Source organism: Haemaphysalis longicornis, unplaced genomic scaffold (assembly GCF_048455015.1).
Source record: "Haemaphysalis longicornis isolate Haplotype H1 unplaced genomic scaffold, Haemaphysalis longicornis Haplotype H1 scaffold_6, whole genome shotgun sequence".
Taxonomy (NCBI): Eukaryota; Metazoa; Arthropoda; class Arachnida; order Ixodida; family Ixodidae; genus Haemaphysalis; species Haemaphysalis longicornis.
In genome coordinates this window covers 19,123,238-19,267,416 of record NW_027526407.1, presented here as the reverse complement: position 1 = coordinate 19,267,416, position 144,179 = coordinate 19,123,238, and the positions used below count along the sequence as shown (strand labels likewise).

Here is a 144,179-nt window from a genome sequence, read left to right as displayed (position 1 = left end):
ACGTTTTTTGCTTGGTGCGTTTTTCACCAGATTATATGTTCACGCTGTATCGCATGAAACTCTACAAGGCCCCAATTTCTATGCTTTTCTGAGCACAGCTGTACAGAACTGCTTATTTTAACTGGCCTGGGCGAGATGGGCTCATACGTGTCTGCGAATGCTCTTTTCGGTCTTGAAAAGAACTTCGGTCTTGAAAAGAACAAACTTTTGCCGTTTAAGTTGTGGCTACACAACCGGAACATAGGTCTGTCTTCTCCAAAAAGACGCCTGTGAAATTTACCAGAAATATTTGAGCAATAATTTATAAATAGTAAGGATACCATGCTATTTTGCCATGTCTTCTATCTCAAAAGAAACTTTGAATTAACTCCACATACTGTAAGGTACCCTATATAACACGGAGACGTTGATGTCTCTTATGACGGCGTTTTTCTCATTGCTTTGCATAGTTAATCAAAAGCACGAATGCTTTATACATACCTTGAACCTAAGATTTTTTCGTAATCGCTCTTTTACTAATTGATGACTAGTGTTTATGATTTTGTGTAATTTAGAAATTTCGCCTCTTGACACCAAGACAATTCGCATCTCGCGTTGGTCTGTCGACTAACCGTGCCCTATTAGCATTAGAGATAAATTAAAAACCTATATCGATAGAGTAAAATACGTTGGTACCGTTTTATTGACTTTATTAAGGCCTTTGACCGTATTAACCACGACGTACGTTTTGCAAACTGGCCTAAATAGGCGTAAATGGATCCGCACTACAGCTCCACCGCAATAATTTACGAGATCGTACGCAAACAGTAACATTACAGAGGTTCTTCCTTACACAGAACTGTAAACAATGGCGTTTCCCAAGGATCGATTCGTGGCCTCTTATTATTTTTGATTGATATTAACGACCTGCCGAATTGTCTGACATCCGTAACCGACTGCATTTTTACGCCTACAAAACCACCATTTTCACATCCCAAAAAAACTTTCCAGTGTAATTTCAGAGATGAACCATGACCTCGGTAGCAATTCTTACTGGTGTCATATTAATCAGTTGTTAAATAACCCTTCTAAGGCACAATTTGCGGTTTTTAGCATGCCCACAAAGCCTCGTTGTGATCTCAACGCTGCGTACAATAATAATCACGCCATCATACGGAATGATGAATGCACATTCTTAGCAGTTGAACTTCACCTTTTCTCTGAAATTTGATGCTAAAATTTACGTAATCAGAAAGAGAGAGGGAAAGAGAAAGGAAGGACGGACATTCCGGGAGGTTAACCAGGTGTAAAGCCCGGTTTGCTACCCTGCACTGGGGGAATGAGGTTCAGGGGATAACAGAGAGGGCGGCAGAAGGGGAAGGAATAGGAGTGGGAAGGCGCACTCTCTAGTCCCGTTTCGGCACTACAGTCTTTTCTGCAAATTTGTTTTGCTCAGAAAAAGCAGCAGTAATCAGGAAGAAAGTTGCATATGGTGTTCGGCTTCTGACAATGCGAGTTATTATTTCGAGAAACAGATTCTAATCAGTATGTAATATGCTTTTCCCCAAAGTCTCATAAACTATCGTTTTTGGTCATGCGATCTAACTTACAGCTCCCACATAGCACCAATTCAGCAAATTTAAAACCGCGTACGGCGTATATTCCCCGGTAGTCATTTTGATGCTGCTTTTATTACGAACTCCCGTTTTACTTTCAAAGGTACGCATAAACTACAGTATACAGACATTCGATTTTACTTCAAGTAAACTTTCGAACGAGCTGTCTTATACGGTTAAAACACAAGCACGTCCAACAGATTCTAAACATTCCCTTCGATCAGTTTTGACTAACCATCACATAGACTTTTTAAGCCCAGTATCCATGTTCCGCCTAGAGTAGCCTTTTTTAATTTTTGTCTACACCTGCCCATTGCATTTATGCCACTGTTATGTACGTATATGGATTGACGGTCCTCATTATTGTGTATCCTATTTATTAGGATTCTTTGTTTTGTTTAATTTGTGCAAAGTGTTATAGTGAATGCTGTGTGTTTTATTTCTTCAATATGTTTCTTATTTATTGCTAAAATTTCGAATCTTATCAATTATCTACTTACGCGTAGTCCCGTTATTGTTCAGTTTTTGTATACGATAGGTAATAAAAAAATAGGTATTATTCCTGCTAGCAGCTTTAATAATGCTATTTTTGCGTATGCCATTCATATCAAGGGGTCCCACTACAGTTTATTACTCTGGAATCACTTTTGTTATTGACTATGTTGTAGTGATGTACCCTTCTGTTACCGCGCCTAGGTTTCCTTCCATTGTAAAGATGTCTACGACCAATATTGTTCCCGCACTGACTGTTATCACGTGTTTATCGGTTGTAAAAACTGCCCCATTGTGAAACAAATGTATTTAAAATTTTATCAGGTTAAATTTTCTTTTTAATATCGTAATAAACTCATCGGTATGTGTACATACTTGTAATAACGTGTTGTAAATATTGCCACTTTGATTTGTAGCGGAGTTAACGCCATATTAAAAAAAAGCTGATAGCTCAAACGGGTATTTTTTTGCTTTTGATAACCCCAGGGGACAACGCTCGAGTGCGACGATGGGCATACTTTATTGTTCAAATTGGCTACATAATTTATTGCTTTTGCTGCTGCTAACCACGTACCCCTTGAGCCTTCGGAGTGGCCCAGTGGTCTGGCTGCCGGTGCCGCAGCTTGAAAGTGCCCGGTTTAATTCCTTGGACCTCCCTAACCACATTTTATATTTGAGGCTTCTCCGTTGTTTGGTGCGACGGAAGGACAAAGGTCGTTCCAGCCAGCTCTCCTGGTTAAAAATGAGCGAAATGTTTTTCTCCGGGAACAGAACGAAAAACTAGATAGAGAGAGAGAGAGAGAGAGAGATAAAACTTTATTTGTCATCTTTGCTGAGCGTAACCACCCGAGAGGGAGGTTCCGGGTGGGCGCTTCGTCAGACGGCGGCCAAGAGCCCATGGACCCTGGCGGCGTCTTCCGCCAGCTGGATGACCGCAGCTTGTACTTCGGGAATGCAACTGAGCAGCGCGGCCTCCCACTGCTCGGAATTAGTGATGTGGAATCCGTAGTTTGCGGACTGGGATTTGAGATGGCAGGCCCAAACCATGTGGGTCAGTGAAGCCGCTGGCAGTCCACACCATTTGCATGAGCCCTGGTACCTTTCTGGGTACTGTCGACGGCATAGGGCGGGGTGGGGGAAAGTGAACGTCTGCAGCCTACGCCACGCTACTGATTGTCCTCTTGTGAGGGATCTGTGAGCTGCCGGAAGTTTCAGGCGACTCAGCCTATAGTGCTGGGTAATTTCCTGACATGTCCAGAGCCGATCCCTCCCCCACGTGTCAGACGGCACCTCTTCGGACTCGGAGTCAGCCTGGTTGCAGAATCCTCGCGCTGCCTCGTGTGCCATCTCGTTCCCCGGGAAGGACGAGTGCGCTGGTGTCCAAACCAGACGGACTTGTCTTGATGTCGTCTCAGAGCGGGTCCGTAGTATATGCGCCGCTTCCGTACAAACTCTTCCTCTTGCGTTATTGCCCATGGCGGTTTTGGAATCCGATATGATTACGCTGGCTCGTGTACCCGTGATGGCGAGGGCGATGGCCACTTCTTCTCCCGTATCTGTGCGGGACGTGTTGACTGAGCACGAGGATACCGCATTACCTTGGTGTTAAACCACCACTGCCGTTACCGCGCTTCGGCCAGGGTAGCTTGCCGTGTCGACGTAGCAGACGTCTGGGTTAGAGTGGTACTGCTTGTGCAGTGCCATGGCCCTTGCTTGTCGGCGCTCCTGGTGGTGTGATGGATGCATGTTGCGGGGGATTGGTGCCACACTGATGTTTTCCTGGATTTCCCGATGTAGGTGGTCTTGTGTCCGTGTTGATGGGCGTAAGGAATGCGCAAGGATTCTAGGATGGTTCTCCCGGTGATGGTAGCTGCTAAACGATTGTATTGGGCCGTACGTTGGGCTTCAATGAGCTCGTCCAAGGTGTTATGAATGCCCATTTCTAGCAGCCGGTCTGTGGCGGCGCTGATAGGGACGCCGACTGCTGCCTTGGTGGCTTTTCGAATAATTCGATTAATTTTTTCTATTTCTGCTTTCTTGAGGTTGATATATGGGGCGACGTACGTAATTCTACTGATTATAAAGGTCTGTACAAGGCGGAGGAGGTTGGGCTCCTTAAGGCCATGCTGTTTGTTTGCGATCCTTGTTATTAATCTGCTAATCTGGGCAGCTGCATTGTGCAATGCTTGAATGGTTGCTCTGTTGGTGCTTTTCTCATGGATCCGCAGACCCAGAATGCTAGAACCAAAAAACTTCAAACCAAATGACCCAAAAACGGAAACGAAACATTACGGCTAAAATCTACACACCCTGATTTAAATGAAAAGGCTAAGCCCTCAAGCTGCCATAAATTTTTTTATTACACTCAGCTTTATCCGAACGCAAGTGTTTCGCTAACGTTGTTGTAGGTCACTTGAGAATTATGGGTAACCATTACGTTCTTGAAAGGCTGCCGGTATTCGGCGCAGGGATCCACGAACGACGTAATATTTCCACGTGGAAGGTGAATGACCAGTAACGTGCCCGATGTGACGTGATGCGACCGATTACGGCGAGGACTAGTGCAGTGCAGACACTAGTGCACGCACTCCGGCACAAGCTGCGGACGGCGAGTGAGACCTTAGTTTGGCCGAAGCCATTTTGCCGTTTCCACTACGTACAGCGCAAGCCATTTATTACAGATTCCCTTGAAAATAAGTTTGTTCGCCCCTCCGTTAGCCCTCGTGTCCCTCAGTGGATATATGACCTGAGGCATCACTCCACTACAGAAGCACAGCATGATATCTCGTTATCTCGAAGGCTGGTTTACGTGAGCTGGAGGATTGCTGCCTCTAGGCATTGCGCCAACGCTGGGCAACATGACCATTCCTTTCCTTCTATCACCTTCAGCCTCTTCTTTGCTGTCATCGTCGTCCTCGTTGTTTTTAGCGGAGCCATCACCCTTCATTTTATTTTACGTGTTTTGGTTCACCTTAAAACCCACAAGACGACATTTTTTTTCACAGTTTGGGTTATTCGCGATTCCCTACGACGGAACTGCAACATCTTGTTGTTATAAAGCTTTGGCAAGCTTGATGAAACGATTTTTTTGAATTACAGACAGTGGCACTCTCGGAAAGTGCCAACCTCTATTATGCACATGCTCTAATAAGCACATGCTCAACGCCCAACGCGCTTAAGGGTTTTTCAACCAACCACTACAGGAAAACTTTACACTGTGGAGTTTTCTCGGAAAGGCCTATGCACGCGTTATCAGCGAGATCAAAATAGGGCACTTCAGGGGGAGTGGAGCCATACCTGACTAAAATTTTAATTTTTGTTGCGGAAAAATATTATAACACTCTTCGCTAATGTCCACAAGAAGTGGTATGGCTCCGCAAGAAGTGGTATGTCCGCAAGAAGTAGTATGGTAAGAATATGCGCAACAGAAGGCATTTAAAATGGTGCCAAACTCGCCCCTGTGCGGCCCCGCCTACTCACTGCAAGCTTGGTGTCACTGCCAGTGGTATTTATATTGTTAGTTCTTTTTTAAAAACTCCTCATAACATTTTTTTATAATTACTTATAAATATAGTGCATATATACAGTTCCTTGGATTTCAATCTAGTTCACTGTTTGCCGCAATTCTGCTGCATTATTTTGAAATAACTGCCGAGTCATTGCGAAACGTTTGTTTACATCAGGTCGGTAGCCTGTGATTCTGCTTACGTGCTGTTAACTGGTTTATTTTTCGACATAGAAAACGATCTTTGACACCTGAAATCTACTGCGCTGATTGAATTTCGTAGGTTGCATCACGATCCGCGCAGGTAGTGACAATTTGCCAAAAAAATGAAACGAGTAGTTGGAAGTGCGATTTCTTAAAATACCATTCACGCTTAATGACCAAAATTTTTGGCTTCAACGATTTAGTTTCCGAAACCATTTTTTTGTTTTTTACCACTTGTATTCACACATTCTCAACCAGAATAAGCATGTTCTCACCAAATTCTTTTCCTTCACACTTCTTTCTCTCAAACATGAATAAACTTTGCGTTTGTGCTATGTATATCTATTTTAAAAATCAACTGTTAAAGCCACCAAGTTTTATATATTACAGAAGATAGCCTGAGGCGTATAGTACATACAGAAAATGTTTCTATCTTGTGCCTGTAAAAACGTTTCTGAAAATGTTCCTTGAGTCAAGGAAAGCTGAAAAACGGGATTTTTTATTTTAAGAACTAATGGATATTTCTATATGAAATGTTTCACATGGTTGGCAGAGTTTTAATATACATATCCTCCGAACTTTTTACTCAATTGCTCAAAAAGCAGCGAAATTAGCTGGAGACCTAATTGGGCCGCTACATCCAATATCCACCCCTTAAGGTTGTAATTTATTTCTTATTACCGGCTTTTTCGCACATTGTTAATCTTAGTGCGTCCACCTGTTTTGTTTTCGAAATAATTGCAGCAAGCAAATTCAGCCGGTTTACTGACGCCCGTGAGTAAAACCAACTCTCAAATTACCGACAACTTTCACTATTCACCATGAATTGGGTAAAAGCATTTCTAAACGAATCAACTAATTTTTAACAGTATTTTAGTATATAAGCATAGCTATTTAGATTCCAAAAAAAGAATGCAAAAATGTTGGGATTACAAGCACTAACAGAGTTTTTTGTATATGGCTTTGGGATAAATAAGTACATTAGGTATTTTTGTTGATACTTATAAAGCATTTGACGTCCTCCAAAGGGACCACCAGGTACAATGACGGTGTCAGTTTTGGCGACACCCAGGACTCCGAGCCCCTCACCCTGGAACAAACCATAACAACTGGTTTTTCAGGTGAAGGATAGAAGCATCAAACGCTGGCCATGGGAGCCCTTGTGAAGCTCCGGCAGGATGGGCTTACTCTTTGCTACCAGGCAGGGATTCGTCGGACCTCACTGGCCACCAAAGTAAAGTCAGTCAAGAAACAACCCTGGATCCCGGCTTTCACTCTACGCCGTATGCTCCATCAATGCCCCCCTCGAACCCCCCCCCCCCCTGTTTTCAAACATGATCGGCATCAGAAAAACGGTGGCACAGAAGGCTCACTTTTGTCTCCGCGAATCTTTCTTTTTTTCAAAAAACAGTATCTATCTGCTGTTCCCTATAATTGAATCGGCGGACAAATGAAATCTTTCTTCTCAATGCCTAAGTCTTGTTTTTACGTTCCTTGCATGCAGTCCTGACAACCTATACGAGGCTAAAACATTGGACGCGTATCTGCTCATTAAGTTGCAAATGTCGTAAAACGATGATACTCTTTGTAGACATTGGCCAAGGAAATGCCCCCCTTTGCTTTCTCGCTCACCTCTCATAATGTTCCTGTACTGTCGCGCTCTTCCAAAGGTAAACACAATAAAGGATTGCTCAAGGCGATTTGAATTTACCGCGTTCCAACTCTACAGGCCCGGTCCCTCGATGCCAGTGCTGCAGTACGGCGGAGACGCGCGTGAATCTAGGCGGCCGACTACAAGGTTTATGGAACCACATGACCATGCTCCATGTGCATTCCAAGCAGAACGTGGAGCGTAGCTAGTGGAACCTTTTGTTGCTGTTTCCGCGTGATTTTTCATATGCCACCAGGAGGTGGCGCGCGCAACAGCCGGCGGCTGTTTTCTGGAGTAGATGGAGAATATCATTTCCTATCAAAAACCAAGCATTTAATTTTTTTAAAATAAAGGAACACTGTAAATATCCCTTGTGTACTAATTTCATGTTTTTTTCATTTGCGTAATGTCTTGTTCTTGTTCAACAAAGTTGGCAAGTATGAACATGGAAACCGGGCTTAGACGTTTACGCTTGGCTGTGAGTATTAAGACTTTTGCGCAATGTCAATTTGACTTCGGCCGTGCGGCTGAATCGAGTCACAGACAGACTGACAGGCAGCCAGACCTAAATATCTGGGTTTGAGTAGCCCAAAAAAGACTATCGTCTTTAAAACTCAAAACCGGTAGTGCCCTGTTTGAAGTCGAGTGCGCAGAAAGCCCCAATCCATTTGAAACAAAACGGATATAGCAGATCCGCACATCACTGACGCGCCTCACAGCGGCCTCAACACATTCAGGGTGTAATCGCTGAGCCAGATGTGATGACCGAAACAGATTCCGAACATTGCGGGAGGTCAAAAGGTATGGCGTTCACGGCCATTAGGCGAATGATTACATGCCAAGATACGAAGGAAAAACCCACTAAGCATGGTAGACTTTGAACAGGTCGACGCTTATGGAACACATAAGTGCAGGCTTCATCCGCTGCTCAGACCGACCATATAGACGCCCACCCACGTAGCTGTTTTAAGTGCAAGCGATTCGAGATAGTATTACCCCTCTGGTGGAAAAACAGCTTTCACCATATGAGCCCAACACAACCATCCGACCAAAACGTGTATTAGGGAAGAATTCCTCTGCGACACTACACACGCTTATCGGTCAGCATACTCCAGAAATGGTGAAATGTTCAACCTTGAATGGAAAATAAATACAACTATCACCGAAAACACCCATTTACCAAAGTTACCTCTTTTCCCTTGGGGAAGCGCGCCGATGCAGCGCGCGGATAAAAAGAGCGGGGTCGATTGGGCGGCGATGAAGGTCAGGAGGAATGATGTGGTCCCGCACCAGCCTCCACTAAGTCGCCAGTGGTAGCCAAACCCGCTACCGCAAAAATACCCGCGCCGCCTCTGGCTGCGCTGGCAACCGGCCCTGCTAGGACGGATGTCGCTTCCACCGCTCCTGCTCCACCGACCCTCGTCACACCTCAGAGCATGGAGAAGAGGGACACGGGAGGACAAGCCATAGCTCCTATCCCGCTGCGCTGCACGTACCACCCTTGTCCTTTGCGACACCGTTGTCGGTGGCCGTTGTATAAAAATAGCCCAGAAGAGCGCACGACACAAAAAACGCCAACTGCCGGGACTAAGAAGGACGTTCGATGACAATTTCGACGGACTCGGTTCGTTCATGCCTGCATCAGAGCCCAAGGAAGGGGTTCCAAATTCCAAGAATGCAGTAAACCCTAAGAAACACCCAGTAACAGCTCCGAGGGCCACAAACTAAAGGCAGAATCAGTCGCTCCAAATTGTAAATTTTCGGAAAACAATAACATCCAATAGAACTGCATGGTCATTCATAAAACGCCATATGATATATAGTACAAATTACATTCCAATGAGCCAATTGTGATGTGTTTCCAGGAAGCTAATTATGTAGCTATCACACCAATCCCTTGAACATATATTTTGTATTTATAAAGGAGAAATGGCTACATACACTCCTGGGCTGTGTAGTTGTATTCCCCCGATAACCCATAGCGTGTAATATCGCAGATTTAAACACGGTTGTTAAAGCTGTTGCAAGTGGTTCAACATGCAATACGTTATTAACGGCACGCTTCTTTTACAGTTCTCCTGATTTCCTGCTACCTAACTATGATTTCGAGCTGCTAGTACATCAGGTGCCTGAACCTTACATTCTTTTAGGTAACCTCAATGCACATAATTCACTCTGGGGCTCGCCAACACGGATGGTGAACAACAAACTGACTTCATACTATAATAAAGGACCAACACTCTGCGACACGTCGACTTGGCTATTTACCCTGCAGTTGTCTTTCTATCACTGGAGTGGGGCGTCGGTGCACACCCATCTGATAGAGACGCGGCCCCAACCAAGCTGTCATACATAAAAACTTTCCGAGACGGTACAGCTTCGCATAAAATGTTCAACGAAGCAAGAACAAATTGAAGAACGTGTACAGAATCATCTGACCTATTCATAAAATCCCATAAAAACTGAGTCGTTGAAAAGGTGGTACAACTGAACACGGTGCTCATCAGCGGTGCTGCTAAAAGGTCTAGGCCACCGACCTCCGGCGCACCATGCAAAGCAAGAAGGCCTGTTTCGTATGAGGAGAGTCGGGGCCAGCCTACATAGAGGCGTGGATTATCCTCCAGCGATACTGCCCATCAGATAGCCTGAGTGATTGAGAAGGTGCTAGTGCTCTTGGTAAGCGTCAGCAGCGTGGGGCGAAAAGAGAGAGTTTGTTAGCCTTCCTTACATCAATGAACCTATATACAAACGCGCAAATATGGACAATCAATCGAGAACTCAAAGGACGAAGAACAGATACACGGCCTGGTCTTGGTTAGCACAACAGAAGGCGCACTTGATAACCAGGCTAAAACACTTGCACAATACTTCAAACCTAAGTCCACTACTGCACACAACACAAATAGTTGCATAAATATAAAATGTCTTGTCAGAACAAGAGCCTGTGAAACAACAACGATTGAAACCCTTCGTATAACATTTTTTTTACCTCATGAGCACAGCGATTCTCTGAGCACATGTAAGCCTTGAGCTCCTTGCACAGCCAATACTACATACACTATGATAGAACCTACACCCGCAGACACATTTCCAATACTCCCTCGCGACACAACAAATATTGGCATTTGGGGCACCTCTGAAGGTCTGACAGGGAGGTCATTAGGGAGATTTTTGAAAGTGGAGAAGTACCCCTCCTCTTCCGCAGGATATCAAGCTGTCGCCCTAAGAAGCTTCCTACACAAGCTTCGTGAGCATGTGATCACTAAACTGCTTAGGTACTCCTTTGGGTGTATTGGTCTTCTCGAGAGCTGCCAGGCAGGCTTAAATGCCTATAAATCCACTATGAACGAACTCGAGGGCCGTACAATTTTACATCAAAGCTTTTTTTCTTCAAAGCAGTACGGCATGATGGTGTTCGACCTTGAAAGTTGTACGACACTGCTAGGCATTACACAATCCTGAATGATCTGAATTCTTATGATACGTCAAGTAGCATGCAGAACACGCTTGCCAGTGACAAGTCTAAGATAATCTTTTCTGTGACAGTCGGAAGAGCACCCTCTTGGGTCCCTGCTCTTAAAAATAACCGTCCTGAAAGCTGAGCTTTAGCCTTCAGTACGTTTATTGTTGAATGAAGTCTTGGGAAGGCACTGCAAACATACATTTTTGCTTAATCTACGTAGATGGCGTAAATAAATCATTCACATCCAGCAGCCTCTTTATTTCCAACCTCTATGTCGAGCTTGGTGTTAACGAACTTGCTGCCTGGAGAGATAGCAATATATTTAAATAAACTTGATAGTGAGCTTGTGATTTGTTTTCCAAGAGGCATGGTTTCCATACGGATTGAGGCATCAATCTAAATGGTGTCTCGACTCCAGTCAGGAAGTAACGGAACTGTTTAAGGGTACGTCTTGACGAAAGGATCAGATTTATTCCTCATATAAAACAAGTTTGACATAAGTGCGCAAAACATTGAATATCACGAAGGCTTTCGCCGAAATTTGTGTTGAGTCTGCCAAACAGCTAATAGTAGCCTAATAGTTTCGCCTAACAGTAGCCTAATAATTTCGCGATTAGTATACGGGAGTGTCGTTATAGTGAGATACCAGGATACGGTGAATATGGCGAAGAAGATAACAGAAAAGACCACGACAATCACCCGCACGCGGGTATGTGCCAGAAGAGAAAAGCGGGCCAGAAACTAATTGACACCATGTCAGGGTTCGGGTGGTAATGAACAACGAGACGACGCACACACTACAAGCAAAGAACGAGAGAGAGACAAAACGGGTCTCGAAAGAAACTAGACGCACACACTCTACAAAAAGGAAAGCTAAATGGACTGGTCCTGGTAGTAAGAAGAATATTTATAGGTTATTAGAAAAAAAATAAGAAAACCGAGCTCACAGTTATTCCGGTATATCGTAAGGCCCACCAGTTAGAGAAAGGTAAACCTGTCCGATGGCTTCAAGTTCTGGATTGCCCGGTGGCCGTAGCGTACCGTTCTGGTCTTTTTGCCCCTGCTGCCTTCACTGGCAGGAGCGGTAGATACACCGTGAAGAGTTGTGGCCCCGATGACTCGTTGCGAGTAGAGGCTCCCCGTCGCAAGGCACGGGTGCCCTTATCTGAGGGAAGAGCTTTTGGGCCGCCCGAAAAAGTGGTGGTTCCGTAGGAGGGAACGATGCGGAGGCTACCCGGCGCAAAGATCGAGCGCCTGGAGATAGATGAGTGTCCGGCCCTGCGGCGGGGGCCTCGCTGTGCCGGAAGAGCTTGCGACGTCCAAGCGCTGCTGCATCGTCGTCGCCCTCGGGTGAATGTCGCCTTTATCAGGTCCCCCGAACTCCAGCCGGTCTTGCGATCCCTGTTCTAACGTCTTCGACCTCTCGCGCGCACTTCTGTCCCGCTTTTCTCTTTTGGCATATGTCCTTGTGCGGCTAATTGTCGTGGTCTTTTCCGTTAAATTCTTCGCCATCTTCACAATTTCCTGGCATCTCAATAGAGTCGTCTATGGGTCAGCCACTAAAACATACGAGAGAAGGCGCGACTTACTGCAGCAACTAATTCTGAGATTAACAGCGCGAAAGAACGGGACAACCGAGGAGCAGACAAACACAGCGCTGTGTTTGTCTAGTCCTGTGTTGTCCCGTTCTTTCGCGCTGTTAATCTCACACCTACTTCAGCTCGTGGTTCTGTGCCTTGTATGTGGCCCCTTCTGCACCAGCCTGGTAAAAATCTTTATGCTGTATGTAACAACCGCAGCCTACAATGTCAGTGTACATTAGTGGACCTGCTCTTTGTTTTAAATATTTCATCAATTTCCCACCATTCTTAAATTCAATTTTTTGTAGACATTCATTTCCCTAGTCCTTTATAATTCTCAATCTACTTCTCCTATCTTCTCTTGCAGGTTGCGACAAGAAGCTTCGGCACTTCCTGTTTCCTTTTTACTTCCCATCAGAACGTCTGTCAGGGATTTCTTGCACCTTGCACCCCTCAGGGAGCAGTCCTGTCACCACTCCTTTTCAACCTGGCTCTGCTACCCCTCCCACGCCTGTTGGATCAAATTGAAGGGATCGGTCACGCGCTCTACGCTGACGATATTACAATATGGACGAAACAAGCGGGTTCCGATGGTTGGATAGAGGAGACCCTCCAAGCAGCGGCACTGACCGTGCACGAGTACGCGAGGACCTGCGGACTCAGCTGCGCGCCACAGAAATCGGAGCTCCTCGTGGTCCAACCCGGCAAACCCCGCCAACAGCTCCCGCCTGACATCGCTATCCAAATCGAAGGCATCAAGATCACGCCGACGGACAAATGCCGAATCCTCGGGCTTACCCTACAAGCTAACGGAAAGGCACACGCCGCCGTCGATAAAATTAAGAACAGTGCTGAGAAGATCCTTGCGATGCTGCGAAGAGTCACCACCCGGAACAGAGGCCTGAAGGAGGACGACGCCCTCAGGCTAGTACAAGCGTTCATAATATCAAGAATTACATATTCGGCACCGTATCTCAATCTCAACAAGACCCAGAAGACTACACTCGACACCATCATCCAAAAGGCCACTAAGCAGGCCCTCAGCTTACCGATATACTCGTCAACCCAGCGCTTACAAGCCATGGGCGTACATAACACGGTTGACGAGCTCATCGAGGCCCACCTATCCAGCCAGCGTCTCCGCCTGAGCCAGACAATTCCCGGCCGCGCGGTGCTGGACAAGATAGGATGGAGCAAAGAACAGGCAACAATCAAGACCACCATACCAACAGAATGGACGAGGACCTTAAACACCAAGCCCCTACCCCGGAACATGGCCCCGGGCAAGGACGACGGTAGGAGGCATGCTCGAGCCAAAGCAGTGTCCCAGCAACTACAACAAGAAAATGGAGTGCTCTACGTAGACGCCTCTCTTGTGAAAGGCAGCAATCGCGCAGCGGTGGTAGTCACCGATGCAGAACGACTCATCAACAGCGCGGCGGTAAAGACTAAGGAGCCCACGACAGCGGAGGAAGTGGCCATAGCCCTGGCGCTCGTTCAACCGGGCGTCGGGGTGGTGGTCACTGACTCAAAGAGAGCCTACAGCGGTTTCAGAAAGGGGGTGATCTCCTCAGAGGCAGCCACAATACTATCGAAAAAGAGGGCACCAGGCCGAGCCATAGAGCTCACATGGGTGCCTGCCCATACAAAGGTAGCCGGCAACGTCATCGCTGACTACCACGCCCGAGCAATGACCCTCCGGGCAGGGCAGGACACGGACACCCAAACTCCGGCACTCACATATAAAGAAATTACGAACGAATACAAAGACGAGCGGCGTACCCTCCCCGAGCCACACCGCACCCTGACCAGGGAGCAACAGACAATACTCAGGCGCATCCAGGCGGGGTCACTAGCCCACCCCGTCCTGTTGCATACATTTTACCCTGAACACGAGGGGTACCGCTGCCCATTCTGTATAACAAACAGCGGCACGCTCGCGCACATACTGGCGGAGTGCACTGAACTAAAGGCCCCTATACCCCCCACCCTCCCTCCACCCCCCCTACCCCACTCCACGAGCGATGAGAGACCTTGCGGTCCAGCCCCGCCCTGCCGACCCAGCTCGCGCTGACGGCCAGGGGCCAGGAGCTGCTGGCCTAATACGGTTCCCGCCTTGGGTCTAACGACCTTGGCTCTAAACATGATTGCTCCATCAGCTCCAACGACGCCTTGTGCCTCTACAAGTGACTACTCGTCTGAGATGGCTTTTGAGGTACACCAGGCAACTGTGCATCTACCGCGCAGGATGGAAAACGCCACGATGCCAGAAACGCACATCAAGAGCAGAAAGCAGGCTAGAAAGGATTCGCCCAATGTACTTTGGCCACATCAGAAACAGAAGAATGCACCCTGAACAAGGAGCTAGCTTCAGACGATGACACCGTGGGTGTATATACGACTGATGTACCTGAACTGTCCTCTTGGTATAAAGCTATGACATGTCCATATTACTGTTTGCAAAACAGCTACCAAACGAGAGAATACAACGCTCAAGGTGATGAACAACTCTGGGTTAAAGTGAGGAACTCTGTGCAGGAATCTATAGAGTCTTCACTACAACAAGAGTGGACCCGTGTTTTGGAGATGCGTGGCTGACACAGGAGTCCGTACAGAATAAGAACGACGACCAAGACCGCAAACCGGAAACGGCAGCCCAGCCACCACGATGGCAGGGTCATGGGATACAGACTGCCTGAGCGCGCTCTTCGTGAAAACTCGGACCACCCAACGCCAATCAATCACCTTCGCATCCAGTAAGTGCTTCTGCAAAAGGCTGCACATCTCCAGAATAGACATGAAAGAAGGACGGTGACGCGATTATTATTACGTCAACTATTACCCAGGCCAGTAAATAGATTTTGAATTCGAAAAACAACCTTGGGTCAGTGTGTCAGGCGCAAACACAAGACCTCGATAAAACTACCAGAGGAGTTAGCGTGCACTAGAAAGTATACACCATCGTCTGGAGTTATCATCATGAAAATGTATAGGCCGATGGCCCAAAGAAAGGCAAAGTTCACGAGAAAGGGACGGCCAAAAATAACAATGAGAATGATAAAAATCGTGCACCGGCAGGAGACGAAGGGAAATCCGACAAAGCATCATCATAGTAATGCGAACTGTTGTCCGGCGGGGAGGTGTTGGATTTTTCGAGGACTATGACGATGAAGCGTACATGAGCTCTACAGGCACACACATAGAGGAAGATGACGACTGGCTAGTTACGGCGTCTTCCCTGCACATAATGTAAATACACTTGCTTTTCTATCGACGGCCTTCTACCTTGCCTCCCTGGGCGTTTTCGACATGTGGCGTATCTTTCACAAATATCTAGAAAACATAAGCGCAGAACATGGACTCTGTAACATTTCTTCTCTCCACAGGTGAATTAAAAGTGTCCAGAAATCTAAGCTAATGTTTAAGAACTGCCATCACTGTGTCCTAAGATGCTCACGGACCCGCATTTTTCATCTCTAGACTATTATTAAAATACTAGCACTTTTATGGAATCTATTTACTGTGTTCTTGTTGCAAATCACAATCTGCAAAATAGAATTGATTGATTTATTGTGTTTAACGCGCCGACGCAACGCAGGCGGTGAGACGCGCCGTAGTGGAGGGCTCCGGATTAATTTTGACTACCTGGGGATCTTTAACGTGTGGCAAAATCTCGTACATACGGGCGTTTTTGTTTGTCGCCTCCACCAGAAAAGCGGCAGCCGCGGCCGGGAATCGAACCCGTGACCTCGTGCTCAGCACCGCAACGCCTAGCCACTGAGACGCAGCAGCGGGTTCTAAAATAGAATTCCCCACTTAATTGTCCATACTGATTCCCTTTGTGTTCTGCTACCACTACCGTCTTATAAAACACAAACAATCGTATAGTCGATTCTCTCATTACTACCATTATGACTATAGGTTTCCAGAACGGTAATTGAATATGTTGTACATTCCAGGTCGCTCTGTGATCGCCGAGAACAAGGTTTCGGAAGAAATGGTAACTGCTGCGGCGGTAACAAACACACAGCACATAACAAATGTACCCTACACCAACCCCAAGCTCTTAATCCCCCAAAACCTTTGTGAAACATGGCAAACCCATGCGGAGTAAGCAAATAGACACCAACCTACACGTATTAAAACAAAACTTGGGACAATAAACCGCCAACAAACACGCAACACGTTTACAGAAGTCGGCTTGGCCAGGTGACGTACACCCACGTATATGTACGGTGTCTTCATGACCCCTGTGTGTCAGACGTGAACAGGCCTCATGTGTAATTAAGATATAATTGCAATGCAGGGTAGCCGAGGCAGGACGACGTCAACCATTCCAACAGCTCTAGAGGCAATATATACTACCACAACCTCCAATAACTTTAAACGACGCTCTCGTGATTTATTGAGAGCGCGTGTTAAGGCACCTGTCAGAAATTAAAATTTTACACCTTAGTGCGTTTTCACAAGTTGGCCCAATGCACGAGCCATCTTCATTTCCTTTCCGTAATCCAGTGCTATTTTTACTACCCGATTTTTGAAAGTGCCTTTAGACCAGTTTTATAGAACCATGATGTGGCGCTTTTTACTCTCACTGTCGTTGCGCCACTGAAACCCGTATTCATCAATGCGATTTACAGGCTTATCTGTTGCACTATATTTGTGCAGCTTGAGCATCACGGATTCGCCAGCTATTCCTTTATTTTTTTGCGGTGATATTTAAAGCATTGAAACCTATGCATATCAATCGTGTCTGAACAATGAACGGTGTAAAAACTAAATCAAACTGTTTTACAGGGAAGCATTCTTGCTCGAATTTTTTAAATAATTATATAATATCATGTGATTCCCATTTATACACATATAAATTAAACAGTTTTGGAAGTTTGATAAATAAGAAAGCTGACGAAACTTTTATAATCGCTGTTTATCAGAACCAGTTGCTCCATTCGTCTTTCGTAATAGCTGTTAAAACGCGACCGAATTGGGTATTCAGCAATTTAGAGAACGGAGTGTCATTCGTAACATGTGGTGCGCAAAATGTGGCGTTTCTTCAGCGGCCAGATATCTGTAAGTTGTCCTGCATTTTCTTTTCCCGCCCTGCAAACCAGTCCTTCACGTGCCTTTGCCGTACGACCACTTTATTCCGCAGGGCCAGGTTACACACGAGGTGTTGTCGTACAAGTTAATCAAGCCGTGAGATCTAAGCGAGCAATGGACGCGAAGCTGCCCCTAACCAGGCCCAACACCGTCGCTTAAGCAGACGACAAAGCCGGCGGTAGGGTTCCGCCGAAGTGTCCGCCGGGGTGAGCACGGGGAACGCTCTGTAATGGCGCCCTATCACCACGCCATCAACACTGTGCCCCGCGAGTGAAAAGCGCCCTCCGCCTCCACAGCCACGTTGGGAGTTTCTCGTCCCAAACGCCGCGACAGAACCGTTGGCTGGTAGAAGTAGAAAGCTTTGCTTTAAAACTCAGAACCGCTACAGCCCTGGTTGAAGACAAGCGTCTGAAAGCCACAATTCATTTGAAACAAGCCGGACATGGCAGCCTCCACTCCTCCTCGGGTGTAATCTCTAGGGAGATGTGATGATCGAAACAGATTACGACCTTTGCTAGATGCCTAAAAGATCTTGGAGTCACCACTGCTAGGCGAAAGAATATATGCCAAAGTACCAAGAAAAGATCCACTAAGCACATTAAGTTTACTCTGAGCAGGTCCACGTTTCCTGAAGGCATAAATTCGAACTTCATCCGCTGTCCAGTCCGACCGTACAGAACCAGCCCGCGCCACTGTTTTAAGTGCAAGGGGTTCGGGATAGTACCAACCCATCGTGCGAAAGAAAAACGTGCAATAAATAAGACCAACACAACCATCCAGCCAAAACACCACTTTTAATGCACACTTCACTCAAAAAGGCTGCATATTTAGGAAAAGAGGAAACGGCCATGTGATCCACTAACTCATTTCCCCAACAGAACGTATGATGTCATATATGCAGAGCTGTGCGATTCGCTGAGGCCAGCGAAAGCAAACGCAAATTAAGCGGGGCTTATGACCATGCCGAGCGAACTAGTTGCGCTTAAATGTAATGCGTATTCAATTTACAGCAGTAAGAATTGCGTGGTAAACAATGCAAGTTACGAAAATACACGTAAGCATAAAACTACCGATGCGCACTGCTCGTGGTACTGGGCGCACTATGCTGCTTTATTGGCCGAACACTTCGCCACTTTGAAGTTGTCTTACAGGACGCTTGCCGATTGGCGTAAGCGACGTAGCCTTACCTGTTTCTGTTGTCGAGGATACCCCATACTTCACGAAACGATTACTTGTTGCAGTAAGAAAAACAAGCCAGGTACAAATACGGTCAAAACAAGGCAACGGCGGACAACGGTTCGTGGATGAGTACATTAGCGCCACCTGTGTGGGCTTATGGCAAGCAAAGCTACAGAGCCACGGCCGGGGCGTGACAGAGCCGAACGACGCAGTGGAAGTTTTCTTGAATACACGAACTTATGACTTCAGTGCTGACTTTAAAAAAAACACACAATTTGGAAGGACAACCAACTTTATAAGCTATATTGATCAATTTCTCAGGTAATACGGAATCATTTGCTGTCGTACACGCGCTGGAGCTCTAAAAACGCCAAATCTTTCGAATAAAGCAAACTTGTATTTTGTCGGCATTGCCTTTTAAGTAGAGCGGTGTCTTGAATGAGCGGTGATGAAGGTCAGCGAGAGTGATTTGAAGTACGCCTCCACCCCCCCCCCCCCCGTCTAGGTTGCCTTGGTAGCCAACCCTGTTACCGTACAGCTAGGCGAGCCGCCTCTGGCGGCGCTGTCAAACATTTCTACTTAAAGTGGTGCCGCTTCCGCCGTTTGCGCTCCACCGACCCTAAAAACACCTGAAGGCACGGAGAAGAGGGAGACGGGGGGACGCGCTGTAGCTCCTACCCCCGCTGTTCTCCGCGTTACACCCATGCCACTCACTACACCCTTGTTTGTTGCGGATGTAGAAAAAAACACCCGCACGTGTGTACGGCCCAACTAACCACAAGTGCTCATATTTCCGAGGATGTCAGTAAAGATTGTCGTGGTCTGTTTCCCCGAAGTCCGGTGTCGATCAGGAGCCCAATCGCCCGGGCTCCGGTTGATTTCGCAGGAGGCTGGCGGTGCGATGGTGTTGAAGTTCTTGGAGACGGCGGTCGAATTGACGAACTCGAGGCTTTAGGGTTGATTAAGTGAAACGACGAGTTTATAAACAGCTATTTACAGTAGGAAAACTGGGTACATGAGTAACAAGAACGAAAATTTTAAACTGCAGCGAGACGCTAGCTCTAAAGCATACAAGTCACTACAGCTTCTCCAACTTTTTCTAGCTCTCCTATCCTCGGAGCGTACACAAACCGCTCGAGAAACGACGGCCGAGACCCTGTCTCGCCGCTGGATCCGTCTAGTTGCCCGGTACGGCACTGTACCCTACACTTCCGACGCGATCCTAACCTCTAGCTTAGGGGGCTCACATATCCCAACCTAGCTTTAACGGTCGAGACTCCTTGTCCCGCCGGGAACTGCCCAGCTCAACGCTCAAACAAGAACTATTTCTAACGGCCAAGTTCGGCCTTATAGCACCTCGATATCACACTCTTTCGGGAACGCCCCTGTAGCGTTCGCACACGCGTAAGGGAGTGCCCAAATTCACGTAGACAGTTGTCACTCAGCGCGCTACGGAATATTCAATTAGGCGTCATCATGTTTGGGTCACCGGCCCGTTCGCGGACGAGCAAGCGCGCGCGACCCCGGGGGGTGAGGGCGAAAGCTGGCGACAGTGCACTCTGCCGAACGGAGCGCGTTAACAATGGAGGCTCGCGCGGCGCACCCTCCGACGTCGGCAATTACCCCCCCCCCGGCGCTCCACGACAATGATTCTCGGAACCCGGCGGCGCCTTCTGCGTTTTCAATGGGGGATTATCCCCGTGGTATTCGGTCGGCCAGACAATCCGTCTCCCGTGCGCGCCGTGACGAATTGGCGACGGCTGCGGCGTAGAGTCCACAGCGTTGAGCCGCCAGACAGAGTGGCGGGTTCTTACGCGCAGCTTGCGCGCCTGGCCACGGACCTCATAAGTGGACCTTACAACGTCCCTTAAAAATATGAATTGACTCTGTTTGTTCCTGCCTGCATCGCACCTCAAGGAACGGGTTCCTACTTCCAAACCTGCAGTAAACACGAATAAACACGGAGTCACAGCTCTGAAGGTCACAAACTCAACGCACTGCCAGTCGCCCCAAAATATAAATATTGGGAAAACAACACAAAATCTATTGGAACGGCAGGGGACTTCTTAAAACGCTAGGTAAAGTATATTACTAATTACATTTCATTAAGCACAGTGTGATCTGTCCCCAGGAAGCATATTAATGTAGCAACCGCACCAATTTCTTCAATAGATATATGGTATTTAGAAAGGAGAGACGGCTGCACACACTCCTGGGCGGTGTGGCCACTGTCGCCTGGCATTCCATAGCGTAATGTCGTCTACTTAATCGCCGTTGTTGAAGTTGTTGTAATTGGTACAAATTTCAATGGCTTTTAATGGTATTCTACATTTACATTGCTTCTGATTTACAGCTACCAATTTCTGATTTCGAGGAGCTGGTAGATCAGCTGCCTGAACCTTGCAGTCTTGTAGGTGACCTCAATTGCCATAATTCAACCTGGGGCACGCGAACTCTGATTTCGAACAACGAACTACCCACACACTCTAATAAAGGACAAACAATTTGCGGCACCTTGAATTGGCTGTTGGCTCTGCAGTTCTCTTTCAATCTCTGGAGTGGGGCATGGGCACACACCTGTCTAACAGGTACCACGTCCCAACCACATTGTCGCCCATACATACAGGCCGAGACAGCAACCTTCACATAAAGTGTTCAACGAAGCAAGAACGAATTAGAATGCATTTGCAGAATCCTCTGAACAACAATGCAGACACTCCAGTTCCCCATGTGAAAAAAGCCATATTGGTATGATGAGTGTCGACGCCAGCTAACAGCCAGCATCAAGGGGCTGAGTAACCTTTGTCGATACTGCACATCATATAAGCTGAGTTACTTAGAGAGTCGGAAAACTCTTGGTAAGCGTCTGCACTATGAGGCGAAATGAAAGGATTGCTGAGCATCTCTTACACTACCTAACGTATACCCACACCCGCAAAGTAACGACACTAAATCGATAACTAAAGGGGCATCAGACGCACGGAGTGGTTTTTTCTAGCACAACAGCGGATGCACTTGATGAACAGGCTAACACACTTGCACAATACTTCGAACCCAAGCCCACTTCTGCGCCCAACACGAATACTTTCAGAAAACGTACACGGTCTTGTGAGATTGTTCCTATAAAATGACAACAAATAAGGCACTTCCTGGAACTTTCTTTCCTTCATAAGCCCTGGCCTTCTCTGAGCACCTGCAAGCCGTCAGCGCCTTGTGCAGCCGAGATTAGATGTACTACGATAAAACATGCACACTTAGACACATTTGAAATACTGCTCCACGACAAAAGTAATAATGGCATTTAGGGCCCCCTCAAAGAGCTGAGAGGGAGGCCATTGTAGTGAATTTTTGAAGGTGGAAAATAGCTCCCTCACCCACGGATATCAAGCCGTCGCCCTGAAAAGCTTTGTGTGCAAGCTTCTTGAGAAGATGATCAGTAAAAATCGTCTGTACATTTTCAGTGCAATACTCCTCCCGAGAGCTCTCATGCATGCTTAAAGGCCGGCGATTCCCAAAAGACGAACTCGTGGCCCAACTAATGCATATCAAAGCCTCTTTCCTCCATAAGCAGTCCTCCATTACGGTGTTATTCGACCTTGAAAAATTGTAGGACCCTGCAATGCCTGAAATCGTTTCCTATAATGGGTAACATGCAGAACACGCTTGCCAGCGACAAGTCTGAAAGAATATTTTGTGTGGCCGTCGGAACAGCACTCTCTGCTGTCCCTGTAAGGAAAAATAAGGGGCCTCAAGGCTGCGCTTTTAGCTGCACTTTTTTATTGTTAAATAAGTTCGCTTGGAAAGGCATTGGCACCATGTATTTCTCGCTCGCTAAATCTGCGCAGGTGATGTACCTTTATCCTTAACGCCCTGCAAACTATTTATTTCCAAGCGCCAAGTCAAACTTGGTATTAACAAACTTGCCGCCTGGGCAGGTAGTAATGGTTTAAAGTTTAATTGGGTAAGTGCACTCAAGCTTTGATAACCAACACGCATGGCTTTCGTACAGGTTCAGATATCAAACCCAATGGTGTCTCGACTCATGTCAGAAATGAACACATCTGTTTAAGGGTAGTGCTTGAAGAAAAGCTTGAATTTATTCCCCGTATCAAACAAACTTGGCATATTTGCCTGTAACGTCGCATATCCAGAAGGCTCCACCCAAATTTTTGATGGTACTGACAAACAACTTCTCCTGCGTCTTTTCACTACCCTTATTCTTTCAAGATTCGAATACGGGAGTGCCGTGTATGGGCCTGCCACTAACACATCCGACAGAAGGCGAGACCTACTGCTGCACGTGGGACTTTACCTTGCATGTGGCGCCTTCTGTACCAGCCCGGTCAAAATCCTTACGCGGTATGCAGCAAATGTCAGAGAGCATTCACGTCAGTGAACATTCAAAGACCTGCTTTATGGTTTAAATATCTCATGAAATCCTCACAATACTTTTAAGTAGAATTTTTACAATACATTCAATTCCCTACTCCTTTTAAATCGTCTATCGACTTATCCTCTCTTCTCTTGCCGGTTGCGAGAACAAGCGTCGGAACTTCCCGTTTCATTTTCACGTACCATCAAAACGTCTGTCATTTATTTCTAGCACCTTGGAGTTTTTCCCCTGTGTCATGTGTTGTTGGAAATTTTGAGGACGACGATAATAAAGCAGACACCAGTTCAACAAGCAGTCCTAAAAGTATTCCGAATAGGCTGAATCCTAACTAGTTTTCCTACTATTCTCTATTTTGTTTTTCTTGTTTTTCTCTCCCTATTGAAGTGAGAACAAATTATTTCTCCTTCTTCAATATTTTGCATCGTATAATTGATTACAATATAAAAAAGAACAGTTTTTGGTCAATCCCCTTAAGTGGGCATGCGCCATTTTTTTTGGCCACTACAACCAAAGCATGCATAGAAGAGGTAAGATAATTCCAGGACAGGCTACAGGATGGCTACTTAAGCTACAGTTTCCTGTACTTGATGTATATGTGCTTGGGTTTCCATCGACGACCGCCTACGCCTTTGCTGCCTGGACTTTTTCCACATTCCGCCGAAAAGCGGGACGCCAAGGAACACGACGAGGTGAGCCATCGAGCCCCAATCAAGTCTTCGACCTCATTGCTCTACTCAAAGCGAAGAGGAGGTGTCGAGACAGACAAAGCGCCTAAAGAATAAACAGAAAGGCCTTCTTTATTTAACGAGAAGATTTTCTCCGAAATAACGCCTTCTCTAAATGTAGCGAGAGACGTCGAGGCTATTCTTTGCTTGGCCAGGCCTTGCTTGAATCAGCGAGAAGCTGGAAGCCCTTGTTTTCAAACTCCACTTGAAAGCCAACATTACGAGGCTTTAGAGTAGGTTAAAATTCGGTTTACAGTCGGTTTAAAAGGCGTACCGGATCGCCCTTACACTAGAACACAGCTTTACGAACGAAACGATTACGCACCACTGGAGTCAACTGTCTCGAGCCAAGAGAAACAGCATCCCCCAACAGAAGGTGGATTGACTAGTTCAAGCGAAAGTAAAGGACATGATCAGAAGACCCGGGACTACCTGGAAAAAAAACTACTTCAACGACACCTATAGACGCTTCCCCAATCGGTCGTCGGCCTCAAAAATCTTCAATCATGATTGTTCCTTCCAGGCCCAACGACGCCGTGCACCTCTATAAGTGACTACTCGGCTGAGACGGCTCTTGTGCTACGCGGGTCCACTGCGCGTCTATCGGTCTGAATAGAAAACGCCACCATGCCGGAAAAAAGCATTCTCGCAAGAAACTTTGGCCCCATATAAAAAAATGCACTCAAGACGACTAGCCGCTGCAGAAGGTGACACTGTCCGAGCATTCACGACTGATGTACCTGAACTTTCATCTTCGTAGAGAGTCGCGACAGGTACAGATCGCTGTGTGCAGAACAGCTACCGCAAGAGAATACATAGCTCAAGCTGATGAACAACCCCGTGGTAAAGTGAGCAAGTCTGTTGATAAATGAATGGAGTCTTCACAACAACAAGAGTGGACTCATGTTCCGAAGATGCGTGGCTGCGACAGGGGTGCGTACAGAATAAGAACGATGACCAAGAAGCAAAAGCGAAACAGCGGCCATGTCACAACGATGAGAGGTCCACAAGGTAGAGACGGCCTAAGCGTGCTCTTCGTGAAAAGTCGGACCACCCACCGGGAAGCAAGCACCTTCGCATCGACCTAAGGGCTTCTGCAAACGGCTGTACATCTCCAACGAGCAGATCAAAGAAGGAAGCTTACTCGATCATGATGACGTCAACAATTCACCAGACCACCGAACGTATTCGGGATGCGGTAAAAACGCGGAGGTCATTGTGTCAAGCACAAACACAAGATGTTTATGAAACTACCTGCCAAGTCAATGGGCACAAGAAACTATGCAGGTAATATGCCTGGGGTTCATCGGTTCATCGTCTGACGTGATCATCAAGATATGACATAGACCGGTAGTCCGAAGAAAGGCGAAGTCTAGAGCGCAGAGAAAGCCAAAAATAAGAAACAAAGGATAAAATTGGAAGACAGGTCGACAAGCATGGAAATCCGAATATCATCCCCGCTCATACGAACTGTTGTCGGGTGTGAATATGTTGGAACTTTCGAGGACAACGATGTAGAAGAAGGCACGAGCTCATAGAAGAGAAGGTTGATGACGTTGAGAGGCTGCAAGATGGCGGCTTACGTCGTGGCTCCCTGCACATAATGTAAATATTAGGATTAGGATTAGGAAAAACTTTATTTGTGCCTGCACAACGACTAAACGCCGGGACGCGGGCCTGGCATCGTCCTAGGGATTGCCGTTACTAGGCGCAGCGCCAACGCTTCCCGTCACCGGGTCGCCTGGTCTGTGCTTTTTGAGCGCACCCCGGACTTGCTAGGCGGCCCAGAGTTGAGTGTCCTTGTCGCTACTGCGTGCAGCGCCCTGGAGCTGCGGCGGATAAGTTCTTGATTGAGCTTCGTTGGAAACCGGGCACAGTCCCTGAAGATGTGCCACTGGTCTTCCAGGACCACACCACACCCTTTACACACGTCCGTCGAATAACGTTCTGGATGAAACCTGTGCAGCGTTGCCGGAGCGAGGATGAACCCGGTCTGGAGCTGTCGTAGAAGAACTGCCTCCTCCCGGCTCAGGCCCTGGTGGGGGGTGGCATGACCCGTCGAGCCAGGCGATATGCCTTGGTGATCTCGTTCTAGCTCACGAGGCGACATTTTTCGCGAATCAGCAGGAGCGGAGGGTAAGTGCTCGCGCCTCCGAGTGTGCCGTCTCGTTGAGGTTGGGTGCGGTTGCGCATTTGCCCATGTGCGCCCGAAACCACTTGACACGAACTTCTCTGCCCTGGAGCCTTGCCTTGCCGATGATGGCGGCCGGCTTGTCGCAAACGCGACCTTTCGCGTAGTTGCGTACGGCCACTCTCGAGTCACAGAGCACTGTGCGGCACTCAAACTCAGAGACGGCCAGAGCGATGGCGACCTCCTCGGCGTCCGTGGCTTCGGTGCACCGTACACTCGCAGTCGCGTTCTTAGCGCGCGTGGAGGCCTTAACGGCGACCGCGACGTAGCCTTCGTGCTGGTACTCTGCTGCGTCAACGTAACGCGCGTGCCCGTCTTGGGCTTGCATCTTGATGAGGGCTTTGGCCCGCGCTGCACGCAACTCCTTGTTGTGCTCCGGGTGCACGTTTCTAGGTACTGGGTCAACGCATATGTGTGCCATCGCTTCCTCTTTTATGTCGCGCTGTTGCCGGTCCGGCGTGCGAGAGTTGTAGCCAAGGTTCTGGAGGATTTGGCGTCCCGTCTTTGTCATGGAGAGACGTTCCAGCTGTGCCGCCAACTGCGCCTCCATGATTTCTTCCAGGGTATTGTGCACTCCTATCTGTAGTAAGCGCGCAGTGGTCGTGGTTTCCATGAATCCCAGTGCCGATTTGTAAGCCTTACGTATGAGGGTATTGATCTTGACCCGTTCCATGACCTTCCAGTTATCGCGGCCACATACGTAATGTGGCTGATTACGAAGGACTGGACGAGTCTCACGAGGTTGTCCTCCTTCATGCCCACTATTCTCGAAGAAATGCGGCGAATGAGGCGAATTGCCTCGGCCGTCTTGCTGTTGAGCTTGGCAAGCGTTTCACTGTTGCTGTTGTTCTTGTCAATGATCATGCCCAAAACCTTGAGATTTGTTACTTCGGGGATGCGTTGCCCCCATGCGGTGACTATTTTGATACGGCTGGCTTCGCGCTGCGGCGTATTGCCCCTGCGTTTCGGTGCAAGCACGAGTAGCTCAGACTTGCTAGGCGAACAGAGCAGGCCGGTACCAACGAGATGCTGCTCGATGGCGGTGACTGCCGCTTGCAGTTGACTCTCGAAGTATGCGTCGCAGCCGCCGACGACCCAGAGCGAGATGTCGTCGGCGTATATGGTATGCCGGACGCCCGTTCGCGCTAGCCTCTCCGCAACCCCAATCATGACGAGGTTGAAGACGAACGGTGAGACGACCGATCCTTGCGGAGTGCCTGTGCTTCCGAGCATCTTCCTTTTAAGCTGTAGGTCCCCGCGTGGAGTTCTACCATCCGATCCGTAAGGAAGTCCTTGCTATTGTTATGGCTGGTTTTGCCCATGTTCAACTTTTAAACTTGTGCCAAGATCGCCGAATGCTTTACCTTGTCAAAAGCACTCTGGAGATCCAGGCCAAAGATTACTCTGTTATCTCTCGTGCCTTCCTTGTCGATTATTTCCGCCTTAAGCTGGTGCATGGCGTCTTGCGTGCTCAGCTTGTGTCGAAACCCTATCATGGAGTCTGGATATAGGCCTTCCTTTTCGAGGTAGTCTTGCCATCGGCGCGCGAGCACGCGCTCCAGCACCTTGCTCACACACGACGTGAGCGCGATTGGACGGAGGTTGTTGGTTTCTCGCGGCTTGCCTGGTTTAGGGATGAGGATGGTCTTGGCACATTTCCGCTGGTACGGCAGCCTGCCCGATCGCCAGCACTCATTGTAGTATTGGGTAGGGGCCTCTATAGATGGGTCGTCTAGGTTTTTAAGCATCTTGTTCGTGACCAGGTCCGGGCCGGCTGCCGAGCTAGTGTTTAGCTCGTGCAGCGCAGCTCGAACCTCCGCCATCGTGACGTCCCGGTCTAGCCACGCATTGGGTGACTCTGCGTACGGTGGGTGGCGCTCCGTGGGGGTAGCAGCTAGGTATTTGTCCTCCAGGTTCTTGAGCACAGCGTCTTTACCTTCCTGCTGCACCGCTGTGTGCATGAGCCTAGCGAGGCGGTCTCGTTGGTGTGACTTGGTTTTAAGCCTCGTCAAGCAGGCGTCGTAGGAGGTTCCACGTTCTGCCACGATGTAATTGTCCGTCGGATTTGTTACAGATCTCGTTCCACTGCTGTCTGCACAGGAGTTTGCAGTGCATCTCGATGGCCCGATTTAACTGGGCCACTTTCTCGCGCAGTTTACGGTTCAGTTTCTGCTTCTTCCAGTGTTCCATGATGGAATGTTTGGCCTCGATGAGGTGAGCAAGGCGGCTATCCACGCTTACTATGCCTTCGTCGGTCTCCACTGTTTTGGTGGCTGATCGCACGGCTTTGCGAAGCGCGGCGGACCACTCACCTATGTCTCCAATTACCGGACAATCCTTGGGTTGGTTCTGTCGGAAACAGTCACAATTTGTCCATTTGTGCAGCACAGTGTTACCCCCGATCGGCTGAATATATTTGCTTTTCTATCGACCACTGCCTCCTCTCTGACCTCCCTGGACATTTTTCACTTGTGGTGCATGTATCACAAGTATCGGGAAATCTGAAGTGCAAAGAACCGCTACACTGCAGCATTCTTTATCAACAAAGGTATAAAAAAGTACGGAATTCTATGCTGATGCCTCGATAAGTGCCACCACTGTGCCGTAAGATGTGCACGGAGCCACATTTAGTATACGCAAACTTATGAAAAATACCAGCATTTTTAAGGCACTGGTTTACTGTGTCCCTGTTGCAAATCACGATCTTAAAAATATAAATCCCCTCTTTATTGTCTGTACTGACTCTCTTAGGGTTTTTAAACACTGTCGTCTCATATAACCTGAAAAAACTAAATATTCTGTTCTCTCAATAAAACCATTATGACTGTTGAATCTCCCTGGCGGGAACCGGCACACCTCCCGGGCAGCAGGGGAAGAGGAAGAGGAGGTGGCACGTGGGGAGACGCGCGAGGCGAGCGAGGGAGCAGAAGAAGAGAATAAAGCAGTGTTCGTTGTGATTCCATGCACTAAGACGCGGATGTCGTTCTCTCTTCACGTAACAATGACTATACGTGATTTAAAACTTTAATTGAAGATATTCCAAGTTCTAGGTCACTTTGCAAAGGCCGGTAATGAGTCTGCGGAATAGATGGCAACTGCTGCGCTCCAACAAACACCCTGGACATAACAAATGGAGCCTACACAACCAGAAGCTACATGCCCAAAAACCCTTCGGGAGACATTGCAAACCGACAGGATTGATTAGATAAACAACCAGATGCACGTATTAAAACAGCACGTGGGACAAGACACCCCGAACACGCGCAACAGATATACAGAAGTCGCCATGGCACGTTACGAATACCCCACACATATACAAAGCATCTTCAAGACCCTTCTGTATCGGGCATGGAGGGGCTCTTTTCATAGTAATATGTAAATACTATGCAGGCGTCCGACACAACAAGACTTCAACACTTCCAAGAGCTTTACAGGCAATATATGCTACTGCACCCGCCATTCTTTTTACACGAAGCATCTAGGATTTATCTAAAGGGCGCTTTAAGGCACTTTTCGCAAATTAAAACTTCTAAACTTCATATCGCATAGTGTATAATCAGAAACTGGTTTCATACATGAGCCACATTCGTTTCCTTACCGTTGACATAACTCTTATATTTACTGTTCATGTTTAGAAAGTGTCTTTAGTCCAGGACTATAGAGCCGTGGTTTCGCGCTCTCTACTTTATTTGCCTTTGGGCCCGTGAACCCCACATTGATCAATGTATTTCACAGGATTAGCCATTGCACTTGATTTGCTGAGCTTGAGCATTAACAATTTTTTGAATTGAATTGCTTGAATTGCATTAGTTCGATAAAACATACATATTTTATGGTAGTTTTTGGGAAACAAGCCACTCTAGGCAGCTGAACAAGCCCTAAAATCCATTTACAGAAGCAGCAGCAGGGGCGGAGTGAGAAACAAAAGAAAAACAAAGAAAGAAACCTTTTCAACAGGAAAGGAAAAAATCAAAATAAGAGAGAAAGAGAAGAGGGACTTCTCCCCTCAAAAAGGAACAAAGAACAATAAAAACAACAACAACTAGTACTACTAATACAACACCAACAAATACAAAATAAAAAGAAAAAAAGTAGAGACCGGAGCTAGAAATGTACAATTTAAGGCATAGGTTAATTCAATTCAAACAAGCATCGCGAATCTGCAAAGTCGAAATTAAAAAAGCAAAGGCGGGGTTTTTCAACAAAACCCTTCCAACCTTGCTAAAAGACAACCCCAAGCAATTCTGGAACACCATTAATCCTAATAAACGTAATGACAGCAAAAACCATGCTTCAACAAACCGACCTTCGCTGTTGGAAATAGCCGAATCGCATAACACAGCATTCTCCTCTGTTTTCACCACAGAAAGCTCTCTGCCGCCTCCGCATGTCACCTCTCACCCCGAGTGTGCCGTAATGCCCGATATCTTGATAACATTAGAAGGTGTGGTGAGAGCCATACAGCGTCTCCCAAACAGATGTAGTCCCGGTCCTGACCAAATATCATCTAAATTGCTAAAATTAACGGTAACCCAATCTTCCTCTTTTCTTTGTAAGTTATTTCAGCAATCCATCGACGAGAATTTACTACCTGGCGATTGGAAGCTCGCTTTCGTTGTTCCCATTTTTAAAGCAGGGGACCACACTGACTTTTCCAATTATAGGCCCATATCTCTGACCTCTATACCTTGCAAAATCTTGGAACACATCTTGTACACGCAAATTATGCAACACCTCTCTTCCAATAATCTACTTTTCCCGAATCAGCACGGTTTTCAACGCGGGAAATCCTGCGAATCTCAATTGTTTGAATTTATTACCGACCTACACACCAGTATACACTCGGGTAACCAAACCGATGCAGTCTTCGTTGATTTTTCCAAGGCTTTTGATTTAGTTCCTCACCAGCGCCTAGTATCAAAACTACACAGTTTTTACCTTAACAACAGCACGATCCTGTGGATACAAAATTTCTTATTGAATAGGTCACAGTGTGTCACAATTCATGATATCGTCTCTTCATCTGTTCCTGTCACGTCTGGAGTGCCGCAGGGTTCCGTTTTGGGTCCGCTTTTGTTTCTGATGTACGTGAACGATATTCCAGATTTCATTTCATCCAAAATCCGATTCTATGCTGATGACTGTGTGTTGTACCGCGAAATTAAAGACTGCAACGATTCTATACTGCTTCAAAACGACCTAAACTCTGTATCATCATGGTGCTCCAAGTGGCTGATGCGTGTAAACACTGAAAAAACAAAGGTGATGACGTTTACTAGTGTCCGCTCTCCTCTCTCCTGCGATTATTATATTTCCGGTTCCAACATTGGACGTACAGACCATTACAAATACCTAGGGGTAATTCTGACATCTAATCTATCATGGAACGCCCATATTGACCACATCACAAACAAAGCAAGTAAGACTTTGGGACTTCTACGTAAATCCCTTTATATGGCAACGTGGGAGACAAAACTCATGGCATACAATTCATTTGTACGTCCACAGCTCGAATATGCGGCTATCATCTGGAACCCTCATCAGATGTACCTTAAAAAATCTCTCGATGCAGTCCAAAATCGCGCTATCCGCTTCATTCTACGTAATTACACACATCAAAGCATTACACTACTCCGAAACAACTTGAAATTACCCACTTTAGAACAGCGTCGCGAAAATTTCCTGTTGCAGCATTTTTTCAAGTTATACCATGGCGCATCAACCTTTCGTTATTTGCATATCAAACCGGCAAACCACATCTCCCCCCGTACCGATCACCCCTTGAAAGTATTTCTACCGTTTGCACGTACCAACATGTATAAATATTCACCACTTGTACTGGCAATAAAACTGTGGAATAACCTGCCTTGTAACACTGCTGTAATAAGTGACTACGACACGTTTTGCAATGCCTTATCACAGCTGTAAACACACTTTCTTTCAATGCAGTCAGTATATCAGTAGTACTGTTTGTTTATGCTGTCTGGATATCTGTATACTTTTCACTTTGTGAACTTCACCTATGTGTAAATATTCATACCATTTTGCACTAAATATTCCCCATGTTCGCTTCATTTCTCGTGATCTGTATTCCCCCCCCCTTATGTAATACCCCTGTCGGGGCCTTTAAGGGTACTCTCAATAAAAAAAAAAAAAATTCAATGTTAGAAGCATAACGGCTCGAGCAGGACGGTGATCAAGCTAGTAACAAGTACAATGCTAAATCTTGGGGCAATACAGAATCATGGCGACAACCACTACTAGAGGAACAAGAAGAGTTCAGTGTACAGGCATCAAACATCACTGATACACAAGGCGCATTACTATAAAATTCCTAGACATGCTGTTTTGCTGTGGTGGGCAAAGAAGATATCAAATGATATGAGCTCTTGGAAGCTTTTGTCTTACACTTTTGCAGTCATATATAAAGCATGCATGTCAATCTTATGCGCGATTTGGAAGCCTTTTCCTTACGCTTTTGCGGTCTTATATAAAGCATGCATATCAATCATATCAGCCCATGCATATCACTCGTTTCTTATCAATTACCGTAGCAACAATTACGCGAATTGCTTTGCAGGGAAGCACTCTGAGTCAAATTATTGTTCATATTTGCATAAATATGTTCGATAGTATGGAGCATGCAGAATTAAAAGGGTATGCTTATGATACAACAATGTTTCTCTGGTCATGTGGGAACAAACGTTTTAAAATTTAGCAAAATATGCTTTGAGTGAATTACTGATTAGAAGGTTAAATTAGTTCCTGGTAAATAAATAAACACAATCGGTTCTATCTACTCCCGCACAAAACGTTGTAATCAAGTTATTACGTTATATCTTCGATCTGAGAACACATAAGTAGCGAAAGAAGTTTGATTTAGGCGCAATTTTTAGGTTCCCTTTTTATGTTCACGGTATATCCTATCTGATCTCATCAAAGTTTCACCCGTTCAAGTACTGGGCCCTCGACCGGAAATGTTGCCTTCGATGAGGGGGAGAGACGGTAGCTTTTATAAAATATATACACGCAGACCTGCTTTGTCCTCATATTCCACAGGACCACTGGTGACGTTTTCAAGCCTCTGCTTATGTATGCCCCCAGTTTCCTTTGTTCTTCAGTGGTACTTGTTGCCGTCAGCCATCCTTTGTGGGGTGTGTTTGTAGTGTTGTGTGCAGTTGTGCAGTTCCAGAGGTTGTGATGATGGTCTACTTTTACGTTACTTGTGGGGCAAGTAGGAAGTGTTGTGTCAGGATTTCCCGATATCTTGTGTAGTCTAGCTGCAGTGTCAAACGCGTCTGTCTGAGCTTGTCTTATTACAGTTGCTTGTTGTCTTGTGAGCATGTCAGAGAGCTGTGGCGGCTCACTCAATACCGTGGAGCACTCCTTCAATTTAGGTGTTGTCGGGATCGTGACCGTTGTGTTTCGTTCGCGGTTTGCAGGAGCACGGGCTGCGGCTTCTCAGGCCAGCTGATTAGCTTTTTCGTTTTTTGTTACCAGCCATTCCTTCGTACCCGGGTATCGAGTACAATGTTACAGCTCCCTTGATGCTGTTGTTGATGGCCCTAGCTATCGGTCGTGGCAGTTCCACGCTTAGCAGTTTGTGACAGGCGCTTTTTGAGTCCGTGTATATGTACGTATGCTTCGTCAGGCTGGATATTTGGGCAATGGCAGTGGTGATGGCTGTGAGTTCAGCCAAGATGGGTTCCATAGGGGGGACGCACTTCTGATACTCTAATTTTCCCTTCAAGTCGCATACGCTATACTTGTTAGCTGTATCGGTTGCTGCTGCATCTGTGCATACCTGGTTGTTGAATTGGTCTGCAAATGCTTGTTTGTCCAGGTATGCGGCTCGGATGCTCCTCCTGATCTTGTTCGTTTGGCAATGCATGTGTCTTGTTATAGGTGAAACTTTGAGTTGGTTGGCCGTGCATGGGTTTGGACATTTTAGTCGAGGGGTAAATGTTACAAGACGAAGAAAAAAATTACACCATCTTCCCGTGGGGAACCTTGATGATGATGCGAAGCATCGTGGCGGTTCAGTGTGGTTCCATTGTGTTGCAGTTATGTTGAGTGACCTGGTTTTTACTAGCGCCAGAGCGAATTACGCGTCCGGGTCCACACCGGTGGCAAAGGCACGCAAGTGCTGTTGTGTTAAGGTGAGTAGGCGGTGGTTCTCGAGGCGCCGAAACTCGTCCATCATGTTCTTGTCGATGTTGTCACTGTGGTAGAATCGGTAGTCTCCGTCAGCTTTGGTGAGGTAAAGGTTGTTGACATTGGTGCACCGGCTGCGAGCAATGTACACGCCCTCATCTTCGCAGCTTTGTCTTCTCGTTCTTCTTCTTCTTCGGCGGTTCCCGTACGGAAAGATGACGACGGTGGTTGAACGCAAACCTATCTCGTGATGGATTCTTTGGTTGGCCAATCCCTAAGGGCATCCTGCCACAATCAGCATCAGAGGCGCTGCGGACGGGGCTGGTTGAGCTGCAAGGCGCGTGGCGCTTCCCGCCACAGCTTTCCCACGGGAAATTCAGCATCCCCCTCTCAAGTTTTCAGTTCGTCGTTTCCGTTGACGTTCAGCTTCGCGTGCCTTCGTTGTATCAGTAGCTTCTTGACGTAGTTTGAATGAGTCAAGGACATAAGGCGCGTTCGTAGCACTTGTTCCTGCCCCGGATTTGTAGCGTAGTGGGAAGAGCACCGCGTACCTCCCGTTGCGGCCAGAGAGTCGTGGGATCGAAACCGGGCGCCGCTAACTATTTCTGCTTTTTTATAGTGTAGTAACGCGGAGCTGTGGGTGTAAGGAGGAGAGTTGCGCATGCGCAGTGAGCGTGTGGACCGCGCCGCCATCAACGACGGAGGACCAGGCGAGCCTAAGAAATGCTCCGCATTTAAAAGACTCTGGAACATAGCTCCGCCGGACCCACGCTGACGACGATGAAGCACTGGGTGGCACGGACTAAGCGCGAACTGTCAGGCCGCTTGTACATAGTTCACCCATTTAAATACATCGTTGCTCCATCGTCCGATATTCGTCTCATCTTTACCTTGGCGCCACGTAACAATACTCATTTAGCAGGGAGCTACATATTGATCGCAATCACGATCTCTGCCAGGAATTTGTATATTGAGACAGGCCTCGGTGGTGCGGTTGATAAAGCGTTGGGATGCTGAGCTCGATGAGGCGGTTTCAATTCCCAGCCTTGGCGGCCGCTTTTCTGATGGAGGTAGAAAGAAAAAACGCCCTTGTGTACGAGATTTCGTTGCACATTAAGATACGCAGGTGGTCAATATAATGCGCAGCCCTCCACTACGTATGCCTCACCGTCTGCGTGGGGTCGGCATGTTAAACCCGATGGGGGGCCGGTCATGTATACATGCTCCCCATCGGCTCCCGCCTTGATTGCTGTATTGACCGGTAATTTCCAGTTATCGCGGTAAAACCTACACGACGAGGATCGCTACATCACGCGGTTCACCTGGACACCACCCACAACAGGATCCGCACTACCACTGGTCAGAAATCGCTCTTTGAAATCGGACCACGCCGCTCACTTCGCTAGGCCTATCAGGCCTAGCTTGCAAGCCCCAGCTGCGCCGCGCTTTTGGCACGCGCTCGGCTCCCGGCAGCACATCTAGCGTCTCGTATGCAGCCCTCTTCAAGCACTATGGCATCAGCATCCGACGCACCAGCATTTGACCCCCTGAGCGGACGGTCGTTGCCACGCGACGACCCCTGGAGACAAGTACTACACCAAAGACAAGCTCTCAAGAACTACAACCATCCGTGTACGCCTCAAGTAAGCCCTGAACGCAGCGTTCCCCTTGCCGCTTCCCGTGCACCGCCTGTTCCCCGACTGCCTGCCACAGACTACAAGATAATTATACGCCCGCGCTCGGGCCTTCGGGTCGGAGCTTGGACCACCAACCAAATAACCAACAGCCTGCAAGTCGCTGGCAACATACCAGCCGCACAGTTCTACTCCCAAGTCACGGTACAACCCCAAGCCCAAAACAACCTCATTGCGGTAAGCACTCCCAGTGAAGCCATCGTTGACGCCCTCCGTTTCCTTACCGCTATCCAACTCGGCTCTATTGCATACGAAGTTACGGCCTACATGAAGCCGCCCCCGGGTACTTCCCGGGGCGTTATTCAGGGCGTCACCCCAGGCACCACCCCGCATGAACTCCGCATGGCCATCCATACCACCGGCCCACCCATCTTGGACATCAGAATGCTCGGGAAGTCGCATGCAGCACTTATTACTTTCGACGGACCTCACGTTCTATTCTTTGTGAGGGCGTACAGTGCCTTAACTCGCTGTCGCCCTTACCGCAACACATATCAGTGCTGTGCTCAGTGCGGCGAACTTGGTCACCGTCAAGACATCTGCCCCGATCCCCACAGGAACATTTGCGCGCAGTGTCACGCCCCCAACCCCACTCCGACCCATGACTGTGTGCCCTGCTGCAAACTCTGTGGCCTTACTCACACTACCGCCAGCAAGGAGTGCAAACGCAAGCTGAAGCCATCACCCCCACCTGCTTTCCGAAACGTCATCAGCCAAGCCCTACCTATGCCCCCTTCGTTGACGCAAGCTAACTACCCAAGACTGGCACCCGCTGACTCAACGAAAATGAGCTGGTCAGCAATTGTCTCTCCTCCACCCACTGCTGCCCCGCCACAAAATACTGCTCCAACCACCCTCCACACAACCAACACTACCTCCCCAGAACCTGAAACAGTAGCCCTCCTCCGAGAAGAAAATGCACGCCTCAAAAATCAGCTCTCTCAACAAACACACCAGATTAATGCATTGCAAGCCCAAATCACTGACCTGAAACAACTCATCACGGCGAACAACACCTCCAAGGCAATGCAGAACTCACAACCCTCATCCCCCACCCCCTCCCATGGTGATGTTATCCAAAATGACCCGATGTCTACACCTATCGCCCCCACCTTACCGCAAGTGCAAGAATTGATAAACTTCGCCACAGACAGCATCAAGGCCTTTCTGTCAGACGCTGTCAAGACCATAAACTCCCGCATAGACCGAATGGAACACCGCTTCCAAAACTGCGAAGAACGATTAGAGCAACTAGAACACCCCCAGGGCAAAAAGCACAAGAAGTCCAAGCAACATCCCCTGCCTCCTGACCCTGAACAAATGGAACTACCTGATTGCGACGATGAGGACTCCCTTTAATTTCCCCCCTGACCAGAAGACCATCGTGGCTCCAAACAAACTGCTTGTATGGCAATGAAATTGTCGCTCGTATACCAATAAACGCGACCAACTTCTTCCGCTCGCTCAACAGAGCAGACCAGACATCATCGCATTACAAGAAACCGGCACTCCCCATGTTCAGCTCCGCGACTACACGGCTTATTCGTCAAATTCAAACTCCCGCACTGCAATCCTTGTCCGCATGATCCTTACTGCGCAGATTATAACCCTACCAAGCACAATAGATTACACGTTTATAGAAGTTCTCCCTGCCCACAAGTCCCAACCAAGCTTGTTCGTACTTAACATTTACAGTCCTCCAAAGCATCTGCTTACCGGAATTCGTGACCTACTAAAACGCGCCACGATCAGTGCGAAACACTGCCCGCTGATTGTCCTGGGTGAATTTAACGCGCCGCACATGGCCTGGGGCTACGGACGAAATACCATCAAAGGCACCAAACTGCAAGAGGCCATCCAGCAATTTAATTTTACGATTCAAAACCACCCTCAAACAACAACTCGAATAGGCAATAGCGTTTCCCGAGACACCACCCCTGACCTCACGCTTACCAAGAATATCAAGGACGCCCATTGGGAATGTACGACACACACTCTGGGCAGTGACCACTACCTCCTTGCACTGACGATCACCAATCAGAAATGCGCACAACTTCGTTTTGGCACTGCCAGATTAACCAATTGGAAGAAGTTCCGCGATCATCAACAAGATGTACCAATCACAGACATAGGACAATGGAGCCAAGATCTAATTACCAGACTCGGCAAGTACACCACGGAAATCCCCCTTACCCCTGACTACCCTGCAATAGATACTCATTTGCAACATCTGTGGGATGCCCACGCAGGACTACTTAAACGCTGGAAAAAACACCGCACTATTCGAAAGCTGAAACAGCGCATCGAACGCATAACAAAGGATGCAGCCGAGTACGCCGCATAACTAAGCAGGCTGAACTGGAATCAGTTCTCTGACAAGCTACAAGGTACACTTGGGACCCGCAAAACATGGCATATCCTCCGCACGCTGATGGGCACACGAGAAACGAAAGCAACTACAACTCATCAACTTCGTCGCCTCATCCATAACTACCCGGGCTCGGAACAAGCGATACTTCACGACCTCATGCAACGCTATGCAAGCTCCCAGTCTGACTCCCTTCCCCCCCCTCCCGTGTACACAGGACAACCTAACCCAGAATTGGACGCCCCCTTCACGCTATCCGAACTCGAAGCCGTCCTTCACAAACTTACACGCAATACAACACCTGGCAAAGACAAGATACCAAATAAGCTCCTCAGAAACCTGGACCATGTTAGCCTTGATCACCTTCTGGACTATCTCAATGAACAATGGGCGCAAGGCACTATCCCACCAGAATGGAAACATGCAGACATCACCCTTATACCTAAGCCCAACAAACCCCTCAAGTTGGACAATCTCCGTCCCATCTCCCTGACCTCTTGCCTAGGAAGGCTATTTGAACACCTCGTTCACAACCGCATCTCTGGATACCTAGAAGATGATCACCACTTCCCTGACACTATGTTTGGCTTCCGTCCCCACCTCACAACGCAACACATACTCTTATACCTAAAAGAAGACCTCCTCGACCACCTTACTTCTCACAATCGCTATACAATCCTGGCACTTGATATTAAAGGCGCATTTGACAATGTGTCCCATGAAGCCATACTCCCCGGACTAAATTCGACAAACTGCGGACAACATACATACAACTACGTTAAAGCATTCTTGACAAATCGTACAGCCACAGTGGGGTTAAGCCACCTACGCACTGCCCCTTTTCCTACACGACCACAAGGCACGCCCCAAGGATCGGTAATTTCCCCTCTTCTATTTAACCTGGCAATGAAAGACCTACCTCCGCTGCTGCAAGCCCTTCCGCACCTCAAGCACGCCATCTATGCGGATGATCTGACACTCTGGACCTCCACTGGCTCTATTGGAGAACAACAAGACACCTTACAGCAAGCTGTCCACATCATTCAAGACTACATGCAACAAAGATGTCTGACATGTGCACCCGAAAAATCATCGATTCTGACTCTCACAAAACAGACCTCTCATCGCGTCAAGGACAAAATTCCTCTACCGATAGTTACCTTGAACGGACAAGCAATCTCCCATGCTTCTCAACTTCGCATATTAGGTCTCAATATCCCACAAGACGGTTCCGGGTCACAAACAATCCTACCATTACAACGCACCGTAACCCAGCTAACACACCTCCTACATTGAGTAGCACGAAGGCGACACGGCCTTAAAGAACATGACACCACGAGACTCGTCCAAGCACTACTAACAAGTCGCATCACGTACGGCACACCATACCTACTCCTCAAAACTGCAGAAATCAAGAAGCTCGACATTCTAATCCGCCAAACTTACAAGACAGCACTCGGCCTTCCTTCTACTACAGCAACCAAGAAATTACTCCAACTGGGCCTCCACAATACATGGCAAGAACTTATCGAAGCCCACAAAGCCACAGAACTACGTCGGCTCACCCTTACACCTACTGGCCGGAATTTACTCACCACACTCGGCTACTCAGCTCAAGCTCGCCATGACCAAAAGGAACGAATCCCTCTCTCAATCCGCCAGCAATTGCGCATCGCCCCCATACCACGCAATATGCATCCAGAGTACCACACCGCCCGCCGTCAAGCCAGAGCTCGCCACCATTCGACTGCATACGTCCAACAAACTACCACTCGGTACGTAGATGCTACGGCATACAGTCCCCAAGCTTTTGTTTCCAGCGTCACCAATCACCAGGGTCAAGAACTCACCGCCGTTACGATTCGCACCTCACAGCCCACCACAGCGGAAGAAGTCGCCATTGCCCTCGCGTTACAAACCACAGAAGATTATATCACGATCCTAACAGACTCCCAATCAGCCTTCCGCAACTACCTCACCGGCCGCATCTCTCACCTAGCCCTGCGAATTGTACGCCAGAATCTCCATCTGCCCCTCGCACATATCGTATGGACTCCAGGTCACATGGGATTAGAAGGCAATGAAGCGGCTCATGCCGCGGCCCGCGAACATGTACTCCGGGCCGTTGCCGACTGCCCTAATAACTCCCTCCCCTTCGCCCTGCCCCCAACCCTGTCCACGCCTCTCCTCACATACACCGATATCCTCGCCCACTATAGGCTACAAAGACAGAAATACCCACCTCCTCACCATACTCTCTCGAGGACCGACGCAGTTACACTACGCAAGCTGCAGACAAACACCTTCCCCCACAATACACTGTACCACGCCATGTTCCCTACCCAATACCCAGCCACGTGTCACTTTTGTCCAAACATGGGAACTCTCTACCACATTACCGTAGAATGCCCCAACACCCCTACCCAACCACCACTCCCCAACATCACCACACAGCAGTGGGTGGAGTTGCTGGCCAGCTCAGACCCCTCTACCCAGCGCATGCTGGTAGAGAGGGCAACGCGAGCAGGTCACCTCCAAGGCATCCTGGACTGAGGACGCCTCTCACCGGGCGGGCGCCCTAACATCGCGCTTGCTGTTTTGAATAAAGTTTATTCAATCAATCAATCAACCGATAATAAGTCAAACAATCAGTTGTATACTGAGCAAATTTCTCAATGCGTTACCCTCCAAGCCTAAGGTACTATTTTATCATGCATTAGTTTTTGATTCACTGCCGCGGCGGCCGCTTCTCTGGTGGAGTCGAAGCGCGGCAACACCCGTGTGTTTCAGGGCACCTTAACAATCCCCCCGTCGTAAAAATTAAAAAACTAGTGGCAAGACCTTGCAAGCACAATAAACACTACTACTCCTGACTCCCCCTCAGCCCCACAAAAAAAGGTAAAAATATCTGGTCATTTGTTCAAGGTGAGACAAAGCGACATAAGGTTCACTATACAACTTTCTCTACCGGCGATGCTGGTAACACGTCGCACACAGAGCGGATATTTCAAGTGCTCTCTTCGGAAAAGTGAAGGGTGTGCTTTGCGGCCTAACTTTTTTTCGAACTCCGTTTCACAAGGTCGGTATTAGTGTCACTCCAGTAAGCGGTTTTCTGCTGATGATAAGTGTACCGGTGAATCGAATATTCTCTTGCAAGACCACCCTAAAACAACACTTTTTGGATGGTTCTTAAAATTTCAGGATCTTACTTTCTCCAACAAGAGCGATACTGTTTTTTATTCCTCGCGAGTTCACATATTGCTTCGTTGATGTTAGTGTGACCCAAAGCCCAGTTTTTAAATGTGTACTACGCATAGCGTCTCGTTCATTATCAAGGAAGGATGTGAGAGAGCACGGCACACGCAATATTTTATTGCATATGAAAGAGCAGCATCACGGATTTCACCATTGCTTTGAGTTGTAAATGTGTACATATCAAGAAAGGTTTTTCAAATAACATTGGATATTCTAACTGAATGATGCAAGCTGCCTTGCAGCCACACTGTACCTTGAAATGATACCGGGCAAGCTAAGTCATTTCTGTGGTTGTGTGCAAGCGGAACTGTACACTTTTTCATCCGGCGTAAACTCGCCACAATAGTCGTGGAAGTTTTGGTCGCAAGCATCTGTTAGATACGGGTGAGTACTGTTCCCTGGTACTCTTAAGTGGCACTGAAAAGCGAGACTCCTTTCTGAAAAAAAGGTGATCAAAGAACGCATCAGAAAAAAATAGCAGGAAAAAGCAAAAGTGCAAAAAAACACCTTTTGTGCAAATGTCAATCAGTGATTTGCCTCATGTAATTAGAAATAGATCGCAATTGATTGTAGCACTAGCTGTAAGCAATACAGTGCCAGGGTAATTGAACTGTATATCTACAAGTAATACAAGGAATAGTAGGTTCTATTTTTATAAACCATCAATTCCAAGGTAGGTGGTACATGGGTTTCCTTAAATCCAGGAAACGATACCGAAGTGCTTTTAGGGCTGCCTAGATATTTTACTTATATGGTACTAGTAGTACAGGACGTCATTGGGCTAAAGTGAACAGAAGACAAAAAAGCGTATCTTGTCTAAATATATAGCTTGGCATACTCAGAAAACGAGTAAACTAGTCTCTCGGGCCATATATTTACAGTAATCTTTTAAATATACAAAAAAGAAGCTATCAGTCGCCCAACAGAGATTACGTCAACAACAACTGAATTGATGTGCCTGGAGCCACCTGCCTAACCACGGAATGAGAAGAGTGCACACATTCTCTTAAAAAAAACAAGTAAAATCATTCAGTTCCCATTATATTTCATAAGTTATAAAAAATGTAAAATGCGTAGGCATAATTCAAGCCGTATGACATTTGCAAGCTGTTAAGCTGCGGTACTGATGGCGTTTGCGATGGTTTCTGCTGCGAAGACGTATAGGTGGGATGCGTTGAAACGTTTAGCTGTCAATATCTTTGCTTGGCAACATTGTAAACGGCCACAGACATGGCCGATGCGCCACGGACACGGCGGGGCTAGGGCCACGGCGCCCGCACACGAAAGAAAAAAAAAACACCGGCGTGGTTCATCTGCTCCATTTCAACGCGATTCTAAACGGTGGTGTGAATAGAGATGTTATTATTCGCACTCACAATAGAGTCGCGGAATTACTTTGCTTATGGTGAGGTAGAGTTTGTTACGGGTACACAGTCATGTGCTTAGCACGCACAAGTACCGCCATCCCGCGGAGCCCGACGCAACCAGTGATGGCGCACTCACACGGTTCCCTGCGTGAGCGCATCGCCAGTTATTACAAGCAATATGTCTTACCTACCCCAGCCACCCACCGCCCGTTTTCATTACACTGAAGCCGATTGAACCGGCTCCATTCCGGAGCACCTTCTCGCCACCGCCGACCACTCTCTCACAACTGCTGTTGCCTTCGCAACCAACGATATCTCTTTCCCTTCTTTCTCTTTCGGCTAACACGGCTGTAGAGCCGTTATCCGATGGTTGCGGAGAACATACAGAAGCGCTAATCGGCATGAAAATGACCGAAAGCTGCCGCCGCCGTGGTGGCCTCAAATTCTACTTCGCCGACTAGATGGGAATTGAGCAGCCACCTGCCCGGCTTGGACGCCGGCAGGATACCATAATTCCTGCACTGGACACCACAGTTTGTTCCAATCACCTATTTATGTTTGCACGGGTTGCAGTGGGCGGAGCAGTGCACGTACAGCTCGGCGTGAAGCGCATACCTAGGCCAAATATCGCTTCCAATTATGCCCGTAGTACTGGTCCCAGATTTACACGGGGCAGTCTCATGGCTCAATGCGGCCTCTCAGCTTTACTTCGTAATCGAGTGGTTTTTGAATGGGTTGGTGTGTTTCACCGACAGTTGGATGCCTATGACGGGGGAGAGAAACGGACAGTCACATGCTTTTCCGCTGGAATTAGGGTCGATACCTTCCAGCATGAACTCGCCATTAGACGGACGCATGTCATTAGCTTGGTGAAAGAGCGGAAATAAAGCGTCTGCACGAACAGACGCGTGAATGGGGCAAAAACATTAGAAAGCCACTGCCGCTGTTGTTGCGTCTACCAGTTCTAGCTCATCGAGTAGCTGCGATTCCCTTTCGGATGAAACGCAACTTTCTCGCGTGGCACGCAGATATGGGGGTATATTCCTTGTTCAGCCTAAAGGGCTTTTAGAACACCATTTTTGAAGGTTTCTTTCACTTCTAAGCCCGCGTACATAAGCGCTGGCCGGCATGCACAGGTTTAGCAAAGGAGTGGGTCTACACGCGAAGCTATAGGTTTCATGCACCTACTGATGAGGTGTCCATTGTGCTGGCGATAGGAATAAACGCGGCCGTAAAAATGGCCAATGCTACTTTTGCCCGGTGTCCTATCAGTGGTCGAGCACATTGTGTGTGTGTGTTACACAAACCGTAAGATACTAGGACGCGGTAGTAAAACAGGCAGCTCCGTGTTTTTCCGCGAGAATGAAGCCCGGGTCATTTAGGTTTCATTAGGCCGATGGGCCAGCAAGTATGCCCTCATCGCCAATTACGAACAGACGTGTTTTCTTTCGCAGACTCCGTGGACTGCATCCAGCTTTGCAGGTCTTCCTTCTTCACAGAGTGAAAGGGCACTAATTTTTTGAGTGGTTATGTGTAGTAAAATTCCTGTTACCTCAAAAATCTGCGTGTACCAAGGCGGCGCTACGTAAGCTCATCTGTCGAACGGTAAATTTCAGCACAGCAGAGAGATTTAAAATAGCGTACGCAGCCGTGGGCAATGAGTTAATGTACGCTTCTTTGCGTTGTTTGCGCGTGCGCTATTATGCTTCAGTATATGGTAGTGTATATCATAACGGCAAGTTGCGCTTTCGCCTTCCACTGTCGTGCTCTTCTGTGGCCAGTAATCTGCCTGGGATAGAACAAATGTTTGCCACTGTAATTTTACCTGTTCAATTGCCTTCACCATGCTGTCGACCCGAAATAGGCTTTGTTGTGAAGCCGGCGGCTACAGCTATGCGCATTGTGATCGCGTTCGCTTCGCCTAGAAATGCGACGTTGTGCTCAAGAGGGTGGGCTGTGCTTGTAGTAATATTAAGAATTGCCAATAGCGACTATTCAAACCTGCACCGGGTATGTACAGTGCGGGTGAGAAAGGTCTTCTCGTTTTGCACCAAACTGAATTTATTGTTCATGGGCCCCGTAAATCGCACGAGAAGAGCGCTACCGTTACGATGAGCAGGAAGAAATCGATTACTCGTTGATTTCCTCTTCAGCCAAAAAGCGAATGCCGTGAAGACGTCCGAAGATGCCTGAAAGGTGAAAGATTTCTGCCATGAAACTCAATTATTAGTGTCCTTCAAGTGAAGTAAATGGCGTACGAAATCCTGGTCTTTCGGTTGAGGGCGTTTTGTGCAGTGGGGCAAAACACCGGCTATGCTTCCACTGCAGCGGATATAAGGTAGGGTGGTATATGTATCACGTTATGTACCTATTTCGTTCCGTACCGACCCCCAGCCATTTGTTAGTAATGGCTTGGGCACTCGTAAGAGATCTAGGTATATTTCTTGCAGATGGCCTGATAAGGAACTTGATTCGCAAAGCATTCAACACATTTCGCAATGAGCATTACCATAGTGGTTGTGTGCATTTTTTCGAGACAACTCTTACATATTTATGCCAAGTGTAAAAGCAACGAAAGGTCTGACAAGGCCATTTCTGCCTTACACGGCATGGCAAAACCAAGCAATTCAACATAGCAGAATTGAAGAAAATATTAAATTCTAGAGAAACAATATTCGGGATAACAAGTGCTTTTGGCGGACACAGTTTAAACACCTGACAAAATATTTGTTTGAATCAGGCACCTGGATACAAAGGATATTTTATGGTAGATACAATTGAAATAACACGGTATTTCTGCTGCATAAAAAAAGAATAAATGAATTGTCTAGTCCGAACGCTCGCAACACGTGCTACTCAGGGGAAAAATGGTTTTAAGCCCACATAGCTTGATAGTAGTTTGACTTAGACAAGATATTGTAGGGTATTGCTTCAATAGGCCTGGTATTTGTGAAACGAACCGCTCCCATATGCTGTCCAAACGCGTTTTCGGACTCCCTCTTCATACGCAGGCACTTCTTCGATGAGGCATCGTCAGGGCCCTCACAGTTGGTGCACTTGAGGGTACCTTCACTGCAGTGGTTAGCCGTGTGGGGCCCATCACATTGTGGGCATACACTGGCACTCCCGCAGACTGCACCTATGTGTCCAATCTTTAGCACTTGTGGTACTGAAGGTGTTTGGGCACATAAGGTCGGACAGGCTGACACAAATGACCCACCTTAACATGAGCGGGGAGGCTGTCGCCCTTGAAAATTATCTTCACGCATTTAGGCGTACCAATGCGGCTCACTTGTCTGATGACGACACCATTATCCGCAGGTTTAATTTGTATAGCCAGTCAAGAATGTCAAGGAAAGCAAAGGGGAGGATGCGGTAGATCGTTCAAACAAATAAAGAATTTTTGGAAGAAAGAAACTGTAGAAAAATGCCTGCTGTGTGGGATTCGAACCCACGACCTCCAGAATACGCGTCTGCTGCGATGACCACTAAGCTACCGGCAGGGCTGATTTTCCCCTCCACTTTCTCGGGTGTTTATTTTAAGGAATTTCTGGTCAGTGCTTTAGGGTGGTAGCCAGGGCCACTCGGACTACTCGGGGTGAAGAGGGCCTTCTTTTGTACCTCCGGGCCGCGACTCGAGCGTCTAGGACATGTCCAGAGTGGTCGACCTGCGTGGTCTACCAGAAGACTTGGTTCCTCCTGCTTACAGAATTTTTCGAAAGGACAGGTCAACCAGAGGTGGTGGAGTTGTCCTAATTAAAAGTAGCATTCAAGCCACCCGCTTGCCCGAAGTAGCGGACAATGGATGTGTGTGTCTTAAGCTTTCAATACTTGGGCGTTCTATTGTCTTGTACGCAGTTTACAGAGCACGCAATGCTGCAGCTGATTGTTTGTTGAATTTAGGAGCTCATATGCTAGCATATCTCAATCAAAATGTTATTACCGCAGGCGTGTATGACTATCCCGACATCAAATGAAGCAACTTGATATCCCTGTCCGATTCTGTACCTTCTAGTGTGCTGCTCGATATTATGCTGGACCACAATCTTACCCAAATTGTTCAACACCCCACTCGTACATATACATCGTCATGCTCTTCACTTGAGCTTTTTTATTCCTCGCACGAAGACTGAGCGCAACGTTTCTGTACAGCCTGGTATTTCTGACCATGAAATGGTTCACGTTTCGTTTCCGGTGCGGAATAGATCAGTGGAACCGACGCATGCTCATTAGACTGTTAATGATTTTTTTGCACTGTTACGACGCAGGTGTTGTAGATTATCTTAACCATCATTGTTGAGATTTTTATAGTGAAGACGGTCCTGTCTTGTGGAATAAATTTAAGCAAGTCTGTTTCTATTGCATTCAGCAATTTATTCATTTGAAAAAATAACCCGCAAAAGGATGGCCATCAAGGACAAGGTCAATTATACACCCGAACCGTAAGCCGAATGGCTCAGGAAAAACCGTGCCACCCCTGGCATTATCTCCGAAGTTCGTGTATCTCTTTCAAAAACGAATAAGCAAGCTTAAAACTTTTACGTTTAACACTACCTTGCCCACAATTATTAATGGAAATCCTCAGAAGTTCTGGGACTTTGTTTAGGAGCGTCAACCTACTGTTCAAAAAATTTCACTGAACGACAGCGTGTTAGTGAACCCGGATGCAATTGAAAAACAAGTTAATGAGTATTCCCGTAGTGTATGTTTCCTTTTCTTCCTGCCCAAACCACTGGATTTCGCTTTTCACCTCCAGACGTTAATTTTGTTTCCCAGGATAGTGTACTCAATTTGCTCCTGCGACTTAAAATAAAAACCTCACATGGTCCAGATTGCCATGCCGAAACTGTGGCTAAGTTACTAGTCGTGATAAAATAATGTTTCTTTAAATGAGCATTCGTGCCAATTGATTGGAACTTGGGCCGTGTTTTGCCGATTTTAAAAAAAGGGTGACCTTCAACATCCGAATTATCGACCGAGTGCTTTGATTTCATCCTGCTGTAAAATCCTGAAACATATATCTGCAACATGCATTGCTTACTTTCTCGATGAACATAATGTCTTGCCACCCGTTCAGCATGGATTCAGAAATGGGTTTCTAGCGTCACTCAACTTGTTTCTGTTGTTCGTTTAATTACACCTGTCGTTGATAAGGCTTGGTCAGGTTGACGCCTTCTTTTTAGATTTCCGCAAGGCGTTCGACCGTGTTTCCCATGATAAATAATTCCCAAACTACAGCTCACCGGACTTCCAAATTACCTAATTGCATTGTTATCGGCTTACGTAAGGGACCGTAAAAAGTATATTGATGTAAATGGGCGGTCTTCCGACCTTCTCCCTGCACACTCCGGAGCCCCGCAGGGCAGTGTACTGCGGCCCTTGCTTTCTTTTTAATTTAATTTAGGTATATTGGAAGTTATTGATGACTCACTCAAAATCCGCCTTTTTTCTGGCGATGGCGTTCCTTTTTCTAGCCCTCAATCCCCAAATAATCAGCTTGCTCTAAACCCAACACTTAGCAATGTTCTCCGGTGGAGCAATAAATGGGGTATGGAACTTAACTTGGTCAAATCGGTCTGTCTTCGAATTTCAAACAACAACAAAAAAACTCTGGTTGCTTCCTCTGTCATAGGAATAGGTAATACGCGAAAGGGAAATGTGCAGCCAAATCTGCAGTTGAGGATGATTTGGTGGTCGGCGGCTGTCTAGTGGGTGTTCTTAGCGAGTGACGTCCTGCTGGCGGGTCGCTTCGGCAAAGGTGTTCTGGCGTCCTATCCATGACGAATATGACGTCAATACAATCTTGGTGTATCCCGGCATATAACAATTTTGGGTTAAAATGTAAAAACCGGAAATTAACCAGAAGGACAATGTACTATTTAGTAATAAATGTTGCTTCCCCACAAGGAGACCCAACGCGGGGGGGGGGTGCACCCTTTACAGGCCGCTTGATTTCTTGAAACAGCGTCACTTCCGTAACGGATATGACGCATTTGAAATCGTCATGAATCACAGAATAAAACACCACTTTCGTCTTGAAAAAGCCCATTTTGTTTCAATATTCCGTTTCAGATCATCCCTTAATTCTCCCTTAATTCCAGTTAATGAACATAAATACTTTTGATAATGTTAACAAACACCCTAAGCTGTGATACGCAAATTGCCAATGTAGCAGTCACCGTTTTTCACCAATTGGGCCTTTTAAGGCATAAACTAGGAGAAGCTCTACCACAAGTCGAGTTGTTAGCGTACAGTAATCCTATTCGCCAGAAAAAGGAATACACTTCCACTGTCTGGGATCCACATACAAAGAAAACATCAACTCGAAAAAATGCAGAGACATGCAGTTTGCTTCATAATCTTCTTATATGGCAGAAATGCCTCAGTAACTAAAACAACGCAAAACCATGGATTGTAACCTTGGAATCTTGGCAAAAGTTTATTCGCATTAAGATTCTTTACTCTCTTAGTAAGCGGAGGCTCGTCTTGATGCCTCCCACTTCTTAACCCCGTCTATCAACGCGGCGAACTCGCCATTCACAGTCTTTATTCCTCATGCCGTTTTTTTTTTGCTCGGGCAGATTTGGTCAAATTTTCCTTCTTCCCGCGAACAGTCGAGGATTGGAATAACACTTCTGTAGAGGACCGGCTGTCGGTAGAGTGCCTTGAACCCAACGTCTACAATGGATACCTGTCGTGCTTTTATCGTCGCAGCCGCTTTTCTGTGCATCGTTTGGCTGACCGTTTTGTTGCGCTTCTTCACTGCTGTGACCAAACATTGCTGCTCTTGTTTTGCCATTGAGTTACTGATACAGTCGTCGCTGTCTTGGCTCATCTTGCATTGTTTGCAGTAGTTACACATTTTGTCGTTTGTTTTGTGTGTATGTGTGTGTGATATATGCAAACCACCTGCTCCGGCTAATGACCTGGAATATTTTAAAATAAATAAATAAACACTCTTGTGCCCAACATATATTGTTGTTTTGTCTCACCATTTCCGAGGACTGTGGAATAGCTAAGCGATCAGCCTTAAAAATGCAAGATGTAAACCTTTCATTCAATTCATGGATGTTTTAGTGTCTGGAAAAACTTGGTCTAAATTTGCTTTGGAAGTAAAATGTCCCCAGTCCGCAAACTTAAGTTTCCACCGGCGTGGTTTTGTCGGGATAATGATTGGTGATGATGTTACGCTAATTCGTACAGGTAAATGATCGCTCCCATATTGTTTGTCAATAACATCCCCCTTAAAATTGCTAAAAACACTCGGCGAACTAAAAGGCAAATTTCTCTGAGCTTGGCAAATTTCTCTGAGGCAAATTTCTGAGGCAAAAAGGCAAATTTCTCTGAGCTCATTTTCTCTGAGCTTGGACAGCAGTATGTATATTTGCAGGTGTTTAAAAGACAGACATTATTGCATAGAACAAAATCCTCTAAAAGCTTAACCCTTGCGTCAGGTTTTTCGCTCCCTTAAAAACAAGAGCGGGCATTAAAATTGCAAACTATTAAAAGCGGCTCTGGCAGTTGGTTTACCAAGTCTTCGAAATCTTGCAGTGTTACTGTGAGGTGTGGTTCAATGTACACACAGCCCACTGTTGTTTAAAATGCAAGCAGGGTGACAGCCACTGCTTCTAGCCTAGTTTTAAGTTGGTCTTCTCTAACTGCTATGCCATTTTGGACAATTATTGCCACTCCGCCCGCGAGCCTACTCGCCTGCTCTCGGTCGCAGCGGAAGACCTGGTAACCTTTCAGTATATTCTTGTGTTAAGGACATAAGTTTATTTTCTGAACACAAACGGCCACAACTGAGTGTGTGGCGAAGATGTGTATAATGGCGTTTGTATTATTTAAAAGTCCTCTGCAATTCCCGTGGACCAAAAATGCCATTTTGGTTTTTTGATGAACTGAAAACTAGGTTGTTGGTTTTGTGAATCGGGGCTTGTTTCTCTTTGTTTTGTCTAGGGAGTTCCGCCTCTCATTCGATGTAGAGGGCGCAGAACCTCCTTCAGTTGTGTCCACCGTCTCTTCAGAGACGCTGGAGGTTCGTGCAGGATGCACGTGTGTCGAAACGTGTGACCTCACCGCGTGGGGTTAGGTCTTGGAGACTGCCGAACCAGGGGGTCCGTGCAGCCCGCTTTGGAGGTGGTGGCGCAGGGCTAGCTGCTTCATCCAGGGGTGCGGGGGGCTTCCTAGAACCTCAGTCTTTTTGGCTTCAGCATGCGCCGAAGACCGCTGCGAGGGTGCACCCTGTTTCACCACAACGGAGTAGGATCGCGTATGTGCCGGTGAGAGTCGCCTCCACGCCTCGTGAAATGTTAGGTTCTCCATCACTGTGAGTGATTATTTCTTTTTCTTCTTGCTGGGCAAGCACGGGATTATGCTGCATAGTGGCTCTTGCAGTTCACACAGAGTTGTTGACCAGAATCGCAGTTCTCGGCAAGGTGTTCGTTGGAGGCACATTTGCCGCATGTCCCTTGGCCCTGGCAGCTCAGAGAGCCGTGGCCGTAGCGTTGGCATTTGTTGCATCGGCGTGGGTTTGGTATGTAGGGTCTAAGTTTTATCTTTGTCTAACCCACCTCTACAGATTCTGAATGGATGCTTGATGCGAAGGTGAGGCCGATTTGCTTAGTCTCAATTTCTTTGTTCTTCCATGTCATTTTAATTCTGTAGACATTTGTGACATTTTGCTCTTTCAGCCCTTCTAGAAGCTCCTTCTTGGACTAGTACTTTGGGTCGTCATCTTTGGGTCGACTTCGCGGACTGTATTGAGTGATCGCTGCTCGCTGACAGTTACAGAGATCTCTCCAAAACACGTTAACTGTGGCCGTTTATCTCACTGATGTTTGTAGAGTAGTTCTAGCAGGAGGTCTCCATTGGCTAGCTTCTTTATCTTGTAGTCTTCACCAATGGTGGCTGTGAGCTTTTCTGCAACTACAAATGGCGAGACAACTCGGGCAGTTTTGTCGGGGTCGTTACTGCGCACCATATAGAAGGGTGGAAAGTTTACATTTTTCGTGAAACATTTCGTGGTTACATCATGACTCCTCTCTACGAGAGGGATCAGTTGATCGTAAAAAGGAAGCCATAAAATAAAAAATATGTTCGGCCATGGTGCCAGCCGCCCACCATGGTGCCCAACAAGAGGACGGGACAAACTCATGACAAGTCCTGCCCACGCCAGCTGTACACCATGATTATAACCAAATACGGCTGAGCTCAGGGTCGTTCGCCACACAAGGTTAACCCTAGCCGTCAGAAAAAACAGAAGCTGAGAAGCAATGAGATGACAGGAAGGTTGTTAAAAAGAAGACAGGAAAGTTAAAGATGAAGGGGAGGATAGGAAAAGGCGGCTGCCGAGTCCCCCCGGGCGCGTCAGACTGGAGGCGCCGTCTATGAGAAGCGGTAGCCAAAGTGGTGTGTTGCCTTCGCCAAAGGGCCTTAAAAGTACAAGCACTCGGCGTCGGCTCAACATCTAGGATCCTCTTTTCCCCAGACACGGCACTTCCACGCACAGCTACACGTGGGTGCTCGGGGTCCGTGGTGTCGCACAGTACACACAAACACCTACTTTAACAGATGCCCCCTGCGGGGGGGGGGATGGGAGGTAAAGGTTGTTTTCACTGGCGTTGCGCACATGCCGGCAAACATGTGTGTCGCCTTACCAACCGACACTCGGCCACAATCATAGCGGCGCACACATCAGGCGGTCCCAACAAGATCAAAAGCTTTACCTTGTTGAGAAACGACGTTTATGCCTTTCACTGTAAGGGATGTACCACAAGTGTTCCTCTACACGGCAGAATGCGCCCTCACCTGTTACGTGGTTCCGCCGCGCGTATAAGGTTACAGAGCCAGTGGTTATCGGGTATCTTTGTGTCACCCGGCGCTCTCGAAAGGATTCGCTTCGGCGTCCTGTTGTCTATGCTGGCCGCAGCTCTGGATTAGGATGTCACCTGGCTTTGACCTTCGTTGTGCAGGCCACTGAGTGCCAGGTACCACTCCCTAGTACCCTCTGTCGAACACTTCATTCTAGCGGACACTGAAGTGGTTGGGACCGCAGCAGATTCCCACAAACTTGGCAGAACCGCAAAACATGGAATTTATCCTCATCAAAGCAATCTCACACGTATCTATGCTTCACAGTTCCTTTTGACACTTCTCGTCTCCCGGACGCCGCATGATGCCAGCGAGCAGTGTTCAAAACGTGTTCTGTGTGACGGGATAAACCACACTGAAACAAATCTTTTCTGCTCTTTCCCTCGCATTTGTATTCTTTACTCTTCTTTGTTCTACTGTAGCATAACTTCAAAATATCGCAGTTAATATACCTGTTGACGCCAATGCCGAGACGAACGATGCGAAGTGCTGGGCGACATGTAGGCCGCCACCACACAATGTGACTTCAATTAATCATGTATCTGTTTACGCCACCGCCTTGAATAAGGTTTAAACGCAACCGACGATGCACGCGGGTGTTTTTTTTTTCTGCGAGATGTGGGCGCAAAGTGCATGCGCACACGCAGTGGCCATGGAAACAGCGGTTTTTATTGTTATAAAGTGAAGAAATCGCCCGGTGAACTCTTCAGGAAATATCAGTTATAGAAGAAGGGGAAGGCCAATAACACGAATGTGGGATGAGATTTGGAACTTCGGTGTAAACGTTGGACTGAAGTATCGCAGAACAGGAGTGGTTGGAGGTCAATCAGAAAGACCTGCGTCCTGCACTTAATAAGAACAGTCTGATAATGATGGTCATGATGATGAATAAAATGCAAGTTCTTTACGCATACCTCCTTGTCATTTTTAGGAAACCAGGCACTACACCTTTACCCAATTACACATTCAAAGTAATTTCAAATCTTACCCGTGAATTCGATGAAGCGATGAATCTTGTAATGAAGCCGATGGTTTAAGGACGACGATGGGTAGGGGGCGCAAATCGTTCGGGTGAGGGATTTGTTTGCGGTCGTCTGAGTTTTCAATTTGACTCGCAGGCATTTCGCGATTTGATCGTTGGTGTTCGGAATCTGACTTCTAGGCGGCTTCCCTTTGGTCCTCGACGCTTTACTTTGATTTCAGCTGCTGCTACTTTGGCCCTTTCCTGTTTGATTTTTGCACGCTAGAAAACTTGGAGTTTCAATCATCGTCATCGTTCGACAGTGCGCATTTGAAGTTTTTCACACATTGTAGAGATGCAGGTCATAGGTACAGAGGGCAACACCCTTGTCTATAACACAGGTTTTGTACTTAAAGCCTTATCTTGTCTCGGCCGAAAAACATTTAAAGAAAACTATTGCGTCATTCTGAAGTCTAGACCATATATTTTGACCTCAACGTTTTTAGTGACAAGTTTGTGTCCGCAGTTTTGAGATGTAACCAATTGAAGTTGAACTCAGTGTTATAGACAAGGGTGTTGCGCACCGTACTTTAAAGTATCATGAGACACAGTGTGCCTATTGGATGGACTAAGCCGGTGAAGTAATTAATAAACTTAACTTACCGTGGGTATTCGTGAGTTCCAAGGAACGTTAATATGGAGATAAACATATAAACAGCTGATCGGCGGAGTCTACAAAACTCTTTAGAAAAAAATGTCAGAAATATGATCCGGAGCCGTAAATATGCGTTTCTCGGCTTAAGGTATGGCAATAAAAAAAGAAGCACATTTCTTGCGAGAGGTGCATGAGAGGCCGCTTTCTTTCAGTGATCGTTGGTATTGGTTAAAGCTATCTTCTTCGCCCAATAAGCGGCGCTGTTATTGCATCTACCGTTTGATCGAATACTGAGTGGGTTAAGTGTGCACTCTAGCATTCAGGGCTGAGCACAATCCTGATAATTGCTGGTAACAGTCTTTATCACAAGTTAATGAACATGATGAATAACCACGTGCGTGCTCAGCTTCTGCTTGAGGCAAAAAACAAGTACGCCCATTTTCATTTGTTCGATGTTTTGGACTACGTTCTAGATCCCCAGGTGCCCAAAATTTTTCTGGATCATTCCAAAATGGTGCCACTCCTAACATGTGCAGTTTCTGCACGTTGAACACCACAACCAAAGCATAAAAATTTAACCGCTCTATCTGGCCACTTGGTCCGACACTTGGTGTTTTGTGTTATTTAATTTGTTTGAAGACAGACCCATTCCCTGCAATTGAAGCTTTCTTGCGTATTTTTTAGCTGAGTATGATGGTTCACAAGTATAATGTTTCTTGTAAAACGCGCGTACCTTTCACCCAACTTCACTATAGCCATCACGTAAAAAATATGTAACCAGGACTGTGGCAGAGATATCGCACTGAAGAAAAATTTTGCAATACATTGTGATGATGCTGAAACCACTGCGTTCCGATGACGATGGTTTCAGGGAATTTTTTCCTGTGGGCCGTTAAAAAGAATAAACCTGGTTTCTTTATATTAGAGGTACCGGATTCCTTGAACATTTGTTGTAACGTTCCAACCGGGAACTCACAGTCTATGTCTCGTAACAGCATTTATGGAGCCTCCTAGCCCCACTATAATCGCTTCTATCCCACTTTCTTCGTGATATAAAATCTTCGGAAAAGGAATGGTTGCAGCTATAGACAAACTTAAGCCGGAGCCAAAAGAGAACGATACCATGAGGCTCAATTATATGTTCACCTTTTTCTCTGATCTGGCGCACTTATAGCTAGTACAGTCGCCCACAGTCTTAGCTTGAGCAACGCTTTACTCACTTCTCGCATCCTCATGCTTTGACACAAGATCATTTACCACAACTGCTGCATTTCTTTCACGCTTACGGGGCTTTCAACCCTCTAAATTTGTTCGAACCGTTTTTATTAAAGTCTTTTGAGATATTTCACGCTAAACATCACTGTGATGCTTCAGCTAAGCCGGTGAACGACCGCACCACAGTCCTCCAATGAAACATTTGTGTGCATTTAAAAAGGGCTTTATTGATGTTTTTGCTCCCATGTAATGGAACACTGCTCCCCGACAATGCTTGCACGTCCAACACACAGAAGGGGGTGTTAACCAGCTTCATCCAAGTATACTGCTGGTTTAGACAAGATATTGAACCCGTCTATCTTTTACGCAGACAGAGAGGGCATTTCATAAAAGGTGTGGATATTAAAGCGTTGCAGATGCTGTTTGAAAGATACGTCATATCTACAGCTGGGGGATTGTGGCTCTCGCATGGACGCCACAAGTGTGGGATCCCTCCCAGATAGGCAGGGTACAATTGAAGTTCCTCAACAGCATTACCAACAGGGTGTATGTAGCGATGGACCAGGACACAGTCTCTGCGCATGAACACCTACTGGCTTCGAGTAAATGACGAGGATGTGGAACGTCCGTAGCCTCAATTCACCAGAGGCTTGGTCCGGGGGTTTGCTCCTTCGTGTGCGTTAAATACTGAACCCAGGCTGCACAGTGCATAGTTGAAGGGACAGCTCAGAAGCTTTCTATCCAGTTTAAAAGCCATTCATCTAAAATAGCACATAACGTTGATTGATTGTGGGGTTTAATGCGCCGTCGCAGCACAGGCAATGAGGCACACCGTAGCGGAGGGCTCAGGATTAATTTTGACAACCTGGAGATTTCTAACGTGCGCCGAAATCTCGTACACACGCGCATTTTTGCTTTCCGCCTCTAAGGGAAAAGCGGCCGCCGCAGTCGGAAATAGAACCCGCGACCTTGTGCTCAACACCGCAATTCCTAAGTCACTGATCCACCACGGCGGGTGCAGATAAGGTTTCAAAGTCCTGCTCAGAACACCCTATTGCTCTTTGTTTTGGGTAAAGACACACTCTAGGAACACTTGCTGCTTGCGATAGCTGTGACAATACCGATAAATATTTGCCACTTCAGCTGTTAGGTACAAAACTCTTTCAAAGACAAACGTTGTGCGAATCCAAGTCAGCCTGCTGGTCAGTTTCTCTGAAGCGTCTTAGAGGGGGAAGGAGTTGGATAGTGTTTTCGGGAGCTACGTTATATTTCCCCCATGAGAAGTAAACCCAAAAGCGGGTAACACTAGAATAATATCCTTAAAGAATTTCGTACGCGTTCAAATTGAGCTTACAAAAAATTACCTTCATAGAGGAAGGCGTGCTCTTCAACTATGTGGGGTATTGTTTTTTCTATTGTGTTTGTTTAAGTGTAATGCGTGTCAACGGTAAACATAAAAACTGCATTGACATTCATAAGAATTTTATATACATACTTATGATTTGCCATTACACCCCTGCAGACTCTCCGTAGTATAAATTTCCGATGCACATGGAGGCAAAACAGGAGGAAGATGGAGCATGACCACGAACGCAAGTGCATAAATGCGACAGGGCAATAAATATACCAGGGTACTGCCAGCCATTCCTAATGGCGATTGCAGCCAAAGGTGAGGAACCGGAAGATTGGTCTCACTTTTGCCGCAGCAGGCTTGGGTGACTTGTCGTGACTCTTTCTATTTGGACTGTGCCTTCTGTAAAAACTATACTACACCTTACTTCTTGTCTCTGCTATGTAACATATTACGCTGGAGGTTACGGTGTTTGTTATCCTCGTCGGTAAGGTTCACATAACAAGGGGTATCATTGCGTATTAGCATCGGTTCTCAGGCCATGTCATTTAACGACAATCCCCATCGAACGGCTTCGATCGTCATTCTGTTTCACCCCAGATGAGGGAGAACGTTCAGCTGCCAGGATATTGTTGACATTGCGGACATGCTCAGAAGACACGAGCGTCTCACCTTTTACAACTGCTTGGTTGAGACTTTAATACAAGCGCCGACTACCTTTTTTACGAGCGCAACAAACGTAATCTGCGAGATGTTTTAGCTTCCCCGTGCGTCAGAGCCATGTGAGCTGGCTAGCTGGTGCGTGTGCAAGCAGGTGCTTTGAGACCGATTTGAAGGGCCCCTAAGCAAACGCCTTGCGGCCGCAAACCAGCTCGCTTCCCAGGCGTAAACATAATTGAATGCTGTATGACCAGCTAGACACTCCGATGTGTGAAGTGCACTTGGCAGATAGTTGAAAGACATCGCTGATGGCTGTTTCACACTGCTCATTTTAATTACAGCATGAGGGTCAACACAATAACAAAAAAGTTACGGTTCCTCGCACTAACGCGTTGGATTTGAAGGTAGCGCAGCTCTACGCAATCTTCAAGACCATCACTACATTTAGGTTCAATATTGCAGCCGATTTGTTTCTCCTTCGCGTCGGGAACGACCTTTTCTCCATCATTGTTGCTATAAGTGTGAGCTTCCCTAACTTTTTGGCAGTGATAATTCTTTCACATTACCTTGAAAGGGCGGGGGGCGTAGGCTATGACGGGTCTTTGACGTCCGACCAAGTGTTGCCACGATCACGGCAAGCAATAGAGTTCTATTGGCCAATCTTGGCAAATCTAGCCATATGCTCTAGTCGCGGGGACCTCCGACCGCGCACTCTGGCCGGTCGCCGCGAGGCGCGCAACACAAGCGCTCGGAATTTGATTGTTTTTTTCACCTCCCAGGTGGTCGCCTTCAGACACGCGCTCTTGTGCGGTGGGCATGTTTTTGCTTTTTTTATTCTAAAAAAATAACGATTTACAAAACAGCTTCCTGCCGACTGTAGTCACTACTTCCTGCCTACAGGTGCTGACCATATTGTTCGCTCTTGGTCCACCACCCAAAATATTTCGACTGCCTACCACCCGAAATCCAGCGGTCTTGTAGATTAGAACAACCAAAAATATTACGGACATTCTCTCGATGTACGTCTTAGCACACCCGCAAAATTGCGAGCATGCGTTATTTACGTCCCCTGTACTAAAAGAACTCTCTTCGAAGGCATGGTAGGATTGACCCTGGTGTTTCATTTACGTAAGAGAGGCGACCTGCCCAATGAACACGTTGCTTTCGTCTTGCACAGCTCTAGTGGAGTACGATCACGAAGCCATCACCAGGAGCTAACTCACTTGGCAGGTGGTTTGTGTAAAACCTTCAGTGCTTGAAACGTCAAAAAAACCATGATAAGATGGCTGCCTCGGGAGCATTTACTATTCCTCTGAAACAATCGTTCTATGCTGGTTCGCCAAAGACGACCCGGACTGTCTGATCAACTTTTGTGTTACACCGGCCCGTAAAGTGTCTTGCGCCAGGTGAAAGACGTGACCTGGCAAATTTCCCCAGCACTACTTTGTGTCCACCAATTCGCCATCAAACAGATATAGTTAACCGCCCAAAGCTTAACCCCTGGAACTCACCTACTCCTTTTTCTGATCCGTAGCACAGGGTGCTGCCTCTCTTCCAGGGTATTCGATTCGAAGGCACGCGGAGACAAGACAATAGATACATAAGGCAGGACCGGAAGCTCAAACCATAAAAGACCACAAGGCTATGATATGTGCGATGCCAGATATCCCACAGCGCAACCAGAAAACAATAAGTAAGAGGCCTCGCTTTTGCGGGACAATCTTGCGTGACTTATTGTGACTAATCCCACTTTAACTATGCCTGGTGAAAAATACCTGTAAATACTTTATCTCTCTTTGTCTTCGTAGGAATATCTTCAAACGCAAACAAAGTTCGGCAGAATGTATAACGGGTACATGTGGGAGTGTATGTTTGCCTGTTATTCTGTGTTTCTCCCAGCCACTCTTGGAATACACTTTTTCGGTGTTTAGTGGCTTTGCGCCACTCTGTCGCTCCATGGGGTACACTGCGATGGTGCAAAGTCGAGAGAGAGAGAGAGAGATAAACTTTGTTTTGAGGAAGTGGCTCGAGGAGAATCGAAGTCCTATTGGTGGTGGCAGGTAACGGGCTGAAGGCCAGCGAAGTGGCTCGAGGAGAATCGAAGTCCTATTGGTGGTGGCAGGTAACGGGCTGAGGCCAGCTCCATCCTGGACGTCTTCTCCTTGGCTTAGGTTGGCGGTCCCGTGGTGGCCGTTGGCTGGTGCCTTCCGGCGACCTCTTCTGCCCTCTTGACCAGGCGGACCGGTAGGTCCGGGTCAGGGCTAGGCGTTTTCGGAAACTTGATTAGTCGTTCGAGGTGAGCTACCATTGATACCACCTGGAGGTATATCTGAAGCGTCTCATGCTTGCAATGCACCCAACGCTATCTTCAGCACTCCCAGGTGCCATGAAGTGCAGTGGAGCTAGTCCCGCGGGTACGCAACCTTTCCCGATTGCGGTGGCCGTCGATAGAGGCACCAGAATTTTCGTATGCGGCAGTGAGTCACGATACTGAACTAAAAGATACCGCACCGGAAATGGCTGTTACAGCAGCTGCTCTGCGGTTGGAGAAGCATAGTATGGAAGCTCGCCGGGGCTCAGGAAGAGCAGCACGTCAATATCATATTGCAAAGTGTTAGAACTTTCGATGGCGACGAAGAGCACACAGGCACCTATCTCAAGAGACGCATAGGCGATGACGAAGAAGAGGACAAGGCGAGGTGACAAGATGGCTGCATAAAAGACGATTTCCTGTACAATATTGTGAATATATCTGCATTTCCCAGACGGCGGCCTTCTTCTTTTCCTGCCTGGACGTTCTTACACACATATTCGTGCAGTATTTTTGATATCACGCTCCAACTGTTGGTGTTCGGGGTCTCTATATGTGGCTGTGAGCAAATTAGCATTTGGGGCGTTACTAGGAAGGTGCTACTAAGATAGTCAACAAGAACGAATAAGGTCTGGTTTATTTGTGAGCTCTGGCGACGGCCGCAAGTGAATAGCACCCGTTCTAGAAACGGCGATGATGATGACCCGTCGAGAAGGAAGATGAAATGAGATGATAATGAACGTGCAGAATGTGGACACGACAACGAAGCATAAAAAGAATACTGGCCTCTCAGGTTTCCTAACCTCTCGTATGCTAATTTCAAGCTCACACTTTTCCTCCACCTCTGCTGAAACCGCCATCGCGGCTGTCACTGTCAGGTGAAAGAACGAATCGAGGCAAAGGAGAGGCTTCATGGGGAAACACGCACCATCTCAGTGTCATGGCACCGACGGTCACTGACACCGGAAATAGGTGTTATACGGTAATTCACTGGTAAGGCTTCCTCCAGGATCCTCTAAGGGCCGATGAATCTGGGCAAGAGCTTCTCCCATAATCCAGAAACATGGAGGGGAGCCCCAAACAGAACTTTTTCACCAGGTTTAAAAGCGACCGTACGATGGTCCTCGTCTTGGCAAGACTTGTGGTTTTCTTGACAGGTCGCCGTGTTTAAACGGACAAGACTGAGGCAGTGAGCCAGTCGAGAAATAATTGGTTAGGAAAATTTGTTGTTGAAGGATTATGTGCGTAGAAGAAAGACGCGTCAAGTGTAGTGGAAGGGGGACGGCCATAGACAAGAGGTAATGGGGAGAATTCAGTGGTTTGTTGCACATCGGTATTTTAGACGTGGGTAAAAAACGGGTAAATTAGTGTCCGAGTTAGTATGGTCGGGGCCAATGTAGAAGGAAAGCATATCCTAAAGAGTTCCATGGAAGCGTTCCCTCAGGCCGTTTGTTTGAGGATGGTTGCTTCACGTAGATTTATAAGCGGTTGCAGCTGATTGAAGCACTTCGGAAAGTAGAGAAGAAAGGAACGTTCGTCCAGGTGCACGAAGAAAAACTGGGAGCGGGCCATGGCGCAGGAAGATGGCTGCCAAAAAAAGTCTGCAACTTATGAAGTGCAGCCAGAGGGAATAGCAGCAATGTCGGCATAACGAGTCCAGTGGTCTACTGCCGTAACCACCCACGGATAGCCGGCTGCATAGGAAGAGGTCCGCACAGGTCAATTTCCACAATATCTATGGGAGCTGAAGGGCATGGAAAGGGTCGGAGCATCCCCACTGGGGTCGAAGTCGGTTGTTTACGGCGTTGGCATTGTTCCCACGACGAAACATACTTGGTGACGCTGGTTGAGAGGCGGGTCCAAAAACAACGGGTTTTGATGTGGTCTAATAACTTCTGCAAACGAACATGACGAGATGTAGCGTTGTCATGAAAAATTTGCGATATGTGTGACCGATGAGAGTCGGAAACGACGGGGACCCACTTTTCACCGGTAGGGTGGTAATTGTAGCAGTAAGAGCCACCACTATTCATGAGTCTGAAAGGTTTAAGTTGGCGGCGTGAACGACGGTTGGACGGTCGAGCTGAACAGCCCAAAAGGTCAATCCGGTTGCCGCAGTATGTATCGAAACGCTGCAGAGAAAGGCGAATAGACTGGACTTCCGGGCTGACAGGTTCTGCGACGGAAATATGGGATAGCTGCCACTTGCTGAGCAGACGCTAAGCAACGGCCCTCCATGGAGGACAGTGGACAACGTGAGAGAGCGTCCGCATCAGCGTGTTTATTGCAGGTCTTTTATGCCCCGGTAAAGTTGCACTTGTGTAGGCGAAGTATGCAGCGGCAAAGGCGTCCGAATAGGTTTTTGATGAACGATAACTGGCAGAATGCGTGGTGGCCGATTACAACAGTGAAATGACGTTTGTAGAAGTAGGGCCGAAACTTTTGAATAGACCAAACGACGGGGAGGCACTCCTGCTCGGTAATGGTATAGATTCTTCGGCTGGCGTCAACATGCCACTGGCACACGCAGCTTGTTCTATAGAGGAAACAGTGCTTTGCAAGAGCACCACCCCCATACCATGGCCCCTGCCGTCTGTGTGGAGTATCGTTGGTGCATCTTCTTTAAAATGGCTTAGCACAAAAGAAGAAGTGGGGCCTGCTTGAATGTTTTAAACGCTGTCTCACATTCTTCCAACACGTCAAATGATGCACTGGCAGCGAGGAGTTTGTGCAACGGTGAAGCAATTGTAGAAAATTTGCGAATGAAACGCAAAAGTACGACGCTATTCCTAGAAAACTGCAAAAGTCTTTCTGGCGGAGAGGTCAAGCCAAAATTTATGACGGTCGTACTCTGTCGGGATGAGGATGAATTCCACCTTTTTTTACATCACCTAACCCCTTGATTGATTTACTTGCGAAGTGAATTTTTTTGTATTGTGCCACAGGCCGGCATTACTGCAGCAAGTTAAAACTTGATCCAGGCGCTGGACGTGCTCGGTGAACGTGGAAGGAAAGATAACACTGTCGTCGAGGTAGCACTGAGACATTTCCAAATTCAATCCACAAACAACATTGTCGATCACGCGCTTGAAGGTGGCCGGATTGTTTCCTTGCCAAATGGCATAACATTCAATTCGTAGAGTCCATCGCGTGTTGCGAAGGTGGTTTTCTCTATATCGGCCTCATGAAAGGGTATCTGCCAGTACCCCGACTGAAGGGCCAGACTAGAAAAATATTCAACGCCTTGCAAGGTGTCTAAAGTGTCGTCGATCCCAGGCATCGGGTGCACATCTTTGGGCATGATTTTGTTGAGCGCCAGATAATCCACACAAAACCTCACGGAACCGTCTTTTTTTTGACCTAGCACCACCGGTGATGACCAGGAACTCGCGGAAGGACGAACGATGTTTCTCTACAGCATGTCGTCGACGTTTTCTTGAAATATGTTTCGCTCCTTTGGCGAAACGCGGTACGGGCGACGCGAACGATGCAGGAACCATCCATTTCAATCCAATGGGTGGACGCTGAGGTCTGCCCCAGAACGGAGGTGGGAGAATCGAGTATGGCCTTGTTTGGCCAGCAGGGTTAACAGTTGTCCAATTTCCTCTGTGGTAAGGTCAGGATTGATAACTGCACCAGCAGGAACAGACTTTAATTTGTGATTCGATGAATTATTCGTAGGTGATAAGGAGCTCAGAAGATGAAAATGTGCAGCGTTATTTCGGGGAACGGAAGCAATAGCGACGTTTTGAGGTACTAAATGATGTCGTGTGTCTAATGAATGCAGCGAGAAAGGCGGACCCATGTGAAAAACGAAGAAGGCATGGGGTCCGTTCTTAACGAAGAAATTTCCGGTTGGTGCAATTAACACATCGCCGCCAACAATGCCATCTCAAGACACGGAGATTACAGTTTCTTCGCCCGGAGACAGGGTAAAGTCGGAAGTGTGATAAAGCGTAGCTCTGACTCGTCAGAGAAACTAGCAAGGTCCGTTTCGGTGATGCACTCAACGGTTTTCCAGAGGAGGTAACAGCAGATGCGGATCGCAAAAAGTCCCATCCTTAAATAATTTGATAAGCTAATTGAGAGAGCATCGCAAACTGAATGTGCTGACAAATTCGGTTGATCAGCACACGCACTGCACAATGTATTGAGTGTTGAATCATAGCCGCGTTCACACCACGTAAAGCTGGACCAGAGTAAGAAGTTTTCACATTGAGTAGTGTAGACCACAATTTTTCATTATTGATAGATATGCTCGCCCGAGTGTCTACAAGTGCTTAAATGATAATTCCCTCAACTGTAACAGTCAACGTATTGCATAGCCGCTAAAGAGGGCTTCAATTGTTCCTTTTTGACGCAGTTTCACCCTAGAAACTACCGCGTCAAGTTTTCCGCACGGTTATTACCAACGTGGAAGGGCGGGCGCAGGGGTGATGTAGAGCGACGGTACGGTGGAGGAGAGTGACGGCTAGCGTTGCGCGAGGTTTGAACTTGCTAGCACCACGAGCATGCAAGCGTTGTCGCGAAGTTGGCGAGTACACGCGTTGACGAGGGGCGCAACCGAAGTAGGTTTCACGTTCATATGCTGCCTAACCTTAGCGCTCGTCCAGTTGGCGTCGTATGCTAAAACGAGACATGTGTCCTCTAATGCCACAATAGTAGCAAACTGCCCGTTCACTGGTTGGCCGGGTTGATCGCCACGCTGAAAAGGAAGGCGGTGAAGGCACCGGTGCAACAATAGTGGTCAAGTGGCCGCGATCAGTCGGAGGGGTGATTGGCTCTCTAGGTAGGGCTGGTACCGCAACAACTTGAGAGTAGGACTGGGCGTGCAGCGGAGCAAGACCACAAGGTAATTCAACGGCGGTCAGGGTCACGAGCTCCTGCTTTATCAAGTCGCGAAGGCCATGGGTGTGAACGTGGGCTTTATGAGAGCAGGTTGCGTCACGAGGCTTTATCTCTTCAGGGATGATAGTCGGAATCAAAGTACGGAGCTCTGAATCCGAAAAGGGGCCGGTAGACAAACAATCTTGAATAATGCAATTGGACTGCAGGTGGTCCAGGCGGCGACCGATCGTGCGTACGTCAGCAATCGTGGTAGGGTTGCGTGCCAGAATAGCATAAAAGGCGAAAGAAGAGATTCCCTTCATGACGTGATGTACTTTGTCGGTTTCCGACCTGTCCGTGCCAGCTCGTCGGAAAAGCGCGCGGACATCTTCGATGTACGAAGAGTGGGCTCGTAGGGGTGCTGCACCCTGGACGCGAGTTTCCATTTGGCTCCAGCCTACCGAGTCGACGACGTGTCGAAAATTTTACGTAACTCTTCTACAAAGATGGTCCAAACAATGACGCCTGACTCGTTGTTCTTGTTCAGGAAACCAGGTCTTCGCCACTTTGGTTAGGGTAAAGAAGACAATCTTTGGCTTGAATGTATTGTCACGAAGCCAAGGACGACGCAGTTGTCTTAAAGGAGAAACAAGTTCATTGGAGCGAACTTGTGCTCCCCTAACAACTCAAAAGAATACAGAGGCGGCGAAGCAGCGGTCAACAAAGTGACTTGCGTCGGCGAGCATCGCAGAATCGGAATGCCCCGGCGTCTGCTCTGCAGGCTTTTTATCTTTCGGGGCGCGTGGTTCTGGAACCGTCGATTCGCATCGAGAACATTGTAGATGCAAGAAGATTATTCCGGGCTGTTCACGTAAATCGGAATGCTCTCCCTATCAGAACAGATAACACATGCGGCACAGAAAGAAAGAATGGAACACGCGCTTCCCTTGGCACGGAGATAACACAGACCGGCGCAGCCGGGCGTTAAAAGCAAAACACAAATAAACAAACCCAATGCATGGTTCACGGCATTACCCCCCTCTAAGAGTGCATCGACCCGATGCTAACATAGGCGAAAGTCCGAAAATAAAAATAAAAATAAAAGTTCGTCATCGTCCGTAGAAAGGTTTTAAGCGAACCACGTGGACGACTTCGGGCCGCGTAAGTCAATGGGATGTGCCGGAGTCACCATCGGGGATCACTTCGTAGGTAAGTTGGCCAACACGTCGCAGAATCTGGCAGGGTCCGAAATACCGTCGCAGAAGTTTCTCACTCAGTCCGCGTCGTCGGATGGGAGTCCAAACCCACACACGATCCCCTGGTTGGTACTCGGCGTGTCGGCGTCGGAGGTTGTAGCGGCCGGCATCCACCAGCTGCTGGTCCCTTATACGAACTCGAGCGAGCTGGAGGGCCTCCTCCGCAAGTTGAAGGTATCCTTGGACGTCGGCGTTGAGGTCGTCGTCTTCTACATTCGGATGAATGGCGTCGAGCATCGTAGTCGGTGATCTTCCGTAGACAAGCTCGAACGGTGTCATCTGCGTAGTTTCCTGCGTCGCTGTATTGTACGCAAACGTGACATACGGGAGGACTTCGTCCCAAGTCTTATGTTCAACGTCGGCGTACATGGACAGCATATCCGCAATCGTCTTGTTCAGACGTTCCGTTAGTCCGTTCGTTTGGGGGTGGTACGCCGTCGTTCTTCGGTGATCCGTGTTGCTGTAGCGTAAGATTCCTTGCATCAGCTCCGCGGTAAAGGCCGTTCCGCGGTCCGTGATTAGGACTTCAGGGGCGCCATGTCGCAGCACAACTTGGTTTATAAAGAACTTGGACACTTCTTGTGCAGTCCCCCGCGGAAGAGCGCCGGTCTCTGCGTAGCGCGTCATGTAGTCAGTCGCTACGATAATCCACTTGTTCTCCGATCGTGACGTCGGGAACGGGCCTAGAAGGTCCATTCCAATCTGTTGAAAGGCCTCGACGAGACGGTGATCGGTTGCAGAAGTCCGGGGGGTCTTGTCGGCGCATTTTTCGTTGCTGGCAGTCCCGGCAACTCCCAACGTAGTTGGTGACGTCGGATGTAAGGCGGGTCCAGAAGTACTTCGCCTTAGGTTTTGCAATAGTGCGAGCTGTGCCGAGATGTCCGGAAGACGGGTTGTCGTGAGACGCTTCCAAAATTTCGTCACGAAGGTCTTCGGGGATGACAAGTAGATAACTCGTTCTTGTTCCGGGGCTGAAATTCTTCTTCACGAGGACGGAGTTTTTGAGGCTGAATGCTAGTAAGTTACGCTTGAACGCTCTAGGCACGGCGACGTTTTGTCCTTCGAGGTTGTCGATCATTACGCGCAAGTCGGGGTCGGCACGCTGCTGGGCGGCTAGGTCGCTCTCCGTAACAACCCCGAAGAACGCACTGTCTTCATCGGAGTCTTGTGGTGGTGGGTCGACAGGGGCGCGGGACAGGCAGTTGGCGTCGGAGTGTTTCCTGTCGGATTTGTAGACGATTGTAACGTCGAACTCTTGCAGGCGCAAACTCCACCGCCCAAGACGGCCAGAGGGGTCCTTCAAATTGGCAAGCCAACAAAGTGCATGGTGGTCTTTTACAACCTTGAACGGTCTGCCATACAAGTATGAGCGAAATTTTGAAATGGCCCATATAATTGCCAGGCACTCTTTCCCAGAGGCAGAATAGTTTTTCTCCTCCTTCGACATACCACGGCTGGCATAGGCGATTACGTTTTCGCACCCGCTTTGTTTTTGGACTCGGACGGCACCCAAGCCTGTATCACTGGCGTCCGTGTGTATTTCCGTTTCGGCGTTTTCGTCGAAATGAGCGAGCACGGGCGGGCTTTGCAGGGGTTGTTGCAGCTCGCCGAATGCCTTTTCTTGGTCGTCTTCCCAGCTGAAAGCGGTGCTATCTTTCGTCAAGCGCGTGAGCGGCTCTGCAATGCGTGCGAAGTTTGCGACGAAGCGCCAGGTAGTATGCGCACAGTCCAAGAAATCTGCGCACGCCCTTCTTATCTTTCGGCCTTGGGAAGTTCGCTATGGCTGAAGTTTTCGCCGGTTCAGGCAGGACTCACGCGGCGTTGACGACATGGCCAAACAACTTTAGTTCCTCATACGCGAAGCGGCACTTTTCAGGCTTCAGCGTTAACCCCGACGTACGGATGGCCTCGAGTACAGACTGCAACCTTGCGAGGTGTTCGTCGAAAGTCCGGCAGAATACCACAACGTCGTCGAGGTATACGAGGCAGGTGTGTCACTTCAGGCCAGCTAGCACAGTGTCCATGACTCTTTGGAACGTTGCTGGTGCCGTGCATAGCCCCAACGGCATCACCTTAAACTCGTATAGGCCGTCCGGGGTTATGAATGCAGTCTTCTCTCGATCTCTCTCGTCCACTTCAATTTGCTAGTAGCCTGTCTTCAGATCCATCGATGAGAAGTACCTCGCATGGCAGAGGTGGTCGAGGGCGTCGTCGATTCGTGGCAGGGGATACACGTCCTTTTTGGTGATCTTGTTCAATCGCCGGTAGTCAACGCAGAACCTCACTGTGCCGTCTTTTTTCTTCGCGAGTACGACAGGCGCAGCCCACGGACTTTTCGATGGCTGTATAATGTCGTCGTTGAGCATGTCGTCGACTTGAGTCCGGATGGCTTCGCGCTCGTGGGAAGAGACGCGGTACGGTGACTGTCGTGTAGGTCTGGCTCCTTCCTCGGTTATTATCCGGTGCTTCGCCAGATGTGTTTGACGTAACTTTGAGTTCGACGAAAAACACTCGCTGTAGCGACGCAGCAAAGCCAATAACTTGTTCCTTTCATCTTGCGGTAGCGCCGGATTCAGGTCGAAGGGGTGCGGAAGCTTGAAGGTACCGTCGGGTGCGCGTTCAAAGTCGGCGACTGCTATCACGTCACTTGCTTTTTGCGTTTCTTCGACGAACGCAATTGCTGCGCCCTTGTTTAAATGCTGGTACTCCTCGGTGAAATCGGTGACCAAAACGTGGGATTTGCGGTGCTTAAACCGCGCAATGCCTCTTGCGACAGACACAGCCCTGTCAAGAAGCAACCTTTTTGTCCCACTCCACGATTGCGTCGACGTCGGGAGCAGCAACTTCACAGTAGACGGTGATCATCAAGCTTGCGCGGGGTGGCAGGGTGACGTCATCATCGGCGATCCTTACAGCTGCACGGTGTTCGGGGTTCGATTCCGGCGTCATGGAGTGGTCGGAGGAAAAAGTTATCGACTTCGTCTGCAGATCGATAATTGCGCCGTTGTCCGTCAAAAAGTCCTTTTCGAGAATTACGTCGCGGGAGCAGTTGGGCAAAACGACGAACACCGCAGGGTACGTCGTGCCGTCTATGGTGACGCGCGATGTGCACGTTCCACTTGGCGTCACGAGGTGGCCTCCTGCTGTGCGTATGTGTGGACCGTCCCATCTGGTCATAACCTTCTTCAGCTTAGACGCAAGTGGTCCGGTCATTACGGAGTAGTCGACTCCCGTGTCTACGAGGGCGACTACATCAAAGCCGTCGATGGACACGTTGACGTCGGATGGCGCCTTCCTCGAGTTCCGGGTGCGTCGGGGCGTCGCATCTCAGCTTGTGCGTGTTGACGGTCGGGCACTGTGCGTCGTCGTTGTCGTCGTCTTCTCAGCGGACGTCTCCGTCAGGTCGGGTACGCGTCGCGGCGTAAAGCTGTCGTCGTGTTCGGGAGTCTCGTCAGGTCTGGGTCGGGTCGTCGGGATGAGGGCATGTTGTGAGTCGCTGTCTTCCGCGAGTCGTTGCTTCGATGGAGGGTTTTCATTTTTCCGCGATCGTGCAACTTTACCTCCAGAAGTTGCTGCTTTTAGTTCCCCCGCGTTGGATGGGGGACCTTCCACGGGCGAAGTCAGCATTGCTACGGCGGTTCGGCGATTGATACGGGTAGGGCGATGGCGAGTGGTGTCGCGTAGTGAGTCGGAGTTAATAGCGCTGACACCAATCGTATCCGAAACCAGCGCATTGATTGGGCGGTCGTACCGCCTCGTTCGGATTTCGAGCATCTTCTCCATCGCGGCGGCCTCAGACGCGAATTCGGACACGGTCTTGGGGGGTTGCGAACAAGGCACGCGAAGAGCTCTTGCTTCACACCTCCCATCAGAAACCATAGTTTCTTTTCCTCCGTCATTCCTGGATCCGCACAGCGAAAAAGTCGCTTCATTTCCTCAACGAAGATTACGACTCCTTCGTTCGGGTGTTGCGTTCGAGTTTCCAGTAAAAGCGCAGCTCGTTCTTTTCTCACCATGGTCGTGAAGGTCTTAAGGAACTCGCTTTTGAATTGCGTCCAGTCGGTCAAGGCGCTCTCGTGGTTTTCGAACCAAGTTCTAGCTGCATCCTCCAAGTAAAAGAAAACATGCCGGAAGGTTTCTTCATCGTCCCACCTGTTGAAGATCCGCACGCGCTCCAGCTTCTCCAACCATTCCTTTGGGTCTTCAACGGTGGCTCCCCGGAACGATGGCGGTTCCTGGGGCTGCTGCAGCATGATTGGCGACGTTGTTTCTCGTACCATGGTGTTGGTTGCAGCGTGCCTTCTCTTGGGCCCTTCTGGCATGAGACCGAACTCGGGTTGTAATCCTTGCAGTAGGCGGCTTTCTCTGGTTGGGCTGGCTTGGCGGCTTCCAGATGTCGTAGAGAGCATAAAGGGTGAGTACCCCGCACCTCCACCAGATGTCACGAAGCCAAGGACGACGCAGTTGTCTTGAAGGAGAAACAAGTTTATTGGAGTAAACTTGTGCTCCCCTAACAACTCAAAAGAATACAGAGGCGGCGAAGCAGCGGTCAACAAAGTGATTTGCGTCGGCGAGTGTTGCAGAGTCGGAATGCCCCGGCGTCTGCTCTGTGGGCTTTTTATCTTTCGGCGCGCGTGGTTCTGGAACCATCGATTCGCATCGAGAACATTGTAGATGCAAGAAGATTATTCCGGGCTGTTCACGTAAATCGGAATACTCTCCCTATCGGAACAGATAACACATGCGGCACAGAAAGAAGGAATGAAACACGCGCTTCCCTTGGCACGGAGATAACACAGACCGGCGCAACCGGGCGGTGAAAGCAAAACACAAATAAACAAACCCAGTGCAAGGTTCGCGGCAGTATTGTGGTAGGCTGATGACGTTGAAACTTGGAAAACTGCGTATACGACCTAGAATTCCCCAAAACAGGGGTTTTGTGCCCACAAAACTTACTGCTATGGCTGGTAGGTTGCCAAAACTCTCTTCCTGGTAGGTATGCAGGAAACCATTCACAAGAGCTCGACCAAGACTCCGATTGCCCCATTTGCGGTTTCTTACCTGCTACACAACAGCACGTGATTACGGCTCGGCAAGAGATAAATTTGGAATTTGAGATGATGGTGCCAAACTCATCGTCTGCATACGAAAGATGTGTCCCATTCGGGGGTTTCTTAGGGACATACCCTGTGTCCGGATACATTAGGGGAGCTGTGGAAGTTCTAAATCAATTTTTCAGCTTACTTGTCTATGTTGACTACTGGTTTTTTTTATTTTTCTAAAGCTACGCCAACGCCTCTGCAGAGTATTAACCCTAAAATTGGCTTTTGCCACAGTTACTTTTGTGTTACGGAATGAGGTCTCAAACCTGTAACCAATTACCTTAGTTGTAAGAGTAGCATTCATGTGTAGGACTTCTTCAAAAATAATTTTCTCACTGGGCATATTTTCAGAATTGCGATTACACCAGCTGTCATCAGCTGTAAACTAGACAAAGAAGCAAAATTCCAGATTGCACTTGATGACAACTTTTCGGCAAACAAGACTAGCACTAACATAAAATAGATGAGTCAGTGCACACGCTTTTAATGCATGGTACAATTGTTGCATTTGTAGTACTGTGGAAATGTCAATTATTTAAAAAAGGTAGAAACAAAACTTAGAGCATGGAGCCACATACCAACGCCGAAAGAATAAACAAAATCTATTGCGGAAATATAACCAAAAAAGACGACTGGGCGAGTTGGTACATTTTGTGTCCTGTTTTATTTGCGCTGTTACCAAGCAAAACGGAAATATACGCTGGACTGAGAGTATCTTTGTGGGAATTTTCAAAAGGGTTAGGGAAAAATTCTTACCTCCCTTACGGAATGCCGTAACATTCTTTCTTCTGTATTCATCAAGCCATGTGTCAGATTTGTTAATGACTTCGGTTACTGCAAGAAAAAGATACATGCCAAAGAAATCGTAAAAAAAAGGAGCAAAAAATGTCCAGACAAATTAAAAATTTTTATGCTTACGTTCAATGATGGTACCACAAATTTTATTGGATTGCATTACGTCGATAGGCGATCGCTGATAAATCTGTTTTTTTCTGCCACTTGTATCGTATATTCTACTACAATTACTGATGCTGCCCACTGGTACCCATTAATTTCCTTATGCATGCCTTAAATTGTGCCTGTACACAATTTGCACTGTGAACCTAGAAAGTGTAGCTGTTTTTACCCCGTATACAACGTGTCGTATTCAAATTGCAAAACAGGAACGGCGGACCACACCCTTTGGCTTTTGTGCATCAATCAGTGTGAACAAATCAACATAAGAGGCAACAAATCAACAAAAGAGGCATGTTGGGTGAACAAATCAACAAAAGAGCCAACATGCCAAAAAGGTAAGGGAAATATCCGTAGGCTGAACGAAGCAAGATGATAGGGTAGCTAAAACTCCACAGTGTGGCATAACGAAACACTACGCCCAGCAAGGCTCAAGACCTTCACCATGCTCGTGATGGTGCAGAGTGGTGCTTGTTGAAATCACGGGCAATCTTTCTTCTGTGCTGAACTAGTCCTACTTCTCTTCATGCAGAAACTATGCCGTGCCAGTAGTTGTCTTTGTTAGCACGCTCTCGGATCACAATTTTGGCACTGGTTGGCGAGGGTTCAGAGGTGCTACAGATAACAATCCACTCTGTGAAGGTGGTTGGAAGCAAAGCTTTAAAAGAATCCCACAACAGTTGCCCATGCCATGTCCCTTGAATTGTAACACGTGGCTCTACTAACAACGAAACCACAGGTTCTGCCAGCCGTTACCTTGAATTCGCGGGGGCGGCGTCCTGAACGTGAGAGTCGGCCATGGCCGGGCTAGAGAGGCGGGCGACGCCGATGCTGTAGCCCGGCCGTGCTTCGGCAGGAAACGGAGAGGAGCCTCTTTCGAAGGGTGAGGCAGCGGAACCTAGCCATCCTAATGTGGTAGCTAGAGGCTACAGCACCGCGGTACACAGCGCACACACCGAAACAATTCGGCATGTGAGCTCAGTATTTCCCATTTTTACCGATTTAAACTAGTTACTTTAGTAAGTTTGAGAATTTTGAGAAAGCTGAAAGAACTTTTATAATCGCTGTTTATCACATCCAGTTGCTCCTTCTGCCTTTTGTAATACTTGTTAAAACCCAACCTAATTGGTCTTCACGAACTTATAAAACGGACTCCTATTCGTGGCAAGCCGTGCGCCAAAGGTAGCGTTTTTGTAGCATCCAGATGTCTGTATGTGTTCTGTACATTTTGTTTTCTCGCACTGCAAACCAGTCATTATCGTATCTTTGCCGTACGACCACTTCATTCCGTCAGGTCAGAGTTACCCAGGAGGCGCTGTCGAACAAGTTAATCAAGCCGTGCGAAGGACGCGCGCAATGAACGCTAAACATGCCAGAACAAGCCAAAAACAGCTGTCGCTAAAAAAACAAAGCCGTCCTTCCAACCGCCCGGCGGTGCGACCATTAAGCTGCACGCGGGGAACGCTGGGAAATAGCGCCCTATCGCCGCGTCATCTACACTGTGCTCAGGGAGTGAAAACACCCTTCCCCTCCTCATCCGGGTTCGGAGTTTGCTGTCCCGCACGCTACGAAAGAACCGTTGGTTGCAGAGATAGAAAGCTTTGTAAGGACACCTAACCCTCTTTTTCAGTAGGTTGCGCAAACGAGTGATGGTCTCCTTGCAGAACGCACGTGTACCGGGTTATAGTATTGCTATCATTCTTTACGTTTCTAATTTTTCTTGTTCTTTTTTGCTATAGAAACCACACACTTGCTTCAACAAGACCAAGCGGATATAAACTTAAATGGGGTGAACTTGGTCACTCCATAATATATAATTGCCTAATGATCATGCTCATTTGTTCCTCTGCCGTATTGTATATTGCACCCACTACGTTTCATTTCGCATCCCTGGACAGGCAGTGCAAGGTCACTGCCTGGGAATCCTGGTTGTGCGTGCGTTTAAAAGTAACCATGCCCGCATAAACGCGACAACACCTATAATGGGTGCTTGTCTGTACGGGTAGGGCACCAGAAAATAGACACTCCAAGAGTCTTTGGAGGGAGAGTGAACAAGTCTCTGATTTTGAGGCACCGGCAGAAACGCTGTTGCAGGAGCACTTGAAGAAGTCGGCAGCAGAGAGCCTTCGACCATGTGGCCATCGTTTGTGTGTCTTCCGTCGGCCAAATTTTGTGAACCACAGATGACGTATTTTCTGACAATAAGGTCAATGAGTCAGCATTTGTTGCATGAAACGCAGAAGATGAGCCAAGTGCGAAAACTAGTGCAGAGTGTTGCTACAGCTAAAATGTAGAAGAAAACAAATGCATGCTTTTTGTTTGCACCAGTGCAGCTAGAGCAAATAAAAACAAATGTTGTGCTTTGGCACAACATTGTTGTGCTTTGGCACAACTAAAACAGCAGAGTTGTAAACAAAAACCACCCCACTGACTCATTGGCTGAACTATTGTGCTGCTGAACCCAAGCAAGTGAAAATAAAAATTAGGAAGCAGTAATACGTCAAAATTACAGTAAAGACCACGTGATAATATCGCGGCATAACTACGTTTCATAAAGTACAGCTAGCTCCATGTTATGTTCAAAAAGCGTACACTCTATCTGGCGGATTTTTGTATGATACTAGGAAACAACATGCGGGCCAATACACCCCGTTAATGGGGTTGGAAAGGGAAGCTGTAAACCACAACGATTGATCATGCGGCGTCACTTGAATTCACGCACATGGCTTCCAAAACGTAAAACCAGAGAGAAGTAAAATGCACCTAACCACACCCTTTATTACTTTACGCAGATATTCTTCCCTAAGGATAAATCATCGCACGATCCACTAATTGTGGTTGGTTGGGTTGTATTGGTGGCGCACTTAAGGGGATGCTCTTTCTTTCTCAAATAAAATTAAGTTCAAACCCGGTGATAGATGACCTTACTTCCCCTCCAACTCTGGCGCCGCCGACGGAGGCGACGAGATCAGCGGTAAAGATGAAGGAGAAATGAGGATCATGCATTGGGGTGAGCATCTTTTATTTTTTAGTGACTACTAGAGCATGCGCAAGGCGCGCACACGCCCGCTACACCTGCCGTGGGTACACCACGCAGCGGCGCGAGAGATCGGGTGAAGCTATCACCTGACATTACTGAAACCGCAGGCGGTAGACCCCTGCACCATCTGTCTCCCTCGTCTCCACCTGGGCTCGTAGCTCAATCCCTAAATCAACGGTCTCTTGCTCCGTTTGTCGGTTCGTTCAAGGTTCGATTCCTGGTGGTGCAAGTAACTTCTTTTATTTGTTTGCGGGAGTTTTCTGCTTACAGCAACTCCAGCTACAGACCCATTGGGGTGTAGAGGTAACAAGCTTCCCTTTAAACATTCAATAAATGTGCAGTGTTAACCGGCATATATATGCAAGCCTGATTACCACTTTCGTAAACTCTGCTGGTTAGTAGTTTCCATTCAACTATTGTATTTTCGATGCGAAGTTAATGAACAGTCAGCTTTATTTCGGTGCGAATGCTTCTTTTGCCAATTGCGCTTGGCCTTTTTGCAAGATGATGAGTAAAACGCAAGCATAAATGCCATATTTTAGCGTGAGGTAAAATTCAAGCCATCCCACTTTTATTGTGATACGGTGTTAGTCATCAGAGGGCTTTCCCGGATCTATTCCTGTGCAGCAGCTAGTGGTGGTTGTTAGCGGTTTTAAAAGTATACGTTTTGTTCTTCTGCATAGATGCACACTTTGGATGTAGTGGTCTTTTTCTCAATAACATCACCCGACATTTTTTTAGTGAGCCTGTTTACTAGACGGAAAACTCACAACCATCTCAATCATGATCTTCATCAACATTTTTATCGGCGTCACCACCATCAACGCAACAATAAGCGCCTCTACCTGTTCATCACCATCTCCGCCATTATCATCTCCATCAACAGCAGCAGCACAAGCAGAAGGTTACTCCCTTCAGTGAAGGACAAAGCCTCTGCTCGAAGTTTTTAGCTAATTTCTGTGAATTCGGCAAGTTACTTTGTGTGCCACTCCATCTTCTGAATTCATCCTGCCACCGAGTTCTCCGTCTTTCATCATCTGTTTACTCACTCACGGAAGCCATATTCTTCAATCGATATTCTCCCTGTCGTTTCCAAACAAAGCTGCTTCTAATGAAGATTGACTAGAATGGTATTAACTTAAGCCCATTCTGTAATCCAATCTGTCGTATCAAACGAAGAAGTACATACGTGCTACAAATTCCAAGGTTAGCCTTCGCCGAAAGAAAGAAAGGTTTAGCTAGTGCAGGAAGTAGAATACGGAGAGCCGAAAAAGTTAGAATGAACGAACTTGTCGAAGAGTCTGAATAAACTGACCAGTGAAATAGGACAGAGAGAAATTTGAATGAAAGGAGCATGTACAGGAAGTCAGCAGGATGACAGAGGCATATAAGCACGAGAACAGGACCAAACGACATCGGGGAGGAGGACATAGGAAATAGGAAAAGGAGAATCAGGTATAGTTTTGGGAAATCGCAATGAGAAGAACAAAAAAAATAAACATTAGGCAGGACTAGGTACACAGGGAGAAAAATTGGGACATTGGCAGTGAGAAGAATAAACAATTTCTGTCAATGATTAGGTTAGCTGTTGTCGTATTTACGGCGAAAGCATGAAGGCAAGAAGCATTTATACACTTACAGTGAGCTTCTTATCGAAGCAGTAATGTTGTCTGCTCCATTCCCAGAATCGCGTGTGTGTACGCTGACATCGAACCAACATAATAAATGACGAAGGGATCGTAAGAATTTGTGGCGTCTGTCCATAGTATTGCCCAATATTAACTTCAGTGTGCTTTTTTTATTTTTTTGCAGATCCCATCTATATTGAAAAGACACTCGGCTAAGTTACAATAACTTCTAGAACGAGAAAAAAATGCGTGATTTACCCATAAAGCATTACTAACGAAAGCCAGAAAGCTTTTACTTTAAAGCCCATACAACATCCAAGTGTACCGTATTCGTTGTGTTACAATTTCCTATTACAATTTCATCCGATTACAATTTCATTACTCCTTCTACAATTTCATCCTACGCTGCCACCTCACGAATCGCTTTATAGGTAGCCTTGCCTCTTCGCTTCCAACAGACCCCCTGTGTTTGGCGCAGGATCAATATACTATCACTTCACTGCATTTTTCTGGGTTAAATACGAGTGTGCCACTGTATTTGATGTTTCTTTATTTGGTGCCCCGTATACATTTTAGGGCAATGCGGTGAACATTACCTCGTCTTTTTCTGCTGTAGACAACGTATTGCTTTTGAATTAAAAATGTTTGAACAGAGGCAGTGAAACGAAAAGTCCGAGAATGGTAAAACAGAATTGGAGGGATTGAATGGGGAAAGGTCCACTAGAAGAGCGAGGGAAGAGTCTAAAAATTGGTGGTGGTATATAGTACAGACAACGAGAGAAGGAAGTCATGCAGCAAAGAGTTAACAATGAGGAATCGTAGGTAAGGGCGGATGTGCGGTAATAGGTACTCAAAGCAATCTTGGCGAAGATCACAGGCTGAGAATACCAAGAAAAAAAGGAGTACAGCGCTAGGAAAACAATTTTTAATTAGGTGATAATCAGGACGAGAGGAGAGCAAAAACAATATTCTAAAATGGCGTCACGTTATGCGATAAAAAAAGAAGTGATGAAGGCGAAGTAAAAGTGTCGAATACAGGGGGAAGCCACTGTCCAGAAAGACGGGTAAAAGGAGGACGTGAAGGGAAGCCCCTCAGAAGAGAAGGAGGAGCTAAGAAACTAAAAAAAAAGAACTGCGAAAAGAGGATAAAGAGGGAAGTTATTTGGAAAGGAAATAATAGGAATATGCCAAGGAGTAACAAGAGTAACAACGGGAGGTTTTTTGCATTTAAATGACAGCGAGACAATAGGGGAAGGAAACAGTTGTAGGTAGAACGGAGAATACGTCGATCTTAGGTTTTAAGTGAAAGATGTTTCGCCATAGGCACGTATACCTATACCGGCTTTGTTAGATAAGTTAGCCACCGAAATTAATTTGACAGGGCACATCTATCCAGTTGCCAAAAGGGTCGCTGCGGGCTTAGTTTGTTATTCCAGTCGTCTACCTGGCTCACGCGCGAAAGCGGGAATAGTGGGACGCAGTGTTTTAATTTAAAGGCTGCGTGCTATATAGATTACTCTCTTCGCGGGCATGGCTGCGAAAATTCACCCATTTATGCTGCCTACACCGTTGTTTTACGCTTGCGTATCAAACACTGATTGCGTGAAAAGAATAAAGTTGCGGACGATGTGCATTGTGAACCGCCGGTTATGTAGGTGTTTTAAAAACTCCACAAGACACCTGCAACACTAAACGGTTACAAAAGCTCTCATGGCCACAGGGCACGTACTCAATTTCCGCAACTGGCACTTTATAGGTTCCACGCACCCCGTATATACTTCTCCACAGCTTTTCCTGCCACCTGTCCGCCATGTAGTCTCAATAAATGATGCTTCGTTAGCCTTGTGTGTCAATGACCTGGTTTGCAAACAGCTGAAAGGTCCACAACACCTCAATATCAGCGTATATTCAGTCTGTAATCTCTTTTTGCAGGGATTGCCCCAGTGTGCCGCAACTTTTCTTGCTCAGAACGATTGCTCGCCCGCGCGCATTTGCCGTTCTGTGTGCTGGATTTAAGTAAGCTATAAAGCACTTTCGGTGGGGAGCCTACACCGAGGCGCTCTAATAGCCACTCTAGGCCACCTGCAGTCCAAATGGTTGGTAGCAGCAGTACATCAAAGGGGTCAGTTTGGAATAATTGTACTCTGACTGTTGAGTAGTGGCGGCGTCGCCAATTTTTTGTCTTGCTAGAAAAGTTCCTAATATTAGGTAATATACATTTGCTCAACAACGCTCCCTCCAGCACGTGTTTTACACAACACTGTTCAGAAGTGTAAGCGAGCGACAGCTCCTTACATCACGTACCAAATTAAGGAAGGTTCTTCAGTGATCCCTCCACGATACTTGCACGCCAAACCAGCCATCGCACAGTAACAGCCGCCGACACACTCAAACATTTTATTGTGTAGGCACAGGGCTTCTGGTTCTGAACATTTCTTCTTTCGTGGCATTTGTGCGCATGTGTCATATCCATGGGGGCACATTATTATTTTGTCATGTTTTATTGTTCCCTAGTACTATTGAAACTTCAAATGAAAACCGGGTGAATTAGGGCGATGAAAATAAAGTAATTAAAAGAAACGAGTCACTACCTGCTTGTCTGTATGTTTTGTGTAGTGGTAGCATTGTGCTTTAACAAAGTTCTCCGTTTCCCCACCGTGGTTTGGGCGTTTTTAAGGTGACCGTTCCGTGAGTATGAAAGCAATGTTTTAAAATCAACGCTGTGAGCAACCTCATTCGAAATTGGAAAGCCGAGTTTATCCTTTTTGGTATATGCCACACAAGAAGAATTAGGCAACAAACGCCCCCCGGGGCAAAAAAATTTGTAGAACACCACACACAGGAATTTGGGTAATAGAAATTGCTGAAGTTTAGTAGTGAAAGGTTACCGCAGAGAAAATGACAAAACTGGAAACTTCGCCTGAAGTCGTGGTGATGCTTCAGTGGTATGAAATGTTGTTTGCAGAGACCGTCGTGCTGAACGAAGCACTATAAATAACGCAATGGAAAGTTGTGACAGCGCGAAATCACCTGAGATATTGAGGTTTGTCAGTTCCTAAATCACGAAGGTTGCTTCAAAAACACAATCACCTTCAATTCTGAATCGATTCGCCACCAACGCTATCCCAAAAAAAGGCTATACAGGCAAAATGTATTTTCCTTCCATCATTACCTACGGCAGCAGTGCCTAAAGCGTCAGGGTCACCTATCTCAGAAGAAAAGCAGAAGTATTCAAAAGTTCTGTTGTTACTACTTTTGGCACGAGTTAAAAGTACCAACACGCAAGTTAAAGCCGGTCGCAAGTCTGGAAGGCGTGGTTACAGGCATGCCCTTTTGTAACAAGTAATGGAAGCAACAAGCACTAGACCTGTTTGGAGTAAATTCTGCTCTTTTCACCGATTAAGGCTCCCTCCCCTTCAAAAATGTATGTAGATTTCTATATCAAGGGGGCATCAAGTAAGCACTGTCACGCGTCTCACGCGGCAGAGAAATGAGACTCGGTTTGAAGCATTAGATTTCCACACAATATATTTACAACACCAAAACCTCAAACGAACGCGATCCTAACCACTCCCAAGCATATCACACTATACCCAAAACAAACAAGCATGACCTCACACTACCAACACTCTACTCCTAAAGTCACTATAACACATTACCTGTCTCTGTCACATTCAAACAAATCCTACCGCCAGAACCATGGTGCGATGCCGATGACGTGGCTCAGTGGGTCGGTCGGCTTACGCGTCGCCGAACGTCGCCGAACGTTGCGATGGCCCGTGCTGGTCGTCAATGATCCGAATTACCGTTGTGCGATGCCACGGCTTGGCTGAGCGGCGCGGCTCAGCAGGCGGCCAGCAGTGCGAAGCTGCTGGTCATTGGTGTTCCTGAGCTGCCTGCTGCCAGACGGTGCGATGCCGCTGGTGCGTCGCGGGGCACGGCTCGACGGGTCGCCGGCGGTGCGATGCCGCCGGTCAGCAGGAGGCCAGCAGAGCGAAGCTGCTGGCAATAGGTGTTTCCGAGCTGCCCGCTGCCAAACGGTGCGATGCCGCTGGTGCGTTGTGGGGCACGGCCCGAACTTGCCGCCGTTCCTCCCAAGACCTCGTTCCACTCTGTCCACTCCAACTGCGTCGTCCTCCTCTTCGCCTCGCATTCTATCCTGTCAGGCTCCCATTTGCTGGTCAGATAACCTCCTCCTCCTCCTAATCACTCCGTGTATGTTCTTCATTGGCCCCTTCCAAATCCTTCTCGCATCTCGTACTCTGATTCTTCTTTGACTTGTCTTTTCTTCCATAATCTTCTTTTCGGGCCAATCCCCCTTCGGGTATGGGTTCTTTTTACCACATGACAAGCACACAATCTTTCTTCGTGCTTTAGGTCATTTATCTAACATCTAAGAGACTGTGTTTTTAGCATTGGCAACCTAAGCACAGAAGGAAAATGCGACAGACAAAAAAAAAACTTGCACTCCGACAACAAAGGCATTACAATTACCTAGGGCTTGGAGTGTTTGGAAAGTAGCTTACTAAAATACAATTTCCTTTGAGAATCAAGGCTGTTACACAAGAGTTCGTTGATGGATCACGAAAACTGTTAAGAAGACAACGCCGAAACAGAAACGTGCTGCACTATACCGAACTATAAATAGTCAGTTTCTCAAAGCCAACCTTGTCTAGAATTCCTGAAACGAAGATAGCACAAGAGTTCGTTGATGGATCACGAAAACTGTTAAGAAGACAACGCCGAAACAGAAACGTGCTGCACTATACCGAACTATAAAAAGTCAGTTTCTCAAAGCCAACCTTGTCTAGAAGGCCTGAAACGAAGATAGCTTTGGTGCACAAACGTACATACTTGACCACAAACATAGGTTCGAAAAAATTCTGTATATAGGTCAGAATCGTGCAAGCCATGCTGTAGCACTCAGGTGGTGCAAAATGCACGCACAGCATAAAATTAAAACTTTTTAGATTTGCTCCAAGAAGCTGTCCGTTTGTAAGGAGAGCAAAAAACTGGGCCCTCTGACAGAGAACGTTTGCACAGAGAACTCTCAAAACGTGATTTTTTAATCATTGAAGTTGGTATGCAGAGCTAAAGTTACGGTGCAGCTCAATCTTGTGCCGTTGAGCGACAGTGACAGAAAACAGCAAATCACACTTGCAGAAGTAACGGTTAGGACGGTTGTGCAAAAATTTATTATTGACTTCATGAAAGGAATGCAGCCTTTACATACTAATTCTAATCGTCACGCAGCGCAGTTAGGAAAGAAAAATAAATTTGTTGACTTAAAATTCTGGACGACCTCAAAAAGCCGGTTTGAAAAAAAAAAACTGAATACAACAATTAAATTGTAGCAAAGAGAAACACAAACAGAGCTCAGGCCAGAGATGACACTTTTTTGCTGTACCCTTTCTTTGTTCCTTCATCAGCCTTTTTTTTCGCTAGAATCATTCTGGCCTGATATTAACTTTGTATTTTCATCGGCAGAAACTCTGGCTTTTCAGCTAATCAAAAAATTATCTTATAACACGTTTACTAGTTGTTTATCACCCCCTCGAAAAGTGTGCTTTGTTTTATAGAAGAACTGCGCGAGCTGTGCGAGAAAATTTGCAGCTCAGGCAACTTGTGCAGAATCGCCGGGTTCAACATCGACCTGCTGCGAAGTGAGCGGTGAGCTGTTCAACATTACTGGAACGTACTTTCTGAAGTTGGAATTGCGAGTCTCATCTGGAAACCGAAACGGGAATAGTTCGTAAAAGATTGTCTCACCCGTCCATATATTGATGATGTCAACGTACGAGAATCCGACCTTTCTTGTACGGCCAGGCCTGTAATTACGTAGGAATTCGCAGATCACTAATTTGTTTTGGGTCAATTAACGAAGTCCTACCCTATACCATCGGATCATATTTTTACTGTCACCATCTATGATAAAAAATGTTTGATATACAAAGTGCTAGCTTTGACTGGAATTCTTTCATTCAAGATAATAACAACGCCACTGCATATGAAACTTTTGTCCGCACTTTAGGCCAGATGAAGGCGGCGTGTAAGAAAACGGAAGTAATAGAAAAGCGGAGGGCTGAGCATCAATGGCTTAATCCTGGTGTCTTCGATTTATTATAGGAAAAAAATACTTTGGACCATGTGTCGCCGAGCCCCTGACAACATAGCGCTGCGCGGCGAGTTCCTTATGGGGAGAAACAGAGCGACCGCGCAGATTCATTTGTCAAAGAGGCAATACTGTACCGAACAATTTAAAGCGTCCAGTCGCAATATGACTAAAACTTGGTACTTAGTAAATCAGATATGAAGTAACAAAGGCCTGTCTACAAAAAAACATAATAGAACAAAGCTGGTTCCACTAGTTTCGACCTAGCCAATAAATTAAATAAAACGTCTTCATTGGAACAAAACAAACCCGTCTAGTGCGCAAGTCACAATATACTACCCAATCACATGTCATCGCGCGCATGTACCCTCTTTATGACGTCGTCTGATGTACTTTGCACAGTAAGTAGTTTAAGCCGCAACAAATCACCAGGGATTGTTAACATACACATCGTAGATATCTGCAGACATATACTGTCTTTAAAAACTCTTATTTTGTTTGTAATAAACACAAAAATGAAAAGAAAAGGAAAGGGAAGAAAAGAAAAAAAAAGTGTAGCGAAATACGTAAGGCCCAACAAAGCGGTGCTTTGTAGATGTCACATCTTACGTGCATCAATGGAGCGTGTCAAAACGTCTGAGCATACCCATGCTCAGCACCCGCTGTCCACTGCATACCCCAGGTACGAAATGCTGCCTGGTCTGGTAATTACAAATCGCCGGATACCACGGGAGGGTGTACTGGATAGGTACAACCATACTAGGTGAGGCTCCTTGGACACATACAGCATTTCATCACCAGACATGGATTTGCCAACCCTGGATGAGCATATTTGCCAGAACCCTCCTTATCATTTCACAATTACACTGTCGGCTTTCAGTCCCCAGCAGCTGCATGGGCACTAATCAAGGCGGCGGGAAGGCAAGCAATACAACTTAAGGTGCTAAGAATCTCTGTGTCCGGGTCGGCCGCTGCTGGAAACTATACATTTGTACATTTAACGCTAGAGCACTACCGAGCAAAGCTACTTTCTCGGTCTTTTAACACGAGTTATCCGATATTCAATGGGATATAGTAGGGTTAACCGAGGTAAGAAGGGTTGTAGAACGATTTGTGGTGCTTCCTACTGCTGATATTGTCTGCTATTGCGAGAATTCTTAAACACGTCATTTAGGGTTAGGGGTTTTGGTTCATAGAGGTATAGGAAGAAATGTAGTCGAATTTCACAATATTTCAGAGTGTGTTGCTTCTCTTGTTATTAGGATCAACAAGAAGCACTCGCTGCATGTGGTGCAGGTATACATGGCTACATCCACGTACGATGATGAGGCTGTGGATATATTTTACGAAGAGATCTTCGAGAGAGACATGCCATGGTAGAAATGCGTCAAACGGTTTATGCCACACAAAATTCAAGAAAGGGTAAACAACTAGTTTCACAATTTTTTTTCGAAGGCCACACACTTCGCAGGTGAAGGCACCGGCAACCAAGAGCAGGCAGTTTAGGTGCGGCGGCACATCAGCTGCCGGCGGCAGCGACGGTGCTGCAGCCACACCTGTCATATAGAGACGGAGGACTACGTGGTTGCTCCACTCCCGCAGGCTGTAGTTGCTGAGTGGCAGCGGCGTCAGCGTTGAACCTTCGCAGTCCGGTAGACTGCCACAGTATTCTTGTCTGTCGGACTGTGTGGGGAGTGGAATTCCGACGACTGAACTCTTCTTCCTCCATGCTCCAGACCTCCGGCGTCTTATCAACATCCTCTTTCTACGTTCTGTTTTGGCTCGCTTCTTTCTCATCTTCAGAGCCTTTTCCGAAGCGCTATGTCCCAGTTGTTTTTCTTCTCCTTCTTACTTTCTCTTTTGCAAAACGATCTTTTATCTGTCGCCACTGCTGCTTCGTGTACTCGGTGCCAAGACCATCGGTTTAATAACACCTTATCTTCTCGAAACAACTGCGGAGACATGCTCGTTTTAGTTGCCGAGAGCGATAATCTGCGCATTTTGAATACCTTCTACTGAAACAGACAGAATAGAAAATGGGCTTGAAAAGGTCCGAATGGCGATACTAAAAACGAAATTGACTTCATTGTAACTTTCATTACCCGTGAGATTTACAATGTACAGGTAATTCGCCGGATTAAAACAAGGGATCACCGAATCATCAGAAGTCGTATCAGTCTGCATTTAAGAAGAGAAAGAAGAAAGATGCTAAAACGGAAGACACCTAACCTGCCCTCCGTGGGGTGGAAAGTGGGAGAATTCCGATTGTTACTTGAACACACTTTGTGCGTGTGGTTTAACGACACCAATGATGTGGACTCTCTCAATTATCACTTCACAGATGAGGTCGTTGAGAAGAAAACTTGCCATAGAAGAAAACAGCCCGCATTCGAATCCAAGTTATCACAGAAAACTGAGGATCCTATTGATTAGTGCCGGAAAATGTTAGTCAGCACTCCGCGATACCAAATGGAAATGGCAGAGCTCTCCAAATTGATCATCAAAAGCAAGACTACCGACATCCGTGCGTTCAATGTTGCAACAACTGAAGCAACATTGAAAAACAAAGGGAGTTTCAAAGCGACTAGAAGGAAGCTCAATATTGGAAAAAATACAATCTATTCAATCCGGAACCCCCGTGGTCACATAACAAAATCGATGATATAATAAAAATAGCCAAAGAATTCTACACAAAATCATTCGCTTCTACCCCTGCCTCAGACACACGTTTTCCCGTAAATGTTGCGCAGGTTACAACGCATGAAGAGCGATGGCGCTCCAAGCAATGTAGAAATTCAAAGCTGCAGGCGATGATGCCATTACGTCTTATATATTGTGCATTGAAGCCAACGTTGTCAGAGTGAAGCTTGCAGCCCTATGCTCGCAGTGCGTGTGCTCCTTAAGGGTGACAAATGAGTGAAAAAATGCAGATTTAGTTCTCCTACATAAGAAAGGTGATGCCAAAGAGCTTAAAATTACAGGCCCATTAGTCTCCTCTCCGCTACCTACAAATTATATACTAAGGTAATTCGTAACCGCGTGAGTGCCACTTTGAAGTCTCAACAGCCACGATAACAGGCCGTTTTCATGAAGGGTTTCTGAACTTTATGTAGTATTCACGCTATCGTCCGGGTAATCGTAAAGTGCCGAGACTATAATGCACCGCTGTATATGACATTTTTAGGTTATGAAAAGGCATTTGACTCAGTGCCCACTTTAGCAGTAATACACGCATTACGTTATTACGGCGTCGAAGGGGCATACATTGCGATATTAAATTATATATGCGACGAATGTAGGGGAACAATACGGTTCATCACAGAACTTGGGAATTTTCCATACAAACGGTGGTCCAGCAAGGGAATACAATATCACCACAGTTATTACCACACTGTCTGGAGGGTGTGTTCAAAAATATTAGGTGCTGGAAAACAGCGGTTAGAATTATACAGTAATATCTCAGCCAACTACAGTTTGCAGATGGTATCGTCCTGTTCAGTCAGAGCAGCACGCATTTGCAGCACATTCTTTGCCAATTGCGGTCAGCTAGTATGATTTCAGGCTTGAAAATAAACACGGAAAAGTCAAAAGTAATGTGGAATGGGCGCGCTATGCTACATCACTTGCAGGAAGGCAATTAGGTCTTGGAAAGAGTCAGCGCATACGTATATTTCGGGTAAGTCACAGCTGCACATCTAAACCATGAACGGGAAATTAGCTACAGAATAAGCATGGGGTGGGCTGCGTTTGGTAAGTTCTTACCCAGACCTGGCTCTTACGCAGTAGCTCGTCATAAGATTATTTTCCGCCTTATTAAAACGTGTTCCGCAGTTACCGTGACACATCTGGGCTTAAACGCACGTGAGCGGGAGCTTCGATACCATCAATAACCGATTCAGATGCGTAAGGCGCACAGACCTCGACGATTCTCCGTGCCTGTAACTCACCGGGAGCAGGGGGTGACCGTAGTATTTCTCATTACATAGTAATTCTCATTACAATACCTACGCCCTTCAAAAACCCTCCGCCTTATTGAACTTGATTTCATTCACTACCCTTGAACAGTGCAACCCCGTTGTCAACTTCCCTGGGAGCTTACTTGACCTTTGCTTTTCAAATATCAAAATCTTGGGGGTCAACGTAATACCTACTCGTTTGGTTACCCCGGACAATTACTATTCACCCTTATATATAGTACTACCGTTTCAAAGTTTTGTGTAAAAGGCCAATCCACGTGTTTCCGAATTCCCCCGCTATAATTTTGCTTCAGGTATCGAAATCACTTTTTACCAGTACGTGTCGAATTGTGATTGTTCGGCAACCCACGCGTTAAATGACCCAATTTATTTGGCCAGTGAAATAACCAAGGTACTCTAAGAAGGTATGCGCAGATACATATCACTAAAGAAATCTAAAGTTTAGAAGTATCATTTCTTGTTATCGTGTGAACTCCCGTCGGCACCAAAAGGCAAAGAGTGTGCCCACAGGAAAGCACAAAAAAGTGGGGAGACAAAATAGATGTTAGAGTTTAATGAGTACCGGTCACTCCGTAAAAAACTAAGATCCTGATAGGGCCCATACATTATGTCCAAAAAAGCACTCTTAAAAGGGCCCCAAAGACTTTTCAAAATATGTCTGCAGTACATCGCCTCAGCATAAAACTGAATGCATTATTCTTCCTAACTCTGATGAAGTAATCATCAATTACGTGCCTGCCAGTTTCGCTCAGCAGTTTAAATCGGTGTACAGAGGTACCTGCGGGGTTCAGTCAGCTCCCATCTCCAATTGTAATGGTACGGCACCGAGCACGGCATTTGTAGGGGAGGAAAGAGTAATGAAAAGCCCTCGAAATGCGAAGCCCTCGCTAGCGTGTGGCCCAGATGGCATTCCCATGGCTCTACTCGAGGCTTTCAGTCCTATTCTTGCTCCAGATTCTGTATGCGTATTTAACAAATGTATTAGTACTAGCACGTTTTCTGACTTGTTCGAAATCTGCTAAAGTTGTACCTGCACACGAATTCGGGTAAAAAACAGCTGTAAAAATATAGAATAATGTTCCTCCTGTGCAGTGCTCCAAACATTTTTCAATCAATCATTCATTCTCTCATTACATCCAGAGTAAAAAATAAAATGATTCCAAATCAAAACGCTTTTATACCTGGCCACTCGACCACTATAAACATGCGTCAAAGACAGTCGAAGACCAAGGTCAACTTGTCAGGGTGTACTGTGTCCTTAGCAAGGAGTGAGATATGGTTTCCCATCCATAGTTGTGTAAAACTTTCCCACCTTCACATTTCTCATCTATTGCTCGATCTGCGGCGTGAAGACATTACCAGTCGTCACTGCTGCGTTCACTCTACCGGGCAGCACTTCGGCACGTACTCTTCCACCAGCGGTGTGTTTCAAGGGTCTGTCCTTGTACCTCTTTTGTTTTTACTCTTTATCAATGATATTTCTACGTCTATTCAGTAGTGATCGTTCTTGCTATACGCAGACGATATTAAAATATTCGAAGTAATTGTTAAGATGTCAGACTGTGCACAACTGCAATGTGACATCACCGTGTTTTCGGACTGGTGTAACAGAAAACAGTTGACACTTAAGAGTGCAAAAATTAAAGTTGTGTCGTATGCCCGTAATACAGATGACATTCATTTCACCTATCGTATATGTCAAAAACTTCTGAATCGGGTGTGTCTAATCAGAATTGGAGTTTTGTTTTACCCTAAGCTCACATTTACAGCCCATAATAATAAGATTACAAATCGCGCTTTGCGAACACTAGGTGTAGCTTGTGGCTTCTCCCGTGAATTAGACATCCAGACACATTTCTTCAGCTCTATACTTGTATGTGTCCCCCTCTACTGCAATTCGCATCCGTCGTTTGGAATGCTATATGTCGGTCCAAAGCGGCGGCCATTTCGCGAGTGGAAACTAACTTTCTCTCAATATTAAAAGAGAGGTATGCTACTGCGAAGTGTAAATCTGATCCTGGTGTTGATACCGCCAGCTTGTTTGTAAGAGAGCAATTGCACAGCCGGAGGGCCAAGGCTGACCTACTATTCTTGCACAAACTGGTCCACAGCCTCCATGATTGTACAGAGTTGTTGGGTGCCACCAATTTGAGAACCTCGACAGAAAACACCAGGGCGCCTAGACCGTTTTATGTCCCCGCAGTTGCAAAGAGTCCCGTGGGACGCATTCAGCATCGGTACAATGTGCTCGCTGAAAGGCTGGACGTATTCCATCGTCCCTTTCCAGCTTTTTGTGAGGAAGTGCGGAGCTTGACAAATCAGAGTAGCTTGCTTGCCCTAGTATGTAACTTCCCTTCACACACTTTATGCTGCCAGGAGTAGTATATCGCTGTATACATGCTTATTGTGTCAATGATTCACTTGTGTATGTAATTTTTATGCCTTCATTGTGGCGTGCTTTTTAGTTAATATTTTTTTACAATTTGCATGTTTCAGTGTAGTGTGTTTTAAATCATGCCTTGTTGTCTTCAATTGTAGTCTCCAAAGTAGTTTCCACTGCCTCGTTGCTATGCAGTGTTTGTACTGCCTTGTTTGCGTATGTGTGTGGGTGATGTGTGTGTGTTGATGGGTGTGCATTACAAAGTGTCTCCTTCTCGTACAGGGCAACCAATACTATATTCTATATTTTTCGGCGATATGGACTTTTCTTTTTTCTTCACCCCAGCACATTGTTCCTGAACACACTAATAAAAAATGATTGCCATATTTATTCATAATGAATATTATTTCTGCCATTTGTTGGTTTGATCATTTATGTATATACTCCTGGCATTGTTTTTTATATTTTTCTGTGAAACTTGTTGCCATGTTGTGTGGTCTTGACAAAATGGGACATCGCAAAAGCATCGAACCCTTGCTTGGCGCTAATACTTTATTGCAGAGTAACTTTTATAAAACCCAAACTCTCCTTTTCTATGTATACTCTGTGTCTATTATGTGCATTGTGTATTTTGAAGTATATTATATTTTGCTGCAGTGCATCGAACGTTTCGCTGGCCGAGGGCCGTAGCTTGCAATACTGGGATTCTTTTTTAGGTTTCATTTTTCTGAGAATTCTCAATTTTTTTTTGTGTTTCTGTAATAAATATAATTTTGTGTGTTGTGCCGAGTATATTTACACCTATTTTTATGAGTGTTTTCTATTATATGTACCAGCACCGAGACCTTGAAAATGAAGGTTGATTGATTGGTTATCATTATTATTATTATTATTATTATTATTATTATTATTAATATTTTTTGGTAATGTTCTGGCTTCTTGCTTTCCGTTAATAGCTATATCTGAAACTTGGTTGTGCCCTGATATTCTATCCAAGGACTATTTTCCTCAAAATTACCATGTATATCGTAATGATCGTGCCTTAACTGGATGCAAACAAAAGGGGGGCGGGGTACTTCTCGCAGTTAACAAATCTCTCCCGTGTGTGCTACGTAGCGATATTGAAAACGCAGGTGAGTCTTTATGGGTCGAAATTCATATCTCTAAAACTGAAAAACTTCTAGTTGGTGTTTTTTACGTTCCTCCTGATGTAGTTCCTGACGCGTTCAATAAGTTAGTCTCCTCCATTGAACAGGTGCTCACTACTCATTGCGACCTCAAGGTCCTCCTCCTTGGAGATTTTAATGCTCCTGGCGTTCAGTGGAGCCACCTCACCTGTTCCTACTACAACCACCACTTTCAACAGAAGGGTAATAGGTTACTAGATTTTTCGTCTTTCACTTCCATGGCACAGCGTAATCACATAAAAAACTGCAGTGGAAACATTCTGGACCTGTGCTTTTCAAACTTCGATGGCGTTAATGTGTCGCGCTCCGATTGTGCTTTAGTAATACCCGACAAATATCATCCTCCTCTTTCTATTTCCTGTTGCCTTCCTACAATGCTCCACCGTTCTGTAATTTCAAGCAATGCGCAACCTCGCTACGCTTTCGCTCGGGGAGATTACGTTGGGCTGTATGGCTACTTTTCTGCTGCCCCTGGGTCAACAGTCATTGACCACTCTGATGTCAATGAACAAGTTGACCGTTTACTGAGATTGTGCTTTTTGGTATGAAGAAATAAATCCCGCAATATTTACCAAAGAAGTTCAAGTTCCCACACTGGTTTTCTTCTGAATTGCGGGATGCCCTGAAACTCAAAGAACGCGCGCACAGAAAGATGAAGCGCTCTGGTGCGAATCAGTTCGTTCACGAGTTCCGGCGCCTACGTGCCCTATGCAAAATATTGCACAAACGTGATCATGCTTTGTACCTGGCGTCAGTTGAAGCTAAAGCAACTCATCAACCGGGAGCCTTCTGGAAGTACATTCATTCTAGATCTAGTACAACGAAAGAATCTATTCGTCTACTGGATTCCAACGGCGATGAGGTTGCAGATGCGGCCGACTGCTTTGCTCGTCAGTTTTCTTCTTAGTTTGGGCTTAGCGGTGGTAGTGATGACGGCAGCGTCTCTTGTCACCAGGACGGTTACTCCGCTTGTTTCCAATTGGATGAGAACATCGTGCGGGCCAGCATCGAGTGGCTAAAGCCCTCGTTTTCTTCTGGGCCAGATGGTATTCCTGCTGCAATTCTAAAAACGTATGCAAATATATTTGTTCCTGTGTTCACCTCAATATTTAATAACTGTCTCCGGTCTAGCACGTACCTATGATCATGGAAAATCTGTCGTGTATTCCGTGTTTTCAAGTCAGGCCCAAAAACCGACCCCATGAACTATAGGCCAGTGTCGCTTCTTTGTTCTGCCTCTAAAATATTCGAGTTATCTCTTCATAAGGTCTTGTCTTTCTCACTTAAACACGTCCTCATTCCTAATCAACATGGCTTCATGCGTGGTCGCTCAACTTCCACAAACCTCGCATGCTTCATGGAGCAGGCTGTCCCAGCAGTCATTGGTAGAAGCCAGCTTGATGCGGTCTACTGTGACATGAGCAAGGCCTTTAATGTAGTCAACCACTCGTTATTGCTTGCCAAGCTCATTCTGTTAGATGTTCACGCTTCCTTAGTGGGTCTTATACGTTGCTATCTCCAGGAGCGATATTGCTATGTAAGTGTTAATGGTCAAACATCATTTAGGTACAAAGCAACCAGTGGTGTAACCCAGGGCTCCGTTCTGGGCCCCCTTCTTTTTTCCATTTTCATTAACGATGTTGCTTCTGCCATTAAAAATTCTTCTTTTTTGTTGTATGCTGATGATGTGAAAATCTTCAGAGAAGTGCGTAATGTTCAGGACTGTAATTCTCTTCAGGCTGATATCGTGTCATTCCATCGTTGGTGCACCAAAAACGACTTAATTTTGAACCCCTCAAAAACGAAAGTTGTTTCCTATAGTAGGAAAACTCAACAGCTGCAATACTTCTATAAAATAGCAAGCACTGCACTGCCGAGGGTGACCGAAATTCGGGACTTGGGAGTACTATTTGATTCTTCTCTGACTTTCTCTTCCCACGTTACACAAATTACCGGACGCTCTCTTCGATGTCTGGGTGCTGTCTGCAGGTATTCTAGAGAGTTTAAAAGTCCTCTTCCTTTCTTAAAGTTGTATTCGGCTCTGTGCTTACCTCTTCTCGAATACGGTTCTGTTGTTTGGAATGGAACTTGCAAGTCCAATAGTGACCGCATCGAAAGGGTTCAAAATAAGTTTCTTTCTATCTTTAGGCACCGTTTCCGTCATGTACAAGAAGACGCAAACGGCAGCACGCCTTGTCTCAAAAGTATTCCTTCCGTTTGGTGTCGACGAATGAGAGCTGACATTATCTTTATAAACTTCTTCGTGGTGATATTTTGTGTGATGACTTGGTTGCACTTATCAATGTCAACTTGCCGAACAAACTTTTCCGAAGATTTCGAACTTTCAGAACAGATGCTTTAAGTAAACGATGCTCGTCCATCTGCAGAATACAATGTGCATATAATGAATATTCCGACAGTCTTGATATATTCCAGAGCTCTTTGTCTTTGTTCTCTAATGAATTGAAAACTGTTGTAGCTTAAGCGCCTTTATGTCATTTGTGTGCCGTATTTCTGTTCCGTATTTATTTTATGCAAATCATCATCTTGCTTGTTTGTTTTTCACTTTTCATGATTTTGTGTTGCTTGAATTTCTGTCGGTTTAAGTGTCAGTGCTTGTAACGCTGAACTTCGTTTTTCCATTTTGAAACTTCCTAACATTTTGTTACAAAACCTTTGTTTTATGTGTATAATCTATCTCCGTCATGTGCATTGAGTATTTGCTTGTGTATTTTCAATTTTTCACGTGCCTTCAACGTTTTGCTGGCCGGGTGTCATGGCTTCTAACACTAGGCTTCCTTTTTTTTGTTGTTTTACTGTTTTGCGTTCTGGGATCTCTGTAACTATTTTTATCTTATTGTTTCTTTCCTATATACGGTTTTCTGTGTTGTGTTGTCTTGATTTTAGTTTGTTTTTATGAATGCTTGTATATGGTGTACGAGTACCAAGACCCTAGGGTTGTTCCTGGGCACCAAAAATAAAGGTTGATTGATTGATTGATTGATTGATTGATTGATTGATTGATTGATTGATTGATTGATTGATTGATTGATTATTATTATATTATTCCGGAGATGATACTTACTACCGATGTCGCGTAAGATGACAAAAGGGATAAATAGAATAGACGTCTATTATGAAGAATGCTCGCGGTCTTCGCACCAAAGCGTCTGAATTTTTCTCAAATTTAGTTTCTTCAAGTATTCAGGTTATGGTTATTTCCGAAACCTGGCTCTGCGGTAATATTAGCTCTTCGGATTATTTTCCGCCAAACTACCAAGTCTTTCGTAAAGATAGAGATTTTGGTGGGGTTAGGCAAAAGGGAGGGGGGTGTTAGTTGCGGTTGACAGTACTTTTCAATGTGTGCGGCGTCATGAACTGGAGGGCGATCACGAGTCTGTCTTGCTAGATATACGACTAAATGAAGGTGAGATGCTTTTACTGGGGGCATTCTATATTCCTCCGAATATTGCTCCTTCATCGTTCAATCATGTTCTTACATCTATAGAACAAGTATTCGCATCTCACCAAAACCATCCGCATGTTATCCTGGGTGATTTCAATACACCTGGTGTGCAATGGGATAGCCTTACTCTTCAACACTACAATTATTACGTGCAACAGAAATCCAGCATGCTATTAGACTTCGTAGCCTTTACATCCATGATGCAACCTAATAATATCAAAAATAGCTCCGACAACATCTTGTACCTCTGCTTTTCAAACATTCAGAATGCACGAGTATCAACGTCTGGTATTTCTCTTGTTAAACCCGACAAGTTTCATCCTCCGTTTTTAGTTTCTTTTCCAATCTCTTTTCAACGCCGTACTGTCTCGTCGAAGAATAACGAATTATCTTGCTACTGTTATGCTCGTGGGGACTACATTGGCTGTATGACTTTATTTGTACGTTTGATTGGTCTGAAATTCAAGATCTTCCTGATTGTGATGCGCAGGTCGAGCGGTTCACTGAGGTTGTCAAAAGCGGTATGGACAAGTTTATCCCCAAGTTCAAGCCCAGCCGCTCAAAGTACTCCTATTGGTTCTCCGCAGAACTTCGTACCGCGCTTAAATTAAAGGACCGCGCCCACAGAAAGTCAAAGAGCACTGGACTTGCTAAATGGAAGGAGGAATTTCGGTCTAACCAAAAAATATGTAAAAGGCTATATGAGCGTGACAACCGCTCCTATCTAGATTCCGTGGAGAGCAGCATGAATTCCCAGCCTGCAAAATTTTGGAAGTATATCCGGTCTCGTCAAAACAACTCTTGTGATCGCATCAGCCTGGTTAATCCCTCTGGGAAACTGGTTCATGACGTCGCCAACTATTTTGCGCAGCAATTTAGCGCTACATATGGCCAGCGCGATGAGACAGTAATGAACCTTTTGTTAAACCATGTACAAGGCCCTAGCCTTATACTATTAGACGAAAAGCTGGTTCTTGAGAGCCTAAAGCGCATGAAACCATCTTTGTCCTGTGGCCCTGACAGAATCCCTCCAGCCATTGTTAAAACCTATGGCAGTATTTTTGTACCTGTTCTAACTTCTATATTCAATAATTGTCTAAAAACAAACGTCTTCCCCCGCACGTGGAAAATCTCTAGAGTGCGCCCAATTTTAAAGACAGGCCCGACGTCTGACGCAAACAAATTATAGGGCTGTTTCTCTCCTTTGTGCCTGCTCCAAGCTGTTTGAGACAGCGCTTCACAAAGTCTTATCAAGTTCTGTACAAAACGTCCTTTTACCTAACCAGCACGGCTTTATATCGGGAAAGTCGACAACAACAAACCTCGCCTGCTTCATGGAGCAGACCTCCGCAGCAGTTTCAGAGAGGGGCCAGTTGGACGTTGTATACTGTGACCTGAGCAAGGCATTCGATGTTGTCTGCCACTCGTTGTTACTTAATAAGCTTTTACTGTCTGGCGTTGATGCACCACTCGTGGCATTGTTATGGAGTTACCTACACAATCGGTTTTGTTATGTGAGTGTTAACGGCAGGAAGTCCGCTATGTACAGGACAACAAGTGGTGTGCCCCAAGGCACTGTGTTGGGCCCTCTGTTGTTTTCTATTTTTATAAACGATGTGTCAGCTGCAATCAAGAAGTCTTCGTTCCTAATCTATGCTGATGACATCAAAATATTCAAACGTATTAAGTCTGCTGAGGACTGTGTTTCCCTAAACAAAGATGTGTCCTTGTTCTCTAAATGGTGTTCAAAGAATAGATTAACTCTTAATCCAAAGAAAACAAAGGTCATCTCTTATAGCCGAAAAACAAACATCCTTTACTTTCCTTACACCACTGACGGCGGCCCCCTGTCTGGAGTTGATGGTATCAGACACCTTGTAATGCTCTTTGACAGCGCCTTAACTTTCTCGCCCCATGTCGATCAACTTACTCGGCGGGCTCTTCGCTCTCTTGGTGCTGTATGCAGATTTTCACGGGACTTTCGGTCCCCTAATTAATTCCTGAAACTATTCAAAACACTTTGTATTCCTCAACTAGAATATGCCTCTGTCGTATGGAATGGAACCTGTCATTCTAACAGCAAACGTATAGAGCGTGTTCAGACCGAATTTCTATCAATATACAGGCATCGTTTTTCCTCTGGGCCTCCCGAGACTGCCTTAGCAGTATCCAGATTCCCATTGCCTGTCTTTCTGAGTTGTCGGCGAACCCGCCTAGATCTTCTTTTTCTATATAAACTGCTTCATGTATTATCACATGCCAGGAACTACTAGCACAAGTCAGCCTTCGTGTTTCGCAAAAAACAACAAGGTTTACCCCCCCTTTCCATATTGCTACAGCACTCAACACCCATTCCCCCCTCCAAAGAGTGCAGCGTCTCTATAACTGTCACTCTGGGAAACTTGATATATTTCAACGTCCCCTTCGGGAGTTTTTGACTGGGTTGTTAGCTGTGATACAATAATTACGCTTCTTTTGGGCACTTTTTTTTAGTTTTTTGTATGGTTTTTATGTATGAAATGTCTTCATAGTTCTTGTTTCTGGTTTGTAAGTCCAATATATTCGTGACTTTGTGGCTGTAACTGCTTCATCGACTTGTCATATATTACGGTATGCTACTTGCTTTCCATCGCACCCGATTTATTGTTATGTGTCTGGTACTTTCCATCTTCTGTTGCTGTTTTTCATAAATCAGTTCCTGTATTTTGTTTCATACATTCATGTTTAATTGAAGCTTTGTGTTTTCGCCTATATCTGCGAATATGTTTTTATGTCTGCTTACTTCACCCAACTACTGTGACCATTGTTCCATATACTTTTGCCATTGATCCACCATTAGAGTTTCTTAATCGTCTAATTGTGTTTAGAATACCTTTTTATTATCCTTACGGTTTTACTGCTTTTTTTTTCTTCGCTCGTTCTTGTTGACTGTTTATATTGTGAGTTTCTGCTGTATATTAGTGCCGCATTTTGTCTTCCTCAGTGCGCCAGAACCAAGGCCTCGGCTGTTCCTGGGCAGTCTAATAAACATTGATTGATTGATTGATTGATTGATTGATTGATTGATTGATTGATTGATTGATTGATTGATTGATTATTATAAATATTGTTATAATATTCTTAAAGTGCAATCACTTACATGAATCAGAGCCGAACATAACAAATTGAAATACACCGCAGGTGTTGTTCGGAGATGAATAAACGAGGGTATCCAACCATATCCTGTTTCCTGTTGTGTAGAAAAAGAACAAGTACGCATATTTAGTGTATATTAAAAATAAAAGTGCTATCAAGAGTAGACTGGTACTTTAATTATACAAGAAAACAAACTTTATTTTTGCCCGACCATCAGGGTTCGAATATTTCTGTCTCCTACTTGAACACTCAGTCATTCCAAAAAAAAATAAACTCAAAACTACTATAAATTCATTTTTGTCGGGTGAAGTGCAAAGTTTAATACTTAAGTACAAAGTAGGCGTTCTATCATGACGATTTTATTATTTTAAAAATTGCATTTAGCAATTTTATGACAAAGAGAAGCCAACATTACCTGTGCTTGGAGAACGATTTTTCTATAACACAATAAAACCAATTTAGAAATTCATATAATTCGTCCAAAATACGAGTGTTTCAACTCCACGGCACCATAGAACATACCAAACAGCCCCGTTATTAGCACGAAATATTTAAACGTTCCCTGTCGAGTACACTTTTCTTTTTTGTTGAGAATATAGGCTACTTTGCTGTTTACACAAAAATAATTTGTAATGGCTACGTTGGATTGCAAAACTTGACCATAGGCATTCAGTAAAAAACCTGACATTAAATTGTGTTTGCAACTTTTGCAGTAATGGATACGCACACTCGTTTACCAGAAACGTTCTATTTTTACATACATCAGTAGAAACATGGCGGCCAGCATATCTTTGTAATCTGGCATACCAGGAATGGGTTGTGCGCTCAATCCTGTGCATAGTGAAACGCACTGACCAAGCAGTGTTTTGTAACTTGGTAGCAGAACGTCCGGGGTTTTCTGGAAAAAGCTTTTGAGGACTGCACACGATATCAAGGAGGCGAAGTATGAAATTAAGTGCAGGTTCTTGCTCTGGGGACAAAAATCCTTAGAAGAGCGCTGTGGCAGTAGTCGAACACTGCACGGCCCCAGTAGGATGAGTCATTATAAGCAATATTTTTTAGGTTGTGCATCTTCACGAGAACTACGGCGACCGCTGCTAAGGGCAGCTGGCACCGGGCCTTAGCGGAAGAGAGCAATACTTCTAGGTATTATCAGATCGCTCTTGGCTCTAGTCAACAAGAGTTTAGTTTTGAATGAATATTTGTAAAAAGGCATAAAACACTCTTTTTTGAGCCACTGCTTTAGCGTAATATCCATAGCGCTTGCAAAAGGCCAAACTTCGGCACAATTTAAAGAGCTCTGATTGGCACTTAGGGTTGCCATCAGTGATTGCTTTTGAAAAAGTTGAATCAATATGCACGACTGAATGAGTAAGAAATTTGGAGTATTGTAACTGCAATTATCCAATGGCTGCTTTGTGCCCCCTCTGTTTTGTGCTTTCTTAGGGCTTATGCCGTTGTACACGAAAATGGTCCTTTGAGCTTGTTATAGCCTGCGTGCTTCACCGAGAAGGGACTTTTTAATGTCGGCCAAACAATTTCTATTATACCGTAGTGTGTTTTAGGAGCAATAAAACAAATGACATGCCACATAAATTAACAATATTTAGCGAACTTACAACAATTCACTGTTTTAAATGTCAACGATGTGACGAAAGGAAATAACGGCGTCTTATGTAAAATCATTAGCATGTATTCTCTACATATTTTTATTGTCAGTTCTGGCTGAAACGCATGGGCTGTAGAATCTGTAAGCTATGGGACCCAACGTTCATAATACGCAGAAAATTTAACACAGAGAGCAGTATGTGGAGACATACTGCTGGTGAATGCATTGTTTGGTAATACAAATCTCGCGCCTGCTATGATGACGTGTGATACTTGTACTTATAAACGACACCTATCTCCTTACTCGCACAATATCAAACAAATTGCTACACCGTGCAAAAAGGAACAGAACAAATTTTAGTGGTGCGCTCGCGATTCATTTTACAGTTGAGTGCTTTGCACAGTAAACAAACTTGCTGTGTCCTACAACTCGTTATTATTGCTTCCACATACTCCAAAGCTAGCAATAAGATAAAGGTATACTAAAATCTTTGCCATTGAAGAAATATCGAATCGATAAATATAGGTGACTTTGCAATGCAGTTCTCTACCAGAAACCTAAGTGATACCTGAAGTAGTATGGCAAACTCTTTCGAGTAAGTTATCAAAAAGAGTACAGTGGCTCTATTCACTTATAGAGCCCAGTGGGAAGCCAAGATAACTCTAACCACAGCTTTATTCTTTGTTGCCTTTAGTTAAGAATAAAGAGGACACGTGACTTCACATACTTACGAAAGCACAATTTAAAGTTTGACCATAGGCACTCTATAAAAAGCAATTCCACAAGTTTCTCGAAGAAGGCACAGGGGTTATCATGCTTGTCAGCAAACGTTCCGCAATTTGAATTCGCATATTGAAATTTACATCGGGTAATAGTTTCGCCTTTGTATATGAATGATGTTCATTTACAGCCGAGCAGCTTTGTTATCAAAACGTTCTGGTGTAAATACCGTAGAGGGAACTTTATCTTGTTCTATTTTGTGCTGTCCAAAATAATCTGCGTAGGTGAGAATTTGTTCATAATTCGACTGTTGAAGTTTTACTCCTACCAGTCATTTTTATAAAGGCACCTTTCCGGTACCAATCAAGGTCCGGAAAATTGAAGGCTATATCCACAACTATATAGGCATTTATTTACTTGTATATGACTGGGAAGCTGCTATAATTCTTGAACATGGGATTGTAGAGGGTGTTAAAAAGCACACAGATAATGTTTCACTATTTTGAAGTTTATCTTGACACCACGCCGCGACTCATGTGCTATCGCGCCGTAAAGTTTAGCAAAAGGCAACGTATTCATCAACAAAGATAAATAAGACCGCACCATTTCAATCGTTTCCGAAGAATGCGAAGTTGGCTGGGAACACTTTACTCTTGACTATCACATTTCACCTTTCACTTTCGTAAAGCACAATTTTCTCACTAGTATGAATGCTCTTTTAACAGCATCTAAGAGGCAATTCTGTTTTCTCTACCTTTCTCCTATCACAGCGGGGATTTCGATACTAGAATATATATTTCACTTTTATATCCTTGCCGAAAGCCCTGTTTTGGTTGAAGTTATGACAGTTTCCTTGAATGGTTTTAGAGACGGACTGCCTGCGAATTCGCCAATTATTATTGAAAGCATGCGCACCACGATGAGCGAGAGCATGGCGAGGGTTATCGAGCTCGTAAACGGTATCAGGTATTGCCCAGTACTCGTAGCTTATCTTGTTTTTGGAAGTTTGTTGTAACACAAGAAAGAATATTTTTCTCTCACCTTTTCATATTCAATTTGTTTTTTTCCTACAATGCCGGGGCTAACCACAAGTAATCCTTTGCGTAAATATCTGTATTTTATGTTTGCTTTTAGAGACAGGGGTGTTATATAATTTTGAATGACAGTACTGTGGTTGTGTTTGGACGAGTCTGATTTGCAGCTAAAAAGACTAGCCTATGAGCCCCGTAATTTGCCCTATCGGTAAGTTCAAATAAAAGAAAACGCGAAAGGACGCCCCGGATGTGGCTGTTATGGCCCGGTCCCGTCTCGGATTGATTATCAACAATGCCCTAATATATTGCCGCACAGCTGCTCACTTCGTTGATAATGTCGTATAAAAACGGTAGTCCGTCTGCCGCCCCTGCTGCTTTATTCCATACAATTTTGCAGCCTTCCACCTCACCACGCCTAGGCCCTTCTCCACGTGCCACTAGCCCACAATCTAGAACGTAATGCAGGGCTGAGTACCTTTTTTTTTACAACACGAGTACAATACTAACCGCCAATCGGTAAGGCGAAGACTGCCTGTTGTCTTCCAGCGCCGCTTGGCAGTCAACGCGGAAAACACGATTGCGCGTATCCATGGCCACTGTCAAATGGCGCCAACAGTACCACCGCAGAACGGGGGTGTAGCATTTTTACTTCCACGGGCAATTCCACGAGAGGTTTGGTACAGTGATTGCAGTGTTTCATATTCTATGGAAAAAATCAAGCATTCTTGTATATTTTCATCAAAGAAAACTGCAAATAGCACATATATATTGATGTTTAAATTGGGATATGCGTAATGTTTTGTTTTTGTCAAACAATGCTGATACGTATGAACATTACCAGTAAACTAGGTATTCAGGTATATCGGCTGTGTTCAGGTATTTGAGCTGTGCCTTTATAGACGTAATGTTCAACTTCTCCATTAACATTGACCTTGCCGATGAATCGATTGACAGACAGACAGACGGAGGAACAGGGAGACCAAACTTTCGTCGTCACCTTGTAGCCCACGAAATACTATAGTCTTAAAAATAACGATGACCCTAGCGTCCTCTCTTCTATTTCATTTGACCACAAGTTAACGGTAGCTCTCGTCCCTTTAAATCCGCCTGAAACAGTCCGTTCGATATATACTGTACGTGGTGCGACGCCTAGGATCTCAAATATGCAGTGAACAATTTCCAGGTTGTCCGCAGGGTCTGACACTTGCGTAGCGAGCACTATTTCATTAATCGTGTAAACGGCCAATGCTTATTTCTTTTACTCGTGATGTTTGTCGTGTTCTGAGGTAAAAATGGCGTCCAAGACAATTTAGAAGTACAAGTAAAACTGCTTGGCACTCGGTCCCACGATGAACGGCGAAGCTGACGCTGCAAACCCCGGCGCTTCATGCCATGTGGAATTCCAGGTACCAAACAGGAAAACAACTGCACCGAGAATATTGCTGTATTGAAAGCGATCGCATTGTAGCTGCCCTGAACCTTCGGCCTTACAGACGTCACGAGAACTCTTCCGTAAAAGACAGGCGTTTTAAACGCCGCGGAAACACTATACTCCAAACAAAGTATTCATCAGCATGGTTACTACACTCCAACAACCCCTCCAATTACAGAAATAACGTGCAAATAACCTTGCCAAAATATGGCAACCGTTTCACAGATAAACATTGGGTACACTTATACAAGGCCAAAAGAGGTGCTACCATTGTGTTTTTTTCTTGCAGGGAGATCGCCACCGTTGGCCGATCTATCCTGCGGATCCCTGATTCAGCGCTACCTAATCTTCTACACCTTAGCACAAACCTCTTAAAACGTAAGTTTAGCTTCCTCACGATGTTTAAGTACGTCCGTGTGTAGCGCATGTCTAACAATTATTATGTCATATTACGTTTGGCACGAATAAGTCATTTGCTTTGTCACTACAATGAACGCAGAGCCGGGATTTATAATCCGCAACATGCCTGGCGGACATTGCTTTTTTCCCTTAAAAATGTGCTTATGTGGAGGCTTCAGCTCATGATCTGTTTGTGTTCCACCAGTAACTCTTTAAAACCGCTTGCTTTTCTCGCGAATAAAAGCTCGAAATGGACAATGCTACCAAGAAAGTAGTGCGCAAGTCTCACATCTCGCGTGAACCCGTGTTTCCTGTTGCATTGTTCTCACTGGTGGAAGCTCGCCAATGAGGAAAAAGCTTCGGTTCTGCCCAAAATATTTTAAGTTCAGCCGGCGCATATCGAACATTCGAAGCATTTCTCCAGAATGCTACGATAATATGAGGTGGGCTGGACTGGAACCGCATCTTTTAGTGATGATGCGCCTTAGTGGTTCGTGCTGTCGCCATATCCTGTCGTCGTCGTGTCACGTCGTCTTCGTCTATTGTTGTCAGTGTAAAGCAAGTGGCCAAACAATTGTCAAAAGCCAATGGTATGATGGATAAAACCAGACCTAAAAACCTAAACTAAATTAACCTAAAGCTAACATATTTTCACGCAAACTAACCTGAACTAAACAAACCTAACCTAACCTAAACCTAAAATAACATAAACTAACGTTAAACTAACCTAATGTAACATATTTAAATTACTGGAATAATCTTGAAATATTTGCATTATACAGAAGTTTGTTTAATTTCGCCTCGACATTGGTTTGAAAAGCCAGATTTTCTCCTGTGAAGCATGCGTCTTAGCAACCTGCGGCGTGTGACACGAAGATCTCTTACAGACAGCCTGTCTCTAATTTTATAGCTTACATCTGGTTCACCGCAAAAGGTGGTGCCATCGCCCTAAGGAAGTGCATGATTGCTCTTTCCATTGGCTCTTCTCTTCCGTTAAGCCAGCGTACGCCATGTGGAAAGAGAAGGACTTACAACCTTAGAATAACTTATATACTGCAGGCTTTGCCCAGCCCCAGGTTTCATATTTGTGGAGAGAGCCCGGGATTTTTTAGGTAGTATTTCGAAATGGGCATTGCAATATTTTAAAACAATTTTCATAGCGTATGGCCGTGTGCCTTTTTTAAGATTACGCCCTTTATTTCTTCAATATACATTGTGAAAAAATAAAAGCAAAGTATAAGCACTGCATGCAGGAAGAACGCAGGTTTCTTTAGTGTGATTTGGATTTTAAAATAGAACCTAACAAACAGGGTCGATAGAAGCCAAGTGACTACATTCTTTGAAACATAAGTGTAGCGTGGGCAGCAAAGATATGAATTTTGTTCTTTTGCTGATCATTGAAAGAGAAACAAACGAAGGGAATTTTTTTGTTTCAATTTTTCTTCTCCGAATTTAGCCAGTACAATACCTAAGTAAGTTATCGTGCGTTATTTCACCTAATGCTAAACGAACACGATTTTCCAGACAATGTAAATGACTGTTTATATTACATTATTTAAACAGTTGTGGTCGTGGTATGCACTGGCACTTGGCACTTGGTATGCACTGCACTGGCACTGGCACGTGGTATGCACTTGTGGTCGTGGTATGCACTGGCAGCTGACCTGGTACACGGTGTAACAGCTCACAGGAGCTCAATACCAAATACAAAGCACGCATTAAGATTAAGCAGATAAACATTTTGTACACACTACATAAAATTAAATACTTGCTGAATGACCTCCAAAATGCTCATTTATTGACCCATTTTCAAATGCCCAGTTCTACTTAAACATTCACTTCAGCTGTCAGGGTTTCCGTTTCCGTTGCAAGCGAATACAATGGCATTTTAGCTGATTATGAAAACCATTTAAGGCAAAAACCCACCATGACTACTTTGGAGGAATCCGGAGAAAGATAATACATTATAAGATGTTTACTACTTATGCGCTGTCAACGCAAGAAGAGCGACCGCAGAGGCCGACGTGCACGGCTCCGCGCTGTATTCAAAACCAACAGCTCTGGTCCAATCCGCCTAGCCTTCTCGTCTCCATTTGCGGTGTTGTGTTCGGTCCGTAAACTTAGTGTATAGCCCTTTTTCGTTTCTGCTGCGGCATTACAAGCCAGTTTTCTGTTCTATTTCACCTGCAGTACGTGCCTCAACATTTTCCCACACCTGAAATGCTTTTACGCAGGGGCCCTTCGATGTGCTTAGATTCGCTTAGATACGCTACCCAATGCTAATATTGCGACCTCATGTCAATCAAGTAACTTGCCTAAAAACGTTTTCCTGTTTCTGCGTAAGGTTAGATGATTGGAGAATGGCTGAACGTTTGGGACCTCCACACAAGCCCTATTGTGATTAAGAGGACGTGCCTTAGATTAAAACCTAACAAGTGTTGAAAAAGTGTACCAAACACATCACCGCCGTAAAATTGTTTAACAACATGTATAATTGATATTAATACAACGACAAAGAGGAACCGAGTTGAACTACCAACACAAGAAAAAATTGCCTCTATCTCCCCGCAAGGGAACCCTGGTGTGATGCGGCGCATCTGGGGGTTCAATTGCGTTTCCATTGGGTTGATTTTCTATATCGCGTGAAACGTATTGTGTACGCGTAGGATGCCTTCCATCACATACGGATATTCTCATACACGGGACGATGGAGGCAATTTATACATTTTCATGCTCATGCATACGCGAAATGAGAGAGTACACGTGTTTTAGCGGCCACCACCCAGCTAGATACCCGCTTTATATTCATAGCGCTTGAAGGAGAGGAGAGCGCGGAGGAGAGTCGCGCATGCGCGCACATGCGCACCGGAGAAGCTGTTAACGCAGCGTTAGCGCAGCGATGCCCTCGCCAACCAAGCGCCCCAGCTGTCGTTATGCTAATGCGCCGGAGTGAGAGTGTTGCACACGCTGTGGGAGAAGCGAAGGGAAGAGGGCTGTGGACGGACGCCGCCGCCGCCGCCGACGATGCAGGAGGGACATGCCACAGAGCAAGAGATGCGCCGCACCCAAAACACAGAAATATTTTAGTATGCAACCCACTAATACTCAATCGGTACTCGTAATGGTAAAGACAGACACAACAATAAACATAAAAAAACAGGAAAAGAAGAAAATACAAAGAAAACATACAGAAGCGAGACATTTCATTACCAGCGCCGTGAGCTAACATTTAAACAGTTGAATGTGTCGGTCAGAACCAAGTTGTGGTGAAAATTGTTCAATGGACTAGCAGTTCGCAGAAAAAAATGATTGGACAACTGTGATGGTACGCTCGCGAGGGCATAAAAATTGTAGTTTAGTTTTTACTGCGACTTGTTGCATGCGACTTTCGCGCGACGTGAGGGCTTTGTGATAATGAAGAGTGAAACCTGTGAAATATTGTAAGACTTGAAATGTTCCTACGCTGATGGGGTAGGCGCAATTTAAGGTTTCTAAGAGCGGTTTATGGTAAATATTCGAAGAATGTTAATCAAACTGCACGGTGTTTGGTATGTTCGGCATCATCTTCGTAACATAATGTTGATGTGTGTCTGATATAAAACGGTGTGTTGTAATTCTGGCAGGAACACTGTTGTGCAGAATGACCTGTTTAACTTTCAAGCGGCAAGTTTCATCGTACCAAGTATATTTCCGAGCTACATACTCGCACTGGTACCAGAGATGCTATCATCCGTGTTTATTAGACTTCCACAGTATAAACGTCTTTATGGCTTACTTGAAATGACGAAAGTGCTGCAACGCAAGGCACACAAGTACGCAGCTAGAATCGCTTGCAGTGTTAATGTGGGTCAAAAATAGAAGAAACGTACCAGTAGGTTACAGAACCATGCCGTAAATTAAGGTTTATATGCTCGAGGCTTACTATTGCTTTTGGGTTGACACTCGGTGCCCGTAGCTACCTTGCTGCTCGTCTGACCGTCAGGCGTAGCTATAAGGCGTTCCCTAAAACGTGTTCCTCACGACCTAGCAAAACGAATGAAAGTGACCGCAAGGAGCGAGCGCCAACAGGCAGCTCAAATGAGGTGACGCTGTAGCAGAAGACAGAAAATCTGAGGCTGGGCCACCAAGATCGCCATCAACATCGTATTTTTCTAAAACAGCCGATTGGACTAGTTGCTACGTTTAGAAAATCTATAAAGAACGAAATGAACTAAAGAGAAAACAAACGGACCCACCGCAGAATCTGTTCATTGCCTTTTTCTTGTGTTTAATCGTACTTTCTCTTTTTTTAATGTCAGAATGAGCCCTGCAGCGTAATCAACTTTGAAGTAATACGATTACGGTACAAGGCTAATGAAGTGCTTTTGCGAGGGCACTGTTGCCGCAGCTATCGTAATGCTCAGCGTGTCTAGAACGGTTGTTAAGGGTTCGCAGGTAAATAGGTCAGCACGAACAGCAAAAACGATAGTTGCGGCCGTTAGGATCCCGTGCGAACATGGGTGTTAAATAGTTCGCAGGTTCAATCCGACAAAAAAAGGAAGAGGAGTCGGAGCAGGCTCGGAAACATTTACAAAGGCCAGACTTCATTGCAAACTCCGCCACGCATGAGCAGGGGATTCCTTAATTAGGTCTTGCGCACGGGGCAAGGATTAAAGGTTCTGCCGCTGACTATAAACGCGATTCTTACACAGGGTGAATTCAACAGAAATTATCTAGTTGCGAAACATTTTTACGAAAACGCAGTTTCGCTGTACAATTTAGAATCTTATATTTTAAACGTAAATGTCTTCCCCAAATTTCTTTCGCGCTTCACTGTTTGTGTCGAACGAATATAAACATGCAGCCCTCCTCCCCTCCACTTACTACGTTTATATAAGGTTTTTACACCCACTGCCAAAACTAGTAAAGCAGGATGATTCCGTTCTGGCATGCCTTTATGGAATACATTTGGCCGTGGCTGCAGGGCCCTCAGCCGCAGCGTTTTTCAGATATTACATTTTCTCGCTTCCATAAACACTTAAAACAATGTTTGAAAGGAGTTTTAATCCTTCGCCTACATGGCCTTTTCAAAATGTTGCCCCTAAGCAAAGCAAAACTTGACGACTAGTCATTATACAATAAACCCAGCTGTAAGTTATAATACGCTTGCAAAAGAGTGTACCCGCAAGATGGGAGAAAAACATATGCCAGAATTGAAATTTTGTCAGCTTAAACACGTTATTTCTTGTGTATCGTATATATAGCTGCTAATATTTTAGTGAGAAGTACAATGCGTATAATGCTTTATGCCTTAACATTTCAGTGACTGATATCATTTTCACTGATCAGTCACGATTCCTGACCTACCTACTGCCAAAGTGTTTAGATGAAACTAGATGAATTTAGGCCAAATTAAAAGCGCAATTTTGGCGTTGTAAAAGTTTTCCAAAGGGTAAAATGGATACTACCAGTGCTCTAGACTAGTAATAACAACGTGGCCATTCTCCCAAAGTTACAAGAAAACACGAACTGCTATTTCTGGTAGATTTCCAGCTGCTTGGATTGCTCAAATTTGATGTAAAACTTTTATGTTATCTTTGAAACAAATAAGAAACATAAGAACTATACAATTGGTGGATCAAAGTCACAAACGTCTTGGTTGTTGTTAACAAGATCACTGTTTTAGTGATAGCGTCTGTGAAATGCGATCGGGAAGAGTAATGACCCACTAATTTCGCACAGTGCTAAAGGGTTTCAACTAAGCGTATTCCTTTTTGGCTTCCGCGTACAGCTGATGTGGCTTACCATCCGAAAATAAACAAAAACCAATCGGACATGCAACATTTATAATATGAACCTGTCACATTACCTGACAACTTTATAAGCATCGATCTCGGTTTTCGGTTACGGTCAATAAAGTGTCCGGTATATTTATCCGAATACCTAGAAGCGTAAAAAAAAGTAAGGATCAGGTCATTACTGCAGAACGCTCATGTATGTTTGTTTAAGCTTACCGAATGCCTCTGAAAGTGTAGTTGCTTCTAAATTCAACAGTTGTATTGCTGACACAGTCTATAATATCCACCATGCATGCAGAGCCAATTTGCATGTCCGGATTTCTGGTACTGCCCTTAACAGTCCAAATAAACAATGTGTTCAAAAACTGAAAGAGGTGAGAAAGCAATTTGTTACAAAAGCACGCCATGATGTTATAAAATATAATTTAAATATAATGACAACCGTTATACTATAAGCAGTGATATGTAGACCACAAAAACTCTTTGCCGCGCCCTTAAGATCGTCATAGGTTTTTGATACCCACGTCAACAACTTGCAATTTGCCTACAGAAAACCTATATTCGCTCAATCGCACACTATTTTATTTATATTTGAAGGTGCGCACAATTATGGGTGAGTTTTGAGCCACCAAAGGTGTTGGTTTCTGCTGTGTAACGAAGTGTCAGCCTATACAAATACTTGCGAGAGGAGCGTCACGTTTTTTAGGTATTGATAGCGTCATTTAGGTTTAATGCCAACAATTCTTTGCTTACATTGTTCATCAACCGACCGTATGCGCTCATATACGAGCAATGGGACGGCAACAGGTTTGGCGCTCGTACCACGATGACACATTTGCACCATTTGAAAAGCTTAAACTTTCTGCTCTGTTGAAATAACCGTCAGTATTTTATTCCGTATTGCGCCGTTCTTTCACGATGGAAGACAACCAAAGCTTTAGTGCTTGATAACTGTTTTGTAAAATGTCAGTATATAGGAAGAAAAGGGAATAGACATCTCATTACGAATTATTGAATGTTTGAACTACTGAGACTGAAGCTAAACGACAGGAGCTGCGGTTGAAAAGCGGTTTGGTACGCTAACAAATTGATGCTTGAAAAAGTCTGATATTGCAGTTTGCCTTTTTTCCTTCAAGGCCTTGGCTCCTCACTTTTTGCTTTCCGAAAGAATTTAGCGGAACACTTCCTACTACGTTTCTTCAAAACTGAAAAAAACGTATGGCAATATTCAATTCGGGAACGACGCGTGACAGTACGGCCCAACTGTTTCCTAATCTTCCTTGCGGGCGTCGTCAACAGTAACGGCAGGATCTACGCTTCTCGCGTTACATAATGCCGCGCGACTATCCATTGGGTTTGCCTATGTTGGGTTTTGGCCGACCCGCCGCGCCGGGCTGTGTTATCCGTCGACCAAGTAAAGGGCGTGTTGCATTCTTTATTTTTTATTCCGTACGGGTTGTCTCCTTTAATGGGGAGAGAGTAGCGAACGAACGTCCCCAGCCTAGAATAATATTCTTTGATCTACAGTGTTATGGATGGAATTCGATGTTTCGGGAAACACTCTTGCCGAGAGATAAATGCCCGCAGAGCAGTCGCAGCAGTATTCGATTCGCCAGACACTCGCGTGCGGACGTCCCCTTCGTTGACTCCTGCTTCGGCGCCTGTGTATTCTTTGACTTGATAGGGGAGCACAAGTTCGGTCTAATTAACTTGTTTTAAGTGCGAATGCACTTCTTAAGCGACCCTGAATCACGCGTCCACCGCCGTCCGTCCATCCGCACCACATACCCACTTAGGGCGATTGGCCAAGGAGAGTTCTTAATTTCTTTAGCACATACCCACTTAGGGAGATTGGCCTAGTCCCCCAGCGCGCCACCACGCCCGCCGCCCCGCCCCGAGCCTGCCCCCAGGCCACCGACGCCATCGACGACTGCTGCTTCGCCAGGAGCGGAAGTCGGGGCGAGTACTGCGGCGTCTACCTCGTCGGTCACGTCTACGCGAACCTCGTGTCGCACGCCGTGTCCACCTCGCCGGTCAGCGACGAGTCGCCGTACAGTGCCGTCTACACCGACGCGTACTCGGGCGACGGAATCGTGGTCGTCACCCTCTACCTCGCGCCAAACATCTCGCGCGACGACGTCGTCAAATACGTGGACGCGGCGATGGAGAGTGTGGCCAGGCGCGTAAAGCTCGGACCCGGTCGTGGTTGTTGGGGACTTTAACGTGGACGTGCGAAAGGGCGGCGAGTGGTTGATGGAATACCTGCTCGCCAACCCCTCCATGACGTGCCTACCGCTAGAGGCTCCCACCACCATCAACGGCAGCTACATTGACCGAGCCTTTGCGAGGAACTGTCTGATACGCGCGGTCTTGCAACAACTCTTGACCGTACATTTCAGTGACCACAAGGCGGTCATAATGACCGTCAACTACAACGACAACACCAACAAGTGCTGAATAAAGAATACTGTCGTTTCACTTTACTTGCGTGTGTGTGTGATCTCCTCGAACATACATTTTAATTCACCAAGATTTCCAGAGAACGACTAACGGGGTGTGTGAATGCCCACTTGATCACGCGGGGGTGTTAAATGCAACTAACGGGCGAATGCCAACACAGTTCAACATAACTCCCCCTCATAGCATCACCCATGCATTCGCACTTACCCATGCTCCCCTTCGGGGAAATGCGGGTGAATTTTTTTTCATTCAATGCAACTCCGTCATCTTTCTCTTCATGACATCTGGTGAGGTGCTGGGTACGCGCCCTTTATTCCCCTTTCGTCTTCTGGAAGCGAGACAAGCCAGCCCAAGCCGGGCCATCTGCCGAATGAAACGTTTACCGGCGGAGTTTTACCTCCTACCAGAACGAACCAAGAGAAATACTGCTGCGACTGACGGCATGGTGCAACAAGCTACTCCTTAAATAGTCCTGCAACATCGGCGTGAACCGTCATCGTCCCGTGGATCAACCGCAGAAGCCTCTGACGACTGATCGAAGAAGGTGGGGCGCATCCGCATTTTTAAAGAAGGTACAGCCCGAATGTGGTTCGAGAACCATGACAGCTTCATACCAAACTGGACTCTCTTTAAAAGCAAGTTCTTTAAAACACTGGCCTCTGTCGGGCGGAAACCACGAGCCGCCCTTTTGTTGAGGAGGTGAATTTTTGTTGAGGAGGTGAAATTTTTGTTGAGGAGGTGAGGCAACTATTTCGCCGCGCGTACCCCGAAATGACGGAAGAAAAGAAGCTCAGGAATCTGATGCGAGTATTGACGCAGGAACTCGTTGCTTGCCTTCTCCGAAACCCCCATAGAACGGTGGCCGACTTCACGTCTGCGTCTGCCGCATTGGAGAGGACTCTGGAAATTTGTACGAATGCGCTAGCTTCGGAGACGATCGCTTCTGGGCTAATAGCTCCGACAAAATACGGGAGGCAATCCCCGCAATGGTCTGGTAGGAGCTTCGAAATATTTTTTTAACGACGCCGCCACCTCAAATCGCTGCTGCGAATGACGAGAAGAGGTTCATCAGGCATTGGGGACTTCTACGCCATCCGAACCACCCCGCATGCCACAACCTATGACCTTCTTCGCAGCTGTTCGTCGACCCCGCCGTGCTCCAACCTGTCGTCAAGAGGCTCCGCCGTATAACCGTACACTTTTGCCTGCCCGACCCCCTGTAGTGCAATACCAGGCGCTGAGGAAGACCGAAGTGTGGAGAACTTCCGATAATAGTCAACTTTCTTACCTGCGTGGAGAGGCCGACAATATCTATCGTCGCTGACCATACTAATGTACTCGGACTGCTTGGTTTCTTCTTCGACGCACCTCGCCCTCTCCCTGTTGAACGACTGCGCTAAATGAAGGAGTATCTATCTCAAACCAGCCGGTGGCCTAGCCGTTGCAAGCGGTCCCCGTCGCCCTATCCATACCAGTCGCCGACCCACCGTGCCAATGCTGACTTCACTCGTGGAAGGTCACCCAGCCTACGCGGGTGAAACTAAAAGTAGCAAATTCTGGAGGGGAAGTTACTACAGGGCGGAAAAACGAAAACACTCCCACGACGCAAGGACGCACCAACCACCGTGATTCATGACATTCCCTGAGCAGGAAAACCCGATTTCACCCTCACGCGATTCCCGAACACGATGTCAGCCACACACACTGTGCGACGCGTACCCGACATGACCAAGACTGCGGGGGGAAAGCGACCACCACAACGACGTATAGTGCCCGATCTTGAACACAACTCCCCGAACTACCCTGAACTCGAGGAAAGCGGCGTCCGACATCCAGCTGTCCATCGACTGTATTGATGTAGTCACCCGCAGAGAACCCGCAGCCGAATAGTCAGTAGTAAAGGAATCATTCACGTCTGAGCTGAAGAAAATTACGACAAAATAGAACAGTCCACACATCCTCACAGCAGAATGTTAGACCGTCACCAGAAACATTTTGAAGATTGATGTACACCGTGCTAGCTGGCCTGAAGTGCACACCTATCTTCTTGTCTCGTATACCTTGAGGACGTTTTGGTATTTGCACCAACTTTGGACGACCTCGAGCCTATTTGCTCGTCAGGGTTAATGCTGAAGCCTTAAAAGTGCCGCTTAGCATACGAAGAACTCACATTTTTGGGCCATGTCGCCTACGCCACGGGAGTCCTGCGGGATCTGGCAAAAACTTCCGCCATAGAGAGCTTCCCAAGACCGAAAGATAAAAATGGCGTGCGAAGATTTCTCGGACTGTGCACATACTACCGGTGCTTCGTCGCAAACTTACCATGCATTGCATATCAACTCACGCGCTTGGCGGAAGATATCAGCCCTTTCAGCTGGAAAAACGCCCAAGAAACAGAATTCTGCGAGCTGCAACAACGCCTGAAAAAATCCGCCCGTGCTCGCTCATTTCGTCGAAAACACCCAAACGCAAATACACGCGGACGCCAGTGATATAGGCTTGAAGGCCATCCGGGTTCAAAAGCAAAGTGGTTGCGATGGATTAATCACACTTGCCAAACGTGATCTGTCGAAGGAGAAGAAAAATTACTCTGTCTCTGAGAAAGAGAACCGTGTGCTGTGTTGGCTCGCCCATTTGAATGACCCATCTGGCGGTCTTTACGATGGATCTCGCGCCTGCAAAAGTTACACTTTATGATCGTCTATAGATCCGGCAGGAAGCACTCCAGCACCGACTGCCTGTCTCGCGCCCCCGTCGACCCACCGCCACTGGACTCAGATGAAGAACGCGAGTTCTTCTGAGTCGGGACGGACAACGACCCAGCCACCCTGCAGAATGCTGACGCCGACTTACGCGTGATCATGGACTACGTCTAAGAAGGCGATGTCGCCGTGCCTAGGGCGTTCAAAAAAAGCTTACCGCCTATAAACCTGTAAAACACTCCGTTCTCGTGCAGAAAAATTTCAACCCCTGAACGAGAACAAACTATCTTCTTGGCATCCCCGTAAACCTTCCTGACAAAATTTTGGAAGCGTGCCACGATGACCCGCCCCAGGGATATTTCGGCAGAGCTCGCACTATAGTAAAAATCAAATCGAAGTACTACCGCCTCTCGTTAAATACGACTTAGCCCTCGAAATCCGGAGCTGTCGTGACTACCAGCGACGAAAAACGACGCCGACAAGACCCGCCAGACTTGTGCAGCCGATTGCCGTTCAATCGAGGCCCTCGCAAAAGATCTGAATGGACCATCTGGGCCCACTCCCTACGTCACGATCCGAGAAGAAGTGTAATAAAGTAGCGACCGAATACATGACGCGCTACGCAGAGACCGCCGCTCTTTCCAGAGGGACTGCACAAGAAGTCGCGAAGTTGTTCATAAACCAAGTTGTGCTGCGACATGGAGCCCCTGGAGTCCTAATCACGGATCGCAGAACGGCCTTCACTGCAGAGCATATGCAAGGACTATTACGCTACATCAACACGGATAAACGAAGAACGGCGGCGTACTACGCCTAAACGAACGGGCTAGCGGAATGCCTAAACACGTCGATCGGGGCTATGCTATGTACGTAGACGTTGAACATTGGACTTGGGATGAATTACTTTCGTATATTATGTTTGCGTACAACACGTATATCCAGGAAACTACGCAGATAACACCATTCGAGCTTGTCTACAAAAGACGGCCGACTACGATGCTTCACGCCATCCTTTCGCACGTAGAAGACCTCAACGCCGACGTCCAAGAATACCCTAAACATGCGGAAAAGGCACGCAGGGCGCCCGAGTTCGCACAACACACCAGTAGCGGATGGATGCCGGACGCTACAACCTCCACGCCGAGACGCCTACTACCGTACAATGCAGCAAGTGTGGGTTTGGACTCCCATGCAACGACGTGGACTCCGTGAGAAGCTTCTGCGAAGGTATCTCGGACCCTATCAAATTCTACAACGTGTTGGACAACTTAACTGCGAGGTGATCTCCGATGGTAATTCCGAAACACCAGGAACCAGGACGACGCACGCAGGCCGAAGTCGTCGACGTTCTTCGCCTGATACCTTCCTACTCACGATGACGAACTTTTTTGTTGTTGTTGTTTGTCTGGACTGTCTTTATTTTGGCACCAGGTCGATGCCCTCTTAGAGGGGGCTAATGCCACGAACCTTATTTTGGGTTTGTTTCTTTATGTTTTGTTTTTGCCGACCGGCTTCTACAACGTGTTGGCCAACTGTAAAAGAATTTGTTGGTGGCCAAGTTGGTGCATCTTCAACGTAAAAATCGAGCAATTTGAGATGGCCACAAAAAGGGAGGAAACACTGGACAGCCGCATTCTTGTGTTTCCTCCCTTTTTGTGGGCCCGACAACACGGGCACCTTACTATGAAGATGAGGGACTTTTTTGTTGTTTCTTCGGACTGTCTTTTATTTAGCATTGGGTCGATGCATCCTTAGAGGGGGTTAATGACAGGAACTATGCATTGTGTTTGTCTATGTTTCTTTTGTTGACCAGCAGCACCAGGCGGTGGTTTATGTCATACCCATTGTTATGTCCGCGCGGTCAGTGACAAGCTGACGCACGGGCACACTTAAAAATAGGGTTTATTCACTCAAGAAGAACGCGGCTTTTTGTGACTGCTCTGCAGCAAGGTCTCCAAAGCCTCTCCCGCGCATTGTACATCGCACCGCGGAGTCGGGGGCGGCGTCGGCGAGGGAAAGGGCCCCTTGCGGGGGACACTAATTGGCGCGCGGTCGAGAGTCTTGGACTGGCGCGCTGTCGGGAGGCGCCGAAACGGAATGCGCTTCCGCTGGGCACGAACACAACATTTCTTCCCCCCTTAGAAGAGCGCAAGGTAGCGGTCAGGGGGGTGTCGCTGCCGTGAGGATTTGCGTAGGTCGACGGCCTGGGGTTGCAATGAAGACGGGAGCTGGCCGTCTGCGCATGTGGTTGTCGGCGTCGCCGCGGCGCTCTCCATAGTGAGATGCCAGGCCCTGTTGACGGGTGGTGACTCACAACGTCCTTCAGAAGGGGCTCGTTTATTTGGCGGCGGCTTAAGGTGGCGGAGCTGATTGAGGTGCCGCCGAGTTGTCGTCCCGGAAATCTCGACGAGCCACGACCGCAGGCCAATCCGTTTTTTCACGGTCGCTGGGACTCATTCCGGCTTGTGGTGAAACTGGCGGGCGAGCCCCCGTTCTCCCTTTTGTATCCACCGGCTGCGCGGTGGGTCGCTGGCGTCATGTGCCGCCTTTGAAGATGGCTCAGGTCGAACGGCCGTGAGAGGCCTCCTCATTTCCCGCGAAAACATTAGCCTCGCAGGGGTCTGGCCTGTGGTATTTTGCACTGTTGTGTGCTGTTTGAAAAGGAAGCGGGCCAAGCGTCGCTGTAATGACCCTGCTTCGTCCTTTGAAAGTGCCATTTTGAGTTCGGCCACGTAGCGTTCGGCTTGGCCGTTCGTTGCTGGGTCGTACGGGGCGGATGTCACAGCTGTGATGCGGTTGTCTTTGTAGAACCGCCTTATCTCTGCCGACACAAATGTCGTGCCGTTGTCCGATACTATCTTTTGAGGTAGTCCGAACGTTGAAAACAACGCGCGCAGGGCGTCGATGACTGCCGCAGATGTTGGCCTACTCATTTGTACAACTTCTAGCCATTTTGTGTAGGCATCCACCACAACTAGAAATGTCGTTCCTTCGATTGGGCCTGCAAAGTCAACGTGGAGGGTGTGCCATGGAGTTGTTGGCTTCTCCCAATCAGGAATGTAGGCTCTCGGTGGGGCTTGTTGGTTTCCCTGGCAAGCTTGACACGTTTTTGCAGCTGTTTCGATGTCGTAGTCAATTCCTGGCAACGACATGTAGCTGCGAGCGCACCTTTTCATGGCTACTACTCCTCGATGCCCAGCATGAATGAGCGCCATGGCTTGCTCGCGTAGTGCGTGCGGGATAACGACTCGTGACCCGAGTGTCACGCAGCCGCGATGGAGACTCAACTCCGTAGCTCTTTTCTTAAAGGCGTTGAAGTTTTCTCTGGTCAGTTTCTGCACGCGGCCTTGGTAGAGTGCCTCGCTCAGTTGCGACAACGTCTGGTCCTCTTGCGTCGCTACGGCGACGGTGTCGGCCGTTAGCGGTGGGTTAGGCAGAGCTTCAAACATCAGCACGCAGCCCACTTGTGGGGGATCCTCAATTGTTTCGCCGAGCGGCATACGACTCAATGCATCTGCGTTCTGGTGTCTTTTTCCTGGGCGGTGCACGAGCTCGTAGTCGTACGCTGACATTTTTATGCACCACCGTGTCATACGGGGGGACAGCGTATGGGGTATTTGTTTCTGGGGGCCCAAAATACCCAAAAGAGGTCGGTGATCTGTAATGTTGACCACGTGTCTGCCAGCAATGTACTGGTGAAAGTGTATGACTTCATACACGATTGCGAGCCCTTCTCGATCTAGTTGCGAGTAGTTACGCTCTGCCGATGAAAGGGTGCGAGAAGCGAAAGCAATCGGTGCTTCCCTGCCTTGATCGTCGGCTTGTGAAAGCACTGCGCCCACACCGTAGGGCGATGCGTCGCAGGCGAGAAGCAGGGGCTTCGTTTCATTGTAGTGCCTGAGGACTACACGCCGCCGGAGCAGGTCCTTCAGCGCATTGAATGCCTTCTGGTGGCGTTGCGACCAGCTCCATTGGACATCATTTTGTAACAGGTGGTACAGGTCGTTAGCCACAGTCGCTCGCTGCTCTAAGAATCGATCGTAGAACGTAATGAGCCCAAGAAAGGACTGCAGTTTCTGCTTGTTGGTTGGGGCTGGCGCCTCACTGATAGCATGCACCTTGTCATCAGTTGAATGAATGCCTTCAGCATTGATCAGGTGCCCCAAGAACTTTACCTCGGGAACTGCAAAACAGCATTTCTCTATGCTTAAGCACAAGTTGGCGCTGGCTAGCCTGTAAAGTACAAGCTCTAGGCGTGCTGCGTGTTCTTCGCTTGATGAGCCGCTAATGATCACATCATCCAGGTAAACGCACAATCCTTGAATTCCAACAAGCGTGGACTCCATGTACTTCTGGAAAATTGCTGGGGCTGCTGCCACTCCAAACGGAAGTCGTTAAACCCTGTAGAGGCCCCTTGTATTGTTTATAGTGAGCAATTCAGATGTTTATTCGCTCACCTTCAGCTGTTGGTACGCCTGGGTCAGGTCCAGCATGCTGAAGATTCGGCCTCCACGGAGTGTGCTGAAAACCTCCTGTGACGTTGGGAGTGGGTAAGCAGAATCCTTCGTTGCCAGGTTGACGGTGCTCCTGTAGTCTCCACAAAGACGTAGAGTTCCGTCTTTTTTTCTGACTCCCACGAGTGGTGTGGCCCAGACCGAGTGCTGCTTCCGCTCAATGACATCCTGCTGCTCGAGCTTGCGAAGCTCTTCGTCGTACGCCGACTGCATGGCAAAGGGTACTGGCCTGGCTTTGAGAAATTTGGGTCTGGCGTCGTGATGTAGCTCCAGGTTGAGGAGAGGTTCGTTGTGACCGGGAATATCCTTAGCGAAGACCGTTTCCTACTTCTTTTGAAGTCGCTCCACGAAATCCTGTCGCTCGGGAATATTGTCCTCGGTAGCCTGGTTGATACCTCCGATCGTCATCCCAAGTGCGTCGAGCCAATTTTGACCCAAGAGGCTAGGTCCGGCCCTCGCACGATAATTAGTGGTAGCTGGAAGGTTGTGCCGTTGAAGGAAACGTCAACGTTGGCACTTCCCAGTAGTGGCAAGGCCTGCCCTGACCACGTTCTCAGGTGCGCGTGGTCGTCGAGCAAGATGGGTGCAGGCTGCCGCCAGGTCTGGTGGTACGTCGGTTCGTTAATGAGCGTACATGCTGCTCCGGAATCCACCTCGAAGTGGATCGGCTGGTGATGCACGGTGACTTCGATCATGATCTTCGGTTGCGTGCGTAGGTTGAGAACGGTGTTTAGGTCGTACAGCGCCGGCGATGCTGGTAGAACACCGTGCGTCTCCGCCTGCGTTAAGGACTCTGAGGCGTTCACGCGCTTGTGCCGTTCAGGGGGTGCCCTCGACTGTTTCTTCTTTGTTATGCATGCCTTCTCAATGTGACCTCGTTTCTTGCAAAAATGGCCGTTGCGCCTTGAAGCTTGCATGACTGCCGGCTGTGCTGCTCGTCACATTGCCAGCAGCGCTGCGTCTTAGTTGGTTTTTTGCCACTTGCCTGGGGGGTTGGAGCTGGTGATTTGTGAGGTATGCCGGCTCGGTGGGCTTCCGGATGTCACGCTGCTGCCTGCCGGCACTCTCCGCTCGAATGGTGATGTCGTAAGCCTTTGCGAACGTCAAGTCGGTCTCAGCAAACAGGCGCTGTTGTAGGAAGTCGTCCCGCAGTCCGCACACAGATCGGTCACGGAGCATAATGTCCAGTGGTAGCATGGTAGGGTTCGCAGGTGGCGTGGCGACTGGGTGTGCGGTAGCTACCGTTGTGGTTGGCAGCGTTCCGAAGTTGCAATCGGCGGCCAGTTTTTTCAGCGCCGCAACGTAGGCGCTGACCGCTTCTGCTGCATCTGGTCCCTTCGTTGGAAACGGGCCCGGCTGTACACTTCCGATGGCCTTGGGTCGTAGTGCTTCTGCAGTGCCGCAACGATGTTATCGTAGTCCACTGCCGCTGGTGTGGTTGGCTGAACTAAGGAGCAGACAGTGTCGTACGTCTCCTCCCCACACAGCGTGAGCAGGTGTGCCTTCTTCTTGCTGGGGTCTACGATGTTGTTGGCCTCAAAGTAGAATTGAAGGCGTCCAAACCATGATCCCCAGGAGGTGCCGTTGAACTCAGGTAATCGTCCTGATGCGTGCGTAGCCATTGCGTAGCCCTGCCTTTCAATGTGGGTCGCACAAACACTTACTCGTCGCCAGTTTTAAGTCCGCGCGGTCAGTGACAAGCTGACGCACGGGCACACTTGAAAATAGGGTTTATTCACTCAAGAAGAACCTGGCTTTTTGCGACTCCTCTGCAGCAAGGTCCCCAAAGCGTCTCTCGCGCATTGTCCATCGCACCGCGGAGTGGGGGGCGGCGTCGGCGAGGGAAAGGGCCCCTTGCGGGGGACACTAATTGGCGCGTGGTCGAGAGGCGCGGACTGGCGCGCTGTCGGGAGGCGCCGAACCGGAATGCGCTTCCGCTGGGCACAAACACAACACCCACACACCTAGTGAAGGGCGTGTTCCATTTTTATTTTGTGTGCCGTACTTGTTATATTCTTTGATAGGGAGAGTGTTTCGAACTAACGTTACCTGCCTAGAATATTCGTTTATTTACAGTGTCCTGGATGCAATTCTACGGTAGAAGAAACACTTACGCCGAGAAATAAACGCTCGCAGAACAGATGCCACCGTATTCGATTCGCTGACACCATCTACGCCATCACATTGTTCATTGCTGCATCGCCGACTCTGTATTCTTTGCGTTGTTAGGGGAGCACAAGTTCGCTCTAATAGGCTTGTTTTTCCTGCACGACAACTGCGTCACCTTTGGCTTCATGACAAAATGAACACCTATTGTGCCAGCGCAATGCACAGCACTGCTTTTGCGTACTCATAGGTGTAGACTGCACAGAATACGTGTTCGATAACGACCGCCATCTGTGAGGTAATAATGGGTAACGAATAGTATCTTCGCGATCCGCTATTCTTTCTGATACGCAGGTGACATAGCTTTGATGTGAACGTAGCGGGTGCGTTACTGTTGCCGACTACTAGGCGACGAACTGCATGCGCCGTGGCAGGTAGTTCAAATTACCCGTGGCAGAGCATACTTGTGTTCAAGTTAACGGGAGATTTTGTATGTGGACTTCTAGAGAGCTGCCGGAGATCAAACTGCACAATTCGATTGCCCAAAAATTCATACAATTGAAGTTTAAAGAGCAAGAATTTACTGAGTTAGGGAAATTTGCGACATGCATTATTGATTGAATAAAGACAAGCGAACACGACATTTGTGTATATTTTAAAAATGTTTTTCATATATTTTTGTTTTGCACTAGATTGGGTACCAAAAAAGCTACAGCCTTTCTGTGAAAACATACTCGGAGTTTGAGCGCAATGTATGAACTGAGCACAGGAACTCGGTAGATGTTGAAGTTAAATTGCAAACAAAAAATTATGGAAAATAAATAAATCAGCGCACTGACATCCTTTGGTGGTTAGCAGCAAGTTCTGATAACTAATTATATCACGGTAGTTCTGATGAAAAATATGCCTGACGGCTGTTTTATTTCAATTACTCCTTAGAGAGCCATGTAATAACACAAGGCGAAAATATTCGAATGCTTACAAATGCGAGGTAAGTAAATATGGCTACCAAATAAACCTTCTTTTAATGATTGAGTTGACTTAGCGGCCAGTTTTGGTGTGAAGTTATTTCAAGGCAATTATATTATACGAAATTCTTATTGGCATTACGTGCGAGCTCTATAGTCACCGTTTGCTATTCTTTCTCGATATGACTGATATACCCACAAAATTTCGGTCGTAAACTAGCGTAAGACATTTTTGGCGTAATAATAAATAAACCCTTTGTAAGCATACCGAGTTGGGCTGATTTAAAAGTGCGCAGATAAGTATAGAATAACTTTTTATATATATTCTTAGCCCTTAAACACAAGCCGTGGTTGTTATGGTCACCAAATTCTGTATCTTTGTATATGCTCTCTTTCTACTGTACACTATTACATTACTAACAGTGCCAACGTCCTAAATTTTAATGTAATATACCTTCTCCGTTCTAAATGCCGGAGTCTGCCAAAGCATGCGAGACTGTTGTTGATTTTTGTAGATTTTAGATCAGATATTTTAGAAATTCAGAATGCATTTAAGCTATCAACCAACATTGCGTTGCACGACTTTCTCAAAAACCGAACATTGCAATCATGAAACAGCAGCAAGGTTGTAGCTGGTTCAATGTTCCAATCAGAACGCTTCTTTTGCGTCGCTGAAGTGATACAAGCAATTTTTGCCCTCGTGTCATCGCCGTCGGTTTTCTTGTGCCGTTTTAATCTAGAGAGGTAAAATGATCTTGACACGGCAGACATGCCCGTACTTTGAAAATCATCCACTTTTATAATAATTGCTATCTTGCAAATTTTCACCAACACCTTTAAACGCCATGTGGGGGATCGATCAGGCAAAGCAGGACCCAGACGTCCGTTTCTCCTGGTGGTCTCCGAACACTCAAGCTCAACCACGCCAGTGCGGCTGATGTTCTTTCATTGATCGTGCCACGCTCCCTGCCTTCAAATGTGTCACCCGCCCATTCAACCTTTATTTTCTCCCCGCATGGAGCACCTTGAGCAATCTTGGTGACGGTACTGGTGATACCGCGGACCCCGAGCCCCCAAACATAAGCTTGATCCAACCGTGGCGATGTGTTTATTGGTGGAGGGTTAGAAACCACGCACGGTGGCCGTCGGAGCCCAGGTCAAGCTCCGGCGGATGGGCTCCCTGTCTGTTCACCAGGCAGGGAGCTCTGGGACCTCTTTGACCATCAGGGTAAAGTCAAAAAAGAAAGTACCCCCGTCCCCTGCTTCTATACTATGATATATGGCATTTTCTAAACCCCCCCCCAGACGAGATCGGCCCCCGAAAAGGGGCCGCACCGAAGTTTCATTCCCACCTCTGTCAACAACTGTCCTTTCACCAAACGTGAATAACTATTCTCGTTTTCTTGTGATCGAGTCAGCTGACCCAACGAGACCCGTCGCTTCACTGTCGGTATTCCTTGTCTCGAAATTTCCGCAAGGCACATTAGGTCAAAAGTATGAAGCCAAAAAGCTCAGGACAGAAGAAATCCTTGTCGAACTCAACAATAAAAAACAATCCCGCACACTTCTTCCCAAACTCGCCTCCATGATCTGGACATCAAGATCACGCCACACCGTAGCCTGAACAGCTCCCAGGGTGTGATTTCAGAGTCGGATCTCCTTACAGAAACAGATTCCGACCTTCTTGAATGGTTAAAGGACCAGGGCGTCACAGCTGTGCGCCGCATCACGATGCGCAGGGACGATAAGATAATCCCCACAAAACATATTATCCTGACCTTCGACCGATCGACACTTCAGCAATATATATATTAAGGCGACATCCGATGCTGTATTCGCCCATACATACCGAACCCGCGCCGCTGCTTTAAGTGCAAGCGGTTCGGGCACAGCACAACCTCTTGCCGCGGCAAAACAACTTGTGCAAAATGTGCAGCGCAGGACCACCCCACTGACAATTGCAATTCTGACAACCTCACATGTGCAAACTGCAGGGGCCCTCATGCGGCCTACTCCAGGAAGTGCGAGAAATTCCAAGTGGAAAAGAAAATATTCAATCTAAAAGTGACAGAAGACATCACCTTCCCAGAGGCGCGGAAAAGGTTCGCCTCTTTCCCCCTGGAGAGGTATGCCGACGCGGCTCGCCGGGGGGCGGAGCGGCGTCTTGTTTCGGCGGGTACCCAGTACCGCGAGTCGGACTTGTTCCAGCCCTCCCCCCCCCCAGGGTTGCCCCAGGCAGCCCAACTAGCCTCTGCACCACTCGCGCACCAAGCAGCGGCTGTGGTGGCAACAACGTCTGTTGGGGATGACGCTGCATCCACTGCTTCCTCTCCACCAGCCCAAAGCACACGCAAGGGCACGGACGAGATGGAGGCAGTCGTAGCGACCCCCTCCCCCACCTGACTGCCTGTGCCATCTGTCGTGCTCCCCGCGCCTTCGGCACTCGCAGCGCAGGCAAAGAACGCCCGAAAGGGTACCCCGTCAAGGGGGCCCAGTCCGCTGGGCACCCCCTTGCCATCAGATGACGACAGGGACGTCGAGCCGTTCCGGCTTTCATTGCAGCGGAAGGAAGGGGCTGCGACGTCCAGGTCGGTAGAGAAGGCCAGAAAACCCCTTCCAAGAGTCCAAGCCCGGAAAGACCCTACATAAATATTCACTCTCCAGTAGCTCTAACACATCATAATAGGAAGAGAAAACATAGTTCAATAGAACTGCAGAGGCCTTCTGAATAATCTTGACGACGTGCATGAGATTCTGCATGCCAACCAGCCCAGTTTATGTGTGTCCAGGAAACACATCTGAATTCCAAACACATAAACTTCTTGAATAGTTACCTGGTATACAGGAAAGAAAGGGACGGCTGCACACACTCTTCTGGCGGTGTGGCCATTATCGCCCGCAAATCCTTAGCATGCCACCCTGTCACCCTGAACACCGTCCTTGAGGCTGTAGCCATCCGCAAAATAATTTTTAATAGGTTGATAACCGTATGCTTCATCTACATCTCTCCTGATCTTGCACTTCTGAGCTCTGACTTTGAGGCGCTGGTCGACCAGCTTCCTGAACCGTACATCTTAACAGGCGACTTCAATGCACACAATTCTCTTTGGGGCTCATCTCGCACGGATGCCCCAGGTCACCTGATAGAGAAGTTTTTACATCCTCTGGAGCATGCCTTTTCAACAATAAACAGCCTACATATCATAACACAGGACACAACACATACTCATGTCTTCACTTGGCTATTGGCTCCGCAGTTCTCTTTCCTCTTCTCGAGTGGGGTGTGGGAACTGACCCATATGGCAGTGACCACTTCCCCACCTCACTTACATATAAAGGTAAAGGCCCAAGCTGTTCACCTTCCCATGATAGGTTCAATGAAGCACGAGCTAACTGGAACACATTTACACAGACATCGAAACTACACCACACATCCATAGGACACCTACACGTAGTTAAAGCCGCACAACTCCTCACGGCGCACATCCTCGACGCCGCCGAAGGTCCATTCCCCACGCCTCTGGTGCCCCGCGCAACCAGCGGAGGCCGTGGTGGAATGAGGACTGTAGGCGGGCGCGAGAGGCCCAGAACAAGGCCTGGGGTATCCTCCGTCGGTACCCCACATCGGGAAACCTCCCCTTGTTCAAACGGGCCAAGGCATTCGGAAAACGTGTGCGCCGTGAGGCAAAAAGAGATAGTTGGCGCTCATTCATAACATCTATCTCCTCGTACACAGACACACGCAAGGTATGGACACGTATACGCAGACTCAAAGGACAACAGACAACCCACAGCCTGCCCCTTGTCAGTACAACAGGGGACACACTGGAAGACCAGGCTGACACACTCGCACAACACTTCCAACACGTGTCCAGTTCAGCACACTACACGAACACTTTCCTGAAACATAAAGCCTCTTGTGAAAAGAAGTCCCTACACGACAACAACAAATCACAGAGTTCTTACACCTCCCTGTTTTCACTACACCAGCTGAGGGCTGCTCTGAGCACGTGTAAACCCTCAGCTCCAGGCCCAGACAACATTACATACACAATGATACAACACCTACACGCAGACACACTTGAAGCACTTCTACATCTATAGAATAAAATATGGCTTTCGGGGCACATTCCACACTCTTGGAGGGAGGCCATTGTAGTGGCTTTCTTGAAGAAGGGAAACGACCCGTCGTCCCCCTCAAGTTACCGTTCAATAGCACTGACGAGCTGCCTGTGCAAGCTCTTCGAAAAGATGATCAATCGCAGGCTCGTGTACTTCCTCGAGTACAACAGTCTTCTCGAGAGCTGCCAGGCAGGCTTTAGGGTGGGGCGATCGACAAACGATCAACTCGTATCTATTGAATCGTATGTAAAGGATGCCTTCGTTCGTAAACAGTATTGTGTAACTGTGTTTTTCGACCTCGATAAGGCCTACGACACCGCTTGGTGTTATGGTATCCTTAGTGACCTCAGGTCATTCGGTGTTTCGGGTAATATGTTGAACAGCCTTGTAAGTTATTTGTCGGAGAGAACGTTCAGAGTAAGAGTTGGTTGTGCACTTTTAAAGGTCCACGTCCAAGAAAATGGCGTGCCGCAAGGTGGCGTGTTGAGTTACACTCTCTTTATCGTAAAGATGAACTCTCTTTGAAAGGCACTGTCACCAACAATCTCTTATTCTATGTATCTAGACGACATGCAAATATCTTTTAAATCATGTAATATGTCAATATGCGAACGTCAAGTCCAGCTTGGTGTCAAGAAGCTTGCCGGCTCGGCAGACAAGAATGGGTTTAAATTGAATCCTGCAAAAAGCTCCTGCGTTGTGTACTCCAGGAAGCGCGGGGTCCATCCGGACCCAGATATTACTCTGAATGGCGTGTCGCTTCCTGTGAACAAGGAGCACAAGTTCTTAGGTGTTGTGTTTGACCAGAAACTCACATGCATTCCACACATCAAGGAACCTAAACATAAATGTCTAAAAACAATGAATTTACTTAAGTTCTCTCCCACCAATCGTATGGTTCCGACAAAGAACTCCTACTACGGCTCTATACTGCTTTGCTTGGGTCTCGTTTAGACTATGGCAGTGTGGTATAGGGGTCGGCGACTAAAACAGCGTTGCGAATGCTTGACCCAGTGCTACAGTTGGGGCTACGGCTTGCGTCGGGTGCTTTTCGCACTAGCCCTGTCGAGAGTCTGTATGCCGAGTGTAATAAGTGGAGCCTTGAGAACCAACGGACGTACATAGACTTACTTTATGCTTTTAAAATTTCATCGCTGATTAACCATCCTTTTATCCTGTCTTTAACGACACATCAACATCTGTGCTTTTTGTAAATCGCCCATCCGTTCCGCTGACCTATTCACTTAGAGTGAGAGAGCGACCCTCGGATCTGAGCGCTTCGTTTTTAGATGTGTACAGATCATCCTTTTCAGACATTTTACCTCCTTGGAAAGTTCGTCCTGTGTCCTCTGATCTTTCTTTTATGAAACTTGACAAAAATTGGGTACCGCGAGCTGCAATACTGCAGCACTTTCTTTCTTTGCAATTTAAATACCCACGTGCAGAATTCTACAGTGACGCTTCTAAATCCTCCACTATGGTGTCGCGCGCTGCTCATGGTCCGAATTTCAATGCAGCCAGAACCATGAGCGTGCACGCAACAATTTTTTCAGCAGAAGCGTATGGAATTTTACTTATTTTACGACACATTCATGAGAAACAAATTCCCAATTCCATCATCTATACAGATTCTTTGAGTGTTGTTCGCGCACTGGCATCGCACAAGCCCCCCAAAAACCACTTAGTTAATCTTGTATTCAACACTATTATGTCCGTGTATGCACAAAAGCATGCGCTGCTCCTCTGCTGGGTCCCAGGACACGCAGGGATCGCTGGGGACGAGTTGGCACACGAGAGGGCCGCTGCTGCTGCACTCAGGAACACTGTAGACATTACGACGATACCGTACACACACCTGAAGCCACACATAAGACAACACCTGCGCAGAACATGGCAAACACACTGGGATGAACAGACAGACAACAAACTACATGTAATAAAGCCACACTTGGAACGGTACACAGCTCACTCACGTAACAGACACACGGAAGTCGCTTGGGGTAGGCTGCGGATAGGGCACACCCATGCAACACACTCGTACCTGCTGACGGGATCTTCTAGACCCCAGTGCAGCAGGTGCGGAGATGTCCTATCCGTGGTGCACATACTAATCACATGCAAGGCACTTCACACAACACGACACAAACACTTTAGAGAACTCAACAGACAACATATCCGACTACATCCATCGCTGTTTAAAGGTGACGATGCCATAGTTTCCGTGAAACGTGTGTTTGAGAATTATTCAGACGTAAAGTTTTCAAACCTCATTTCCTATCACGCATAATCAAATCTGGCCCTATACACCAGCCATCACCATTGCCGTTAATTGATTTTAGTGTTGTTCTGCCTTCAGTAGCCAATATTTTTTTAAGATACTTTTGTTTGGCGCTCTTTGCCCCAGCTGGCCTTGCGCCAAAAAACTCCAACCATCATCATACCCTTTATTTTCTGCATACTCCCCCGCCCACCGAGAAGTCTAATGATTGGGTTCATGAAAGTACAGCCGTTGAATGCGCCGCCTGAATTCTTGACCAGTTGATAGGCGGAGTACACCGGCTCGGGCCATTCCCTCGCGTCCGGGTAGCAACTTGGCCACACGGCCGAGTCTCCAAAACGTTGGGGCGTATCCTTCATCATGAACTACAAGCACGTCTCTGACTACGAGTCGGTGTGGCGGATGTAAAAGCGCTTTTTGAGAGCACCAAAGAAGCAGCAGGTATTCGTTCCGCCAGATTTGCCATAGGCGCTTTGTGACGTTCTGTCACTCCCTGCCGCGGCATGTCAGCTCGGATCTTGTCGACGATAACTCGAATGGCCCGAGGTTCTGAGGGAGGTACATGTTCGTCTTGAAGAGCCAGAAGTGAGCCGGGTTTATGGGATGAGGTCCGTCGGCGTCCGTGGTCAAGTATGTCAAGGGCCAGCTGTTGATTACCGCCTCCACTTCACACAACGTGGTCGCCAGTTCCTCAGCTGTCAAGGAGTTGCGTCCAAGGGTACGTCTCAGCGTCTCTTTTGGGATCTGAATCACTAGTTCCCACCAACCGCCCCACCACGGTGCCGTCTCTACGTTGAATTTCCAAACAATGCGCTGTCCGCAGCAGAAATCCTGGAGGGTGGCGTCGGTGAGGAAGTGAAAGGACTTCGCACAGTGTTTAAAAGCGATGGCTTTATTGGAGTATACTGTGACAGGTATTAAGCGGCGATCTATGAAGCGCCTGAAGGCGAGCAAGAAACTTGACGCTGTCATCCCCGCCGTCAATTCCAGGTGTAGAGGCCGCATTACGCCACACGAGAATACGGCGACGTATGCTTTGACTTTGAATGGATCGATGGTTAGGAAGTAGAGAGGGCCGCAGAAGTCGCCGCCCACAACACAGAATTGGCTTGTTTCCGTTATGCGGTCACGTGGTAATGGTGCCGTCGGTGCTGTTTCCGATGTCAGCCTGCGCTTTCAGCCCGGGAAACACTGGGAGATGGCTTTCGTCAGTCTGGCGTCCCCGAATTTTCTAATAGCGCTGGCGGATCTCCGTGAGTTTGGCTTCTGTGATTGGTGGACTCGTAACGGTGCAGATGCTTGGGACCTCCTGGGCGTCGATGGCAACATGCTTCCCGTTGTTCTTGCTTGCCACCGTAACCGATACGCGAGGATATTTCTGAGCTGCTGCATGCTGGCTCTTTTGGAATGTTACCAGCTTGAGGTCCTCAACGCCTTCAACGGACCAGCCCAGAGAACGCGACACGTCCCGCTTAACGAATGTCCGCTGTCTGCCCGTGTCTAGCACAACCCTCACCAGAAACTCACCGTTCTAACCCGTCACCCACGTGCGGCAAGTCTGCAGGTGAACTGGAGTGGGCCGTGTGATGGTAGTGGAGGCCCTAACCACCAACCATGCCGCGTGGGAAGGTTTAGGCATGGCGGGCGGGCCCCCTTGACCAGCCTAGTGGACAGACCTGGTAGAGTGCACGGAATCTGGCAGAGCCACGTCACACAGTGAAGTTAGATGCCAGCGCACAGTGGCTCCAGGACAACGTTCTAACAGTCTGGCAGGCACGTGCAAGGTGATTCTGCTTGCTGCACCGCAAGCAATGCCTGCTGCTTGCAGTCGCCATCGCTTCTCGTCTGATGGCATATTCGCGGAGCATCGCGCGATCCATTAGCCTCGCCCGTCAGAAAGGGGACAACGCTCCCGATTATGAGGCGGCGACGACTCCACATGTAGCGCTGTGGCCGACGGTGGAAAAAACGCCTCATGCGGTGTCTTCCGGGGTGCTGGAGGGCGTCGAGCCTGGGGAATGGTGCTGGTTTAAACCTAAATTTGGAGAAAATCTACGATCTCCTGAATGGGTTTGGCAGCACCGGTCACCTCTCTCACCGCTGATTCTTTCATCCGTTGCCGGTAGAGAACAGCAATGTCATGAGGCAGCGCCTTTAGCCTGACACGGCAGACAATTACAGCATGCCGGTCGGGTGCCACGCCTAGTCCATCCCATTTCTTTAGGCGCCTTCTGCTGGCGATCTCATCATGCAAGCGCCGAAGCTTCTCGATGTCCGCAGAGGTCTTCACTGGATTTATGGCAAGGAGGGCATCGACATGACCCGCCATCAATAGGCCTCTGCGGCCCAACCGGTCTTACACGATTTTGACCGCAGCTTCCTAGCCATCCTCCGCAAACCTGATTCCCTCAATGACGGTCTTAGCGGGGCCGATCTTGCACTAGCGGATGTACTTGAGTTTGTGAAATTTTGCCATGTTGGTGCATATGCATGGTGGCATCGAATTGCTCACATAATCTTTGCCAATCGCGACGGTCCCTAGATCTGCAGCTTGGGGAGGGTGACACGGGGGACTGCAATGGCGGCATAAGCCGTGGATTCGCCACCATTCGACCTTGCGTAGGCTCACCAGCAGGCGAACTCGAGGAACCGGCGACAGCAGAAGGCGACGATCGGGCGGTGTCCACGCGGGCCCGAGTTTGGCAAAGGCTGTGCTCGTAGCCCCATGCTATGGTGTAGTCGACTTGAAAGGCCTCGTCCGTGAGTTGAGCCTTCGATCTTGGCGTACAGGGCGCGAAGTTCTTTCTGCTTCGCAGTATGGAGGGTGAAAAAGGCCTGAATTCAGGGCTTGGGGCCAGCGGAATGGTCGAGGAGAGCTTCAAGCGCGGCGACCGCCTTCGGGACGGCAGCGCACAGGCACCCCCGAACTTGGCGTTCGTGCTTCATGAAGGAAGGAACCGGGAGTCTGGGCGGGTTTACAGCACCAGTTTATGGCGGATCAATCAGGGAAAGCAGGACCCGGACATCCGGTTCTCGTGGTGGTCACGGAACACTCAAACTCGTGCACGCGAGCGCGGCCAATCGTCTTCTTTTATTGATCGTGCCACGGCAAGCCATTTAGCTCGTAAAAAATTTATTGTGTAGAAAAAATATTGTAGAAAATCTTTCTAACTTCGGTAAAAATATGACTTGAACCACGAAACTTTTTTAACACATTGTCAACTAAGTGGAGTTGTGAATCAGAAAGCTTCGTTTCCCCATAGGTTGATGCGCAATACCAAATTCTCTTGAATTTTGCAGCCGCCGTCATCAACACGTACACAGGCCTCCTAGCGAAACTCATTTTGCTCGCTAGCCACCACCACTTCGGCGATCGTTTCTGCAAAACTAGCCCTAGTGCAGTTTAATTTGCTGGCGCATGATGAAGAATAAAAAATGATGATAGCCACGATAATAGCGGTGATGATAAAGTTATTATTTGTACAAACTAAAAAATGAAAGGCATGGGGGGGAATCCCAGAGACGCCTCACCACCTCAGGCGGCGGCCAGTAGCAGATGCGCACATGCCGCACCCGAGGCTTGCCGGATGAGAACTTTTGAGGTTAGCATGGAGGCTGAGTAGGCATGTCACGTATTGCCCTGGTGTGGAGAATTCAACAAGTGCCCTCAGTTTCGCAGAGACTCAAAGGCAGTGTTTTAAAACATCAAAATGCAAATCTTGTTACCTTTTCCTACAATAATGATGCACTACTCGTGACTCTAAGTCCCAAGAGTTTTCGTGTCCTTTTTGTGTTACCTTGTTCCAAAGTTTCTTAGTTTCTGGTGTGTAGCAATGTCGCCGAACAAGCCTGTGCTCTTGCGGAAATGGTTTTCATCAGAAAAGGAGTTGGCTGCCATTGACAACGCCTCCGGTTTGCTGAGTCTTGGTCTTAATGTCCCTTTACGCCCTGCCTTACTGGGTGGAAAGAAAGTTCGTCATACTTATTGTAACCTTTGGTGGGGACCATGCGTGCTGTAATTCGTAACCTAGTGTTAATCGAAACCTTGGGAAGTTCCGGTTGTCTGATTGACACTCACAATTTTATAGTAACCCCCCTTCGGAACTTGCAAACCCTTGTGAACGACAGGCTGTTTCTCAGTTTTTGCCGCCGGTTGCTGGTAGCGAAGTTGTTCTTCACAAGGAATGAGGTAATCGCAGACATAGGATTCTTTTTGAAGCGCGAGGTACACAATGCTACCCGTGGAAGTCATCACGTGGTTATCAGTTGTGCCCTTGAGTGCTAGAAGTCAAACCACAGCTCCTTCTGCAATCGCCCGGCACGGAGCAGCGGCCCGATAACGGGCAGAAATAGGCAGCAGAGGAGAGATAGGCGAAGAGGGAAAGGAGTCGTGCGCGGGACCTGTGCACAGGACGTGGCGGAAGAATGCGAGGAGGCTGCCGCCGCAGCGATACGTGTGTGCCACAAAGGGGGGCCACGAGGACACGTGCGGCGCAGAACCGTCTGCGATACAGGAAGACGAATATCCAGATCTGGTTCCTCGTACAGCGGCGAGGCGGAAACAACGCCGTGAGCGAAAAAGAGTAAAATCGCTACTGCTGCGTAAAGCTTCGCCACTTTCAAGTTTTACGCATTATTGTGAGCTTCCTTCATTTTTTGTAGTCACCTATAAAAAGCAATTGCACAAAGTGGAGTCCCTATCCAAAAAGCGCTCCTTGCGTCCGGAGTATATCCTAGTAAACTTACGGAAGAATCGCTCAGTGCCCGCAGTTTCCAACGCCTGTGTGCTGCGCACGAAGATTTAAAGGATACAACTGCGATTTTGGGGCCTACTCCTACGTCTCGGTTGCCCTTGTTGCTTCCCTGATGACCGACTGATTTTATTTTACCTAGATGGTTGCAGGGGCCTTCAACTCATTTTACAATGTCCCTTTGAAGTAGGTAGTCTTTGCCCGGAATTGACGTCCGCCATCCTTATAAGAAAAAAACATTTATACTTCCACTTGCGGGAGGCTTCTTACTGATACTTCCAAAAGCCGAATTCTCGAAATCTCTTTGTGGTGCTTAGAATCTACTGTGAAGGAGTTCATGACACGTGTACCGCAACGAGAGTGGTGCAGGGCTGACCATGGGTCTCCATAATACGCAGCCTGGTGTGGTCATGTGTTTTTTTGTTATTCGAGTGGTATTAACCAGATAAGGTGGTTACTTTAGGGTTCTCGCTAATCTATACTTGGACTTACCGTAGCATGCAAACCACTCGTGGCGTAGTCGCATTTTTTAACGGTGAGCAGCAGACATCGCACATGAAGCTTCACCTCCAATAAGATGGGCAATGGGAGAGTTAGCTTGTTCATGTCACTGTTTGCGACATCCCGAGCAATCGCGAGGTCATGGTCACTTGCTTTCCTGGGGTAGTCTACATGGATATTGCAGTTCTTCCTGCAGATAGAGAATCAAGGCTTTGCTTTACTACGGTAGAATTTTGGTACTCTAAAACACAGGTGGTGTGGGCAATCTTAGATCCTCTTTACTGCAATCTCCACCACTTAGACCATGCGCCGTGGTGGTGATGGTGGTCATGAGGTTTAACTTGTGGACCTAGCCTCGCGTGGTAGTCCGGCGTTTGCGCCCCCGATCAAAGCCTTTTTGTCCAAGTGTGCGGGAAATAACCAGAAGTCACTGAGGCTTGATACTCTTTCAAACAAGTAGTGCAGGCGAAAAATGCATGTTCTTTGGTTATAATAGCTTCAACAAAATTGACATCATCCAAAAAAGCAGCCGAATCAGCTGTCCTTCGAAGTTTTTATTTAAACAGAGCTAACCACTCTGTGAAGGCGCACACTGTCTCCAACAAGGTGCCTAAGACTCAAAGGTATTTCGTACTAAAATAGTGCCTGCTGCTCGTGATGCCCAGTCAGAAATCTTTCGGTGACTGGTTTCTCTACCCATTGCTTGTATTTAATAACAGCTATCGCCAGTACGTGGCAGTGCTCAAATGAGCCTGACAGCTTCTCAATCGCAGTAATTGTAGTACCGTGTAAACCGGATTTTAGATCGAGCAGAAGGATCGTTCGACCTCTTAGGTTTAGGCGAGGACCAGAACAAAAAAGGAAAGAACATAAATTTATCGCATTGCATTTATCCTTGGAACGGCACCGGTCCCCCATCATCGGAGCAGCAGCCTCATTAGGCAGAAGTGTCACTGTCCTCAGAAGACGATTGCTTGTTGCTGGCTGCCGCGCGACAAAACCATCAATCAACCAGAATAAAGCCCTGTTATGCTGACAAGCTTTACCCAAAAAATATAACGCATCCATTACGCGAGATCATATTCTACAATTATCGATAACGTTACGCTCATCAATGTCCGCCGGGTCTTTCGTGAAGGGAACCACGCATTGCCTACCTATTCCACTCTAAACTCTGAATTACTTCACACCAAATGCGAGTTTCCGTGCCTCTGATGCAGACGAGGAGAGACACTGCACGCGCCCCCGCTCCAGCTACGGATGGTGAACGAGAGATGCACCCGAAGATCACGTGGCTAAAGTTGGCTTTGCTGCAAAACGTTTTGGCTTACACCACCATTGAGTCCGCAGTAAGCAAATGCCAGCCTCGCTTGAAACTTTGTCGACCTCTCACCAGTTAGCCATTTGGGATCCTTCAATGGATAAATGACCCTCAGACATCACTAAGATGGGAACAGCATCGACTGATTAGTCGTTATGTGAGCGGCCGGCATACGCGGGTTGGCGGAACCGCTCCTTCCAGGAATTCCACAAACATCGGGCAGCCTTTCCAATCGTTGCTGGTGAGGGCGTCCTGCCATCTTGGTTGTCATCCTCGACCTCGCCATTCTAAGGAGACGTTGCTTCTCAATGGCGCGGCGCCAGTCTTTTCATTCTTTTAGACGTGTCTTGGTTCTGCTCCGTAAAGCGGTATACGACAGCATTTTTAGAACACGAGTTTATTTCGCCTTTCCTTGTCAAAGTTTCTATAAGCTGTTCTTTAACTAACATTATAAAGGTTATTACACGTTTTTTTTTTCATACAACTACTCTGCTACTCTCGGCACGTGTTTATATTTCGCCGCGGTCATGCCGAAAGTGTAATTTCCCCTGAATTAAGACATCTAGGTGCCCTGTCGGCAGTGCTCCAGCAAAGCAGAAAGTTCAACCAACCGTTTGCTAAAGCGGCAAATAGTTCGCCGAACCAACAGAGAGACAGGCAGAAAGAGTGACAGCCAGATAGATTGACAAATGTTCTTTTCCCGCTATATGGAAAGCAGAGAGAGAAAGGTAAAACCGAGCTCTGTTAGGTGAACTTGGTGGCCGCTGCCGTTAGCCTGGAGGCAACAATTGCGGCCGATTCATCAGGGAGGCTCGACCCTCCGGATCAGCGCTGCCATGGGCCCTATCCAGGTGCTCGTCGGAGGTGATGGAGGGAAAAGGATTATTGGTGCAAGCCCAAATGGTGTGGGATGTGGTTGTGGGATTGCTGCATGATGGGCAAATCGGGGAAGAAAATAAAGACGGGTGAATGCGATGGAGCAGCGCAGGACAGGGGAGGCATCCTGCCAGCAGAAGGCGCCACCTGCCTTCTTGTACGTTCTTGCATCGGACAATGGCATTTGAAAGTGCCCACTCCTGCTCAAATATGGCATTAGAACCAGGCCCAATTTGACGTTAGAAGTGTCTTAACTTGCGCATGAGAACAGTTATTTTTCAGAAATTGCTTTTCATACTGTGAACAATGTCAATTGTTTGTGGATGCAGTTCACAAATACCATAACATATTCTATCGCTTACTTTATTACGGCAAAACATACGATAGCAGACACGTAATCCGAGGGTAATCAGAGAGGTTACACAAGCTAAGCGTCCAGTTTATCGATTACAACATTCCATCAAAATCGGGTACAAAATCAAGCTGCGTCACTGAAATTATGTTTAGGTCAAAAGAATTTAAGCACAAAAAACAACAACACACGTTTTATTTTGATGAAATCCGACTAAGTTACACCACAAACAGTCCGAATGAGTTTTAGTAACATTTTTGGAGATATAACTCGCAGTCTCGTACTTTCTCAAAAGCACAACAAAGTTACATCACAAACAGAACGGAAAAGTTTTGGTAACATTTTTTCAGATCTAACTCGCAGCCTCGTACTTTCTCACTACCACAACAAACTACATAGCTAATAATTACAGCGAATTTTTTTCTCTGTGTTTTTTCTCATTGTTTCTCTACTCCGTCACCCAATTCCTAACGCATGTTGGCTCGAAATCTTGCACAACAATGAATCCTAAACCTTTTAAACAACTTGGGCTCAAAAAAAAACAAGTGACCCATGAGGTATCCCAAATAAATTCTTTAAAATTCGGCCGATTGGTGCTGCAGGTATTGTATGCTGTAAACATTTATGCCACGTCGGTTTCAAAATCAAATTTTCCAGACGTATGAAAAAATTGCAAATGTAGTCCTAATTTGTTCCTGTGAACCTACCAACTTCAGGCCTATTCAACTTATCTGCACAGCATGTCAGCTATTAGGGCATATATTTTTAAGCCCGTGCTTGAATTTTGCAAGTAAATAAAATTTTTTGACAACCAAGAGGAGTGTTGCAGTGTTCTGTATAATATCATGCAATTAAACTGTGACCAAACTAGCATCATATTGCTACACCCATTGAAATCATTTGATGGTGCATGTCGCCGCAAGTTACAAGCCATACATGAAATAGCATCAATGGCTCTTGAAGCAGCTTCAATAGCACCAAAAGAATTGATAACGATGATGGTTTAATGCAATTATTGCCTGAGAAATTTGCGAATGAAAGACTATCTCACAAACCGAACATGGTTTATGGTAATAATAAAACCAGAAAAATCCGAAATTCTCCAAGGTTCCTTTTTGGACCCGTTGTATTCCTGATCTACGTTAATGACCTTAGGTCTGACATTTACTGCAATATCACGTTATTGGACGATGATTGTAGTCTGTACAGAAAAATGACCAGTAGCCACTACCACATCAAACTTAGAAAGTTCTTTAACCAAATGGCCATAAAATTCTTACTGGCAAATATTCCTCAGCATTACTAAGGGTGTATCAATGACTGTAACAGAACGAAATAATATATGTATGGCTGTACACAATTACGGCTCCCGCTAGAACACTTACCGCCGCAAAAGTATAAAGTAATGGTCATTACATCCAAGCTCAGGTTCGACGCCTACACCTCAAGCATCACTGCAACTGCCCTTCTGAAACTATTTTTTCTTGAAAGATGCATACGACTGTTACCACCATCCACCAAACTATTGACGTATGCTACGTGTATTCTACCGATCCTTGAATATACAAAAATAGTACGGTTATCACATAACAAAACTCATATAAAATTTAGAAAATATTCAGGTAAAAGTCATTAGTTATATCCAAAGTAACTACTGGTGCACTGATCCACCAAGCAGTCATTTATAGGCCTCTGGCCTCCATAAACTGGCGGTGAGCGCAAGGCAGGCTAGCCATAAATTTCTGTTTCAGTTTCTTCATAACTCATGAACTCGCTGCCACCCAGTATATATTTTTATAGTCCCACCATACGCGACAACAACAGGATCGTACTTCTTTTTAACAAACATTTATCCCGCTTGCACTACACAAACGTTATCAGTTGTATCCTGACGTTACTTGAATCAGTTTATCAACTGAACAAACGAAAATATTAAATGCGTTTAGCGAAAGCTAACACTGAACTGTTTACCTGTGGACACACGTTGCGGGGTGATAAGACCCTTAAAGCATGATACTGTCTGCTCTTTTGTTTGAATACAATCTGACTGAACCATAAATGTTTTTACGCCAAAAATCACGATCGCCGTGTAATTGTCTCTGGTGTTCTCTAAATCTGAGGAAGGAGAACAGTGTTTCCCAAAAGTGTGGCTTCTGTATTTTTTTAACTCTTCGCCCCTGTAGTGTGCAATCTTGGTTAGGTCTTTCGACACGTCTTGACAAAGTCAGTAGTATAAAACTCCTGCGAGTGGTTTTGTGCAAAATGGCAGTTCGTTGTAACTCAGCGACATCAAGTGACAATTTTTTTTTATGCCCACCATTTCTTTCTTTGTTGTAGCAAATACTTTTGCATATCAATGCAACCGAATGTGCAATTCCATTGGTTGTATGTTTGTATTTCTTGTGCCCTTCGCAAGGCTCTCAGGCTGAGAGTGTTAGTAACGGCAGTAGATGTTACGTCTGATGGTAGAAAATAGAAAAAAAGCTGTTACAGAATATTCCGGTATTTCGAAAGTGCACAAAGCGCTGCATTTCTTTTTCTCTTAGTGCGACATGTAGCATGCGGTGGTTTGTAGATGTCCCACAGTCTGTGCATTGTTTTCTGTACAATTTGGAACGGTCCTAAATATTACCTCTGGCTCGTCAATGGCGTATTATTTAGGATTTCTCCGGAACCGTTGTTCTGTCGATGTTGCACACAGTGCGTGGTCATTACAGGAGAAACAGAGAGGACCACAGCCTATTGCTGAAAATAAAAAATACTAAAATCTTATGTGCAGGGGCGCACCGTAGAGTTATTTAGGCGCGTTTACTTATCATGACTGGATTTTTTAACCAATTTTCTCACCTCATTCTGGAAAATGCAGCCAATGGTCAATTAGATTGTTGGTTTTGTGTTTGCTCTGGTCTAATACCCAAAATTAAATCCCAAGAAATTTGATTGCAATTAAATTGTTATAAAATAATAACTAGCTCAACATAGGCAACAATGGAAATAATCCGTAAAAGTTGCTAAAACTTAGACACCGTAATTGCTCTTTCAAGGCCTTTGGAAAGACTTCGAGACAATTGTCCAAGTAGCGTATTGTCTTTACACTGAGTTCACTTGTGAATAGTGAGTAAACTGTCAACTAAACGTTTCCGTGTAGCAAAGGTACCCAGATATTTGTTCTCCCAGAAGCGGTCGACCAGCTGGGTATTTCAAGGAGAAAGCTTCGCGCGAACAATGCTCTTGAAATAGCTTCAGTATATTCCCTGGACAGCTGTTGACTTCACCGGCACCAGTTGCAGGAAGTGACCTCAGTAATCTTCTTCAGACTACCTCATATATTTTAAGGCCTGGTGGGGTTCCTGCTGTTCTTGCGCCTTATTATCCGGAGTTTTGTAAGGCGTTGAAGTTAGTGGCCACAAAAAAGTCTGCAAATTTTCCCTCAGTGCTGGATAGGAGGATATCCATGGGATCCACGGAAGGAGGGTAACGGAAGCTGAACGGCCGCCCCTTTTGTAAAAAAGAACGACTCAAGTCCCCGGTGTCTCACCAGGATTACACAAATCATGATCAAGGAAAACATAGCAGAAAGGTCGAAAGCACCAGGCTTAATACGCCTGAGTGGTTTTACCTCAACGTATGGCCCGTCTGCAAATGCAAATAGTTAAGTAAATGGCAATTCGCCTTTTTTCCTTGTAACATTCTTCTGTATTACTTACACATAATTATCAAGACGTTTTTTTCTTTTTATAAGGAGGAAAAAATTGCCCGATAATTTTATTGATGATTTCGACTCAATCACTTATTAAGTAGCCCGCAAGTAAAATAAGAGTGCCCCGGAGAAAGTAAAGTTCGTATACTGTAACCAAAAATAGTAACCTTAATAGCCTTTTTATAGCCTGTTCTAAATTGATATCCTGTTCCAGACTCGAAAGGAAAAGTCAAAGCGACATCTGTGAAAAAAGCTATTCTTTTCGGAAGCCTTAAACACGCAGTTTGAATCAGAAAATCACAAATTCATCATTACAATCATCGTCATCTTCGGTTGTCTGGAACCTCACTTCCTTGAGCACCTTCAAAAGACTTCCGAACGCTATGGATGATACCAGAGCGTTGTTCAAAATATGCAAATTTATCTGCACAGCCGGGCAGTTAGCGCACTGTGCTAGCACAGCCATCAGGTAATCTTAGGATTCACCCACACATTGTATTTCGTGTAAGCCAGCAGCAGTGCTTTATACAAAAGCGTTGGTGTGTATCCCCTTATCTCCCAAACAGAATATCTACAAATATTTTCCGGACTAAACCAATTTACCGGAGTTCACATTGAAGATACGTATACGACGGCGAGGGGCGAAGTCTTTCTGACGACGATTTCTTCGGAGTTGTCCTTTGTAGAGAACTTCCTTGTAGCCGTCAGGTATTGGTGTGTCATGCCCTTGCTTTACGCAACAAATTCAGCCTCGAAACGCGGAAGCCTGTCGTAGTGACTTAAAACAAGTCTAATTTTCTACGAGCAAGTTATTTCTACACAAACTCAGAATTTCTACGGGCAGCATTCGTTGCAAATACAATTGTCAATCCGTACTTCTCGCCTTCTTTAGGCATATTAGCTTGCACTGCGAGACAGCTTGAGCCCTTAGACAGCAGATTTGTAATATAGCCGTTGCTCAGCTACGCATCCTGCATATTTTCGAATAAACTCGCCTATTATAGCAAGCAGCCATACAGTTCAATTTCAGAGCATAGACGTATCACAATTCTGAAACAAAATTCTTGCTGCAACACGATGTGCAGCTACTTTCCCAAACAGCGTGTGGCAGCTAAATGGCTGCAAAAAGGATGTCATCATTGAATCCATTTTTAAATCTCCATTGCTATTTGCTCACTGCATCGTACCTACAAATATTTCACAGAGTACAAATTCATCATTCTTGTGATTTCTAGCAACAATATTTTTTTATATCCGTGCGTTATTACGCCAGTTACAGCTTCTTTCATGAACGACGATCGCCGCTACTCCAAAGGTTCTCCGAAGCGGGAGCCACCACCAAAGTGTGGCATGCCCGCGGAAACGTGTGGCGGTGACTGGAGAGTCCCGTATTCCGCTACAGCCCGTATACGGAGCGCAAATTTTCAAGCCAAGCGGTGAATATACAAACAGACAGGCAGACCACAAACAGATGAAGTTCTATATATACACACAGTAGCCTGACGGACCGACAATCCCAGACACTTATTGACAGACAGGAGGAAAGATTGGCGAATTTGTAGCACATGAATATACATTTACCCACTTGCACGACATAGACTCAATGAGAAATATATTTAAAAATATTATATACTTGCGTCAGGTTAACTGTGTTGTTAAAAGGTGGTAATTGAGGGAACCTAGTGCTTGTTTTTACAGCCGCTGATGTATACCACTGACATAGTGAGACTAGCACCACAGTCCACATCATTGTTAGCAGATATGTCGGCGCGCACGACAAGCTTTATATATTAGACATAGAATGCCATCTCTTGGGCATCCTGAGTTTGGCAATGCAACACCCATCCTTGTTGTGCCACGGACAAATGATGGATTGGCCAAGTGCTGCGTGCGAGCTGTGCCCCCTAGGAAAATCATTATTAAAGCACTATTTTGCATTGAGACGTTTTTGCATTGTTTTCTCTGGGGATTATCAGAATATCTTTGTGTTTCGAATTCAGACTGCTTTTTTAGTCATGCATTGGGCATGGGCAAAGGAAAAGTTCCCATAAAATAGCATGACGCACCAATAACTGCGTGCGCGCACAAGCAACTCGTAGGTGAATATGAATTTCGGAAAATCGGAAATATAGAAATATGAAATATCAATTTCGGAAATATGAATTTCGGAAAACCATTGGACGTAATGTACGAAATAAGGGGAAGACGTACATTGTTCGTGCCGTTTTCAAGAAGGAATTATGGCAATGATAGGTTGCAATTCCGAACTGCCCGCCTTTTAAATAACCTTGCCGAGTGGCATAGCTATAAAAACAATTTCTAAGCCAGACCTAAGGAAACGTTTACTGCTGAACATAAACATTTTTAACTGACAATCTATTAGGCGTTGTCGCTGGTGGCAACCTTGGTTTAGCCAAAATTACTTGTAATATTTTTCAAGCGTTTTATTGGCATTGTCTTCATTCCCTGCACACTTTAGCATCTAAAAAGTACCGTACACTGATTTTGCCAATTTTGTGTGTATTTATTTATGTGGATACTTCTGTAGTGCAGATTTTGATGAGCGTATGCATACCTGTATATACCATAACTATTTCTTCAAGTTTTGTCTTTTGCTTTTTTTGTGTCTACACAGGTTCCGTACATATCTAATATTTCTCTTTTTATGTTCCTGTGTACCCTGTGTTGTTTTGTAGCCTTTATATGTATGTATGTACCTATGAGTGCCTATATGCGTGTATGTATATCATTTAATAAGTATCTTTTACAAACTGTGAGCTATAGTGCGTTTAAATGCTTTCTTCGATGTTTGTATGTAATATCGACATGGTAAGGCAAGATTTATTTTCTTAGGGCTATTTCCTGTGCGTATGCTTTCAACTCCTGTTTCTGCTCTGCCACGCCAACCGGAAGGGGCAAACACCTCGTCAAGCTGCAGTTTTTCAGCTTTTTGTGTTGGTCCTCGTATTTCAATGTACGAAATGCTCAATAAAGTTGAAGTTGAAAACTATGCATTCTGTTTGTTTACTTTCGAGCTTTCTTTTTGTCGCCCCGCTGCGCCCGGCTGTCTTGTCTCTGCTAGAAATAAAGTCGGTGTATTTTTCGTTCTGTATGCGCGGGCTATATTATTTGATAGCGGAACCGCTTCGATTAGTCTTTACTTTACTAGAATATTCTTCTTTGATCACCATCATTCTCTATGTAATTCGATGTTTAGAGGAAACAGTGACGCGGAAAGATAAATGCTCGCAGAGCAGAAGCTAAGCCGTTCTATTCGCCGACGCTCGCCAGCGCATGCTAGTCGGTTGACTGAGCCTTTTTCTCTTGTGTATTTATTGAGTTCTTGGCGGTCCACAAGTCCGCTCCAATAAATGTGGTTCCTCGAAGAGAGATCCATCGTCGTTGGCTGAGTGATATCTGGTGGAAGTGTTGGGCACATGCTCTCTAAACACTCTGCAAGCCACCAAAGCAAGCCTAACTTGTTCCACCCGCCAACAGCAAAGTGAGCACCTAGAGTTTGAAATATTCCCAGGGAAAGTGAAGAACGCATACATAGTGAACTGTCGCATCAACAACACAGCTCCCATGACCAACGCTGCCAACACTCTTGTAGTTCTGCAGCAACTCCTGGGAACTACCATCATTTCAGTGGTCACCCTGGGGAGATTCTGAGGTACAGCTGCCACCTTTAGAGTGGTTTAGAAATTTAGCCGGTAGGCCGATGGCGAAGCCTTCCGGCAATGTGTTCTCAAATGCAAAAACTCGGCTCGCATTTGGTTTGAGAAGCACAAACGCACCCTGACGGCCTTGGCGTTTTTTAAGTATAAAACTGAAAACGTTCGCGACTTTTGCGCTCAAGGAACGTGCCGAGGCCGACGCCCACCAGGCTTCAACCATTCCCAATCGCCTTGTGCATACGGAATGCCGAGCCACCGCCGCAACCCTGGTGTACAAGTAGAAGGTCTGCACACCAATTAAAAAAAAACTAACAGCCGCTGCTTTTGGACGTCAAGTTGGAGTACGGCGATAAAACAAAAACCCTCCAACAACCCACAGGCGCAACGATTAAGATGCAGGATAGGATCAGTTCCGGATGAGTCGATATAACCCTGAGAAAATCCCATATCACTTCATGCGAAGAAGCCGACCTTAAAGAACACAAAGAACACTCGTGACGACCGTCAAGTATTGCGCTCTAGCGCCTCGATGCGCCCAAACATGGAAGAAAAGAACATCCGTCGTCTGGCTATCCGCCGACGACATTGACGTAGCCGCACTAGTAGACACTGCAGCAGACTATTCCCGAATGACCTGATAGTTCGCTGCGAAAAAACGTTATGACAAGCTCGGGCAGTCCGCAGATACGCTGAGCAGAAAGCTATCTCGTTACATAAAGTGAAACCTGTACGTAGGTCATCACCAGAAAGGACAATACATACCCTGCGGGTTCATCATATTGCTACACTGCTCACAGGACATCATTCAGGAAATTAACGTTTTGAGCAACGATGGTGCTATAATAACTTTTCAGTACAAGTCAGTCACTTTTTCTGCCAACAGCGCTACTAAGTAGAAACCAACCGCGAACAACTACCTCCTCGTCGGCGGCCCAACACCACATCACTATGTCTCCACGTGCACAACTGATGATCGCTGTCTTACCGTAATATTCTTCTCGTGACTCACAGAGTATCGTGGAAAGCTACCGGAGCTTGCTTCTGGACCATGGTGTCTGCGTCGCAAAAGGCATTGTCCGCTTTAAGCAAGGACAATCGACTTTCTATATACGACGTTCGCCGCGGTATCATAGTAATCGAGCGAGGGATCACCTATTTCATTTCTCCGAGAAACTCCCATACAAAGTTACGCCATCGCCGTTGCCGATTTTTGTGTTAATTAGGACGACGCCTCTACATTTTCTTACCTTTTCTACGTAAATGCAGCCTTACCGCAAGAAACAAAAAAATCAGGTCATTGCTTTACCGCTACAGCGAATGTTTTTCATCGACCACCCAGGCACAACAGTGTCCCTGCCAAGCACCCAATTATCAAAGAAGATGGAGCTCTACCTATGCGGCAGTCACCCTACCGAGTGTGTTAGCACCAGCGCGAAGCTATCTCCAAGCAAGTTGAAGATGTGCTCGACGACGACCATGTTAAACTATGAAAAAGCCCTTGTGCAGCCGCAGCTGTCCTCGTGAAATTTAATGGCAGTAGTATTAGGTTTTACTTTTCTAGGCTGGACATAAAATCGAATTCTTTAAAAGTGAAGTGAATGAGAGCGACCGTAGGACGACAGCGTTTATAACGCCGGGCAGGCTGCGTGAGTTCAAGGTGATGCAATTTGGACTGTTCACAGCACCGGCAACGTTACAGAGTCGTGGACACTGCTTTAGGCGGCCTGAAGTGCCACACCTGCGTCGTCTATCTCAACAACGTTATCGTATTCTCGCAGAACTTGGACAGTTATCTAGACAGATTGTAATCGGTACTTGAGGCAATGCAAACATCACGATTAACGCTGAGGTCTGAAAAATGCCGCTTTCCGTAG

General features: G+C 46.6%; 2 protein-coding genes across 2 annotated transcripts; both read right to left on the bottom strand.

Moving 5' to 3' along the window:
• Positions 1-41,644: 41,644 nt before the first annotated feature.
• LOC144141422 (uncharacterized) lies at positions 41,645-140,362 on the bottom strand. The gene is made up of 6 exons (XM_077672986.1): positions 140,262-140,362; positions 108,194-108,342; positions 108,049-108,122; positions 97,011-97,100; positions 71,884-71,961; positions 41,645-41,986 (listed from the first exon to the last, which is right to left on the bottom strand). Exons 2-6 carry the CDS (start codon positions 108,286-108,288, stop codon positions 41,829-41,831), a joined length of 495 nt encoding a protein of 164 aa, XP_077529112.1. The 5' UTR covers positions 108,289-108,342; positions 140,262-140,362; the 3' UTR covers positions 41,645-41,828.
• On the bottom strand, positions 118,058-118,850 carry LOC144142931 (uncharacterized). The gene is made up of 2 exons (XM_077674761.1): positions 118,639-118,850; positions 118,058-118,556 (listed from the first exon to the last, which is right to left on the bottom strand). The coding sequence occupies exons 1-2, from the start codon at positions 118,848-118,850 to the stop codon at positions 118,058-118,060; spliced, it is 711 nt and encodes a 236-aa protein (XP_077530887.1).
• Positions 140,363-144,179: the final 3,817 nt, after the last annotated feature.

What these genes read in the sequence shown, in the direction of transcription:
- LOC144142931 (XM_077674761.1), bottom strand. Translation starts at nt 118,850, where the DNA reads ATGCTACCACTGGACATTATGCTCCGTGACCGATCTGTGTGCGGACTG. An exon ending in CACCAGCTCCAACCCCCCAG is followed by an intron (nt 118,557 to 118,638) that starts GCAAGTGGCAAA and finishes GCAAGCTTCAAG; the next exon opens with GCGCAACGGCCATTTTTGCA.
- LOC144141422 (XM_077672986.1), bottom strand. Translation starts at nt 108,288, where the DNA reads ATGCAAATTGGCTCTGCATGCATGGTGGATATTATAGACTGTGTCAGC. An exon ending in TACACTTTCAGAGGCATTCG is followed by an intron (nt 108,123 to 108,193) that starts GTAAGCTTAAAC and finishes TTACGCTTCTAG; the next exon opens with GTATTCGGATAAATATACCG. An exon ending in TACGGCATTCCGTAAGGGAG is followed by an intron (nt 41,987 to 71,883) that starts GTAAGAATTTTT and finishes CCTTTTTTTCAG; the next exon opens with AAAGGAGTCTCGCTTTTCAG.